The following is a 113,817-nucleotide window of genomic DNA, read 5'->3' as shown; positions in this document are numbered from 1 at the left end:
TAATAATATCATTCATAAATAAGCCATATTATTTAATGATAGTGATAAATTCGAAACATTACATAATCACAATTGATTGATCATTGAGTGGTGATCAATATCATGTGTGTCAAGTCCTTATTTAATGCAGATCGAATGCTATCGACTACCTTCAACCACCATCTAAACTAAACTTCCATGTATGTTATGCGTGCGCATGACATTGATCGCCACCCAGTGATCAATCAATTGTGATTACATCTCAGTCCTATAGGAGGTCGGTCGCGGCTCGGATAGCTCAGTGGTAACGTCTCTGACTGTGAGGCTGGGTGACACGAGGTCGAATCTGCCAGGGAGCATCAGTTCCCTCAAGATTACATTACATAACCATCAGACAATTGCTATACAAACAAAACGTTTTATTGATTATTCTGCAATAAATGGATTCGACGTCGTACAGTTTACTGATTTTCACTTACATATATGAGATGAAGGTGCAGAAGAATGAAATTCTTCAATAATATGTAAATATTGGTTACAGTAAATTGTATATAGACTGTGATATAATGAAAATATTTCTGAAACTAAAAAGAATACGGGGATAAAAACTGTTTGAAAGAATCATAAAGTAAAAATCTAAGGAAAAAAATTCAAAGGAGTCTTTTCGGGTAAAAATTATATATTAGAAGTATATGGAAACAAATAGTTGAGTGAGAGACTTGATTAGTCAGGTTCAAGGCAAACATGCATTAGATAATGTTGTGAATAAATTACAAACGATGTGAAACACTGACGCTTGCTAACATGTGTTTATGTGAAAAAATAGAATACTTCAATATTGAATTCAGCATAATTTTATGTAATAAAATAATATGAAATCTCTAAGTTTCATTATGATACCACTTTCTTACTTCCGTGAAGTCCGAAATTCAACTACTGAAACAAAGTATTTAGGGGTTTCAACATTTCTATTATCCAAGCATCATGTTAACCATGTTTCTTAAAAAAGCATTATTAATAATCTGACAAAGAAACTTAAGAAAATGTGTTTCGATAGTGAATAGCATGCGCATAACATCTATATCGACTATTTACACAATACCATTTATTGATTCTACTATTCTGAAATTTATACTTAAGCAACATATTCGTTAACACGAATTTAATTGACTCGATAACATTTTATGTTACTTAAGTAGTATACTTCGTAAAACAACATTTTCTTAAATAATAGGAACTCTCGTCTAAATCTGATCGAATAGTTTCACGGTATTTGAGGGCCGAGTTGTTGTGAGACATTAAAGAGGAAGCATGCCAGGAGAAAAGTTGAATTTGCCTGAAATTCTTTCACTGAGATTTTACAAACACATTCTTCCTCTTTAATTTTCTTAATTTGTTTTAGAAGTTTTTCTAAGTTTCCTACTACTCGATTGAACAAGACGTTTTTGAGTCTTTCTTACATTCTGTTTCTTAAATAAGTATGCACACTACAAAATAAAGTTCAATAAACGTATACAGGATATCAAGTGAGTTGTTAGAACAAACAGAAATGCGTCCTACAAAATATTAGATTTGATGTAGAATGCTTGAACTCTGACGGTAAAAAATCATGCTAATCGGGATTGATCTTCAACAGTTCTAGTGAGATTCAGAAATAAATCATTCAAATTGAATTTTGTAGATTTCTGATAAATAAAGTTTGTAATTACATATGTATTAGGAACGTGATCATAGAAATAGTTCATTAGAGTTGTTTTAAAGATTTAATTATCTATAATGAACTATACAAGTTATTTTATTCTTTAGTTTCACAAAAATATAATAAACAGAAAATGAATCGGAAGTTTGTAGCAACTTACTACCTGGAAAACTTTATAACTGTAAAAATTCCAGTTGCATATGCACTTTAAGTTTTTTTCAAGACTTAATGATTGCCGGTATCCTTTCATTGAAGGAAGCAATGTTCCATTATGTTGGTATGTTTGGCTGCTTCGGAAAATGTAATCAATTTGTTGACAGTTTATAAACGCCAGTGATTTTCTTATTATTCTAATTAGCATTCGTTCTAAATAAACGAAAAAATGTTACAAGCCGTAAGTATTTTAAACCGTTTATGATATATTCAAATTCATATATTAACTACATGGACGTCTTGTATTTCCTGCGTATAGAGAGCTAATTGTGATATTATTCAGTAGAATAGACAGTAAAGTAACACCAAATAATATAAGCTATTCTGTTAACAACCTCTTTCTACTAAAATCTAACAATATTGGCTTTTTGATTTATCTGTTATAATTAAATAATCTAACCACAAATTGTAGTTGATATCGGTGTAAACATGTTTAGTACAATGAACTGACTGAACAAATCTTTCACTGAAATATACATCCAAACTATTCTGACTTGTACTCATGGGAAAATATTGATAAGGAAACGAATTAAAAAAGCCAAATGTCACATAAATAACAACAATAACAGGAACAATTCATGTAAAACATTACAATTCTAATTTAAACATAAGCGAAATAACATACATCACAATATTCATCGGTAATAATCATAAAACAGTGAAATGATGTAAATCCATGTCAAACAACTGAATAGATTCTAAAATCCAAATGGCTGTGTAACATTGTGGGCAATATGTAAAGTTGATAGTTAGATTTTAGATTGAAAACATGAATGGACGAATGTTGGACTACCATTGGAGACCTGGAAGAACTGGACGGTCGTTTCGTCCTATCTCCACAACCCTACACTGATAGTTAGATTTTAATTTAATAAATTGTAAACTGACTTTCAAAGTACCTAAGTGATAGTCATTTACATACTACTTGTTATTTGAAAATATTCATTCTTGAGTTAAATATTTTGCATGAAGTTGTTTCGTTTTGCTAAAATCAAAACAATACATCTTGAAAAGCAGCTGTTCTGTATTTCGACGTCTGTTTGTTGAAGGTTTGGTTTCGGTGATTCGGGTCTTGTCATCAATTATCAGTTAATAATGCTAATTACATGAATTCAGATGATCAATCTTACACACACACACACACACACACATGGTAATACAAATTCTCATCTCTTACAAGAACTAGATTCTATCTGCTTTGGATCGTTCTGTCATAAACTATCCAGTTCTCCGAAGTATTTAGTGATTGTCTGATTGCTCTGTGTTCATGATATTCAATTAAATCTTTGCTCATCATTGTGTTCGCATCAAAATTTACTTCATACTTCAGTATTTTTATATCAAGAGATAGTTTAAATTAGTTATCGAACGATTTGTAGACGGGTGAGTTTCAGGTTTGTGTGATAAGGAACTAAGATAGTATTAGTCGATGTTCAGAGAATCTACGTACGAAAGTTGATAATATTCAGGCAAGACAATAAATACTACTCACGATGTAAGTGGATGGTGAAATGCACATAAAGCAAAATCCCTAGTTATACGAACAAATTAATAATGATTCGAAATCTTTCACATTTCAGCAATGATGGCAAATAATAAGCTTTAATGTGACTTCACATCAAGAGAAATATTTCATGAACAACGAGAAAACAAATTATTCTTAATCAAATCAGCTCAGGAATCATCCGTCAACCATTTCGAAACAATTGCTTGTTCATGAAAAACCTAATCATAACGTATTGCACACATTTCACCACAGCCTGACAACGCTGGTCACAAGGAAGTCTCACTATTCCAACATCAAATCCCAAATAAATATCACCATTCAAAATGCACATTGTTATCATATTAATATTTTATTTTCATTTATCAACATTTAATGCAATTAATAATAATTAACGAATCTGAATACAGTTTGAAATGACTAAATATCATCTTATTTGCATTTGGAAGGACACGAACATCCACACGTACACCCTGAACATTGGCATTGACCAGATGGACAATCACATCCTTTGCCCGATGCACATCCAGAACAGCATTTACAGTTTCCACTACCACCACCACAACCTTCAATTTAACAGAGAGAATAAATATTTAATGTTAATGACAACTGTGATGAATGATTTCTGGAGAATGAGAATAGATGACGATGATGCCATACAACAACAATCTTACCTGGCATGATTATTCTTATTAAGAGACTTTAGTGTATAATTTGTCCGAAGTATCGTTTGCATATATACATTTTCATTTTCTATGCTTCATATGTGATAAACACATAGGAAAATGAACCAATAGGAATCGTGATATTTTTCACATTGCATCACTGATTGGTTGAAATTCTCAGAACACTAGTGTTCAGACAGAAATTGTAGACTGGAAAATAATGAAAAAATTGTTGTTGTTGTTGTTGTTGTTTGTAGTGGATGAGAAACTCATTATTTTATCATAACTGCTTGATCATCATTGTAAAACAAGGTTTGTTAGATTGTCATCACTCATTATTACAACTTTGGATTTCATTTTCATTGAAATTTCTTACATGAATCATTGTGTTGTTTGCTCTAGTAATATCGCTTATGTTTATCTACATCGATTTGTATTTGTTTCAGTTCACACAACATATGATAGTTGTCTGAGCACAGTTTTATTTCGAATGTGTGATTCGACTACATCATCTAGATTCAATAGTAGGCAAATTTTCTCGATAACATTCAATGTTATGATTGAAATTCTAGAACACATTATTGACGATACTTTCCGAAGTTAGTATCAATAGAACTTGATAACTACTCGTCTTCACTGTCTTTGTGAAACACGTTTACTGCTTAATACACATTTGCTAGTCGTCCGCGTGTTTCAGAAAACCCTTGAAGTTGTTATCAACCATATGGATCACTTTTTCTCCAGTTTAACTGTTCAAACAGCTTTGCATAATATTTAGTACATGTCAACCTGGAAAAGTTTGCTACAATAGTTGCATTGAAAACTCTATTCAGAAAAGATCAGGATGCTAGTGGGGTTAGTTGCGCACAATACTAGAGGCTTCCCATCTGTATAATTTACTTTAAAACTCGCATTTAAACAAATATCTGAAAATCAGTCAGTGAGCATGAAGCTTGTATCGACCTTCCGAAAAAGAATAAATCTCGTTTCCGTTTCAGTTAATACAGCTCCATGCATTTCATTTTACATGGTAGCATTTCCGAGACCTCTGGTTCAAGAAGAGTATCAGTCGACCCGATACCTATGTTTCGATGATAATGCATAGCAGATGGTTTTTCATTTAGGAAGAGTTTGCGAATACACTGATGGAATACCAACGTGAGTAATATGCTGTTACGTATTATCCTTACGTTGAAAGTCAAGGTATGCATGATGTACAATGGAAATATATGTTTGTTATGTCTAAACGCACATTTAATGTAAAATGTAAAACACAAGAGATGAAGATCAATAAAAGTTCGTCAGAATTTTCATGCGAAAGTAATATTTCAGCTTCACGTTCCTTAGTTGTGGGTCACTTTGTTTGTTACACTGCAATTGCATGAATACATTGTGATGTATATCATGATGGCTCGTAATCATCCATGTAGTAATTCATCGGCAGGTTGTGATCCATGGATCAGAAGACTGTCATATGAGAATGAGGAAAATTTGAACTCCGTACTGTTATGATTGATATCTTCGGAAGAAATACTCGGATATCTGAAAGAAACTTGTTGCAAAAACGCAACTATCAACGACACAAAAATTGTGAGGGTTGAAATTATTATTTGTATATATAAATTATTACACTTTCAGATTCCAACATACATTTGAATGTCTTCAGTATGATAAGACAACGTCGACAACTACGGGTATATTTCTCTGATGATGGTAATCTTACAAAAGACTGTTCTGCAAACAATCAACACTTTGAACTGTACCGAAATTATCGTGAATCACTCAGTACATCTATCACATGCAATACTACAAATAAGGAATGAAGATGAGGGATGATAAATTTAAATATATAGGTACTCGTTTTCATAGTTGAGAAGAGTTGTAAATTGTGGGAGAAGACTAAAAATGGATTAACACTAGATGTAAATTGGACGATCAACAAATTTACTGCAATCGTTTGTAACACTTGTAACTGACTGGCCACAGCTAATATAGTGTCCTTTCGTGCAACTCATCAAAACAATACTTAAGACTCATAAAGTGCCTTTTATGGAAATGCAAATAAATAATGAGTATAATGAGATTGTTCTGAGACGCGAAACCATATTCTAAAGGATAATATATGTCGTAATGTAAAAACGGTGTTGGCATTGAATAGTGCAACTTAAAGTAAAGTTATTTTGCAGTGAGAATATACAGGGAACTAAATGCCGTAATATAACATTTTCTGATATGTCACTGGTATGCTTCGTAACTTCAATCTCTTTCGCCACAGAAAATGGTTGAAATTCTCAGCTTTTAAAACATAAGTTGAAAATGTTTCCTCCTTCTCTGAAATCTAAAATATTCTCACTCGAATGACACAGATTTAATCAATGGGAAATGATATGGGAAATATTCTGCAATTTTCATTGGCCTACATTTCTATGTGTCGCTCACATATAATGCATACTTGCATATAAGTAGATTACTCTCTAATGGTTTCAGATCATCTAGTTGTGAAGCAACGGGATCATGCCAGGTAATTGTGTTTAGAGCAAGTGCACTTTTCGATTATTTACGGATTTACACAATCTAATTATCATTCACTTTGCTTACAACTAATTCAAGATTTCCATTTATTTCAGGTTGTAACGGTCCTAACTGTACTTGTTGCTATGGATGCAAAATGAAGGAAGGTTGTGACTGTGCACCGAATCCTTGTAAATGTGGTGAGTGCAAGTGTGGGTGCACGTGTAAGCAAGGTTGCTAATCACAAGACAACTTTGAATGTTTCTCATAATAAAATAATCAGTTCATTGTGTAGTTAAAGCTGTTAGTAATAAATGAATCTATATATTATAACGTCTTTCTTTTGTGTTTGGTACTTTGATCAGTGGACTAGTTGTTTTTTAGTCTTCGTATCTGGGAGGTGATAATGAGTTATGATATTCGTGAAGCCCAATCATCGACTTTAGTCGTGTTCACGTCGTTGAATTTGGTGTATCAGTATATTTGCTTTGTGTCAGTGTTTGTTTCAATGTAACGTTATTCGTGTTTTTCTTTACTAAGTTTCCGAACTTAGTGGATCTTGTGTTTGCATTCAGCACTTTGCCCTCATCTTTTTCTACGTCATTGTTTATTTATATTTTATTATTCACTTTTCAATACACCCTTCTGATTATGAACTACGTTCAATATTTGCGTAATGTTTTCCTTTGAATAAAGTTAGTAGAAACCCTTATTTAGAGTCACTTCTTGCAATATATATTTATGCTGATTTACAACTCCGTTGAAATCAAGTAGTTCTGAACTCTATAATGAACAAACTACTTACCTTTTTCGTAATCATGAACGCCAGTTGATTCTGTGTCGTACTCGTGAACTCCTAAAATAAAATTTGCAATGTCGCCTGATTCATGATTTGTCATCAGATACATTATTTTAGTACAAACAATATTAGGACTAGAAACAAATATTTGGCATACTTTAGTTAATAGAGTTATTATGGATGTTCAAAACGAAATCGAAGATATTAACAAGAATACTTGTGAGAAGACACCAAATATCTGAGAGCCCAGCAGGGTAACCTCTAGACTTTCCATAGGGAGTATAGGTATTCGTTAGGTAGCCAAATGACGAAGAGATTTTAGTCATCTCCAAAGTGAGGCAATTAAGTTATTCTGATTTCATGAAAACAAGACATTGTCTCACTGTCCGAATATTGATTTCAATTTCAGAACACTGATTATTTATGAGGAAACTGTTTTGTAATCCGGTAAACAATACTTAATAAAAGTGAAACTAAGTCACATATGATAGTTATAATTCTTGTGTATCGTTCATTCCTTTGTTAACATTGGTCTTGGATGGTGAGTAACTAGTTGTAAACCTTCATTGCAAATCATCAGCTTCGTGGAACTACTGAATTAACATAGTGAAATTCGTACCAATCAATGAAATTGTACATTTTTATCTAATCTGAAAAATTAGAACTTACATAAATTTTATTTTGAACAAAACTTAATCTCAAATATTAAAAGTATATTATAGAACATACCGTTAAAATAATTTGCAAATCATAACTGTGAATTTTTGTTAAAATTCATGCATGTTGACTAGTTAATTATTTCAATGTCTCATATAAAATGATGTTCATGAAATCGGTTTAACTGATCATTTTAAACAACTGAAGAACGTGGTGAATGAGAACTCTGGTGGGGAAGACCAATTTATTAGTTAATACAAATTACAGAACACCTCAATAAAATACGAAAACCATACATCAAATACTTCATTTGCACATTTCCCTTCAGTTATCACTGACAAAATTCATTGTTCCTTCATTCCTGTTGTTATAACAATTACTGTCGGTTCACATTCCTGTCCCCTTCAATTCGATCTTCCCAAGATTTTGACACCAATTATTCCTTTTCTGATTTGTGTTACATACTGGTTAAGTCGACGGACATAAGTTGCATGCACCATAAAAAATTAAGGTTTTCTGAATATTGTGAACGTATTCTGATTAAGGATTTGTCATCAGATACAAACATTCTTTTAGTACAAATAATATTAGGACCAAAAACAAATACTTGACATACTTCAGTTAATAGAGCTATTATGAATGTTAAGAACGAAACCGAAAATAATTATAACAGTAGTTGGAAGAAGACACAAAATATGATATTAAACATAATAGAAATATACGAGTTTATTTTCCTGTCAAGGATAAGAAGACAATTCATGCGAGGTGAGGGAAGGAATTTCTAGTTATTATTTAGTAAAAGTAGAATTATGCATTAGAGATTGATCATATAAATAATAAGTGATATCATCATAAGTCAATGTCATTAGGACAAAATCAAGTCAAAGACTGAGCAACATTAACAAAATGTGATGTGCGAAATTTTGTTCAATTATAAGCTGTCACTGATGATATATGGTGAACGGACATTGAGTATATTGTGTAGGCAATTGTTTATAAATAACCACACATTTTTGATGATGGATGTAGTAGTTCTCCAAGTTTCAGCTCTGTACAGTAGAACTGTCTTGTCGTTCGTAATGAAGATTTTCACCTTGATATTGGTTGACATACAGTTGTTCTGAGTTCCACATGTTATTCAACTGCAGGACTACTTCTCTTCATTTGCCGATCCCTACTTCAAAATCTACATCTGATCAACCTTGTTCATCGATGATATGTGCAATACTCCACCTCTTCCAGAGTCCCTCCATCAAGTGTAGTTGGATCGGTGTTCTCCGTGTTGTATTTGAGGATCTTGTTTCTTCCTTTGAGTATGTTGAGGCCTACTCACGCAGAGGAATCTGTTACACTAGTTGTCCTGATCTGCATCTGTTGACAATGTATGGGATAGAAGGTCCATGTCATCTACGAAGTCTGAATCGTTTAGTTGCATGCAAGTTGTCCATTGTTTTCCGCACTTCATACATGTCACCACAATTTTGTGTAAAGTCAGAAATACAAATGTTGGTAACGAAAGGAGTCTAATAATCTACTTCTGAATTGTCTCACGATCATTGAGGTTTCGATCGCCATGTTCTAATACATATTCGTTCTTCTCTTCATTATAAGTTGACTATTAAAATATTTCAGGACTTGTTACTGATCAGTCGGATATCATATGCACTCTTAATATAATCGTCATAGTGCTCTAAATAAATAATTCTAAATATATAAACCATAAATTTGAATAATTCACAATGGAATTTCACTTCCGTCAATTAACATAGAGTGTAAGTCTTCAAATATTGTAGTAATGACATAAGCAGAACAGATTGAAATTGGTTACATTGATTATTTGAGGTTAAGTAAACATTTTTCTATCTTCAGTCTATCATCTTCAATAAAATTATCTACTAAAAATAAACAAAAGAAAAACGCAATTGTCTAACTTGATTAACTTTTATCAAAATATGGAAGTAGTGATTATGTTCAATTCTTGAGCCTAATCTCGAATCTAATAAGTAAAAATGTATGTAAACATTCTACTTGCACATCGTTATATTTTATTGATGAAATACAAAATAAAATGCATCATTTCACAGTTTCAGCATAGATCAATGATGATGAATGGACATTTTCTAGAATATTTCTTGTGCTAATCGCACTCATTGTACATTTGAAAGCGAATAATGAAAGTGAATAACACAAAGTGATACATATTTAATATAAATTGTCGATTCTTGTGTAATTCTAAAAAATCGCCTACTGAATTTGGTTGGTTACAAAATTATTTTCATTGCAAGTGTATGATATTTAATACGTACTTGCGTTCGTAAATTACACAATATATCAGGTGTTAATCAACGATGCAATATATGTTATGCATCATTTTCTGATAAAATTCCTTCTACAAACGCATAATTATATTAGTTGATGGAATGAGTTATAAAGATTTAAAAGTTGTTGTTCTAATAAATTCTTATAGAGGTCGATTAAATCAGTCGTGTACTAACTAGCTTAAATGATAATCTAATCAACTATGTCATATGATGAGCTTTGATTAACATCATGCGACACACAGTTCATGAGAACTTGGTAAACACATTTTGACCTCTTCGAAATCAATTTTTAAAATAAAAAACTGTCATAGTAAGAAGTGATTATACTCTGTATGCTATCTAGTAATACTCAAAACTATTCAACTTGTAGTCTAGTAGTAGACAAGTATTTAGGTCAGAGAGTGATCAATAAACACTTTCAAAAGTAATGTATTTAGAATTAACATCAGCCTCGGAGCATGAACAAAGATACAATTGTTCAGTACAAATACGAAAAAAACTGTGTTCACACTGTAATCAATAATTAATTATCTGTTAACTTAATGAGCACAAGTAAGTATTACATATCATACACTTGCAATGAAAATAATTTTGTAACCAACCAAATTCAGTAGGCGATTTGTTAGAATTACACAAGAATCGACAATTGTTTCGTTCTAAATTGGGACTCCAAAAATGTGGAATTGGTGTCAACACGGAATCAAACCCAAGAAATTTTTACCTTGTTGAGAGTACGATGTGCGTGGACCAATCACCAGAAATACAAATGACCAGTTTTTCAACCGCAGATAACTTATGAAATAGCTTTATCTTCAGTGATTATTATTGATGAGTTCCCTTTGTTCTGACAGACAATGCAAATCAAGGCTACCCATCTGAATTTTATTAAGTTTATCATATCGGAAAATCAGTAGTCAACAGCATAACATATGAGTTGCTTTTACCTTCCGTATAAAAAATACTCGTTATCATGTCTTGTAGCCCCACTGCTTCAGTATGAGATCTTTGGACCAATATAAATTTAGGATTCTGCTATTATAATTTCTTTTCTTCCTCCAAAACCTCCGTCGCCAATGCTAGATCCGTATCACTTACTACTATATACTTGAAAGGAGGAAATACTTTAATTCCCACGATGCAAGGTGTGAACACAGAATGCTGATAAAAGTGAGGATATATTCACTACAATACACAACGACGAACACAGTCGGAAATACACTCATTTATGTACTGATTTGTACATTAATCTGATCATTAATTAGAAAACAGTGGCATAAATGAACAATATTCAGAATTATAACAAATTACATGCTGCATATCATGCTGAGCATAGTCTACCTCATGCTGAAATTAATCAGTGTTATACTGAACGAAAGATTACACTGAAGATAAAACAAATACTAAACTGAGCAATCGCATTGAATTAAAGACGGATGTAATGTTGAACATGAATCACAATGAGTTAAGAATGTAATTTTGCATTTTTATCCCGTCATATCAATTAGCTATTTTTATCACTATATCTTTTGAAATCTTCAGTCCCTTTCCAAATGCCCAATTCAGCTCAACTAAGTAAACTATGCCGAATGTTTGGTTCCAGTTCTAATACATCATATTACAACAAGCTCTGTTTTATGATGGAAGCTCTAATATCCATTTCTGTTCGCAGTGTCCTATATCACTTTTTATTGTCGAGGTTCGATGAGTTCATTTATAGTGGGGTAATCAGAATACTTTTTGCCTTCCTTTTTACAAGTAACAAACTTGTCGTCTTCAATGGACCTCTGCATTTATTGTATTATTGTATTCAAATTTGAAATAATGATGTCTTGTATGAATCATTATTAAACATAATAACAATTACCAATATTCATATAGCTTTCATTTGTTTATTTAAATTGAATATGATTTTTTCCTAATTTGGTCTTGCTAATGCAAAAAACGGTGACGATCATCATCATATTTTGTCAAATTTATATTAAATATGTATCACTTTGTGTTATTCACTTTCATTATTTGCTTTCAAATGTACAATGAGTGCGATTAGCACAAGAAATATTCTAGAAAATGTCCATTCATCATCATTGATCTATGCTGAAACTGTGAAATGATGCATTTTATTTTGTATTTCTTCAATAAAATATAACGATGTGCAAGTAGAATGTTTACATACATTTTTACTTATTAGATTCGAGATTAGGCTCAAGAATTGGACATAATCACTACTTCTATATTTTGATAAAAGTTAATCAAGTTAGACAATTGCGTTTTTCTTTTGTTTATTTTTAGTAGATAATTTTATTGAAGACGATAGACTGAAGATAGAAAAATGTTTACTTAACCTCAAATAATCAATGTAACCAATTTCAATCTGTTCTGCTTATGTCATTACTACAATATTTGAAAACTTACACTCTATGTTAATTGACGGAAGTGAAATTCCATTGTGAATTATTCAAATTTATGGTTTACATATTTAGAATTATTTATTTAGAGCACTATGACGATTATATTAAGAGTGCATATGATATCCGACTGATCAGTAACAAGTCCTGAAATATTTTAATAGTCAACTTATAATGAAGAGAAGAACGAATATGTATTAGAACATGGCGATCGAAACCTCAATGATCGTGAGACAATTCAGAAGTAGATTATTAGACTCCTTTTGTTACGAACATTTGTATTTCTGACTTTGCACAAAATTGTGGTGACATGTATGAAGTGCGGAAAACAATGGACAGCTTGCATGCAACTAAACGATTCAGACTTCGTAGATGACATGGACCTTCTATCCCATACATTGCCAACAGATGCAGATCAGGACAACTAGTGTAACAGATTCCTCTGCGTGAGTAGGCCTCAACATACTCAAAGGAAGAAACAAGATCCTCAAATACAACACGGAGAACACCGATCCAACTACATTTGATGGAGGAACTCTGGAAGAGGTGGAGTATTGCACATATCTGGATAACACCATCGATGAACAAGGTTGATCAGATGTAGATTTTGAAGTAGGGATCGGCAAATGAAAAGAAGTAGTCCTGCAGTTGAATAACATATGGAACTCAGAACAACTGTATGTCAACCAATATCAAAGTGAAAATCTTCAATACTAACGACAAGACAGTTCTACTGTACAGAGCTGAAACTTGGAGAACTACTACATCCATCATCAAAAATGTATGGTTATTTATAAACAATTGCCTACACAATATACTCAATGTCCGTTCACCCTATAACATCAGTGACAGCTTATAATTGAACAAAATTTCGCACATCACATTTTGTTAATGTTGCTCACTCTCAGACTTGATTTTGTCCTAACGACATTGACTTATGATGATATCACTTATTATTTATATGATCAATCTCTAATGCATAATTCTATTTTTACTGAATAATAACTAGAAATTCCTTCCCTCACCTCGCATGAATTGTCTTCTTATCCTTGACAGGAAAATAAACTGGTATATTTCTCTTATGTTTAGTATCATATTTTGTGTCTTCTTCCAACTACTGTTATAATTATTTTCGGTTTCGTTCTTAACATTCATAATAGCTCTATTAACTGAAGTATGTCAAGTATTTGTTTTTGGTCCTAATATTATTTGTACTAAAAGAATGTTTGTATCTGATGACAAATCCTTAATCAGAATACGTTCACAATATTCAGAAAACCTTAATTTTTTTATGGTGCATGCAACTTATGTCCGTCGACTTAACCAGTATGTAACACAAATCAGAAAAGGAATAATTGGTGTCAAAATCTTGGGAAGATCGAATTGAAGGGGACAGGAATGTGAACCGACAGTAATTGTTATAACAACAGGAATGAAGGAACAATGAATTTTGTCAGTGATAACTGAAGGGAAATGTGCAAATGAAGTATTTGATGTATGGTTTTCGTATTTTATTGAGGTGTTCTGTAATTTGTATTAACTAATAAATTGGTCTTCCCCACCAGAGTTCTCATTCACCACGTTCTTCAGTTGTTTAAAATGATCAGTTAAACCGATTTCATGAACATCTTTTTATATGAGACATTGAAATAATTAACTAGTCAACATGCATGAATTTTAACAAAAATTCACAGTTATGATTTGCAAATTATTTTAACGGTATGTTCTATAATATACTTTTAATATTTGAGATTAAGTTTTGTTCAAAATAAAATTTATGTAAGTTCTAATTTTTCAGATTAGATAAAAATGTACAATTTCATTGATTGGTACGAATTTCACTATGTTAATTCAGTAGTTCCACGAAGCTGATGATTTGCAATGAAGGTTTACAACTAGTTACTCACCATCCAAGACCAATGTTAACAAAGGAATGAACGATACACAAGAATTATAACTATCATATGTGACTTAGTTTCACTTTTATTAAGTATTGTTTACCGGATTACAAAACAGTTTCCTCATAAATAATCAGTGTTCTGAAATTGAAATCAATATTCGGACAGTGAGACAATGTCTTGTTTTCATGAAATCAGAATAACTTAATTGCCTCACTTTGGAGATGACTAAAATCTCTTCGTCATTTGGCTACCTAACGAATACCTATACTCCCTATGGAAAGTCTAGAGGTTACCCTGCTGGGCTCTCAGATATTTGGTGTCTTCTCACAAGTATTCTTGTTAATATCTTCGATTTCGTTTTGAACATCCATAATAACTCTATTAACTAAAGTATGCCAAATATTTGTTTCTAGTCCTAATATTGTTTGTACTAAAATAATGTATCTGATGACAAATCATGAATCAGGCGACATTGCAAATTTTATTTTAGGAGTTCACGAGTACGACACAGAATCAACTGGCGTTCATGATTACGAAAAAGGTAAGTAGTTTGTTCATTATAGAGTTCAGAGCTACTTGATTTCAACGGAGTTGTAAATCAGCATAAATATACATTGCAAGAAGTGACTCTAAGTAAGGGTTTCTACTAACTTTATTCAAAGGAAAACATTACGCAAATATTGAACGTAGTTCATAATCAGAAGGGTGTATTGAAAAGTGAATAATAAAATATAAATAAACAATGACGTAGAAAAAGATGAGGGCAAAGTGCTGAATGCACACACAAGATCCACTAAGTTCAGAAACACGAATAACGTTACATTGAAACAAACACTGATACAAAGCAAATATACTGATACACCAAATTCAACGACGTGAACACGACTAAAGTCGATAATTGGGCTTCACGAATATCATAACTCATTATCACCTCCCAGATACGAAGACTCAAAAACAACTAGTCCATTGATCAAAGTACCAAACACAAAAGAAAGACGTTATAATATATAGATTCATTTATTACTAACAGCTTTAACTACACGATGAACTGATTATTTTATTATGAGAAACATTCAAAGTTGTCTTGTGATTAGCAACCTTGCTTACACGTGCACCCACACTTGCACTCACCACATTTACAAGGATTCGGTGCACAGTCACAACCTTCCTTCATTTTGCATCCATAGCAACAAGTACAGTTAGGACCGTTACAACCTGAAATAAATGGAAATCTTGAATTAGTTGTAAGCAAAGTGAATGATAATTAGATTGTGTAAATCCGTAAATAATCGAAAAGTGCACTTGCTCTAAACACAATTACCTGGCATGATCCCGTTGCTTCACAACTAGATGATCTGAAACCATTAGAGAGTAATCTATTTATATGCAAGTATGCATTATATGTGAGCGACACATAGAAATGTAGGCCAATGAAAATTGCAGAATATTTCCCATATCATTTCCCATTGATTAAATCTGTGTCATTCGAGTGAGAGTATTTTAGATTTCAGAGAAGGAGGAAACATTTTCAACTTATGTTTTAAAAGCTGAGAATTTCAACCATTTTCTGTGGCGAAAGAGATTGAAGTTACGAAGCATACTAGTGACATATCAGAAAATGTTATATTACGGCATTTAGTTCCCTATATATTCTCACTGCAAAATAACTTTACTTTAAGTTGCAACATTCAATGCCAACACCGTTTTTACATTACGACATATATTATCCTTTAGAATATGGTTTCGCGTCTTAGAACAATCTCATTATACTCATTATTTATTTGCATTTCCATAAAAGGCACTTTATGAGTCTTAAGTATTGTTTTGATGAGTTGCACGAAAAGACACTATTTTAGGTGTGGCCAGTCAGTTACAAGTGTTACAAACGATTGCAGTAAATTTATTGATCATCCAATTTACATCTAGGGTTAATCCATTTTTAGTCTTATCCCACAATTTACAACTCTTCTCAACTACAACAACGAGTACCTATATATTTAAATTTATCATTCCTTATCTTCATTCCTTATTTGTAGTATTGCATGTGGTTGATGTACTGAGAAATTCACGATAATTTCGGTACAGTTCAAAGTGATGATTGTTTGCAGAACAGTCTTTTGTAAGATTACCATCATCAGAGAAATATACCCGTAATTGTCGACGTTGTCTTATCATACTGAAGACATTCAAATGTATGTTGGGATCTGAAAGTGTAATAATTTATATATACAAATAATAATTTCAAACCTCACAATTTTTGTGTCGTTGATAGTTGCGTTTTCGCAACCAGTTTCTTTCAGATATCCGATTATTTCTTCCGAAGATATCAATCATAACAGTACGGAGTTCAAATTTTCCTCATTCTCATATGACAGTCTTCTGATCCATGGATCACAACCTGCCGATGAATTACTACATGGATGATTACGAGCCATCATGATATACATCACAATGTATTCATGCAATTGCAGTGTAACAAACAAAGTGACCCACAACTAAGGAACGTGAAGCTGAAATATTACTTTCTCATGAAAATTCTGACGAACTTTTATTGATCTTCATCTCTTGTGTTTTCCATTTTACACTAAATGTGTGGTTCCACATAACAAACATATATTTCCATTGTACATCATGCATACCTTGACTTTCAACGTAAGGATAATACGTAACAGCATATTACTCACGTTGGTATTTCATCAGTGTATTCCCAAACTCTTCCTAAATGAAAAACCATCTGCTATGCATTATCATCGAAACATAGGTATCGGGTCGACTGATACTCTTCTTGAACCAGAGGTCTCGGAAATGCTACCATGTAAAATGAAATGCATGGAGCTGTATTAACTGAAACGGAAACGAGATTTATTCTTTTTCGGAAGGTCCATACAAGCTTCATGCTCACTGACTGATTTTCAGATATTTGTTTAAATGCGAGTTTTAAAGTAAATTATACAGATGGGGAGCCTCTAGTACTGTGCGCAACTAACCCCACTAACATCCTCATCTTTTCTGAATAGAGTTTTCAATGCAACTATTGTAGCAAACTTTTCCAGGTTGACATGTACTAAATATTATGGAAAGTTGTTTGAACAGTTAAACTGGAGAAAAAGTGATCCACATGGTTGATAACAACTTCAAGGATTTTCTGAAACACGCGGACGACTAGGAAATGTGTATTAAGCAGTAAAAGTGTTTCACAAGGACAGTGAAGACGAGTAGTTATCAAGTTCTATTGATACTAACTTCGGAAAGTATCGTCAATAATGTGTTCTAGAATTTCAGTCATAACATTGAATGTTATCGAGAAAATTTGCCTACTATTGAATCTAGATGATGTAGTCGAATCACACATTCAAAATAAAACTGTGCTCAGACAACTATCATATGTTGTGTGAACTGAAACAAATACAAATCGATGTAGATAAACATAAGGGATATTACTAGAGCAAACAACACAATGATTCATGTAAGAAATTTCAATGAAAATGAAATCCAAAGTTGTAATAATGAGTGATGACAATCTAACGAACCTTGTTTTACAATTACAGTCAAGCAGTTATGATAATATAATGAGTTTCTCATCCACTACAAACAACAACAACAACAACAATTTTTTCATTATTTTCCAGTCTACAATTTCTGTCTAAACACTAGTGTTCTGGGAATTTCAACCAATCAGTGTTGCAATGTGAAAAATATCACGATTCCTATTGGTTCATTTTCCTATGTGTTTATCACATATGAAGCATAGAAAATGAAAATGTATATATGCGAACGATACTTCGGACAAATTATACACTAAAGTCTCTTAATAAGAATAATCATGCCAGGTAAGATTGTTGTTGGATGGCATCATCATCATCATCATCATCTATTCGCATTCTCCAGAAATCATTCATCACAGTTGTTATTAACATTAAATATTTATTCTCTCTGTTGAATTGAAGGTTGTGGTGGTGGTAGTGGAAACTGTAAATGCTGTTCTGGATGTGCATCGGGCAAAGGATGTGATTGTCCATCTGGTCAATGCCAATGTTCAGGGTGTACGTGTGGATGTTCGTGTCCTTCCAAATGCAAATAAGATGATATTTAGTCATTTCAAACTGTATTCAGATTCGTTAATTATTATTAATTGCATTAAATGTTGATAAATGAAAATAAAATATTAATATGATAACAATGTGCATTTTGAATGGTGATATTCATTTGGGATTTGATGTTGGAATAGTGAGACTTCCTTGTGACCAGTGTTGTCAGGCTGTGATGAAATGTGTGCAATACGTTATGATTAGGTTTTTCATGAACAAGCAATTGTTTCGAAATCGTTGACGGATGATTGCTGAGCTGATTTGATTAAGAATAATTTGTTTTCTCGTTGTTCATGAAATATTTCTCTTGATGTGAATTCACATTAAAACTTATTATTTGCTATCATTCCTGAAATGTGAAAGACTTCGAATCATTATTAATTTGTTCGTATAACTAGGGATTTTGCTTTATGTGCATTTCACCATCCACTTACATCGTGAGTAGTATTTATTGTCTTGCCTGAATATTATCAACTTTCGTACGTAGATTCTCTGAAGATCGACTGATACAATCTTAGTTCCTTATCACACAAACCTGAAACTCACCCGTCAAGTTACAAATCGTTCGATAACTAATTTAAACTATCTCTTGATATAAAAACACTGAAGTATGAAGTAAATTTTGATGCGAACACAATGATGAGCAAAGATTTAATTGAAAATCATGAACGCAGAGCAATTAGACAATCACTAAATACTTCGGAGAACTGGATAGTTTATGACAGAACGATTCAAAGCAAATACAATCTAGTTCTTGTAAGAGATGAGAATTTGTATTACCATGTGTGTGTGTGTGTGTGTGTGTGTAAGATTGATCATCTGAATTCATGTAATTAGCATTATTAACTGATAATTGATGACAAGACCCGAATCACCGAAACCAAACCTTCAACAAACAGACGTCGAAATACAGAACAGCTGCTTTTCAAGATGTATTGTTTTGATTTTAGCAAAACGAAACAACTTCATGCAAAATATTTAACTCAAGAATGAATATTTTCAAATAACACGTAGTATATAAATGACTATTACTTAGGTATTTTGAAAGTCAGTTTACAATTTATTAAATTAAAATCTAACTATCAGTGTAGGGTTGTGGAGATAGGACGAAACGACCGTCCAGTTCTTCCAGGTCTCCAATGGTAGTCCAACATTCGTCCATTCATGTTTTCAATCTAAAATCTAACTATCAACTTTACATATTGCCCACAATGTTACACAGCCATTTGGATTTTAGAATCTATTCAGTTGTTTGACATGGATTTACATCATTTCACTGTTTTATGATTATTACCGATGAATATTGTGATGTATGTTATTTCGCCTATGTTTAAATTAGAATTGTAATGTTTTACATGAATTGTTCCTGTTATTGTTGTTATTTATGTGACATTTGGCTTTTTTAATTCGTTTCCTTATCAATATTTTCCCATGAGTACAAGTCAGAATAGTTTGGATGTATATTTCAGTGAAAGATTTGTTCAGTAATGAACCTTAGACTTATTTGTGACAAATATTTTATTTTTTATAAGTTATATATCAGTGAAATCAAGAGCCTGGTGGACAAAGCGCTGAAGTTTGAATTTTACCATATGCAACTACACTTAAATACAGGTTTTTATATGATGCTTCAAAAATATAATGAGATTGACGTTATGCGTTCATGCTGTACTCACTAAGCAATATACGTTTCTTAGAATAAGTCTATAATCCTCTTTAGTTCTGTCAAGTTATTAACTACTATCTAGCTCATATACATTCGTGATTAAACTCATGTGTGCATAATTTACATGTTCTGTTTATCAACATTTTAAATTAATTCTTGATAAAACCTTCAAACTGGATCATGTATAGTATTCACTTATTTGAATTATTCCAAAGTTTTACAGTCTAAAGTAAGTTTAATCACATGGCCGTTGGAATTCCATTACTTACAAGTGAACTTTTGAGATCAACATGATTGATGTGGGAATTCAGTAAAAATCCCTGTGAAACATTAGAGAAATATACAGTGTACTATAAAAACTTGTGATCAATTTGATAACATCTTTATGAACACCTAATTATTCAAGAGGGTACTGTGATAGACCATATCTATGGTTCTTCATTAGGTCCTTTTTTATATCTTGCAGAAAATACCTGAACTATAAACATTCATAACAATGAATGTTGACACAATATTTTGTTCATAGTTCACTAAATTTAACATAATTGATGTAATTGAAGTTTACAATCTCTCTTTATGTATTATCATAGGTTTTATACCCTATCAAAGATGTCAATTAATTATGCATCTATATATTGAATCATTTAGATTCATACTTCCATATATAAAGTTCATTCATTCACTTTATGTAATCGAAAATAAACTAAATTATAACACATAAAACTTCAGCTACATCATGATAATCCTATATAATAAAGGTCTACAAAAAAATTGATTCATTCAATATAAGAATTATTGTACAATTTCGTTAATCCAAAGGTCAAGAAAACCATATACCTAATGATCTATAACTCAAAGTACAATATTTTGAAAGAATAAACAAAAAGAAAGAAAAAGTACCATCTTTTTTTTAAAAAAACATTCAATTTATTATCAATGTCGAATTGTATCGTTTATTATTACTGAACTTAAAGTATAATTTATTACAATTATTACTCAATTCATTGTATTAAGCTTATTACATATACTTTTCTTGTGATGGTTTATATGGTCCAATTTTTTTCACTGCAGTCTTGTGAACACTACCCAATAAATAAGGATTATAACGATAATTCTGAAAAGATAATAATAATAAAAAATACAAAAAAAAAAATAAACCATGTGAAAGAAACTTTTGATACAAGTTGAAAATGATAGCTGAAGTTATAATATCTATCATCTGTACATTACAACTACACAACGAAGAAACCCGATACTAAAATTTATATTATTTCAAATGATTAAAAACATGTTTTTCATTGAGATCATGAATTGATTGATGTTAGAATACCATCAAAAACTTGGAAGCACTGAATAGTCGTCCAATTTCATGGATTAGTTGCGGTTAGACATTAAAACCGTTAGATGCTGGCTTAGTGGTCTAGAGGTTATACGTTCTCGTGCAAGACCTAATATCCTGGATTCGAATCCCGTGAGCGAGATCGTAGATGCGCACTGTTGAGGTGACCCATATTAGAACGAAACTGCAGTCCAGTGCTTCCCAGGTTCTCAAAGGTGGTCTAACATCAATCAATTCATGATTTCAATGAAAAACTCAACAATCTTCACATACCCGTACTGATAAAAACATGTTTCTTGATCACATTTTATACTTTGTGATGTTCTATAATAATATTCGTGTTAAATCTAGATGAATACAATTCGATCATTTGTAACAAGCTATTCAGTAAGATGTTTGTAAATAATCTAATGACTGATTAGTAAACTTTAATCATCTTTCTAGATCGTTAACTAGCCCAGTAATATTGTGGTGTGTGCTACTGTTGTCGGCAGATATAAGTAGTATTTATCATCAATCGAAAGTGAAATGTCTAGTGGTAGAAAATTAAGAAGATTGAAAAGAAGTGAACAAGAACAGAGAATGATTGATGTGAGGACGAAGAAGCAGTCAAGTTTGAGACAGTTGATTGACATTTTTCTAATGAAGCATTTTCTGTATGGTTCTCAGATTTTACTAAAAGATTCTGTAAATTTGTATTTAACTACATTTGATTGTACCCACTGATGTTGTCGTTCATTGCAATATGAGTTCAATTTTTTGGAGGGAGAATGAAATCACACAAATGTTTAATTATATTTATTGTCAGGGTATTTTTTCTATAAAAAAAAGTTCCTCATCTAATTATCTGTGAATATTGATGCCCATCTCAGGAAAATCAACCAGATGGTGAATTAATTAATATTCTTCAAAATGTTTTCAGTTGTTAGAAAATAACTTAGTTGGTTTATTTATGTTACCTTTTGTCAGAGTAATATAAATCGCTGGAACATAAAAAGAAGACACATTTTACAATCCTTCCATGTATTTCAATTTGTGAATTTTGCTTACATCATCTCATATCACAAACTACTTGACTATTTCAGTTTGAACTAAGACATTATGTTAATTAGTAGTATCATTATTTTCGTATGGAGTAAGACAGAATGTTTAATTTGAAAATCTACTTGTTTATTTTATGACTATCTATTATAACTATCAGATATGCTATGACTGACCATAGAGTTAATAAATATTTCAGTAACATAAATTACACATATTGACAGATATTCTCAAAGTGTACTTAAAGTTACTTAAGATTAAATTATTCTATTATATATTGTCAGTACAAACATGATAGTAGTCAGCCATGTGAAATGTACAAATCAAATTTCCTTAGGATTATTTAATTTTAGTTTTATTCAGTTCCACATACATTATAAATCATTATAAGAGACACTCAGTAATACAGGAGCATAAAATAATTTGGCGAACTATAGACTGATCAATATAGCTTATACTGCATAAAGAACACATTTGTAGGGTAGTAAACGGAGTAGCCCAGCCTGAAGCGTTAGGGCTTAAATAACCCTTAAAACCCATTGTCTGGTGTCGGGATACTATTACTAGAATAGTATAAGCTATATTCCTATGTAGAGACTGGAGGTTTGCCGTTGATATTGTGGATGGCTCGACATTACTTTGGCAAGTTTTGCTGACTGTCCATGAACAAAACTGGTTTGCTGGTTAACTGGTTTCATTCATACTGGTGGTTGCTTTCCAGTGTTCTCAAGGGCCATTGTCATTGGGATATTGTAAGGCATGTCGCCATTGCTAACATTAATGAGTTTGACTGTTGTGCAAGCGGAATAGATCAGCTTTGGTCTGTTCGTACTTTGTACAATTGTTTCGCGCGATCATTGATCGGAATAACCACACATGTGACGTGAATGAATATGAATGGTGCGAATGGCCCAACAGAGTGCTTGGTACCTGTGTGTTTGCGCCACAGGATTGAGCTGTACTATTCAGATTGTAGCGTTAAAGCATACATGGTATCTGGTTCTCCTGTGAAGCGGGATTGAGATGTATTGCTCGGGGTATAACGGTTTAAGCCTGGGCGGTGTCTGGTTCTCCTGAAAACCAATGTAAAATTACCCTGACTCACAAGGGTATATTATATATAACTATAGACTGATCAAAATAACACAAACATAATTTTCCGACAGTCAGTTCTTTGTTTTACTGAGTAAATTAAATAGTCTGATACATATTACATTTTAGTTTAATTTTATTATCAAAAATATTTTTTCGGTTTTCGTACAAATAAAACATGTTTATCACAATTATGTGACATTACTTAATGAGTTCAATTCTAAGTCACTGACTTAGTGCATGAATCATATATTATGAATTTCTTTCATAAAATTCTATGTCATCTTGACAATAATTTGAGCTAAAGTCTAAATTTGAACAATAAATTATAACATACGTGTGAACGTTTAACTCGTTTTTTAGCTACCAGCCTTTTACGACTTTCTCCTCGTAGATATGGATTTACCAAGAAAATCTATAATTTTGTAAAGAAGACATTAGATTATAAAAATTAAATAGGGTGTTATCAATATATGTTGAAATGTTAAGTGGTTGAATGTATTCAACAGAAAGCCCTGGATCTAAGTTTCTTTGTGGTTGCCACTCGTCATTAAAATGTAACTGAAATCTTGCGGGAACTAGCTTGTTTGACTTTATGTCACCTAACTTCACAGTCTGCCACTCAACCAACTTGATATTCGGGCAACTACTGACCTTCAGAAGGACTGAAACACTTACATGTAACTTAGGTCCAGGGTTTCCAGTCGACTACTTCTAACCACCCAACATCTCAGCATAGTACGTGCGGTATCAAGTCACTTTAAGTTAGTAATCACATTGGAATTTGATGAATGGAAATCTATCAACACTTAAAGGACTAGATAAAAAAGACATAGATCACTACTCAGCAATCCATTACCAAGAAGCAATGACTATGTGTTTATGAGTTTGAATTCAACCGTAAGTCAGGATGTGAGTTGATAACATTTTGATGTTAAAAGTGATTGCGAACTCTAGCTTCTGACTTTAACGGAAGTATCAAGACGATGAAGTACTTTAATTTCATAATCGTAAAATCTATCAGTGTATAAGCGTGGATTTTTTTAATGAACAATAATATCTGAATTATATATGACTTACACATAACTTAAATATCAATTCAGTTTTATATGTAAAAAAAACTATGCCAACAAATTAACGTTTTTATCCCTTTAATCTTTGAATTAAACATAACTGAATAGTTTGGATAAAGTGATTTTTGTGATTATTTTAACCGAAAAATAGTCTTCGTCATGGTTGAATCTCAGTATAATACCAGTGATGACCAGTGAGTATCAGGAGAATGTTTTACCATAGTATGGGACTCCTGAGCAATAAGAATTCACGAACCTAATAAGAACCGAAATCATTATCAGTAGTTTATATGAGCCAATTCTCCAATGCAATGTTTTAAAAAGCTAATATGGTTTTTTGGAATTAAAACATTTGTTTTAAAACAATTTATGGAATCTAACGACTTACTTTTCCACCAGTCTTTTGTCCAGACATAAAATTAGTTTTATGTCCATTTTCATTTGATTCAACTGGACAGTTATCCATATGTTCATTATCACATGAACATTCACCATTTTGCATTTTTCTTATTATCCAATGTCGATTAAATTCAATAGTATCTTCAATATCTTGATCACACGGTGTTGGTAAATCATTTGATTTATAATTTAATGGACATGGATTTGGTGGATCACAATAAGCAGGTAAATTATCAAATTTAGATTCTATATGAGATGATTCCAGTTCACTAGATAGATTTAAATTATTAGCTGTTGTATCTTGTGCTTCAGCTCCCAATAAAGCATAATCTATCCACTGACCTGTTTCACTGGAACCTCCAGAAACTTTATGTTCACCCCATAGAGAATTTTGATAAGCAATTTCATTTCGACGTTCTGTTAAACTTGGTTCATTTAGAACTTCATTAATATTATTTCTATTTGAATTTAATCCATAATTATCATTTGATTTTTCATTAAAATTTGAATCAATAAATTTTGGTTTATCAATATCACTTTCTTCTAGTTTGTCTAATTTAGCTTGATTGATTTCGTTTAATAACTCATTCCATTGTTTATCAGTAATTTCATAATTTTCTGGATAATCTTCTTGAAAAATTGGATGCTCGATTGAATATAAACGTTCTAATGTTGATTCTAAACTAGGATTCTGTTTTATATAATCATCATATAATAATTTTCCATCATTTACCAATCTATCTATGTACTGATCATAATTGCTAGCCAGTATTAGACCGCACAAATTCGTTAGAAAAAGTAACAAGAAGAATATGATAAGCTATAATTAAAAGAGAAGAAATAATTGAGAATATTAAGTAAAGTATTCTTCTGAAGATGTTATTAGATTTTCAATAGAGTAATCATCACAAACTGATGCCAGAAAAGGAAATAAAAATGAAACTAATAAAGTCTTGGTTTAATCTAATATAGAAATGTGGATACATTGAACTGAAACGTTCTAAATTAAGATGAATCAATTGTCTAGTTCTCTTTAGTATTCAACGGTTTTGTAGCTGAGATCAGCTAATGATAAAAATTATATTCAATCTTAGTAATGTAATACTTTGAAGAAAAAAAGGATATAACTTACCTTTTTTAAGTTCATTTGAAAAGATATTACTACATAACACTACATATTTTCATTATTGTAATGAATTTCAATTAAACTTATTTATAATAATAAGTCAACTTTCTGATCGATTATTTTAACTCATAGATAGAAACTGGTTAGAAAGATAGATTATCTATTTAGTTCACACGTGATATGTTTCAATCTCTTTTATTATATTCTCTTCTCATTCTACTAAGTTTTAATATTAATGAACCAATAGGGAAATATTAAAAAATGGGTTAGTTTATATTTGGTCAAATTGAAAGAGAGTAAATTTCCGTAGGAGGATATTTGGATGACCTTGAGGAAAATAAAAATGAGGTAGGAAAAAAATTGATAACTCATAAAAAATTACCAACATTTATGAGTTTTTTAAATAGTTATTTAATACATAACTAAACTGCTTATTAACATTATTATCACTGGGATTCAGTCATCATAAAGATAATGACCTAGTGATGCTCAGATATAAATACTTACTTACGCCTGTTACTTCTAATGGAGCATAGGCCGCTGATCACCATTCTCCAATCCACTCTGTCCTGGACCTTCCTTTCAAGTTCCATTCAATTGTTGTTCATTCTTCTCATGTCTGTCTCCATTTCTCGGCATAGTGTGTTCTTTGATCTTCCTCTTCTCCTTTGGCCTTCAGGATTCCAAGGGGGGCCTTGCCTTGTGACGCAGTTGGGTGCTTTCCTCAATGTGTATGCTATCCACTTCCAGCGCTTCTTCATGATTTCTTCCTTCACTGGGATCTGGTTTGTTCTCTCCCACAGTAGGTTGTTGTTGATAGTGTCTGGCCAACGGATCCGAAGTATTTTGACAGCTGTTGATAAACACTTGTATCTTCTGGTTGATAGCTTTCGCAGTTCGCCAAGTTACCGCCACATACAGTAAAACTGTCTTGACACTTGTATTGAAAATTATTGTTGATAAATATACTTACACCACAATAAATTATCTATACGTATATGTTGATATATAAGTAATAAATATTTTATTGAATGTAGTGCATAAATGTTTGGCTGAAAATTAAGAAAATATAAAGACTGAAAGACATATATTTACTATGAGAGAGGACATATTTATTTTTAGAAGATTGAGAAAATGTTCAGCATTAAATGATCTTTAATAGCTGAAGGATAGATAGTTTACTCCATTGCGAATGATTTTCTTGTAGTTACGTCTATGTTTTCTTATGCAAGATAAGTAAACAAACATTTTATGATGTATATACACATTCATGATATTTCGTATAACTAGTTTTTTGTCATAGATGTAATTGGTTAAAAAGACCACTAACTGAAAATAAACTGCTACTCAGCTCTTCGAAGTATGATAGTTATGCTTTAGGCTGGTGTTAATTCATCACAAAAGTGATCTTTAAAGCAATGCAATACTTTCAATAAATACCCCACTAAAGGAAAATATGTCTAAATTGTTATAATGTGTATAAAATGCTGCTGAAATTAGAATACATCAATTATATGCTTTGACAAAATACGTGAACAAAGAACCATTTATTTTATATTTCATTTATTGTATAATCTGTACATTCGAGAATTTCTAGAAAATACCAAATGATTATTGCTAATCAATGTTCCTGACTACCAGATCATATGTACTATTTACAAAACATTATATAATGCCGTTTTAATTCTTCTTGGTTGAAGATTTTTTCTAAAATTCTTTGAAGAATTTAGAAACAATGCCCACTGAACTCAGATCGTTTGAAATATCATTGTATACCAAGATATATTAAAGAGATATTTACCCTACATTTTGAACTCTTTAAAGATAAATACCGATGACCCTACGTGTGATTGGGACAATGAGCTTTGTGATGAGATGAGAACCACCGAATCTTTACCTATTTATTTTCAAATTTTCAGAGATGAGAAAGACGAATATCAACAAATTGTGCAAAATTTGAAGTGAATAAACTCCTCCCTAGATGAAAAACCTTGTTGATAAATTATTCTACATGACAAACTAACTCACTTATAGGTTAAAAATCATTTTATTCATTATATGAATCATGTTCACTTTCTACTAATTTTTACAGGCATTTCCCTCGAATCAAAAAACCTACCAGTCATATTTTTTTATGATACTAACCATTTACTTCAAGATTTCGTGTGTTATGCTACAGTGATAAAACTGGTTCCATTGGCTAAGCTTTTCGATAAATTCTGTGATAAATTTAAAATATATCAAATGATTGTCTAAATTAAAGTGATTCTATGCAGCTGGATGCTGAGAAGACGTTTTGGTCCTCGTGTCGCAACTGGGGATGGATTAAGAGGACTAAACTTACGATAAACAACTAACTTTAGGTAGGAATCTGAATAATTCTGATCAAAAGATGCAATAATAAGGTAACAGTATGCTTTGCAATGTTATACTGTTCTGATAAGTGCTGTAAAACATAGATATTTGCATCATCAAAGTCGACTATTGAGTGAATGTATTCAAGCTCCGGTAAAAAGCTTCTTTTGGTTATAAACGAAAAATCAGACAGTCACAAAATCAAGGAAGTTCATTGAGTTATCTAGCAAAGGTATTTGATAGATATATTAACTGATTACACACACTGTTGGCTATGAGTAAAATAGAGAAATTGTTCATACAAAATTTTAGAGATTAATTCCATTTCATTCTATTTGATAAATCCACGTTCATATACCTCTAGATTAAAATAAGATAATTTTCACTTAACTTGGTAACTAATTTCTATTTTTAATAGTTGAATTCATGAGTTAATCTGAGCTAGACCACCATTGAAAACCTGGAAGCACTGGACAGACGTTTCGTCCCAATATGGGACACCTCAGCAGTACATATCCACGATCCTGCATACGGCATTAAACAATTAATTCATTTGCGTAAACCTTATTCAATTATTGATAAATGATACAAAATAATCTCAAAAAATGGAATCTTCTGTATAAAAAGCACTTTATGATTATCACATGTTTTTCTCCTAATTTTAAAATAATTCTCGTACTACTTATAGTAGCTTGAGTAAAAGATTAAACTTTTATAATTGCTTATTATTTATGTATACATAACTTCAATGCCAGTGTATTAGTCTATCGGATATCTGGGTTCTATAGAAATTGTAAAATATCCTTAGAAGTTAAATAATAAAGACATTTTAATGAAAATGACTAAACATATTTTAGTTCAAAAAGCTTCCTATGAAAGACCAAAAGGTTTTTTAATTGTATAAATCGATTTCAGCGGGTACTGAAATTTCCTTGTTTTAATCAACATTCATTAGTTTTAATCAAGTTTGTTTTGCGTTTTTAACAATCATCATTAGATAGTTATGAATAAATATTGTGAAATTATTGAATAAACTTATGAATGTTGCAAAGAAGACATACATTGCTTTCATATACTTTTCCGATTAGTATGAAATAAGAAAACAACTAACAAGCATGAACTGTACAGAATAGTTACAATAATAATTATGATGGAAAGTTTCTGCAGCATTTGCAATGACTTTTAAAAGCAAATATCTTTCAAATCTATCATTAACTTCACTGATAAAATGATATTTAACATCCTCCAAAAAGTATGTTGAAATTTGATATCAATGTTTTGACACTTAACAAATATGTGTATTGCAAGGAGCTAAGTACATTGTTGAACTGACAGGTTTACATCAGGGACTAGTTGTATTTAAAAGGCGTGACAAACCAGGATGAACTAGACGGTCATTTCATTCTAGCAGTAGACCACGCCTGTGTTGTACATTCACGACCTTGCCATCGACGTTTAAGCGGGGCCAATTCAAGATAAACAACTGTTCAGTGCTTCGTGGTATGTAATGATTTTACAACTGAAATTGGTCGACAATATAAAACTACAAATATGAGAAAAATATGATAGTGTTGTTCTCGTGACTTACCCTCAAGTAGCTACAATCGTCATGAATTCATCATCCAAACGATATATATATAGCGTCTTTACTTATGCAGTTATTATTCACCATTGTTATTGGTTATAATCTCAATCCCTCCAATTTTTTATTGAAAAATAGATCTTCCACAGATCATTATTGCATATTATTTGTGACATTTACTAAGTTTAACTCGAATAAGTGACATTTAGTTATTTCTAATCATTACAAGGTATCTTCGTGCTGTAGTACATTTACTTAAATATTTGATAAAAACGCCTTTAAGGTTTTTTATCATTGTCAATAGATGTATGGAAAGTATCATTTACGATAATAAATTGTTTGTGATGCACATTCAATAGCATGTACATACAAATACATAATTTGTTTTAACATCACTTTTGCTTAACATTGTATCTGAACGTCATATGCTGATAAAACTGGATACATTAATTTGACAGCTTGTTTGTTGTGGAAGACTGATTCGGCGTTTAAAGCTGCTTGCAAATATTTTCTAACTGTTAAGGATTGTGAAAAGTTTGAAATCATTCTCGTTTATCCAACTGAATTATTCAGTATTGTAGCCGTCATATGTCAAGTAACAGTGTGAATTTAATTGGGATAATAGCTATTGTCCAAACAAATGAGTAATTTTAGCTATGCATTTTCGTTAATTAACTTTGTCAACTGTTATATCAAACGTTTCAGGTTATAACTGTACACAGGGCAGAGATTTCTACGTTACCAGTATAAATTTATTGTAAGCATAAAAACATATGGAACTAAAGCTTGAAACATCTTAAAAACAACCAACCTTTCTATAACAACGAAAGCAACCCAGCCCTTCATCGATTAATAATAAAAGTAAATAAATAAAAATAAATCATATATGTACAAGGATACAATCCCAGTTAGCTATTGAACAGTCCACCTGTTCTTCTAAAGCAGGTTATTTAGATCTCACAGAACGTGCTCTTTCTAGGAGTATTTCCCAGCATTACACTGCCACTCAGTGAAAAGAAGGATGCATTTTATTGGACCCCCTTCAATTATGACCATATATGTTCACCGAAATTATCTCCCAAAACTATATACAAGCCCGAAAGAATAAGCTCTAAAAAAGAAAGTATTAGAATTCAAAACAAGTAGAGGTTCTGGTATTTCATTCTAACAAGTATCTATATTCAAAAGCGACATGCTCGTCTATTTATCCTACTATGGTCCTACCATAAGTGATAATTTATTTCCATCTGACTGTATTTTAATTAACCTCCTTTGTATACCTCAATTAGGTGATTAATTCTAATTCACTACATTTAAAGAAAACGTTTGTTACGCAATGAATTGTTACATTTAACTCATTCAAATTATGTAGAAACTTTATGTAAAACTAACTTTAACTGGTGTCACAGAAAAAAATTATGAAAATTAAACGACTTTGTTTAATTTGATGACAAGAATAAAATTAATTATTCAGCTTATTTACCCTTATTGAGTTTCAGTTTTCGGAAAACAAGTTTAACATAACAGTTATGACAAGCGCTATATATAAAACCATAACTCTAATACTTTTACATAATTTATTCTTTCAAAGATGTCTACTCAAAAAATATAAAGAACACAATTGTATGAACGAAGAATATTCTTTTCAATAATTTCTCATCAGGTTCTACAATTATAAATCCAAATTAATAATCCATAAAATTGGCCAAATTTAAGGCAAAATACATCATATGGAAATTGTAATATGTGAATCAGGAATTGTTTGTTATATAAATAAAATTGTTAATGTTGGGGCTGACTAATATGAAGTGTTAACTTGAATCAGTTTATAAGCGAAATAAAATTGTGAGATAAATTATCAGAATAAATATGGTCAACATGGGGTAAGAGAGAGAGAGAGAGAGAGAATATTGTTATTACAAATCGGAAATTGCGTAATATGTAAAATAATTAGGTCAACTATAGTAGATTCAGGGGTGGATATTGAATAAATTCATCACTCCGAGGTTGAAAGATAAATTACCTAGACTAGCCACCTCCTTCTGTATCTATCAATTCAACTGCTCCTGTGGAGCAAGTTATATTGGCAGATGTTCTAGGAATTTGTGCATTCGGGCTCGTGAGCACCTACCCGTGTGGTTAAGCAAAGGTGTTGTCAAAACTGTTAACAGCTCCATCTTAGACCATTTAGTCCAAACAGGACATACAGCAAACATGGAGCAATCTTTTGCAATAATCTATCGTGTCAACAGCGGTCTACCTAATTCCGTCAGACTGCGAATCCTACAGACGGCTGAAGCAATTGCTATTCGGATCAAAAAGCCAGAGCTTTGTATCCAAAAGAAGTATGTTCAGCCACTCCTTTTACCCTGGCCAACTAGCTAATAATCAATCTTATAATGTGGTGACGTAATCTGGTTAATGTTCATTTTATGTCCCAAACTTATTATTATTATTATCACTGTTATTATTATTATTATTATTATTGTCTTTACACTTGATAACCCCTTTTGAGGAATTTATTCAATATCCACCCCTGAATCTACTATAGTTGACCTAATTATTTTACATATTACGCAATTTCCGATTTGTAATAACAATATTCTCTCTCTCTCTCTCTCTACCCCATGTTGACCATATTTATTCTGATAATTTATCTCACAATTTTATTTCGCTTATAAACTGATTCAAGTTAACACTTCATATTAGTCAGCCCCAACATTAACAATTTTATCAGAATGTGTTTTGTGGAGATTTTTAGAAATTTTCACAGATTGAACTCATGAGTCAGTTGAAGCTAGACCACCGTTGAAAACCTGGAAGCACTGGACGGCCGTTTCGTCCTAGTATGGGACTCCCCAGCAGTGCGCATCCACGACCCCGCACCACCCGGGGCTCGAACCCAGGACCTACTGGCTTCGCGCGCGAGCACTTAACCATTAGACCACTGAGCCGGCATCCAATGGTGTTAATGTCTAACTTCAACCAATCCACGAAGTTGCGCTACCGTACACCATTGTCTTCAGTGAGTTCCTATCTCACAACAGACCTGGTTGAACTCCACTGGTAACGACTTCTCACTAGAACTCCAGAAGTGTCTCCTGAAGTCAGTCACTAGTGAGCAGGTGTGATAGGAACTCACTGAAGACAATGGTGTACGGTAGCGCAACTTCGTGGATTGGTTGAAGTTAGACATTAACACCGTTGGATGCCGGCTCAGTGGTCTAATGGTTAAGTGCTCGCGCGAAGCCAGTAGGTCCTGGGTTCGGGCCCGGTGGTGCGGGTCGTGGATGCGCACTGCTGAGGAGTCCCATACTAGGACGGAACGGCCGTCCAGTGCTTCCAGGTTTTCAACGGTGGTCTAGCTTCAACTGACTCATGAGTTCAATCTGTGAAAATTAACAATTTTATTTATATAACAAACAATTCCTGATTCACATATTACAATTTCCAAATGATGTATTTTGCCTTAAATTTGGCCAATTTTATGGATTATTAATTTGGATTTATAATTGTAGAACCTGATGAGAAATTACTGAAAAGAATATTCTTCGTTCATACAATTGTGTTTTTAATATAATGGGAATTTTTCAGCGAATAAATATAAAGAAATTATTATTACTATTATTTACTTTTGTTTATCTGTCCAGTTAATGAATGATTCATTGAAATTGATTAGAGATAACCGTACATCATAAACAGAATAAAGATATCATGATCGTAACAAAATTAGGGCATCTCAAACTCAATCCTATAGTTCAATGCTTCTCAAATATGTATAAATATGTAAACATAGTTGTGATTACTATCTTTATTACACTATTTTATTACTAAATATTAGTTTGTATATCATATATGAATTAAAAATAAGCTCTTACTTATAAAATCACAGAATGATGACCTTTTTTATGCATAGATGGATAGTGGCTAGCAGTGAAATCCAAGACGTACGTTTCGTTTTTATTTGAGACTTGTCAGTTGGATGTGCCTGCACCTCAGAGTTGATGTTCACTCTGGGGCTGGAACTCGAAACGCGTGTCCTGTATTCCATTGCTAGCCACTACCCATCTTTGCATATAATGCTTGTGAATTAAGGCTATATCGAAGCAATACGCACGGTATGCACATTTTACAATAAGGAACTGATCAATTGCAGTCCTAAACATCAATGGGAAGATTCGAACAAACAATACCAAGTGGATGATCTTTATAATTTCGCACACTTTAAAGTTTAATAGTTGATAACTATACTCATTAATATTTCCAAGTATACGATGTGAAATAATTTCTATGACAACTAAAATCACTAAATCATAGTATTGATTCGTATGAATATATTAGTTTTTGGTCTAAAGTTCCACCTAGTAACTAATCACAAATATTGTAAACTAAATTATTATTTGAATGAATATACATTTAACAACCTATTCGTAAAATCTTATAATTTTCCTTCCTTCTACCTACCAACAACTTATTGGAAAGTTTTGAGTATAATTCTTATTGTCCATGGAACAATAACATTGACCAGTGATTCACGAAACTCTATTCAATACGCACACACACACAATCAGTATTATTTTGAATTAGCTCTTATCTCTAAACTTCTCTGAAGAATCTTTCAAATTTTTAATCCTAATCACTGTTGTCACAAGATCTTTTTTAAAAGAAACACACAACAACGTAGAAACTGAAATATTGAGCTCATTGCATATCACTGTTTTAATAAATATTTCCAAGAATTTTGATACATTCGACTGTTTTGAAGTTGAAACAGTATACAATGACGTAAAACGTCCTCAGTAACGTCTAACTGTCTACATTTTTTATAAATTATAATCAAATCTAAATTCAGTTAATGGTAAACTTTAAATTACCGTCATTAGTATTCAGTTTTATTGCGGCGGGGGGGAGAGCTTATTCGAAATATCTTATGATTATGATGAAATTGAACGAAATTTTGGAAAAATTTTGTTACTTTTAATGACGTGCATTTACCCACTAAAATCGTTATTTCCCATTTTTGTAACTGATCCAACTGTATTTTACCTGATCAAAAAAATGCACATTTTAATTTGATACATAGATTGATCAGATTTGTAAAGTTTTTATGCTACTCTGCAAACAATTTTATATTCTTTTTAAAGAGTAAATAGTATAATGATGCAATAATGTTAGAGTGGAAGTGTGTGCTGACGTAATAAGCCAACTTTCTTGATATATCTTAGAATATATGTACTTGTTAATGTGCTTTATATAGAAACAAATAAATGTCAAAATACATTAATGTGACAGATTATGATATTAAATGGATAAACAGTGCATTACCCTAATAATATCCATCTAAATATATGAAAGTGACTAACTTTTTCAGAGATTTTCAATTAGATAAACTAACCTGATGCTGAATTTTTACCAGCATATATAATTACGTCTCCAACACCTTCCTTGAGCAAACTTTTACTATTGACAAAATGTTCAGCTACATTCTACTATTTATTTGATAGTTGAATTCATCAGTCGATCAAAGATAGACCACCATGAAAAACATGGAAGTACTGAATGACCATTTCATCCTAATATGGAACTTTTCAGCAGTGCGCACCCACGATCCCGTACGCGGGACTCGAACCCAGGTCACTTGGTTTCACACGCAAATGTTTAACCTCCAGAGCACTGGGCCGGCGTCCAACGGTCTTAATGTCTAACTTCAACCAATCCAGAAAATTTCGCCACCATTCACTATCGTCTTCAGTGAGTTACTGCCTCACAACAAATACGGTTGAACTCCAATAGTTACGGTTTCTCACTGGAACTAAAAAAAAAACTCTTGAAACCAGTCAGTAGTTAGCATTTTAATCATAATACTAGTCAGCTTATGATGATTATTATAAAAAAGGATGGGTTTTTTTGGAGGCTATAGTAATTTCAATAGTTGAATACATGAATCAATTGCTATTTACTTCACACTGATAATTTTATCAAATTTGAATGCTACTTGTTAAATCATAAACAGATTTGATTGACTCATTTTATTTTGTTCCAGAAGAACTAAATAAACAAAACTGATCAACTCAGAAAAGAAAACAAAATTTGTTTATCATTATTCCTATTTCATTTGTTGTTGTTTTACTTTTCTCATCACTATGAATATTATTTATCATTCTTTTCTATTATGTTATCCACACAAATAAGGTAAGTTGTTGATAGACACTAATATCAATCAAACATTTCGCTTTATTCACAATTCAATTAGAATTCTTAATTTTAATGTAATTGAACTTTGGAAAACATTAAAATTTGTGAGGCTATTCTCAATAGTAGTTATTTGTTATGATTAAGATAACTATTACACAATGTATGGGTTACTCATTTTTATTTATTGAATATTGTAAAACAAAACAGAATTCTGGTGGAGTTTTGTTCTCTGAGCTGGATGGTTTGGTCGTGGAGCTTTCATCGTTCTTCTGAACGACATCGTCAGCACAAACTTCAGATAGGAGTGAAGTGTTCGAATTTCTCCATATGTGTTTCACAGCTTGTTCTGTGCACCTCGAGACACAACCAAAACAAAGAAGTAAACAATGACAAATTTAAGGTCAATAAGAACCAATCAACATCGAGGTGCACAGAACGACCTGTGAAACACATATGGAGAAATTCGAACACTTCACTCCTATCTGAAGTTTGTGCTGACGATGTCGTTCAGAAGAACGATGAAAGCTCCACGACCAAACCATCCAGCTCAGAGAACAAAACTCCACCAAAATCATCCACCTAAGCTACAAATCTTCTCCACCATCTCAGAACAGAATTCGTTTATAAGAATCTGAGTATTTGAGTGCTGCTTCTTTTTTTTAGTTTATTTTCATTACTGACGAATATTAAAAGTACTATCTGTTCAATGCCTACTTCTTTTATAACAGTATTTTGTTTTTCAGTTGATGTTAGTCTATTGATAAAGTTATACTGAAATAGTGAATTAGTTAATAGAACTATTCTTGATCTTATATCGAGAATAAACGAACAAGTTTTAAATTATTAAACAAGCATCGTGCATTCATAAAACAAAATAAAAATTCCCAAATACATAGAAATGACATATAAATAGTATTGTGTATAATCTAGGTAGAAAACGGGTAGTATTTAATATCACTTTTTTGATTTTTCAGAAAATCCATTCTTGAGTACTCAAGTTCATTTTGTATTTTAAAGTTATTCCTTCAAAGTGTACCGTCTATCCAGTGATCAACGTCTGATAATTATTTTTAACGTGTTCAAACTTCAGTTATGTACATAGTTTAACAATTTATCACCTTAAACCATGATATATACTAGTCATCTATCATTTAAATAGTTAATGACCAAAATTACAATAAACTTTAAACTCAATTCTGTATATCAAGTCATAATCATCAGATCAATAACGTCTAATGTGAAAACGTTTTAACTAATAAAAATGATTAATTATATTCTACTAAATATCCTGTAATCATATGTAACTAACTTCCAAAATCAACTTGTTCGGAGTATAAAGATGAAAGTTGTAGAAATTGTCAATATAATTCAGAAAAATAAACATTTTAAATTTAAAAAACAAAAACACTTTTTGATTGAGATCATGAATCGGTTGATGCTAGACCATAATTGAAAACGTGGAAGCATTGGAAGGTCTTTTCCTCCTATTGTGGGACTCCTCAGCGGTTCGCGTCCACGATCCCACTCACGGGATTCGAATCCGGGACATTTGGTCTTGCGCGCGAACACCTAACCTCCAGACTACTGAGCCAGTATCTAACGGTTTTAATATCTAACCTCAACCAATTCATGAAATTTTGCGACCATCTTCCATTAACACTGTTGAATGCTGGCTCAGAGGTCTAAAGGTTAGGTGTTCGCGCGCAAGACCAAATGTTCTGGATTCGAATCCCGTGAGCAGGATCGTAGACGCGAACCGCTGAGGAGTCCCACAATAGGACGAAACGACCTTCCAATGCTTCTACTTTTTCAATTATGGTCTAGCATCAACCGATTCATGATCTCAATCAAAAATTTAACTGTCTCCACAACTCCATACTGATAAAAACATTTTCACCTACTAAATTAATGACTAAATACATATTTTAGTTTAATCAACTGCTTAGGATTTTTACTACTCCACATGTACGAAAAAATGTATAAAATTCTTTTAAATAAATTTTGGTTTTTACAAAGAAATTGCTAAACGCTAAAGCATACATTGTTGTTCAACTCACAAGAGATTCCTATGACCTGGATATTCTAAGTTTGTTCTTAAATTGGACTTAGTTACTAATCCAGAAAATGATTTATGAACCTTAAGTTTTTGGTTAATCATTACATTTTAGCTCCACGTGAAGTAGGTTTTCGAACTAAAAATCAATAAAAAAACTGAACAAAGGAAACTATATATTATGGTTTTAAACTCTTTATTTCTTCTCAAAAACTGACAGTGGTTGTTTGCAAATTGTAACCAATAAAATAACAAACTTATCCTGATATTAATTTCAATTTGTATATGCATTGGTTGTTAGAATCTTTGGATTGATGAGTTCCAAATAGAACGAAACTTGATTCCTGAATTTCACATGCTAGTCATCATCCATCTCTACAATCTTGATACTGTTTATTTTATTTTAATATTCAAATTAGTATGGCTTGTACTATTTCTCCCTACAATTCTTATTGATCATAGGCTTAAACTTGTTCAATTTGACTTTTGTTTCTTAGATACAAATATCTTATCAGATATTTTGGGATATCTGACCAAAGGCATCTAAAAAAATTACAAAACTAATTTTTGCTTCAATGTATTAGGACAAATACCTTCATCTTAGCTAATTAAAATAAGAAACAATCAACGAAACTAATAACCAGAGTTCGCATTGATCGAGAAATGAAATCGTCTGGAGACGAAGTTACACTGCAAAGCTATAAGATTATTGCGAGAAACTTCATAGCGATGTGCACATTATTTCGTAAGTGATCAAACCAAGAACTATGAATAAAATTTGAACATTCTACAATTTTAAGTTATGTTAATTCATGATGCTATACCCCAGTCTTTAATAAAAACTAGCGTCGTATGAAGTAGTTTCTACAAATCTTTGTTTTATATTGACTCAATTTACTTAGATATTCTATTCAGAAAATCAAGTATCTTACCATGCGACTATGAATAGGTATAGAACATTGTGTTTTCATGGTTTGTTGAATCAGATTTACAAATTCGACAAAATTCAAGAATATGAAGAAGAACTGTGATCACATATACCTTATCAGCTATTAAACATAAGAAATCTCTGTTAGGTTTATGCATTAAACATTGAGAAAATAATCCTAACAGATTATGACATCACTGTTGGTATTGATATGAAATAATTTATGTTTCGTCAAATCTCCATTATTGTTTCGTCAATCTACTTAGCGTTTTATTGTTACCAACAGAATAACAACTGTTGTTTAATTGAGACATGTGATTATGCACATAAATCCTGTTTAACTGCCTTACTTCAACTGACTAACATCTATGTTATTACAAAGTTAACATGATAAAAATGACAAATGTTAAATATTTATCATACTGATTATATGTTTAGTCATTTGCATGTAATCATTTCACAATATTTTAAATTTTGTTTGTAAAGAAGTACAATAACTATAAGCTGTAGTAAACAATGTAGTTGTAAGTCATTTTCAGTAAACCAAGTATATGGTTTATTACTGTAATCAATAACTGAGGTTAGTGAAGTTCAGAAATCAACTGTTTATTGGTATAACTAAATTAAGTGCTTCATATTGAAGTGTGTTAAAAAGTTTTCTATATTAAGAACTCAACAATTGTATAAACCAAGGTTTTTGTTCTGTTTAAGATTAGTATGCTATATTTAAATATCTTCCCAATATCGTAGTTTATTTAGACATTCTCAGAATAATAAGCTGAATTAATAACTGAACATTTTGTTTGGATCACTGCTACAACTTCATTAAGGAACTAGATATTCCTAGGTGTTATTTCTACATTACTTTCTACAATAGTTTCCTAACCTCTTTCTTATCTCAGCTAATTCAAATGATAAATCTTGTAAAGACTTACTCGATACTTAAAATAAAGATCGATTTAAACCAACCCCAGCCATATAAGAATATTCACCAAACAGGGCAATAAATTAGCATATAAAAAAACCAGTAGAAGATAAAGCTTTCAAGATTATTTTGAAAATAAAGAAAACTTGAGCAATTTTTCCAGGTTAAACTAAAATTTAGATATAAAAAGCATTATAATAATACAATGACTCATAAAAAAAGGTGTCTAAGGATTTGAATATCCTAAACTTCCGGACATAAATATTTCTTAGCTGAAAGTGTCAAGGAAGTGATTTTACGTTATGGCTAATATGACATCAAATCAGAAAATAGGTAAATAAAAATGATAATGAACTTTGGCAACCAAAAAAGAAAATTACTTTCGTAACATTTCTCAAAATGAATCACTTTTATTTATTTAAATGAATGTCATAACAGTGTAACAATTTAGATTTGATAAAACAGTATGCGTCATGTGAATCAGGACTCTGCTACAATTGAAGTTCCTGTTTACATCATTTTGGATTCCTGTGGTATCCGGTGGCCAATAATTGGTTCATACGCTATTTGTTCCTTCAAAATCCTGGAGCTCATGTGCACCATTGATTTAGAACCAGGGCTTTTCAACTCCCTGAGGCGGATCATCCGGTTTAAAGCCTCGAAAATTCTGTTTCCGTCCTCTCAGTTCCTTAAAAAACACCTCTACCGCGAGAAGGCAGTAAGTATGACTGTACATGCGTGGCTATGTGAGAGCATTTTGAGAGGAAGAGCTGAATCTCCGCACTCTTGGCCTTACCAAGGCATTTACGGGTATGTGCATAATCAACGTTTTGAAAAATAAAAGAAATGTTAGAGCTGTAAAAGTAATGAAATAATCTTTTTTAAATGATTATTCAAACATCTGCATCATAAGTGACAAAGAGCTTGAATTTGAATTCTTCTGATAATACCCTACTGGAAGTTTGTTGTTATTTATGAAAATCATGATTTTTTGAAAGGTAAATGAGTATGTGCAATAAAATTGATCCGTTATGGTTTCACAGAAAATAGATCAGCACAATAAATAAAATCTATCTTTGAACATTTACTTAGTAATGCACATCATATTAATGTAAGAGTTACTTGTGAAGTTATCTGTTTAATCCCATCCAGCTCTCTCAAACCTTCAATATTTCTTCCTCCATACACTAATTCTAATTATGAGATATTTGTACAGTTTTTTTAAATCTGATCAGCTGTTTAAGCAACTAATCTCTTGAGAACTGCGCTTGTATTTTGCAATTCTTGTTCTTATACTTACACAATCAGTTTTATTGACTAGTTCATTAATGTTTACATCTACCCTGTTACTAGCTCATCATTATTTTTTATGATAATAAATTGTAATGAATATTATTGAATAATTTCGAAACTACTTCATCTATAATGATTATACATCCAATTGGGAAATCTCTGTTATGCAAACAGCGCTCAGAAGAAACTTTTACTTTACTCAATTTATTCTTCAATACGAACATCGTGATGAAAAGGTCGAATTAATACTGTTTAATGAGCACTAAAATATACACAGTCCAAATCTTTTTCTTGATTAAACATCTTCAACCACTGAACGAAATTAAGACTTTATTAATCTAGCTAACTGAGTAATTAGTTTTCTTAGAATTTAATCTTATCAGCGCACAAAATAACAATTACTTAATCAATGACCGTACACTAATAACAAATAATTCCAATATACAAAATTATCAAGACCTTACTAAATTCAACTACTTAAATTAACCTATATTAACAATATACCGTATCCCAATGCATCAATTGTAATGAGTCTATTGAGTTCTAATCCATCACTATTAAATCATCCTATCTAGAAAGAATAAGAAGAAAGAAACCTAAGACGGATTATTTTATTCACTTTTTCTTTTCATTTAATTTCAAATAAATAATTTTTTCCCTAATCAAATATTTATTACTATCAGAACGGGTTTTGTGGATATTATAGTAATTTCAATGGTTGAGATCATGAGTCGATTAAAGCTAGATCACATATAAAACGTGGAAGCAGTAGACGGCCTTTTCGTCCTATTGTGGTCTAAAGGTTAGGCGTTTGCGCGCGAAACCGATAAATCCTGTATTCAACTCTCGCGAGGCCCGATCAAAGATGCACACTGCTAAGGAGTCCTATAATAGGACAAAACGGCCATCCAATGCTTCCAAATTTTCCATGGTAGTCTAACTTCAATTGACTCATGATCTCAACCATTAAAATATTTATTACTTAAAAGTCAATTTATCTTGTTATAATTTATTTTCGAAAAAAATTCATCATCTCTGTTCAATGTTCAAGAATATTTGAATTTTTCTATTGTTTTACAATATTTATTTATTTTTAACTTTATGTAATCACAATATAAATAAATGATCTTTATTCAATCAATAGTTATGTAATTTTTTATGTGCTAGAATAGGTTATAGATATTTTTTTCTTTCAAGTGAAATATCTAGTTATACAAAATATCACTATAAAATGATTACAAAGATTATCACTATACTCTAGTCTATGGTATGATCTGTTGTATGTATCACTAAATGATTAATAAACTAAATAAAATCATTCATTTAAACAATCAAGATATTCTATTGAATTATATCTTTAATGTTGAATATACAATTAAAAATGACTTTACAGTACATAATACTCATTGAATAAGATGATTTATAAGTTAAATATAAAATATCATTTTGTTCTACTATATTACTAATGGATTTATGAGACTATGATCATTACGATTCAACTCAAAGTATGGTACAATATCAGTATTTAGCTAGATCAGCTGATTATTTCTTTGAATTAGTTCATATAGCATAGACTGTCTAGTGAAATATTGAAAATATTTTAGTTGTAATCAGTGAGAGTTGTATAAATATAATTTCACTTTAAATGTATTTTGTTTACGCTGTGCTTAGTTCTTAAAACTTCAAAAAAAGTCTTAATACCATACTAAATTGCTTAAGTGGTCAAGAATTGTACGGTAAGCTCGCCCTTAATACTTATGTAACTGGAATTAAAAACTACTCCAAGTCGCAACACTATGGATCATCGTTGGACAATCAGTTGAATGGAACTCATCACTGTACATCAGCTTCTTTGATTATGAGAAAGCATATGACAGAGTGAATAGGAGAACCTTGTAGAACCTTCTTTGATACAATGGTGTGGGTAGCTGAAAAAATCATCAGCATCATCCGAAATTCATACGATGGACTACACTGCAAATTTTTGCACAGAGGACAGCTGACTGAAACATTCCAAGTGAAGATCAGACACACACAAGGCTGCTTACTTTCCCCTTTTATCTTTCTTCTGGTGATTGACTGGATTATGAAGACCTCGACATACAATGTAATGGACAGCTTGGATGCAACTAAACGATATGGACGTCACAGATGACCTGGCCTTTCTATCTCATACACAACAAATGATGGAGGTCAAAACAAACAGTGTACCAGCAGTTTCTGCATCATTAGGCCTCAACATACACAAAGGAAGAAGCAAGATACCCGAATACACTACGGAGAATACCAACCCAATCACACTTGATTAAGAGACTCTGTAATAGGTGATATATTTCACGTATCTGGATATTATGATCGATGAACAAGGTGGACCAGATGTAGATGTAGAGCCACGGATTAGCAAAGCAAGGACAGCAGTCCTACAGTTGATGAACATATGAAACTCAGAGCCACCGTCAATCAATACTAAAGTCAGAATCTTTAATACGAACGCAAAGAGAGTTATACTGTACGGTGCTGAAACTTGAAGAACTACTACATCCATCGTCAAAAAGTGTAGTTATTTATAAACAATTGTCTACATACGATACTCAATATCTGTTGACCGGATACCATCAGCAACAGCCTACCGCTGAGAGAACATATCAACTTCCATCTGAAAAGGAAATTAAAAAAGAAATTGGAGGTGGATAGAACATACATTACGAAACTCATCAAACTTCATCACGAAACTAGCACTAACTTAGAATCCTGAAGAGAAACGGAAAAGAGGAAGATCAAGGGACATATTGTGCCGGGAATTGGAAGCAGACATCAGGAGAATGAATAGCAGCTAGAAACAACTGGAAAGTTTGCCCAGAACAGAGTTGAGTGAAGAATGCTAATGGACGGCCTATGCTCCTCCATGCGTGGTAACTGTCGTAAGCAAGTCTCAGTGGATATCACTGTGTGATGAGCGACCTCTCTCAATATATGGATTTATCACATAGCTGCATAAGTACAAATGTAAAAACCTTACCGATTTACTGCCTTTAATCATTCTGGAAGCAAACATTAATTAGACTTTGTACATTATTCAGACCCAACTCCTGTCTATATATATCAGCAATTATTAATATACGTTTTTCTGTCCAACTTTTCTGCTATAAACCGTTCTAGTATGACTATGGAATGATCTTAATTAGCTAGCAACACTCAAAAGAATATTTGTTTTAATAGATTGACCGTTTTATTTTTATAAACTAATAACTCTGATCAGAAACATTTTAAAGTATACCGTTTATATCATATACTTACCTTATTTTTCTGAAAATCTATATTGAAATGTACTCATAGACATTTGTACAATCATACTTGGTCACGTTTTATAAATCCTAATATAAATCTGCTTCATACCAACCCTAGCACTTGTTGTACAAATAGTCTTTGCGAAAATAGATAAAGACAATATAAATGATTTAATGAATTATTATTATACAGAAAAAGAAAACTGACGAATGTAAATATTACTAGTACCATTTGTGGCGCGACGATATTCTATGTTTATTGTTTACCCGTTTAGTTAAAGTACTGTTTTAGCTCTTTTGTTTTTATCCTCAAAATAAATAGTTCTGCAAGACTTCGACATTGATGCCGATCTCATTCGTTTCACTGGATATACCTTAGCTAAAGACCCTTGGTCAAGCATCCACAACAAATCACTATAGAGTACGCCGTGCTACGCGTCACTCTCAACAACAAATCAGATTAAATCACACACCTCGATACATTGACTATCTTTCAAATAAATCTTCAAACTCCTTCGTTTCTGACTTCTCGTCTGATTGGGCTTGGAGATTCTCGTTTTTAAGGGTGTTATGAACAACAGCATTGTCGAGTCTTGAATATACACAGCCCTCTTCTATTTGATAAAAAAACTAGAGTTGATATCAATGGTACATTTATCAGTAAATTATCTGAACAGCTGAAGGCAAGCGGACTAAATAAATAAATACACATATATACTACGATTACAAGTCAATTTATAAAACAATGAGTATTAAAGAAATAACCATTTAGTAGAAAAATCCTCAATTATATTAATCATTTTTTTCGACCAAAAATCGAGTAATGGTGGTTTGCAACTTCTCATATTTTTCCCTCCTTCATCTTTGATCAGATCAAGTATACATGAAAACACATATTCACATATATTTACGGTGGATTATCTCTGCAATATTATAACATTTCTTACAATACTGAATTTCTGTCTGCCACGTACAGCGCAATAAATAGATTTTGTTATAACTATAAATAGCAAATGATTTAACGAATGTTATTGATTCTATTACATAAATATGAATTGAACATACAGTCTATTATCATACATATCATTTTCGTATTAATTTATCCCATAAGAAATTACTATTAATTATAAGACATGATTTCCGTTCTGTTTAGAAAATACATAATAAACTCATAGATTTATAGTAAGTTCAATGGGTAAGATCATGAGTCAGTTAAAGCTAGACCACCATGGAAAACCTGGAAGCACTGAATGGCCGTTTCATCCTATTGCGGGACTCCTCAGCAGTGCGCATCCACGACCTCGCCCCTGCGAGATTCGAATCAGGACCTACTAGTTTCGCGCACGAGTACTTAACCACTAGACCACTGAGCCGGCATCCAACGGTGTTAATGTCTAACTTCAACTACTGAGGAGTCCGACAATAAGACGAAACGGCCATCCAGTGCTTCCAGGTTTTCTATGGTGGTCTAGCTGCAACTGATTCATGATCTTAACCATTGAAATTACTACAATATCCACAAAGTCCATCTGATGTTCATAGACTTATAGTTAGTTTTCACTTGATGAAAGTGAATTTCTGCTTACGTCTGATTTACGTATTTATAAACTGAAAACTATGATCATTAGAAGATTGATGGTTAAGTTTAGGATGAAATTCTTCAAGATCAAATGTAAAATCGTGACTAGTCAGGACAAAGTAATCTCAGGAGTGAGTTAGTTATCAATTTAGACACTGAATAATCCATGCTTTTAATCACTAGTTGTCTGAATTCGGAAATACCTGTTCATCAAATTCTAAAAGTTGTAATCTAAAAGTATAGTCTTCATTGTAAAACATCAAGATTATTCATTCTGTTGCATGTCTTTAGTATCTATTACTTGGTAGTTCTAACTTGAAAAGAAACAGCCTCCTAGTGCTTTTTGATTCTCTCCGGATAATCTCTGACAATAACAAAAGCTTTCTTAAAATACGTTTGTAAGAATTTATAAATTTTGAGACATATATTTAAACTACTTTGTAGATCAATTCAAATCACAAGGTTAACAATAAGGGTATAAGGATGTACATCATAGGGTGAACACAATCATTATATATACATATATATCTCTTTTTTCCAAAATCCAGATCACTGGTTTGTTTGGATACATACCATATTTATTAGTTAAAATAACCATAAAACCTTAAAACTGTACGACATAATATTACGAACGTGATATTCTAATGTTTTTTTTTGTGTCCTATCATTTGAATGACTATATTCTACCAATCATCAATCTATATAAATAAATAATGAGTAATTACCTTGACAACATTAACAGAAATATTTTACAAATTTTAAATGTTGACTAGTCAATTTTAGTTTTACAAAAATAGTTTTATTTTTCTATTTATTTATTTCATTCATAAAGTATCCAATATTATTCGATTTGTTTTATTGGTCAGATTGATTTGTAAAAAAAAAATTTTTAAAAAAAATTACTCGGTCAGGCATTATCGATTATCTAATGATTCCCATATCCAATTCAATTTTCGCCCCCCCCGCTTTTCATCAATTCATGTGTATATGTCTGTCCTACTAATTTTTGTTGTACAGTCAAAGTATTTTAAATATAATGTCAGTTGATATAGTCTATTTTCTCCATTTGAATAAAATGCTTATTATAGTAGTAATGGACATTTTATTATGATTGGATAATTTACAAAAAAAAAATTATTATTATTATTTTTTGATTGGGAAATCGAAATAATCCTAAACACTTTATAAAAGCCCATTAGATTAGAAAGTTGACAATAGTAAAGCAAACAATCAAAAATTATAATCAAGTTGCCTCAACAACAAAAAATATAAAAAAAAAATAATATTAATAATTTATTCAATTGAAAGTCTATAGTTGGATTATATTATTTAATAAATAAATAATTTATTAAATCATTGAAATTTCATTTATCTAATTATATTAATTGAGGATAATATCATAATGTCTGAATATTATGAAGGTGAGAAATGTTAATTTTGTTTGTTTGTGTTTAAACCAAAAACTGAAATAAATTCTAAATTGTCAATGTATAAACTATATCTGTTATTTTATATTCATTAGACAAATAGTGAATAAGATAGACTTTATCATAAATGAAAACGTTCTCTTTATTAAGATGAATTTTCAAAGTTATAAATATTAGTATGTTTTATCTTATTATAAACTACAACAGACTTCTTCACAAATCAGTCATCTTGATATATATATATATATACTGTTATCTAACATTTATTTATTATTTATTTATTTTAACACATAGATATTGGTAAAGGAGGCACCAAATAGATATGCGCCACATAAATCATTCGATTTCTGTGGGGGCTGTGATACTGTCCGGGTGCCCAGACCGAAGCAGGTGGTTTCCTTAGGGGCCACACACCGAGCCTTTGACCTAAAGGTCTGGTCCACAAGGCAGTGGAGCATCGTAAGGAGATGCAGTCCCATGGTAGCCGGTGACCGAAAATTGGTTCATACGCCACTTGTTCCCACAGAATACTGGAACCCATGTGCACCATTGGTTTGGAATCCGGTTAAAGCGCCGGACATTCGCTTTTCGTCCTCTCAATTTCGTAAACAACACCCCTGCCACGAGAAGGCAGTGAGTAGGACTTCTGTGGCATAGGCTGTATACATGTGGCCATGTGAGAGCATTTCGAGAGGGAGGGCGGGCCCACCCCACTCTCGGCCATACCAGGGCATTTGGGACAAATAGGAACAATAACGGGACGGATTTGCATGCATATAGCATACAATTCTCTTTGAACCTAGCACACAACAATAGCATCATGCACTGTCCCATCGCCCTTGGCAGATCAGGCAACCCGAAAGTTACGAGAACACCATCAGGGCATGCGACAGGCTAGGTATCTAACAATCACCAGATAAACATTATCTTGTCATGTTACATACTCAGACACTTAAAAGAGCATACTATAATGTAGGTTATTTTGTCAAGCCTATATAACTTATTCTAGATTCTGGAAAGGCTAATTTATTTATTCTTCTTCAGTCACGTTTTGACCTTGATAATTATTCACTTATCAACCTTGACTGTTTTTACATTAGCGTATATGTGTGTACATCTTATTCTACTCATCACATGTCTGTAGCTCGTGTGACTATAAAGATTGATTAACGCTTGATTAAATCGATTTGACTTGCCCGCCATCTCCACCGCGCGTCATTTCGCTTCGTTCATCTGATTGTCTGTCCAGATCAATGAATGTACAAAATAAATGTATTCAAACATCCATTCTCGTATTTGACGTATTTAATTCCGTTATACACTCATTTTTTGAAATAAAAGCATATACACTTTCAATAAGTAATTCATATTATAGTGTATTCTACAGTCTACTCTTATTCGAATTAGTGTCAGCTTATAAGTAACATCACAGATCGTAGTGACGTAGGCTTTTTGAAATATTGGTAGATTACAGACGCTGAAATAAATCTTCTATTTTTCCATTAGTCATAATTAATCCAATATAGACATAAATTTCGAAAATAGGTTGAACCATAATTTTTTTTTAAAAAAACAGATATTTATTTGTCTTTCTAAATAATTATTAACTTCACTTGATATAATTGTGTAAATTGTGAAATCTCTAACTTTTAACTACTGAACAAGATATCAGGTTGCCTTAGGAAAAGAAATTTTACTAGAACAAAGTTTGTAATTAAAAAAAAATAGATCAGATAGAATTATGTTTAATCTATGAAAACAAGCTTATGCTTTCTCATAAATTTTATTCAATATTTTGTAAAAGACTAATTTAAATTTTCATACAGATGATTTCCCTTAGTTACTCAAAGGCAGTAAGAACAAGGATTTAAAGATAATAACATTTATTTTATTTTAGGGGCTTTTTAGTTATGTGCACTTATGATATAGATCCCAAGATTTTAATATCTAGTGATTTACAATTTACTTTCAGATTCCTGAATCGAAGGGACAGTCGTCTAATGGTTCTCCAAGCAAATTCTGTCTATGATGTCAATCATCATCGAAATTAAAATAATATCCATTGACCACCCAACTTTTCATTTAATTTAACTCATTTGTTAACTTCTGACTCATCTTCTTTGTTTGTATAAAACCGGTCAATTTAAGAAGTTCAATAAATTAAAACTATAAAGGATATACGGAATTTCTGAAGGAAAAGTAATATCTGGATAGTTATGGCAAAACACTAACAATCTATTTTGTATTAGTCCTAATGAACATCTACTGATAATTTTAAGTTAAAATTGTAGAAGTAACAATCATTATTTAAACGAATTCGAATAAAAACAACTGGATCACTCAGGCGATTTTCATTACAAACTGGTTACAACTGGAGAATCATTATAAATCAAGAAGTATTTAATAGCTATTTTGTCTAGTTTTAAACATTTTAGCAAAGCACACTGACAACATCTATGTGAAATCGAACTTAGGAACTTTAGATTTAGTACAATTCGATAGATGAGTGAACATCTAACAGTTCTTATTGCTAACTTTAGTTAGTTTGCGATATGATGCTATCCCGATCCAATGACGTTCGGTGAGTCTCTGTCTCAATATCCACCTGATTGGCTTTATAGGTCAAACCTATGTCTTTTTAAGACTGATCTCAAAACTAATCACTACTCAACGCAGGATTGTTTCCATCAGTACTAGGTGAAAAACTGAAGACTTCATGTTCTGTGATAAGGAATTTCAGTATATTAACAATGACAGTAGATCATCACAAACGAAATTTTGATCTGTCTGAAACTATATCTTCAAAATGTTATCTAGACGTAAATAGAAAACGGCATTAATGGGCAAACTGTCATAACTTGTGCCCTATCAGTATATAACTTAATGATACCGCCAATTAAAAAACAGTGACTTATCGACCTTATCAATGACGCGTAAACCCGTACGAGCAGTCTAGAATCATTATCGGTCCTTCCTTCCTTCTACCCCTACCTGTTGAGTCCATAACATCAATCTCAGCCTCTGCGATATGAATTATGTATTTCAAACATACTAGGTTTATATATAAACCAAACATACCACATTGCACCATAAAATAGAAAATAACGTTTGTACAAGATCTAGCCAAAGTGGCTGTGAATGTGGGAGACTGTAAATAATAAACTGGGCATAACTCAAGAATGCTAGATCGTATAATAATAGTCTATGAGTCAAAATAAAGCTTACAATAAGATGAACATGATTATGTACAGTTTAATTACTTAACAATTGTACAATAAAAATATATGTATCGTATTTGCCCATTAACAGTTCTCATAAGCTAACATTCATAATTCTTATCGTGATACACCACAAACAATCTATCAAACTGCTTTTTTGTTCGTAAGAGTTCCATGTTAATCTTGACTGATTCCATAAAATGCAATTTTTAGTAAATAAAACCCAATCTTTTCAAGCGAATCGTTTATTTTTCATTTCTATTTCTGATAAGAATCTATTTAGTTTTTACACTGACAAGTCAATAAATTATAATACATAAGTAAACACTTAGTTTATTCAACGTATATGTAATATATTTTTTTAATTATGGATTATTGTTTTCCTTTTAAAGCAACAATTTCACGAACTGCTGAGGAGTTCCATACTGGGACGAAACGGCCATCCAGTGCTTCCAGGTTTTCCATGGTGGTCTAGCTTCAATTGACTCATGATTTCAACTAGTGAAATTACCAAAATCTCCACAAAACCCCTTCTGACAATTTTACATACGTTTAAAATTTGTCTTACAATGCTTGACCCCAATAAAAACAGCTTCCCAGTTTTTTTTAATTTTGAAGGGAACAGTTGTCCGATACAAATATTTGCAAATTTGCAAATTATCAAAAATAGTGACATTCATTCAAACCTATTTATTGAAAAACATATACATATATACATGCCGATTAAATTGTAGTTTAAAACATTAAAACAAATTAGATTTTTGTTAGTTTTGTAAATATAAACTAAAATATTTGTTAATTTTCAAGATGAGAATATACACAGTTTTACATTTCAACTGTCATTTAGGACTAATGTTTTGTTTTGTTTTTTAGTTCAGGCTATTAGTCATATGAAAATAAATGATAAATTTTCATACTGTTACACTTAATTGAATTTAACACTGGAATAATGTTTGAATTGCTAAAATTGCTGTCGGCGGAATTATCATTTCAAAATATTTTATAAATAATAGATTTGTTATATCCTAGTGAAGATTGAATTACGGGTAACTTCTGAGAAATATTAATGGACTAATATTATATATATATATATATATATATAGTATAACTATTCAGTAACTAGATTATGTATATCTATATTTCTCTTATTACAAGCTTTATTTTGATCTATAGACTATTATGATACAATTTACTATTCTAAATGATACTGATTTTATTGACTACAATCTCTCATGCTCACAATCACTTTTTGGCTTGATTTTCTATAAATGTTATTTCCTATTTTATGGTTTGATGCGGTCTGTTTGGTTGGTTTATAAACCAAGTATGTTTGAAATAGATGATTCGTATAGTAGAAACTGTTATCGGCATTCTGGACTCAACTGGAGGGACCAATAAGGATGCTAGCTGCTCATATTGGTCGAACGTCATTGGTTTGGCATAGTACTAAGGTTGAATAAGTCATATTTTGATTGGTCACTAAATCACGTGATAACTAGCCGGGCTTAAAGATACAACAAGCTTTAAATAAGATTTTTCGTAAAATCGTTTATTTGATACATAAGTTGGTTTAAATATTTCCTTAAAAATTTCTCCTAGTTACATTTCTTAGTGTTTTGTAAATAGTAAAGAATTTTAACTTCTGCTTTGAGCTAAAATATATCTAATTTAGTCATTACATTCTAGATAAACGAAATGTATACCATAGTGACCATAGTAACTAACGATGCAACCGATCATGTTTTCGATATAATGAGTTCGTTCACAATAATTTATAAATAAACAGAATAAAATTTCATTGAGTTTATCTAGTCAAGCAGCTGTTGAGCCCAACTCACCATATAAAAGGAAAGAATTTTCAATTTGTCACTGACATTATGATCCTCATTTTTACTTCTCCGTTATTTGATTTACTTCAGAAACGTCATTGTATAAACGTATTGAGGTGATTATTTTCAATTTAGTTAAATTCTTTAAAACAACTTTACAGTTATTATGTAACCTATTTTAATAGCTTTTCGCTTATCTTACTCCTTTTTCATCTATTTGATGTATTGGAAACCACTCATCAATTGATAATCTTTATAAATGAACGCATTAATATTTATATCTTTTGATTGTGCGACACCATTCACATGTTAAACGCTGTTAATAAAATCATTTTTTGTAAATCTAAGATTAGGCTTTCACCATTTACGATGAGACGTGCCTATTTCACAACTATTAAAGTGACCAAAATATATAACCAATATTATATATATAATTATGAGATGACAATTGTTAGCAGATACTTAGCATTTTGTATACAATCTTCTCAATTCGCCCCCCCCCCACAATGCTCTTTAAACCAGATTGTATATTCAATCGCAATAATTTGAAATTTCCTTTGGTACTTCCTAAAGATCTTTCTGATCATATAAACTCTTATTTTATTTACAACATTAACCGTTCCGGATTTATGTATGGATTCCATCGAATCGGTTAAGCACATAATGTTCAAGAGTCTCATTCTTTTTTAAAGTTATCAAGATACTTCTAAAATTATGTTAATGTAATTAATCTGAAACTTGAATACACACACGATGGGTTAATACCAATCACAATGTCTGACAAAAGATAACCGACCTTCAACTCTCTTTTGTAATGTCTATCTAGAAAGTAAATTTGATTAATTGGTTCATTAGAATCATCAACTTAATGAGATAATTGCATCTTTAAAAAATCAGGGCAGTAGAATCGAACTTTTATTCTATTAAATTTTTCAGCTACCACTGTTGATGGAAGTAACATTGCTCCACACAATGACCCAATATTTAGATGTTTTGACCTTTACAAAACAATACCTTTTATATAAGCGTTATGACGTAAGTCAGTGTTTAAATCGGTAATTGCACTCTTTGTAATGAATTGTTTACCTCTAAGACTTCATATTTAAATCAAACAATCAATCCAAAAGATGATCACTTCAAACCAAGAGACACTTAAGTTTGAAGATTGTGTAGTGTCGGATTCTTACACAATGGTTCAAGACCAACATGATTACGTCTCCATATTAGGGTTCTTTTACTTAATACTAAACAAAACACTGCGTTACATAACATCGATATATATATATATATATATAACTTCTATTCATTGATTTTCAGGATCATAGGACGAAATTTTTTATAATTTTAAATTTGTAGTATAGTTTCACTTCAGGCATAGAATATAATTTATATTCACTATTCATAAACAAACATTCATTTACCCTGGTAAGAGGTTTAGAATTGTTCTATACAATTGGTATTTACCAGTGCAATTTAGTCTAATCATAGCATATATAGGAATTTTTTGAAAAGTAATTGAATATCAGTATACTAATTCATGTAATGTTTATAAACAGTTGTGTAATGCCAAAATATTATTATTGTGTGTACGAATCATTCTTGCATAGTTATAGAAATTACTCATCAGTAGTATCTTTTGGAAATTTACAGTTTTATTCAAATCACAACAATCTTTGCATTGAAAATATAAAATAATGAATCCTGTTATCAATTCTTCTATATAAATTACTCTGATTTAAACAATCTGAAAAACTTTACTTTCTATTTCTCTCTTCATGAATACTAAATGTTTGAAGAATCTGTGTGTCATAAACTAAAATCGACCAAATTTCAACATCGTTTCTTATGCTACTTTTTGATCTCTTAAAGAGATTTCCTTTTCCCTTAGATCTATATATTCTGTAAATAAATGTGGATTAATTCGGAATCATTTTGATCTACCAAACAGTAGTCCACTTTCAAACACCAAATACCTAATAAATGATGATAAGTGTCTAAATGACTTGAAGTTAATCACTTCAAAACATATCCATGAATAAAACTTTAAAAATAGCATGTTCTCATTGTTGTGTTCCAGATCAGGAATGTTTAAACCAACAATAGTCAGATAGGTTTGGGATCTAGTAATATACTATCAGAACAGAACTATTGTTTTGATAAAATAGGGGGAAGACTTTGCTGGTCGAACATTTCTGCTCATCAGCAAAGCCCTCAACCAAATTTTTTGTGAACCGAGTCATTGATGCACTGAGTAAATTCACGTCACAGAAATAAATCTACTGTTCGTGTGCGGAATATTCAACTAAGCATGACTAAGAGTTATTTGTAAGGTAACAAATGACGAATATAGGTCATATGTTAACCCTTTAACCCACCAAACCAAATAGTCATATTATTTATCAATAGTATTAAGCGTTTGCTATTAACCCTAAACCTCACAATAGGCTTTAAAGTATATATTGTTTCCTTTTCATAACATAATTGTTCGAAACACTTTATTAACCTCGAATGACTTATATTTTCTTTCCTTGGAATATAAATTTAGCTGACCTTTTATTTTGACCTCGACGTTATAAAATCTTTAATAAACTGATTTTTCCGAATGCGAACATGAACTAATCGCCAAGAAATGGGGAAGTCAATCGATTTTTGCTAATAAATGACCTTAATATCAACCTGATTATCGAAGCCAGGTTTATTGGGTTTATTCGAAAACTAGACAATTCAGTCACCCAAAGCAATACTTTTTTAATTTGTGTGGTACAAAAGTATAATTTCACTACTATTGCTACAAATAATAACACTACTTCTAACGTTTGTTACCCCTCGTAGAAAATAGGTCGCCGACCAGGATTCTCCGACCAATACTGTTCTCGGCTCTCCTTTCCAGTTACTATTCATTCTTTTGATGTCTCCCTCGAATTTCTAAATCAGCGTGTTTTTAGTTCTTCCACTTCACCTTCTACCTTTAGGATTCCAGGTTTGGGGTGACGTCTTGATGCAGACTAGTGATCTTCGCAAAACATGTCCTACACACACCCAGCGTCTTTTCCTAATTTTTTCTACAGCTGGAAAACGGTTTGTTCCGTCAAACTATCTCTCAGCATTTCTGCAGCTACTTGATTGGTCCTTCTAGTTTCTTACATTGTCCGGACATTCAACGTACCTAAAAGGGACATCGACTTCGTGATTTACGAAAAATCTCGTCTTTTACAATGAGGCATCATAACTCTTCTAAATGAAGAGCCTTCAACTCTCAGTACAGAGTTTAAATGGTTTAATTTGTTTTTCTTTCTGGTTAGCGTGTTTTAGCAAAGTCGTTTTCTACGGAATGAAGTTTTGATCATATGTTCAAACCCGTCTTCTCTCTGAGCTTGGGACCATCAGTAGATCTGGAATGGCTACAGGTGGAGTTATAGTTTCATAATAAATGAAAGATTTCAAATAGGAAAATGTGAAAAATGTTTCATTATAGAAGAATCACTGTCAGGATACTATGAAGTTTATGTGTTTACATGTCTTATCTCAAACATTATTTCCAAATTAATCAATACTGATATATTTATTAAATAAGGCAGGAGTAATTGCAACGGTTGAACTCTTAATACATTATTCTTAAACGTTCTACTTGTCATATTTTTTTGTAGACACAATATTTCATAACATTACGTGTGAAATACAGATGAATTTTGTCGTATCTTAGAAATACATTTTTTCCTACTAAAATAATGTTGCTCAGATAGCGGAACTGAGATAAAATTATAAAATCAAAGTACCGGCTGATTCTAAAATTATAGTTACAGTGAACATCGCCTTGATAATCAACCGGCCTATTTGATTGACTGGTCAACTATTAAGTCATAGATGAGTTAGATAGAAATTCGAGAAAACAAGACTTACATTTTTGATGATATCAAGACGGTGTTTATTTTGCACCGATAAATAGTATTTATATTTTTAGTATAAAAGAGCGAACGATAAAGATGTACTAATACTAAAATGCTCGCTATACATGTGTCGGATGGGAAGAGGACAAAACACGTACTCGTTTTTGAATATAATCCTAGTCATTCATGTTTGAGTTACATAAGAGTATACTTTAGAACTACAGAAAACTTCATAGAAAATCAGTTAGGACTAGATAAACGGCGAAGTGTAATTGCTTTATTGTTTGTCTATAGTTTAACAAGGTAGCTACGCTAGAATGACATGTAGTCATCACCATTTTCGATTCATTGAACAATCTCCGGAATGACTGAATAAGAAAGTAATAGAGCCTACCAAAGGTTAACTTGGTAAAAAAATGCTCAAATTCAATCATTATATATAATTTGCCAGTAAAATGTTTAATTTATAATAGCTCACAAATTATATCTTTTTCTAAATAGGAAAACACTCGCAAACTTTGCTAATATATTTAAATAAATATGTTGAAACGATCTGTCTAGGTGATGTGTAGACGCAGGTATTGCACATGCAAAAATCTAAGGAATTTATATACACAATAAGTTATCCATGACAATAGAATTTACTTCGACTGAAGTTAAATGCAAACAATGATGTCGTTTTTCTTTTATTTTTTTCTTTAATTTTCGCTTCTAACTCAATATATTATAGTTTATTCAAGTTTTATTCGATTGAACATAATTACTGAGAAAATATTTTACTTTTATTCAGTAGTCTATCGAATGGAACGTTTTTTTCTTATCCCAATGGAATTCAGGTTATTTATTATGTACACATCTTTAAATGTTAACAATTACAAGAGAACAGAAATGTATTAAACTTTGTTTTGAATAAATCGATTAAATCATACTCACAATTGTTAATGAGAAACTTTATGCCTCAACGTTATTATTTTTTTATAACTTTAAGTTAGAATTCTTAACAATGGACTGAAACAAGTATTATAAAGATAAAACCTATGATCATTAACCCTTAATCGAAATATAAGTGTGTGAAAATACCATACATATAATTACTATATATTATAGATAATCACTATGTAATCTGTCAAGATTTTTTTAAATATCAAATTGTAGCTTTTTTTGGCTAAACAAACATACTTAAATAAATACATTAAACTAATAATTCAGTGTATAGAATACCCTACTGATCGAAGATCAGTATAACATAATGATCGATGTTGGTTATGATGTAATCTCAAAATAATTACATTGATTTACACTGATAATTTCAAGATTAAATATTAATTATTTATTAAAATTTAATTTATATGCCACTAATTAAAAGAGAATAAAAATTCATTATTCAATCATAAATTTCAGCTATACCTTACTTTCTCGTGAACTTACGCCCATATTTTGATATTATTATTTACAAATTTTCATATTAAGAGTATTGCCAACAAAATACCATGATAGTAAGACAGCATGAACTATATATGTCTGCCTTAACAACAAATTCAGTCAAATTTAATTGTAATTTAGTCTATTAATTCTTAGATCATTACTGCTCATATATATATATATATATATATATATATATATATATATATATATATAGATAGAGTGATTTACTCTGATTTATTTGTTTTATAGGCGATAATTCATGTGTACGTTGTCTACGTAGTTCACCGATTGCATCTTTAGTTGGTTTCATTATTGTATTATTGGGCGGTGGCGCTTTTGGTGGAGCAATCATTTTTGCAAGACGTTATTTAATTACACTTTTAAATGCTCCTAATCTGTGAGTTGTTTATTTATCTGTATGTTGCATTAAATATATTAATTTTTTTAAAAATAAAGTTGATTTGCCCATTAGAATGGTTAAGCTTTTATATAAGTTGAAAACTTTTGTATTTTCCAATGATGTTTTAGGAAATGGAATATAGTTCAACGATGTTTATACACAATATGTATAACGATAACATAACATCAACAACAGTACAACTCAAAATGAATAACTTAAGCCTATCCAAGCTTTCCTCACTATGTTCTCCCATATTTATGAAAAGTTACTTGCATCTTTTTTGCATACATCATTTCAACAACATTCGAATATGACATTTAAATTTCGGACACAAAACTATACCTTATCTTTGTTAGTACACACCTAAAAGCACACCAAGCATTCTTAAGCTCCCCATGAATGGTCGGAAATATAAAGCGTATATTTTAAAAAGTGTATTTATTTTTACATAGATATGAATATCTTCACCTAATAACCGCTTTTAGATTGATTCAAGATCAATACTTCGTGTTCCAACAGGTCATCAAGTAGTAAGATATGAATTAGTGCATATTTTTGTGACTTCTCCTGAATCTATCGACAATCTTATAGAAACTGTTTATTGCCTACTTATTCACTCACAGAATTATTTCTAAATAACATTCTTCCTTCTCTAAAGAAAATTCAATCCCTATATTTTCACTTCTCTTTTTCCTAGTTTCATCCTAAAACATAAATAATAATTACATCTAATTACTTTGTTTGTTCAAGACTCAAACAAAAGGTTTTGTATTACATACTTTAACTGACCAATGAATCTGTAGGCATAATTATCCTAAGGAGAGGGTTTCTGTAGATAACAAACCATTATTACATCTCACAAGTCTGTTGAATACATAATCAAATGTCAAATTATCAGAATCATAGTTTCTGTAATTAAGAATTTTGAAAATTTTTAAGTTTTGTATGCATAATAACTACAGTTACTCAATAATTAATATCACTGATATACAGACTCCAGTGATAGTTTCAATGATTTTTGTTTATTGTCAAATTTGAGATGAAATGTTCAAATACACGCATATACATCAAGGCTAACGAAGTCTGTACACTCTTAGTACATTCCAAATCATTATGATATAGATTTTAAATGCAGTTTTCAAATGAAATCTAAACAAAATTGTTTTGTGATTTACACCTTCACAAAAGATACGGCTAGTATTTCTGTAGTAAAGATTTCTTTTAACTGACCTATTTCAATCACTTGTCATGAATTTGACTGATAATTTATACCAACATAAATAATAAATAATGATCAATCAGATGATTATTATTACTATTATTACATCAGTATACAGTATGGATGGCTTAAATCAAGTTGATATTACTCACAGGAAACTTTTTTATAACCTACTCTGCTGATACTATATAACTTTCAAATATTTAAACATTGCTATTATTGATTTGTAAACGTTTGCATTAACCCGTCGTTAATGTTGAAGACTGAGTCTTGGTCAGTCTAAAGTTATAGGTAGCAGCTATGTGAAAATTTACACTGTCGTCCAGATACATCTGGTTTATGAGTCCGAAGTAGGACAAAGAGTTCATCCTGGAACCCACTACTAACCATAAGCTAAGTATACTAACCAATGATAATCTACAAAATACCAAGGATTAGTTATTGTATATCTCAAGATCTTATTACTTATTTGTAGATTCCCTTACTTGGACTATGCTATTTATGGTTTAGTCGGAGCAATAGGATTATTCTCACTGTTAGCCTACTTATTATGTGCTCTGTCTTCCGGTTGGAATGCAAAACACTACTTTGAAAGTAGCCGAAAAGCATGCTGCGGAAGATGTTGTAATATGACGGTAAGTCTTATATTTTGTGAAAATTCATGTCAAAAGAATTTTATCTGTATTCTTCAGAGGTAACCTCATAATTCATCTTTGAAAAATAGAAATATGTTTGTCTGAATTAGATAATCACAGTTTCTAGGAATATGTCTATTGGTTCAATCAATCAGATGATCATTGAAAAACCTGGATTGTTTTCCCAAGTTAAAGCTGTATAAAAAGTAGGCCTTTAGACTCTTAAAATTAGTGACTGTTCTAATGACCGAGATTTCTAACTTCAATAAATTTCTTATGCAACATAGTTACGATTGAGAACCATACCACTATAAAAATTATCAGAAAATACGGGTAGGTTATGTAAACAAGTATAAGGTTTCGTAACTTTTGATTTTATATCCTTCTGAGGATGCTAGAAAACAACCTGCCATTTTTCTTAACAACTGTTCAATTTATAATGTTTTAACTAAAGACACTTATTTTCCTTAGGTTAGAGTTCCTTAGCATCACAACTCTTCTATTATAAACCTATCTAAATTTATTAGCTTTTTAGTACAGAAATTTTGATGGTCTTTGAGTAATTCCTAAATCAACATCATGTAAATACACTCTTAACTGAAAGGAATATAAATATAGTTAGTATTCAATCTTACTATTCTTAACTCTTCTTTTAGGACAATTGATTAACAGCAATATAATTTTTGCCTATCTGTTTACTTTAAAGTAATTTTTGAATAGAAAATCATTGATGTACTTGATTTCTTTATTTTGTTCCTCATGATTCACCTATCGTCTTATTTTCACTTTGATTAATAACTTGAAATCAGATAAACAAGATCCATGACTTGTATATGTTGTATTTAAGTGTTCAATGGACTTCGATTTCATAAAAATACTTACTTGCTTGAAATTTCACTGACAGAAATTTATCACAATATCTAAAACTGTACTAATTATCACTGAGTAAACTTCAAATAAATACAGTAATTTACTGTCAACATAACTTCGATTCCTAAAGTTAGTTTTCTTACTTCACTCACATAATAAAATACCCTTAAATAATCTTGTTTTTAGTTAAGAGTGTAACAAAAAAGCTTAGAACAAAAAAAATAATTATCTGAATACTCACTTGAAACCGTATATTTCGGTTAGATAGTTAATTTAAATGCTTCTCAAAATGTTTACACTTAGTTATTCATTGATGTTTACATTCACGATTATCAGCTATTTTACAACTCCACTGATTGTTAGTGGTCAGTAAACAATGGCAATTTAAATAATTTATTTATATTGTGCTTATCGATTTGTACTATTCTCATACTACTAAAAAAAATGTTGAAATTTTTTTGTGACCCAGTCAACTCCAGCTTTCAAATCGAATTACTAAATGTAAACTTTAAAGGCACCTAGTACGTATGAGAGGAGAAACTCTACGCTGTTTTTTCTGGAAGTGTACTTCGAAACCAATATATGGTGAGAAATATCTGATTCATGATAACCGGATCTTGACTATTGATTATTTCAGATACAATGGTACGATTTTGTCATTTTTCATTGCGTCCATGAAAAATGGCAGGCTTTTACTTATGTTTAATCTACCTGTAGATACTCCTATAAGAGTAGTTGGACAAAAACGGTTGTGAAAAGATTTATCTTGTCCGTAATTCTCTTACTCTATCAGTAGTAGTTTGATCAAGAATCTATAAACAACTGGATTGTATCAAATATTTCCTTATCTATCTAATCTAATCAGAAAACTGATTTTTGTTGAAAGATACCCATATGGGCATTATTAGTATGAAGAACTTACATCTAGAAACACATTTCAAAATGGTAGCAAGTAGTTCCTTTTTGGAACATTTTAATTAAGCTAATTAAGAGAAATATTTGGCAAAACTAATCCATTCATTAATTCCTCAGTAAAAATGACTCATAATAAAGTATACAAACAACAACAACAAGAAAAATAACAGAAAATTTGAAACAAATTTTCGGACACAGTTTATAAAACTGTAATCATTAAATCTGTAAATACGGTCATTCTGTCTCATTTAACGAACATAATGTTGATCTGGCAATTATAGTGATTACCATGTATATGTTTCTAATCGATAAAACGTTTTTCAAATGTGTTCAATGAATATGGTTTATAATTATGTTCATCCTTTTAAAATTAAGTTTTATAAATGTCTAAGTTCTTCGTTAAACGATAAACAACAAAACAAGAATAGAACATTTATCATTATTTTCATATGTAAATATTTATAATCATTATACCATGGAAACCAAATGTGTTTAATTAGCTGAATGTGAACACTTAACACACAATGACCTTCATATTAATGTACAGTTCAAAACATCTAGAATTAAGGGAAATAACATCTTTTAGATGAATCACTATCTATCTACAGTTCAAAACAAATAAAACTAATGTAATATGAAGACGAAGATTATCAGAACTATGTGTTCACATTATTATTATTATTACTCTTATCATTATCCCTATCTTCTCTTACCTCGTTTTCAGTCTAGTTGACCTTTTATTTTTATATATAAATGCCCTTAACAAGTATATGTGTGACCAGATTGTTCGAAATGTATTGCGCTAATATATCACATAGTTCTGATAATCTTCGTCTTCTTATTACATTATCGAAATTTATCAAAAGGACTAATTGTTTTAAATAAAACTAATCTGACCTAATGTTGAAAAAATAGATCAAAAATAGAATAAAATGTATGGTTAGGATCATTTTTATGAATAAATGTTTAATTCTAAGATATCTTTCATTAATTTTGGATTCTGATAATGTTCACACGAACTTTCATCCGAGTATCATTTGGCATACACGCAAATATACGCTACATACACATCGATAACACATAGGTTTTATCTCACGACATACACATAGGTATATTCACCCACTTGGGAGCGTAGATATTCACCGATCCCAATGAAAACGTATTTGCTACACCAAACTGACTGTTACACATTATATGCATATCATTCACACTGTGACTACCGCCCCAGTACTTCCCAACGCACACATAAGCACTCTCTCAAAGGAGGTTGTTGGTCACCTCTCCTTAGTATTTTCTACCACCTGTATTCATTATGTCTTCGACATGATAGACTAGGTCCCTCATTTTATTAGACATAGGGTAGACGATATTTCAGCGAACGTTTCTATTACACGACACCACACACATGTTGTTGTCATATACCTACACACATGAACTACATAGGCCCAAGAACGTCTGTAATTCTTATACATAGGTATACACAGCAGGTGACCTAGTGCGGTTAAATGGGCCCCGAGTTGAAACCCGAGTAAATCAAGGATACAATTCGGTGATTGATTAACCTGATCTCCGTCGTTGTAAGACTTAACGGTTCTTAAAAAAGAGATAATACAAAAATATTTTTGCTCAATCTGTATCTTATCTGTTGATTCCATAAATCAATGCAGAACATATTATTTTCCATGTACATTAAAGAATGTCAGAATAACTGCACATTTACCATCTACTAGGCTTTTAACGAATATTATGATGATGATCATCACCATCATCATCGTAATCCCTAATTAACAAATCTATCCACAAAACGTCAGTTATATTAGTGTACATCCCTTAATTGAGAACTACATCAAAATTTATATTTTGTATCTGTTTTTAAACTAATTGCTTAATACTATTAAGTTTACTCATCTTTATCTTGATTTTCATCTCTATATATAACACTAAAGTGTTTTAGACTTAATTATTATCACTATCACCATTATTTATTTCTATTTTGTTTATCTACGGATATTAGAATGACATACCCACTTTAATTACTAAACACATGCAAATATGAATCATCTTTTAGTGTTCTACCCTTTTTACAGTATTAAACAAAATAATCAGAAATCAATTTGTTTTGTTGTTGTGTTATTTTCTTTTGGAAGTATTGGAATACAATAGAAGTTTATCTATGCATCAAAAAAAGGAAAACCTTAACACTTCTTTTTACTTTATTATTGATGGAGAAAAATAATAAAACATACCCATATATGACATAGGTAATTTTCTAAAAGCATTTGAAAGAAAACACAACCCAGAACAACAAACACTTATTTATGATTCATTATTTCCGTTGTATTTCACTTCTTTATTAAATGTTCTTAAAGTATGTTCTTCTGATATAAAAATGATTCAGATTTCATGACAGAGGATAAACTGTTTAAATTTTTGTTAAATAAATTAAAAGTGTCCATAATAAGAAAGCATAACAAACAGTAACAGAGATTCAATAAAAATTAGTTTTGAAGTAGAACATCAAAAACTTAGTCAAGCAAAAATGAAGAAGAAGAAGAAGAAGTAAACACAATGCATACAGAAAAAGAAGAACAAGGAGAAAACAGACCAAATTGTGAAAAAGTCAACAAGAGACTTATTCTACATAAAAATGATGTTATAGAACATATAAGTTAATAAATAGTTCAATGTAAAATGAACATGTTGAAATAACTAAATCATCACATCGTGTATTGATAAGACTTGTGTACAATGTTAACATATATGACCGACTTTATTGTATGACTGCCTTAATGACTAGATAACCTTTTATTGATTTATTTATGATGTTTAGGTAATATTTTTAGTTATAAGAAAAAGAGAAATCAACGAAGAAAATTTTCTTTTCGACGAAACCGCTGAATTCTCTTTTTCTTATTCAATGGCACTATAGGTTATTTTTAGTTATCTATGTAGATGCGTTATATAAATAATTTAGACATTTCACAAATGGTTTATTGTGTCTAGGTTGGAATATAAAATTTATATTGATTTATAAGCTTTTAGCGATAGGTTTAATTTATAGACAATTTCATCATTACAATAGTTGAAATCATGAGTCAGTTGAGGCTAGACCACCATGAAAAACTTGGAAGCACTGGACGGCCGTTTCTTCCTAGTATAGGACTCCTCATTATTGATCGACATCAATTATTGAGCTGACAATACCAAGTTCAAACCCAGTTGTTTAAAACGTTATGACCTTGGTTCTCGATGTGCAATAGGATCCTTAATCCTGGGATGTACTGTGCTAGGGTAAACAACTATTCACTTTGTCATGGTTCTTCATAGTTTATCAATTGATGTTATTCTATGACTTAAATTTGTAGACAGATGAACTCTTACTGTGTGACTGAATTTTTAATTCAATATTCATATTACAAATAAAATCATGATTAGATCATAGTAACGTTGGACCAAAATGAAAGTTATGCAGTTATCATACTCAATAAAACACTCGATTTTTAAGTTACCAGAACTTATATATATATATATATATATATATATATATATATATATATATATATATATATATATATATATATATATATATATATATATATATATATATATTGTATGGATTAATATGTTGCTGTCCAAAATTTCATTATTTTTATTATTTCTGGAAAATAAGGGAGAGAAAAGAGTGTTTTTCTCTTCCCTTTTTATTCCCCTCTCCACTTTATGTTCTCTATGCCCAGTGGATAAAGGAAGTGAACTCGGATTATCCATATCAACTAATAATTGTTTACAATTTTTATCGTTATTATTGTTGTGTCAACATTCGCTTTCACCAATTCCTACTCCTTCTTTCTGTTTTTCTTTGTTTCATTCCATTATTTGCCTAATCCGTTGCTTCCCTCTAAAGAACTACTTTTCTAATAAATGTAACATTTTTATTCTGTTGTTATTATCTTTTTCTTATTTGCATTTCATTAAAATAAGAATTATCATTTTAAATTAGTCAGTCAATCACAATGCAAATAAACTGACTAACTCTTCTCGTGTTCATCAATCAGTTCATTTTAACCTACTTAAAGGAATTAGTGTCGTAGAATCTGTTATCAATATATATTTTGGTAATATTGTTCAAATAGAGAATAGATATTGAAAAAAGATATTTGTGACACGTTGTAACGTTATTTTTTTCTCAAACTTTGGGCCAAAATCACTAAATCTTTATACTCGATTCACGAAGCTTTAAAACTACATTGAAAAGAACTTCTGAAACTGTATTTTGTGACTTTTAGTACTAGAATCCCATATACTTTACTTAATACTTTATTTCAAGGTGACACATACTGTTTATTCTTTATATATATGAAAGTAAATTTCTTTCTAAACAGAGATGATAGCGACTAGCAATGGAATCCAGGATGTGCGTTTCGTTCTATGTGGGACTCATCAGCTGGATGTATCTGCATCACAGAGTTGATGTCCACTCCGGGACTCGAACCAAGTGCCGTCCACTTCAAACACCATCATGTTATCTACTTAGCTACTGAGTCCAGAAAGCTACTATCTTGTGCAATATGGTAAAGTTTAATTCAGTTTTGTATTGTTTGTTCAAATAGCCACCATCCATCTTCGCTTGTAATGTTTATGAATTAAGACAGCATCGAGGCAATCTGCAAAGTATGCGCATATGCCAATAGGAGACTGATCAATTGCAGTTCTAAACATCAATGAAGAGATTCAAACAACCAATGCGAAAATGAATTAACTTTATTTCTGCTTTGTATTTATTTACTTACTTATTTTTCACTTGTATTACCCAAAATGTTGGGTAAATTGTATGTCAACAAAAACTGATATCAAACAGTAGACGAGTTATCTTCTAAAGAAAAACTTTTTGGTCAACACTTATCGATTAACTGAGAAATCATGTCTATATATTTCTCATTGTTACATCACCTGATAATTCAAAATGTATCTAATATTGTAAACAGAAATGATTGTTTTAAACAATAGAACTGGTTGCATATCTTTGCCTAATATTTTCAAGATGTTATTGTAATAGTGCGTGCTTATATTTAATATTATTATTACCAGTTATTTGCATTTGTTTTCACTACCTATAATTTTTTCTATTTATATCTCTCACCTTTTAGCTTATCATACTTTTAGTGACGGCTGTCATATTATGGTCAGCTATCGCATGCCTAGTTAGTTACCCAGTCGTCAGTATTGCGCTCTTGTTATACCGAAATGAAGGACCTAGTCGTTTACGACTAGCCTCTGTCGGACAAATGACTTCAGCTTACCATGATGGTCAAGTGAATTTTCTTAGTCCAAGCAGTAGTTATACACGTGAAATGTTCAATACCAATGGGAAAATAATAAAACGACGTGATACAGAAGAATGGTTTCCTAATCATCCTAGTGATTTCGATACGGATGAAAGTACTATTGCCATACCGGATGATATTCAAGATAACCTTCAAACAGATCCATCTACTTTAAGTAGAGATCTAACAGCTACGGTGACGAGTCCAAAAATGGTCGATCAGCCACCACCGGTGATAAGTTCATTTGTTGATGACAATTTACCATCATCGTCATCATCGTCAGTACCATCAAAATCGTCTTTAAAACCTTTATCAAAAAAAATTATAAAACAAGTAATGAATGATGCTCTTAGTATTCCAGAATCTATCAAATTGTTTCATCAATGTAGTCAAGAGACATTTGATTTATCTTATTACGGTAAGAAAATCTAATCATCTTTATTCTTATGTTAAAAATGGAATCAGAGTATTTTATTTAAAACTTAATGGAATACTTTCACAGAAATGAAGCATTTGATAAACAGAACATACATATAACTTGTATTTATCAACCTTCTACTATTAAAATCTTTTCAGTCATATAGTGGCATCAACTTGAAATAAATTGGAGCACAAAATAGCCCTCCCATTTTTGTTCAAGAAAACTAACAAACACCCACAAAACCACTTATCTGATTGTAAATCGTATTTTTACTAGCGATGAGCATTTTCATAAATTTCCTGAAGTTCTTATAAGAATCAATCAAACTGGGAGCGAAATTGATTTGCTGATTATATATTTGAGAATTGTGTAATATTTCGCATTAGCTAAAGTTAATACAGTAAATCACAGAATGCTGACTCAACGATCTAAACCCATGGTATACGCCTCTAGATCAATAGATCCTGACTTCGACTGTATGTATTGGATAATTGTTATACGTTGCTCAAAATTCCTAAACTACGATAAAACAACTATGTTATTCCAGTTAGTTATATGTGAGGTTCTAAATCCGATATCAATTAGTGAAAGAGAAATTTTCTCAAATAAGATGGCTATTACAAAGACACTGTTTAAATATTTAGGCGTTTTATAATGAAGTATACTTTGATCTTATTAAACTTAATTCTTTAGAAGAGACTGTCAAGGATAACTAGTAAGAATCTGTAATAGTAGGTTTTGTAATAGCCGGTCAGTCAGTCAGTCATCAAACGAAGTAGAACTTTGTACGTACGTACATCAGTTCTAGTTGCCATACCACATTAGCACAGAGATATAATTGTCGATTCAAATCCGATAGTGGTAGAGGTAGTAAGAGTATAAACAGTAATCAGAAACATTAGGATTTGAAGATGTTATTCAAGGAGTATAATTCAGTAAAATAAATTTGGAAATACAACAAAAACGACATGAATAATTCAGAAGATTAGAATTTGGGAGAACACAAAGAGTGTGTGCACCTGCGCCATTGCAAACGATTTTGAGCCATGCCATTCAAGATCTTTAACCATCGATTGCCATTATCTCACGGATCCCAACCAGGTAGTCTACACCTACCAATATGACTCAGTCCACTTGTCAGTGATTTCATAGATTTGTGCCATATTTTGGTCTGGCCGCCCCTGGCTTTCTTCCAACCTACTCCTACACCATAAAACATCGCTCGTCGGGACAGTCGGTGGGTGGGCATACGTAACAAGTGTCCCAGCCATCTCAACTGATGAAGTTTCACTACGTCATCAATTGATTTGCCATCCTTACCTAGTACCCGTTTCTTAACAACTGCGTTACTTAGTCGGTGGTCCCATGATGTACGAACAATCCTTCGAAGACACCTATGATCGAATACTAGTAACCTACGAATATCCTTTACTCTTACTGGCCATATTTCATTACCATAAAGTAGGACGAAACGAACTGCTGCGCAGTAAACACGTCCTTTGGTTGATAGACGGATATCTCGCCTACGCCATAAATGACTCAAGTTGACAAAAGCTAGTCGAGCCTTTTGTACCCGTGCTGAGATTTCGTCACACACCAGACCACAAGGGCCGGTAGTCACAAGAAAACTCTTTTCTTTCAATCGTAAGAGAACTAACTATCTAAATGTGATTAATATATATAAAATCGATTTACCAATAAGAATTAAACTACCAAACAACTAACTTATATACTTTCATAATCTTATAATAACTACTTAATTATCATGGTACTAACGAGTATTATTATTGTTTGATTTCTTGATTGTATTAGAATATCTTTTCACCTTCTAATGTGCATGTACAAAATGGAGTTCTTTGATTAATTAATGTTTACTATCGATTTGTTTACAATATGAAATTGATGATGATAATAATAATAATCGTGTTGACATCTCAATTACGAAAGTTAACATTCTTCAAGAATAAAAGTTCTCGGTTTTTTTAAGTATAGACAATATAAAACGATCTTAGGAAAGAAATGTATTTCAATGATATTTCAACAATGAACTAATTATATTTATTCACAGTATTTTATCCTTTAAAATAAACCATTCGAAAAAGAAAAAAAACGGGAAGAATGATTTATTTCCTTTTCTTTCCATATATTTGTTTGTTTGTATCAAAAAACAAAAAACTTATGTTTACCTTGGTGAATAAAATAATAATAATAATAAAAAGAAGAATGGTAATTTTGAAATAATAGTACATTTTTTAGTTGTAAAAATGAAGATGAAAGACTTCTTCTCTTTATATAATTATCTCTCTATATGTAATTATGTATACAAAAGAGAAATTCAAGAAATGTTCGGTTGAATTAACTTTGTTTTTAAAAAAAATAAAGCTTAGAAAATTCGTGTCAATTGACGATAAAACACAAAGAAAAATTTCATTTATCTCTTTAATAGAACAGTTTAAATGTATTTACTTGAATGCTAAGTTACTAGGATACTGAAAATTGTTGAAATAAAACTGTTTATACTATGAATTCACTTGATATTGTTTGCTTTAATCTTCCCAATCGACGTTTAAGACTGCAATTGATCAGTCTGTTATTGGCATATGTACATCTTGTGCCATTGCCTCAATATTGCCTTAATTCACAAGCATTATTAGCGATGATGAATAGTGGCTAGCGGTGGAATCCAGAACGCGCGTTTCATTCTATTTGGAACTCGTCAGCTGAATGTCCCTGCACCTCAGAGTCCACCCTGGGACTCGAACCCAGTACCATTCGCTATCACGCTTATAAATTAAGGCAATATCGAGGCAGTACACACAGTATGCACATATGCCAATAACAGACTGATCAATCGCAGTCTTAAAACACAATGAGAAGATTGAAGCAAACAATACGAATTGAATTTAAATTCACCCCATTGCACAAGCAAGTGGCTATCAGAACTCAATAGCTGAGTGTGTAACGCGATGGCGCTCGAAGCGAATGGTATTGGGTTTGAGTCCCGGAGTGAACATCAACTTTGAGATGCAGATACATCCAGCTGACGAGTCCCAGATAGGACGAAACGCGCGTCCTGGATTCCACTGCTAGTCACTAGTCATCTTTGTTTATATTATAAGTTTATCCAAGTCATATGGTATTTTTCTTTGATAAGTTTTGTTCCCTGAAATCTTAAAACGTTAACTTCTTAGCCAATTCCTAGATTGTCACAATCTTGAACTTTCAAACTCTGATTGAATTTAGAAGGTGAAAATATGAAAGAATCTTTACTAATAGAGTTTGTTTAATTTTACAAAATAAAGAGTATTTATGAAGTTATGAGTAACCTTATAAACCTATAGAAAATTACTCAGATTCCGAATTAATTTGGTACTTAAGCAATTAGAGATTAATCAAAATTAATTTAAGATACTTTACGGCTTTTAATAAATTTTTCATAGAATTATGGATACCTTTTCACAATTTCAATAATTTAGTTTCACGCATAACTTATAAACAGTGATTAGGAGAAGGTTATTTTATCACTAAACAAATCTGTATTTTCGTCAAGTAATGTTTTCAGGCAAATGAGTAAATATTTAAAAGGTTTATTCTTTCTATCAATATTATCTGCATATTTATGAATAATGAAATCTATCATGATAAATTGGTGTGTGAAAGATATTACATAATGAGAGAAACTATAATTCATTTATACATAAAACAAACACAAATGAAGATTACACACTTTTAGATAAACAGTAACCCCTATTAGATTTTAGAAAAAAAGAAAGCTTCAAATGAAACTCAATAATTAAACTATAATCATACAAAAAAATGGATTAGTAATATTTTAGTCAAACTATAATCTGAGGATATCAGTTACTTTACGTTTAAGATTAGGAACTCCCAAATATTCAGATAAAACTACTTTAAATATAAACTGAAAAACTTTTAAAGACTATAGAACACTGATAACCTGTTCTGACTTCATTTTGAACTTCTCCACAGTGAGCATACAAACTCTACATAGCATTGACTTTGTAGTGAAACCATACAAATCTTTATAAATCATCTATATTCATTGTTGAAAATTGGCCATCATGCTTTTTTGTTTCCTTAGGTATATTTTCAGTGTTTTTATCACTTATTCATGTCATTCTACTCATTATTACATATTCTCTACATTACTTATTCGCATTTGTTCTATTTTATTTCATACCCATGAATTTCCATACGATTTACTTTCGTCAGATCAAGAAACTTATTTGTTCAATGCATCTTCATATTGTTATCGATACATAATTTAAAACAACCAGTCAAAACTAATATAAGATATTTAAGAAGTTTACTCAAGAGTTTTTAAATAACATGGTATATAATATATCTGTGTATATGCTTCATTATTGTGATCTTTGTTTTATCTTTTGTTTTTCAACTAGGTCTATACGATACTAATGGTTTACCGATACATATTGCACGAGCTAATTTCTCTGAAAGAATATATGATATTTTAGTCTGTGTAATTCTCGCTATCGCTGGTATATTCCTATTACTGTTCGGTTATGTAAGTATATGAGCGAAAATCAAATTCAACTTCTTGGTGAAATGATAAAATGTTATTTTGTATTTTCTATTTCAGAAAAAAATTAGGTGCCGTTTACATAAAGCTGTAAGATATTTTACTACTTACTATGTATGAGTAGTAAAATAAGTCAGACTTTGTTGGATCTTACAAGATATTATTCACTTGTAAGACAATCGTCTGATCAAAAAATTCATTTTGTTGTGAAAACTTCTTTATTCAATGAAATGAAAGGCTGTTAATCATATGAATAGTTTTTATTTAAATATGACTTATTTATTTATAAACATAAAGGTGTTTTTGTCCGTGACAGTAACTATAAATTCTTTTACCTTAATTATTTAATCTCTATATTGATCACAAGTGAATGAACTTTTCATTTTATCCACCATGTCACGGTAGTAAAAAAGAATGATCGTTTTCAAATGTCGTCGATTAAAATAAACAGGTGAATTATCACTAAACAACTGATGACGACAATAATGAACGGGTCCGAAAGTATCTTTGTTTGGTATTTAACAGCTGATTAGCCACAACTTCAATTGATATGTTACATCTACTGAGGAAAAAAATAAATAAAAATAATGCCGGCTCAGTGGTCTAGAGATTAAGCGTTCGCCCGCAAGACAGATAGGTCCTGGGTTCGAACATCGCGACGCGGGATCGTCGATGCGAACTGCTGAGGAATTTCTTACTAGGACGAAACGGCCGGCCAGTGCTTGCAGGTTTTCCATGGTGGTCTAGTTTCAATCGACTCATGATCTCAACTGTTGGAAATAATTTTATTTGTCAAATGTGTTTTACAAAACTTTTATTAACATTACTTAAGTTTAAATAACAAAAATACACTGAAAAAAAGGCAAATGGCTTGGTTTCTAAGATTAAACCTTGTAATAGAAAAACACGATGACTTTATTGTTGAAGCAGTCTTGTTTATCGTGGTGTTACTTTCAAATCAATTAATAACAAAATTACTTGCCGATTGGAATAAAAACAGTAAGAACTTTTAAAACCTCAGCCTTTATTTGCCATATTACATCAAATATTATCCGTAATTACAGTGTCAACTGTGAAGACTAACTAATAACAAGTAATCGTGAAAATACAGGAATTGTTGGATGGTGCATATGATTTTAGCAAGAAAATAATTTGACTTGACGAAAAGGCTTTCATCAAATTTCTACACAATGCTATAATCTTTGTTGCCTCATAACAATCCATTTTGCAATTTTGAGGTCTTTTATCATCCAGTTAAATTTAAAGTAATTTGGTTATATGAAGATCGTTCTACTTATTAAGTCGGAGAAAAATATGATCGGTAAAATAAATACAATTTAATGATACTATTGTGCATTTATTAGTATCGTATATATTGAATTACATTTTTAATATTTTTGCCAATAGTATGTTTTTACTCATATTTCTTATCATTTCAGATACAAATAATTATTTGTACTGCTATGAATTATGCTCGAATGCAAGAGGCTAGATATTATGAAACATCTGATGTTGGTGAAGAAGGTGTTGCATTACAACAATAAAATACACTTCATAAAAATAATTCTATAATTTCATTAAATATGATTCATTATAATTTCAATCATACTTTCACTATCCTTCATATATACAATTATCTACTTTAAAATTTACCAACAATATTAATGCATAAATATAGGAAAGATGTTCATTGCACATTGTATAGTTATTTGAATAAAATAAAGAATAAACACTTCCAAAAGACAGTTTTCTCAAGAACAAGATATCTCTATTTATGTTTCAGAATAATCAATATAATAATAACAATCCTCCTTATCATTAACTTATGTAATATCTCATTATTTACATCCAATTTTATGTTTTTACTTTTAAATCTATCATTATTCATGTTGTTCTTTTTTGTACTTGTGTTGTCTATCATGTTTGTTTTTCTCTTTTTAAATAATTATCCAGTTGAAAAAGAAAAAAGAAAATAAAGCAAACTAAACATTATTTAGTTGCTTATTTTTTCTTCTCTGTTAAATCATTCCATAACTTTTCATCATTTACCATCTAAATATTATTTCCTGTTAGATAATCAAAAGAAACAAAAATACTGTTCATCATTTGAAAATCTATACGCTACATTTTGATTGTTTAAATGACGTTCAATGTTTCAATTTTAAAAGAAACGAAAATAAGAGGGAGAATGATTTAATTATATTTCCGCTTTTTTTATTGGAATTCATCAAACTGTATTGCTTAACGCTTTAATTCATTTTACTTTATTTATATTAATTAAATAGTCAACATTATAGTAACAGACGAATACATATAAAAAGCTTCTTTAATATGTTCGATATATATATATATATATATATATATATATAAACATAGTTTTGTATACAACATATGAATGTTTATTTTTACCATTTCTTTGTTTGGTTCTTTTATTGATAAACAATTAATCAATAATAATTCTTAATTATAACTTTTTATTTACACAAGTTTAAAGTTTCATAATTTGATTTTTTTTTTGGTTTTGTTCTGTTGTTGTTCAATTCTTCATATAGTTAAAACAATAATCAATGATACTTAACCGATGAATGTTCAATTAATAATGAGAATTAAATACACATGAAGTTTGTTTCATATTATTCCTCATTCCCTCTCTTACTATGTATGTTTGTGTGTTTTCTTTTATTTTTTATTGTGCTTGTTTATTTTAATTGATTATTTTCTATAAATTTTTGTTGTTTTTTATAAGAATATTATTATTACTATCAATGATAACAATAATAATAGTAATGAAGTCAGAAGGAGTTTTGTGGATATTATAATAATTTCAATATTTGAAACTCCTCAGCAGTTCGCATCCATGATACCACCTTGCGAGGTTCAAACTCAGAACCTATCGGTCTCGAGCGAGAGCGCTTAATCTCTAAATCACTGAGTCGGTTGAAGAGTCCCACAGTAGGGCGGAACGACTGTCCAGTGTTTCCACGTTTTCTATGGTAATCTAACTTCAATTGACTCATGATCTTAACTGGTAAAATAATAGTAATAGTTCAAATGGTGTTGATGTAAATTATGTTTACTCTATAAAAGATTATTGTAAAATTTTGGAACAGATATCTAGCTTGCATACTAGTTTGTACTATTCACCAATCTTCATTTTTAAAAGAGTTTTTGTTTTTTCGAGTTACGAACGCTCATAACCTAGTGTAATTCAGAGTCGTTATCATTGACTACTCAAGCTACCATTGACATTCTGTAGGAATTATTTGTTCAGATTAATTAATAAATATGTATTTAATACATATTACTTGACCTTTACTGTGAGACTTCGCGTGTTTCGTCTCCAAGATATTTTTTCAGGTGAGAAACTTCCATATGAAATTTTAAATAATACCCATTGAAATAATAATAAATTAGAACTATTTATGAACGGATCAAATAAGAGCTCACTGTCTGAACTCTATAAAATAAGTCGGTAGAAGATTGTGTTATTTTCTAAAAGGGCAATTGCAGTGATACATACATAACACGATCGAGTGATTTCAGTTGACATATATCTGCATGCAGTTTAATTATTTCATACGGCTGCAATAATTGAAGGATTTCAGTAGTCAAGTCTTTATATTCCGATTGGTTATTACTTATGCTGCGTACATTTACTTCATGAGAAATAATTAGACAGTGCACGTGATACCATAAATAAGTTCATGAAGATCAGTTCGGGCTTTCGTATTTAACTACATATATTCACTATTTCGTAATTAACCATAGATTATTTAGCAATCTAATTAAGTGAAATTTTCAAGGAATCAAACTACTCAATTCCCTAATTGCTAATTATTACAGGAAATCACTTCCAAAATATGTCAATAGACTCTAAATATCTAAGGAATATTTCCGAATTCTTTTTCTTTGAGAGTCGTAAAAGTTCAAAATGTTTTCACAATACGTATGTAGTGAACAAACACCAGTGGGGACGATCGAATGTATTTGACAAGAAATTACAGAGCATCTCAATAAAACCTGAGAACCATATAGTAAATCGTTAATCTGCAAAATCTCAACCCATCATCTCAAACTTGACTATTCCTGTTGCAATCATCAATCCATTGCCTCAGATTTCATTGTTCATGCGTTTTCATACCAATGGTGTTCCGTTTCCGTTCTTTCCTCATCGACCTTCTACTGAAATACAATTATATGCCTGACAACCGTTATATACTACTTGTGTGGATATAAGTAACCCACACCACACGTATAGGTAATAAGTGTAGTTTTCGTGTAGAGTTAGTCAATGAGAGAGACATCAATCAAAGTTAGGGGAAAATCTCCTTACTAAATTATATCCACGAAATCACTGATTTCAACAAATTTGTAATCTTTAACGAAAACCACTTGATTTAGTTTCTGTAAATGAAATAACTTATTTTTACTCTATATATAATCTATATTTACGTCACTGTCATATAGATTGACCGGGGAAGTACGACAATAGCATGTATAGGTAAATATGCCTATGTTCCATAGTGTACTAAAAAGTGAAAAATCTGATCAATATCATAAAAACAGTATTACATCTGCTCGATTCTTCTTATTTCTTTCTTAATCATCAAATATCAATTGATTGTGATTCTGGATGTTAATTATCATGTTTGAAACTACATCAAAAATTTTTATTTTATGATAAGCGGCTTAGGTAGTTTGCCTTTCTACAAATCAGCATTCCAGAAGCCACCACGATAATAGGACAATGAATCTTCTTTATTTGACATTAATTTAACGTCTTCCAATTAACAATTACTTCATGTTAAGTGGAAATATTTTGTTATTCAACTGAAATTTTTTTTATAGATTCTCTTTCTGCGACTTCTGAATTAAGATGGTCTACCATAATCTATTTGGTCATCACTCCTAAATTCGAATTTCACATTTGAAAATTATTCTTCAAGCTTATAGTTTTCTCCCTTCAATAATCCTACGTAATCTTATTTGAAATCATATCCATGGTTATGCAACCAATTATCAATTACTAAGTTTTAAACAAAGATGAATATTGTTCTGTGAATGAAATCGTTTTAGCTATCTGACCCATTTTATGTGCCGAACATTTGTCGATTTGTACACAACATTTATACTATGTGTTAGGACCCGAGAAACATAATGAATGGTAACTTTGGGATCCTTTTATGGACCAATACTGAACGTATATTTTTATCGTATAATTGTTAAATAAATAAACTATTCATATGCATGTTCTTCTTATTATAAGCTTTATTTTGACCCATAGACTATTATTATACGTCTTACCATTCTTGAGTTATACCCAGTATATTAATTACTACCTCCCTCATTCACAGCCTTAACTGGCTAATTCTTGTACAAATGTTGTTTCATATTTTATTGGTACGTTTTGGTCTGTTTGATTGGTATATAAACTCAGTATGTTTGAAATATAATGATTCATATTACAGAGGCTGAGACTGGTGTTTTGGACTTAACTGGCTGGGCTAGGCGGAAAGCAGGACCGATCAGGACTCTAGGCTCCTCGCACGTGTTTTACGCGTCCTTGATTCGATCGATAAATCACTGCCCTCTAATTGGCGGTCACAAGATGTGTGAGAAACCTGATTAAAAACTTTTTTCACTGTACATACAAAACAATCTCGTTTTATTTGATTTTATTAAATTCTGTGTTGTAACAAGTTGGTTAGCCAGTAAGACATTTATCCATAAAGCTTATGGATATTTCGTAGTCACTTCCTTAATTTAACTTTGACGTTCTCGTACTGTAGTAAGTTTTCAATCGTCTACTGCTTGTTATCCTTCATCACTTTTTGTTTTGGAAACTAGTAATCCCACTGTGTACAGCGTTGATCATTTTGTAGATATTCTCTCACTTGATTGCGGATAAAATAATTTGTTAACAGTTATATATATATATATATATATATATATATATATATACTCGTGATGATATTTATTTATCTAGTCTCTAAGCTCGACGAATATGTACGAGGTAGACCACACTTGACATTTGAAGCTTCATACATTCACTAGTGTACACATACTGACTTTTCCTTAGTTTAGGTTAGACTGAAATAAAATTTTAATAAATCATGCTCGCACTAACGCCTAATTATAGGTTTAAGTTCCTTTTTTGAGTTATGAAATGAAGTTCGAAACGCGTGATTAAATGATTTAGTAAGACAGTTGAAGTTACTTTACAAAAAATTGAAAAAAATACAAATTTCTGAGAATGAAATTATAATATATATTAGAAAAATGTTGCTCATGTTTATTCCAAATCCGTAATAATATTCCAATGCCACACATTCATTGTACTTCACATATCATTTATCCTATAATCTACTTAGCTTTAATATACATAATTCATGTCTTTTAAATCAAAATATGTAGTGTGTTAAGTACTCAACCTCATCAAAACATTATATCAACTTAATAATATTTTAACTACAGATGTGGATTTTACATTTTATCATTGTCAACAGTTGAAGCAATTCTCATTAGGCTAATCATAACACTACATTTAACTAATATTCAATATAATATAAATGGGCCCTTTTGAGGAGACCCATATTACTATGGGACGCCTGTCCAATGGTTTTAAGGTTTTCAGTGGTTACCTCACTTAGATCGGCTTGTGATCTCAAGAATATTAATGAATAGCACTTTAAATAATGTAAGATTAGTATCTAAAACATAGTTAACATAGATAAGTGTAACTGACTGATACATTCTGTTAACAGATTTATTATGGAAGTTTAGTGAATGAGAACAAACAAGTAGGATAAGAAAATGTATTTGGATACATAATTACAGAATGCTTTAGACAAATATGAGAATCATAAAGTAAATAGATCATTTGCAAAATATCACTCAATTGTTTCAGACTCTATTATTCTTTCTGTGGAAACGAAGAAGAAGAAATTAATCCATTTGTTATCCAGCTAAACTAATTAACTATAATTTATGTTTACTCGTATTTCAATGGACCCATGAGAAATATCAAGGTTTTTGTTATTATTTTATTGGATAATCAATTTGCCTATTCTTCTCTTCATTCTTATTAGTTACATTTATTATACAGATTAGAATGACTTGATTGTCATAGTGATTAACTCTATTTAACAATAAACCACTTTTATCAGTTCATAAATAAAAAAACAAAGCTCGATAAATCCCGAAGATAAATAACCTTTATATCTGTGTATTTGATTTCATTAAATGAATTCAATAAGAAAGCAAATAATTAGTTGGATTTTCTTATGAAATTCATTCTAAAATATCATAGAGTATTTTAAGTTCATCTATACAGATTGATCAAGATAAGATTAAAATGGTATATCTACTTTCTATGTATATACAGTGATTGGATTATGTAGTATGTATTTTCTGCTATAAGAAATCATTTTATCATCATAAACGAAATAAAAGATCTAGAAAGATGTGAAAAATATTGGGTTTGAGTCCCGGGGTGAATATCAACTTTGAGATGCAGGCACATCCAACTGACGAGTCCCAAATAGGACGAAACTCGCGTCAAACTGGATTCCACTGCTAGCCACTATCCATCATTGCTTACAAAAAGCTTGTGAATTAAGTCAATACCGAGGCATACGCACAGTATGCACATATGCCAATAACAGACTGTTCAACTACAGTCTTAAAACTCAACGGGAAAACACAAGGCAAACAATACCAAGTGAATTGTTTGAATTAGTTTTTTTGATTAAACTAAAAATGTTTTAATAGGTGTCATTAAACATCAAAAGGAAAATGTTTTAAAACATAGAAATGTCATCAAAACATTGTAACCAAGGTAATGTTATCAATTGGAAAGTATCGATTACTAATTTTTAAATCAGTGATTAGTGAATATTGTACTTATCTTTAGCTATAAAGATTTGTTATTCTATTCTGTGAAGTATCGTGTATGAGTGCTACAGAAGAATCTTACCCTCTTATGAAACGACCTTTTACGTAATCAAGAAATAGTTAATACTAGTCATTAGCAACATTCAACTGTGGGAGAGAACAAACCAGATCCCAGAAGAGGAAGAAATTATGAAGAAGCGCTGGAAGTGAATGGGACACCCAACTGCGTCACAAGACAAGCCCTCACATGGAATCCTCAAGGCCAAAGGAAAAGAGGAAGACCAAAGAACACATTACGCCGGGAAATGGAGATAGACATGAGAAAAATGAACAAGAATTGGATGGAATTAGAAAAGAAGGCCCAGGACAGAGTGAGTTGGAGAATACTGGTCGGCGGCCTATGCTCTATAAGGAGTAACAGGCGTAAGCAAGTAAGTAATCACAGTTTCCATTACTTAACGAAATAGTTGAAATGCTGGTCGAATGTAGTGTTATGATTAGCCTAATGAGAATTGCTTCAACTGTTGACAATGATAAAATGTAAAATCCACATCTGTAGTTAAAATATTATTAAGTTGATATAATGTTTTGATGAGGTTGAGTACTTAACACACTACATATTTTGATTTAAAAGACATGAATTATGTATATTAAAGCTAAGTAGATTATAGGATAAATGATATGTGAAGTACAATGAATGTGTGGCGTTGGAATATTATTACGGATTTGGAATAAACATGAGCAACATTTTTCTAATATATATTATAATTTCATTCTCAGAAATTTATTAACCCAGGTTTTTAATAGTTACCTAATTTGAATGATTTATGATATTTCTGAAATTCCATAATCTTCAAAAGCCTCATATTGATTATTCACTAACTGCTGAATCATTCATGATTATGTAAGTATAAAGGAGATTTATATACTATATACTCTTTCAACTCCTTAAGAGATATTCGGATAATCAATATATTTCCTTACTATCATTTAAAGTTCTTGCTTTTGACCTTATGTAAGGAAAAGAGCTCGCTTGCCTTCATTAACAAAACACTAAACAACATCACCTAACTTTGTATTCATATTACAGGCTGACTGATAAACTTTGAACTGAACTAAGTCTTGGACATAATCATAGCAGTTACTACTCTGTAAACAATCTTGAATTCGACGAGCCTTCAACAGCACTCAGTATCATCCTGTTGCAAAATAAATTTTATACAAGTGGGAAAGAATACTTTAAAGATAGATGTTTCAATCTATCAATATAAAAACTTGTATAGTCTGAAAATTACAATTAAAACGTTTGGTGAGTATATTCGAGATATAAAAAAATAACTGCTTAAAAACATTTATTACTTCGATATGGACTTTTAGCACAATGTAGAACTAGTCCCTTCACGATTGTAGGGATGTCAATCATCGCGAAAAACGGGTTAATAACTGGTTAAACGCTTGCGCGCGAGACAGATAAGTCCTGGGTTTGAATCTTGCGGGGGGCGAGATCGTGGATGCGCACTGCTGAGGAGTCCCACAATAGAACGAAACGGCCATCCAATGCTTCCAGGTTTTTCATGGTCTCTAACTTCAATTGACTCATGATCTCAATCATTGAAATTACTATAATATCCACAAAACTTCTGATATTAATAACTTTTTGTTAATTCTCTGAAACTATTTGACATTCAAGCACGATGCACAAGATTTCAATTCATTTAAACTACTGGCCACAATACAACTCGATTCATATGATAAGACTGGAATTTATTATTAAACAATTACCATGTTGGCTGCTACCTGATGATTGAATAGTATAAACATTAAATTTCATATTTAAAAGTCATTATGTTTATTCGGAGGTTTGATTTTTTGAGTATTAAAAAATATCCGACATAGGATCGATTTTGAAAGAGCCTAGTTTTTTTTCACTTAGAAAATGTGCTAATTTTATCAAGTAAACTTAATTATGTGAATTGAGAAAACCCAGATAACTTTTCACATCCTTTGAGAAATGCTTTAACCTAAGCAGAACGAATTTCAGCATTATAACTACCAGAGAAAAGGAATAATTAAATTGATGCGTTAATTTCTTGTATCATTAAACGTTTAGAATGTTAGAAACTGTTATTTACACTAAATATTTTTGTTCTTAAGTCATTGTAACTGCTAAGAGTTGAAAAGTATTCATTATTGTTAACTGTGGAATAGGTGAAATCGAATAAGGTAAAATTTCGACAAGATTAATTGACATCCAACAATAAAATAAGCCATAAGCACGATATATTATCAAGTCAGAATCAGTTCAAATAATTTATCAGTCAAAAGCCTCAACAGTGTTTAATGTTTCGATCACTAATTCCACCAAAAAAAAGTCTAGATATACATCATTAAATGTTGCACTTGTTAGTTTTGATGAAATTAAATGTCTTAAGGTTAAAAGTCAGTCATCCATGTCATTTCTTGGTACTTCAAGGCACACATAAAATTCTCCTTTCGTCCATTGGACAGCAAGCTTAGCAGTTTTATCATCGTCTTTCCATGTACAGAAACAAAAACTGTATTTCCTTTCTACTAATATTATTCCCCTCTATTTAATTAGTTGTCGGGTCTAAATACATTATCTGAGTACATTTATAGGAAATTGATATCAGTATTATTAGATTTTGAACATATACACATCATCGAACACAAAATATCTAAACTGTGACATAAGCAGTCCATAATATTAGGATTGCTTTCACCTATAAAATTGGATTATCGTAGAGTTATGTCGCCAAACCAACTGAAGTTTGAAACATTGGATTTGAACTTATTGATGTAAAGATCTCTTGTCATTGTTGACACCTGAAGGTCTTGGATTCAACACTGTGTAGATTCTTATATGCACACTGTTAAGACTCAATAAACTAGTTAGAATCATTTGCTTATTTCTCTTTGGATTTCAATGGTTCTTTAGCTGATCTTCGACAACATATTCATAAAACAAGGCTTTCAGTTTTATGAAGCGGCAGTGCTCGGATTGTAATTTTGTGTTTAAAGATTTATATACTCGAGCAGAAATACTATCTTAAATCGATGAACATACATAATAGTTTCAGCACTCAGTAACAAATTACAGAAACTCCATATATATTTGTATAGTGATCAGTTTAGTTTAGTCTTCTTTTATCAAGGATGACGTTTAATGAATACCAAAACTGAGTTGTGACTGCTTACCAAAATCATTTTAAAAGAAAATGAATTCTTTCGAATTATATATGGACTATTTTTTCTCAGATAACTGTATGAATTTTATCAAATGTGATATCCAGAAGTGAAATGAATCAAGTATATGAACTTCTTCATAAAAGTGCTTCGATGTTGCTTTCATTTACAAGTAGATTATATCCTGAATAGTGGCTAGTAGTCGGACCTGTGATACTTTTATTCTCCCTATTTTAGACTTTTAAACTGACCATACATATATATTATTACTGATCTTCACATGGAGACCTTAATCCTATACCTATCGTTCCAGACTTGAGTTGAGCACAGCGCTGGGTATCGTGATAAAAATAACTTTATGGACTAGTATTTAAAGCACGAACAATGAGATATAGATTGATTTAGCTGATAAATTTCAAAAAGCATGTGATATGGATTCCATTGCTAGATTCCATCACAAATATCATTTGTCTTGTTTTTAAAGAATTAAGTTAGAGTATTTGGCTTATTTAAAAAGTTATAGAAATTCCTCATACACTGTGTTGTGTACGTTTTATTCAACTATAAATTATTGGTTTTATCCTGTATAGTTTTACTACAATAGGAGTAAAATTTGTACAGCAGTTTGTTTCATTGTGAACTGATTGTCATAGATACGAATAAGTAAGTTGCTTTCAACCCAGTATTTTTTTAAACTTGAAACCTAATAAATTATTTATTAAACTTTTTCGATCACTTAATTGTGATCGATTTATTCACATTTAATAAGACGGACAAATTTTATTCATCAGGATGACCTTTTTCAAAGTGGAAGTAGATAGTTTAAGAGTTCGACACTTTCATGAAATGATCAGGAGATGAACGGAACAAAGGATTTTATTTGCAAGGTGTGACTTGATGATTTAGAATAAACTGAGCATTTCCTAAACTGTTAACAATAGAAATAATGATATATTTGTCACATAATAAAAATGATCTTGACTGAAATAACGTAAAAATATTAACATAACTACACCTAAGATGGTGGTCGGAGGTGGTCAACAAGAAACTCTGAACCTAGGTTTCGTGCTATTTGGCACTCGTCAGCAAGATGTACCTGTAATTTTGACGGAACTGACGCTCGATTCCGTGTCACCCAGCTTCACAGTCAGAGATGTTACCATTGGGCCCAGGGTTTCCTGTCGACTACCTCCAATCACCATTTTATTTCAACTCAATGCACACAATGTCGAGTCACCTAGACTAGTGACCATATTGCAACTTGGTCGATAGGATTCGATCTGCACTAAGAAGGACCTGACACATATGATATTGATCACCACTCAGTGATCAATCAATTGCAAATAATTAAACCTAATTTGATTTTTATTATACGTAACTTGTTCTGCTTTGCATTCTCTGTACTATTTAAACTTGTGTTCAGTTAATTTGCTTGTTTTTAATTTTCTGAAGAAATGACTCATACTAAGTCATGAAATGTCAAAATTTCCAATTTTCCGTTCGACGGGACTTTACAAACAGATTATTCTATTGACATTCGGCGATTCGAATTCTTTATGCCCAACGATAGTAGCTGTTTGTGATTGTAAATGTGATGAAGCTGCTTAGTATATTTTTATTAACTAATTTCAAAAATTACTGATAATAATGAGAATTCAGACAACTGAAGTCACTTGTATAACACTTGAAATGATGATATTTGTACAAAAAGTGATTATATACGTTTGAATGTTAGGTGATTCAAGGTAGCCAACAAAAAGCCAGATTTATTACTCCATGGTACTTGCCAACAAGGTTTATCTACAACCTTGGGGGAAATTATATCCTCCGTGTATCACTCATTATCACTGAGAGACATTACAGTTCTAAGCTATTTAGGCCTTTGCTGGCGTCCTGCTGAACTGAGACAGAATTCGGACAGTAATAAGAACTAGACATATACGATGTTGACTTATACAATACTATACGACTATGATGTATAAATTCCTGAAAAACGTAAATATGTCAGTAACCCCCATGCAAAAGATGTACCTCAGTGTAGATTACCCAAACCTTTGTTTGTCTACTAAATTGTAATTTATTCATTGTAGAGATTATTTTAAGAGAATTTGAATACAGGTCTTGCTCAATAATTTTTATATGAATTATTGATTATAAAACAGTACAACAGCTTAATGTATACAGACTGCCTTGAAGATCATCTAAATTTTCATCGATCAAAGAAATGAGACCATAGCTTCCTTTTATGGTTCTAGTATCAGATCCTAACGTATATATGCTTTTTATTACACTTTGGTCATATTATAGCAGCAGTGCGGTGCTATACATGCTCGCTTGTGATACTGTTCTATCCTAACAACCACTTTCATCGAAGAGTTATGCTCCAGTGTGAGCCTATATTGTTTAGAGTCAACTCACAATAAGTATTCAGTCTCTAAAGTGTTTGAGCAATGAGCATTAATGACCATACAACCAGAAATGCTATACTGTTATATTATTTAAACTAAAAAACTATGTTCAATTGATGTTGTTTGCTTGTAACTTCCCATTGTTATTTAGGACAGCAATCGATCAGTCTCTTGTTGGCATATTTGCATCCTGTGAGGATTGCCTCGATATCGACTTAATTCACAAGCATTCTAAGCAAAGATGGGTAGTGGCTAGCAATGGAATCCAGGACGCGTGTCTCATCCTAATTGGAGCTCGTCAGTTGGATGTACCTCCATCCTACAGTTGATGTTCACTCCGGGACTCAAACCCAATAATTTTCACTTCAAACGCGCATCATGGATTCCACTGCTAGTCACTATCCATCTTTGCTTATAGAAAAACTATGGTCTTGAAAGAATCATATAATTCAACTTTTCACAAAAATTTTCTTTTCCGACAACAGACTATACTCTTTGGTGCCTCGTTTTTTGTAACTTGGAACAGCAATAACTATAAATAAAAACTAAAGCATCATTTATTAGAATCCAGACAGAGTGAAATGAAAAATAAGTTCGGATGATTTATTTTGTCCATTTCTCATAAAATTCAGCAACAAATTTTTTGGTACTACTGTAAAATCTTAAACGGACAACAAACTTGTCTCCTACAGACAATAATACAACATTTAAGTTCCTTAAACAATATTTATTTTTCTTATTTTTTGAAAGAAATAACTCAATGTAATTTAACCAGTCTGTGATAAAGATGTATGAAATATTTTTCTAGGAAGAAAGTAGCGTCTATTATGTTCCCCAGCAATATTTTTCTCCTTTATTCAACCCAGCCACTTATGGGCTACTATTCGCATCTAAAACTGTCTCCAGAATGCACAGAAAATTGTTTTTTTTCACATTCGATATTTAAAGCTTGGAAACATGTGCAACGTTAGCAATAAATTAAATGAAAACACTCAAGCTACTTTCAAACACTTATAAGTAGCAATCTTCATTTTGATCTTTATTCTCTCAGTGTGCTTATAAAATACATTATCTTTGAAATCAATGCTATTACTGCCATGTTGAAATTGTCGTTGAGTACGTAGTGTACATGTGTTGCTATTATTATATATGTATTGTACTTATATGATGTTTACCTTTGGTCCAGTTTTAAACTGGCAATTATTCGTTTATTTTGCACAAGCACTTAACTACGCGCGCGAAACCAGTTGGTCCTGGGTTCGAATCTCGCAGGGGGCGAGGTCGTGGATGCGCACTGCTCAGGAGTCCCACAATAGGACGAGACGGCTGTCCAGTGTTTCCATGGTGGTCTAGCTTCAACTGACTCGATCTTAACCATTGAAATTAATTTTTAAGCAAAAAATGGAGTAAACTTATTAGCAAAGTTTTTCACCTAAAGATAACGGATCGGTAACTGTTAAATTAAAGCTGACTGTAATACCTCTTAACTATTCAGTCTATCGGGAATCCACCATACATTTACGGTTACAGTAGTTAACCATTTTTAGCATTACGTAAATTCTTTTTTCATAAGTTTGGTTCAAAGTCAATTTTGTATTTTGCTTCTATTGAATATATTGTCATAACCGACCTATTTTTCATCTTAGAAAAGTCATCTAAAGTTGACAGAATTTATTTCATACATTATTCGTGTCCTTTTACCTTGATATTTGATCGACTCAATGATAATCCTTCTAAACATATGGCATCACATTCAGTGCATTCTATTTCAATAAATACAGTTTCCTCGTTATCCATTTAGCATCCTTTTTTTCCAGTTTCCATTAAAACTGAAAGTTGAATGTAATTAATGCGAAAATCAAATTTTCTATCATTTCTATTCTATATGATGACATTTTACCAAAATAGATGACATAAAGCTGTACTTAAATTAAAGTATTTAAAATTAAGTCAAGGATAAAGTGTATTCATTGAATCAGTCATAAAATGAAATGACAATTTTCCCTAGGAAGGTATACCAATGAAATATCACAAATATTATAAACATCCTGAAATCTAAGTGAAAATCCAAAATAAACACCGAAATAAATTCCCTAGTTACATTAAATCTATAAAGACTAAAACTATGCTATTCATCATAATTATTAATATCATCAAAAATTGCAAACACTTTTAGAACTATACAAGCTATCAGAAATCTACAAGACAAATATGTCATTAACACTTCCTGAGAACTTGCAAATTTACTAACCAATAAACTGGAATAATACCTATTCAAGAATTTAAATATATATGAAAAGTGGAATCTAACTAATTCACAACGAAGAGGAAGAAATAACAGAGAATCTTAGTATTTAATATTTTAGAAAAAGGTTCTTAGTTTAAATAGATGCTTTTCATGATGTTATGTACTTCAATTTTGACTGTATGATTGTAAAAGTTTTATTTTGGTCCTGGACTCTACCCTTAATAGCTGTTGATAACGCAACACCAACTGACATAGTAGTGTTTGCTCGTAATATTTACTGTGAGATATAACACATAACAATGTAACTTCAAATTCTGTCATGGTTTTAAGATTATAAATTCAACGATTCACTGAGAATATTGCTGAGGTTTATGAATGGTGTTATCATGAAACGAGATAGTCTGGAGGAACTTTCAATTACAAAAATGAGATCAAGTACGAAGGTTGGAAATCAACATTTCCTACTAGCTTTACCGTATTACCCTAATAAATTTAAATCTAGTTTTTGAAAATTTACAAGTGTTGATTTATGCTATCATTCTCTATCGTTCATAAAAGTCAGAATAACAATAAGTGAATTTGTAGTTTGATATCTTATTTGCTTTAGTTATTAAGATAATGACTGAATACATAGGTATCATAAACTAAGCGCTCATTGTTTGCATGTAGTTGACTGAAAATTTGCTTATCAAACAAATTGGAAATCATTTTCTCTAGCAATAACAAGTAGTGAACTCATCAAGCTATGCTTCGGAATATATGTGAAACTATTTTTTAAATTCATAAATCCATAGCTTCTTTTGTTTGAACACATAAATATTGGTACAAAGGGGCACTGAATACATATGCACCACACAAATCTCACTTGATACGTGTGAGGGCTGTGATACTGTCCGGGTACCCAGACCGAAGCAGGTGGTTTTCTCAGGGGGCCACACACCGAGCCTTCGACATGAAGGTCTGATCCACAAGGCAGTGGAGCATCGTAAGGAGATGCAGTCCCATGGTAGCCGGTGACCAATAATTGGTTCATACGCCATTTGTTCCCTCAGGGTACTGGAGCCCATGTGCACCATTGGTTTGGAATCACGGTTTTCCGACTCCCCTAGGTGGACTCTCCATGTTCACCAACCCGGTTAAAGCGCCGGACATTTGCTTTTCGTCTTCTCAATTTCGTAAACAACACCCTCGCCATGAGAAGGTAGTGAGTAAGACTTCCCTAGTAGTGGCTGTATACGCATGGCCATGTGAGAGCATTTCGAGAAGGAGAGCTAACCCAACTCACTCTCGACCGTACCAGGGCATTCGGGGGCACATGCATAACTAACTGACATGACATATTCACTTATCATTATTTTTCTTGTTTTATTGAACAGTTTCAGAAAATGAACTAACCGCTAAAAAGCTAAAAAAAATTATATTTGTTTCAGATGGCAATAAAAAGTGGAAAACATCTTAAAAAGTTAGACATAATTCTAATCAAGTGATACATTATCAACCATCAAAATCACAGAAGTTAACATGAATCACTTAAATACCATATAAAAATCAGTAGTATAACTGTGATTTAAAAAAATCAATCAATCTTATTATTTGAATTAGTGAATCTTAGGTGTTTACCACTTGCTGAGAATGTTCGTTATATAACAAGGATAAGTTGCTATAAAGAAATTCATTTGTATTTGGTATGATTCATGTATATGTACAAGAAAGACTATTTTATTCAATTGAAACAAACTGATAATTGTATCAAGCTGATTATATTACAAAAACGTCGATTATTAAAAGCACAATTATCTTTTTACAAATGCTTGGAACTTTACTGGTGTACAATAAATATGATAAGAGTAAGCAACAGCATAGAAATTGTCAACAATTATTACCAATCATACTTATATTATGGCAATACTAAACGATGTCCATTATATAATCAACGAATAACTCCTATAGAATAACTGAAAGAACTACCCTTCTCTAAACTAAATGATCACACTTTTCACAGAACATTCCCAACTATGATAACTAAACGTACAAACAGCAAAAGGATTGCTCTATGTGCCAAATATTCTTATCATCAAACACATGATATATTATTGATAGACATCAATAAGTCAGCTAAAACGTAGAACCAGGAGCATATATTCATTGGTTCAAGTTTCCACACCTCATCAGCACAACAAGATGATCACTGAATTCATAGAAGTAGTTACTTCAATGGTAGTAATATATAAAAGAAAGACTGCAATTGATAAATCTTCAACTGTTAAAAATTCAAGTATATTTTCAACATTGAAGTCTAATAAAGCAAAGACAAAAAATCTGACACAATCTGAAGGTGCTTCACAAAAAGAGAATAATATAATTGATAAGTTGAAAATTATTCCATTGAATGAAACGATTGAAGTAAATAAAGATGACTCCACTGAATCGATTAATAACAAAGCCCAAATGATGAACGATTCTACAGATACAACAATGAAAAATCATAATAAGGATCAGGTTGTTGACGTATATAACCAGAATAGAATTGTTGCATCAATTTCAAAAGAATCTCTTACGGTATCTGAAATGACAGTTTGGTAACATTTACATAACCTTGTGTTTAATACATTAATTGACTTAGATCAAGAAATCCCCCTATCGATTGGTGAAATATCACAATCCGATTATTTTCAATCACAGATACCAGAGCATCACCAATTCAATTTATCAAATTTCAAGGATATACTCAGTGATAAATCGAGAGAAACTATCCCTAATAGTGAATCATAATCGAAAGAGCATTAAGATAAAAGAAATTTGTGCGAGTTGAACAATTTTAGTTCAGTCATTGTACTAAAAGATATAGTCAGTAATTATCATCCACAACTTGAAACAAAAGTCACAATACCTCCACTAATTGTCACAGTTTATTTGAATCACTATCAGATGGTCAGGTGGCTGGACTCTTAATATGTGAAACATGTTCATAACCAGCATATCCGGCAGAACACCTTGAAATAAGAGTTAATTTCTTTCATTTAGTTTGCTTTAAATGCAATAATTGTGCTGGTATACTACACAGAGGAACATGGAATCAAAAAGATTAAAACTTTTATTGTAATCTATGTCGTAGAAAAATAGCAATACGAACACTGAGGCAATAAAACGTGTATTGATGTCAAGTTTTATTTTGAAAATTTGTCAATAAACAAATTAATTTACTCTCATTATTGGATGTTACTTACTGATTCTCTTTGTTCATGTTCTCCTTGAAAACCAAAGAAAAAATTATATCTGTCGTAGAAACTATTCACAATACAGAAGGCCTTCATTGCTTAGTAATTACCAGTACGGTGATAAATCCCAGACTAAAAAATAATGAATGTATTCTTTAAACAATGTAATATCATTAGGGATGAATAACATTGGGATAGGAATCAATGAATCATAATTAGAAGATAGGTACTGATTAAAAACCATATTCCTGAAATGTTTAACATACGATATTGGTTTGAAGATAATTTACAACATGGATTGACTGCTGTCGACAACCAGAAGTTGTCAGTCAGTGATGTCAAATTGAATTAGTATCGCGTCGCAAGTTGTTTACAAAACTCAGATATTGAAAGGAAGCTACATAACAATTCAACGGCTAATGAGAAATGTTAAGGTGAAGATAACTGACCACTTGATGGATATTAAGAAAAGAATAATTGAAAGTTGTAATAATGACTAATTGATAGTTATGAAAAATAATTGGGAAAGAGTAGGAAAAACGATAGACTATGGGATGCAGAAATGAAGGTTAAGACCATGGTAGAATGAGGGATTGATCAACTGCTTTGTATACAAAGTTTAGGCCTGAGTCGGTAAATAGCTATAGCCTCTGATATATATATGTCCCCCATTTGTATCCCCTTTGAACCGATTATTCTGACCGTATGATTTCGGAGAATTTTGGTGAAGTGACCAAAATCAATTCGATGTAAATTACATAGTGCTCAGTTTGTGGAAACTTAGGAGACGAAGCGAGATTTCATTCATAATGAAATTATGTCTAATACTACCTATCTTACTAAGAAACTAATATTAAAGAAACACCATAATGGTTAAAAAAATGTAAGAATTCACAGCACTGTAATTACATTCATAATCAAATTGATTCGACCTACAGTGAGTGAGAGCAGTTGATTTAACAGTATACCGTGAGCTGACTAGAAAGTTCGGTGAAACTAGAATTTATGGACGATATTTGAGCGACGTTAAAGTGATCCTGAGGGTGCCCATCTAGTGATTAAGACCAAATGAGGGTTATAAACCTGTGTGAGGAATTAGAGTTAGGATTTACGGTTGATGGTTAGGGTTAGGAATTAGATTTAGGGTTTTCATCACGAACTGACACCATCCATAATGCCAAAATTTTATTTAGCCAAATGGATGAGTGAATGTCGCGCCGAAATCCGAGATCAGTTATTTTATACCTCATTGGTCCGCCGAAAGTTCAGTTAAATTACTCTTAAATATTTAATGACATACCCAAATTTGAACATCAATTTTACAATCATTAAGGAACTACTTTATGAGTGGAGAAATAGGGAGAAAAATATAGCTAGTTTGATATAAGACTCCTAGCATATTTTGGGGCAACCACGTTTAACAGATATGATAAACACATGTGAAGAATGATTATTTACTAAACACAACCGTTTTGGGAGCTTTTATAGGATAATACAAACTTACAAATAGTTGAAATGTTTTCAATCTCAAAGCAAGAATCCACAATACATACGAAGATAATGCTATAAAAGCACAATAAACCTAGAGCAATTTCTATTATACGACGGACGTTACATCTATGTAATATTATTTGACCATTTCCTTTTTACTCATAACTGTCTTCTATTATTTCTTGACGCAATTGACATGCGTTCTCCTTGATGCTTAAAGATTTGTTGTAAGTTGAATAGTCTTCAATGTAACATCTCAATTTTACCACATATGAAACGTACACCTACATATTATGAGACAAAAAGAATCTCTGAACATGAGCCAACTTTAGATGGTTATTTTGAGACACTGAATTCTGATCTGATCCGTGTAAGGAGATATCGATTTACTAGTTGGTGTCAAAACTACAACCATAATCTATAACTTCAAACAATGAGTGGTATGGATTGCGTTTATGTCATTTATCGTCCTAATTTATTCCTTTTGAACTATATGTCTTAGTACTTCATTTTTCAATGAAATAGATTTTATCATTGTCACTTCTTTGCGTTTTCGACTTTGGTTAATTATTTATTTTTCTATGCTTTACTAAGGTGTGATAGCTCGGAGCGACACGCATTTATATCACGTCCCAAGATATATATAACTAACGTAATAAAAAAATAATTGGCTAAACACATCGGTGCCTTTACTTTTCAACGTTTCGAAATCCAAATGAATTTTTAAGTGTCAAGTAACTAAAATCTTAGCTTACAAGATTTTTTCTAAGTTAGATCATCTCCCAAGTATGTAAAATTTAAATACAAAAATAATGGTGACAATAACCTAGCATTTTTTATTATAAAACTTGTAAATCCTTACAGTTCTGATAGGAACTCTTTAATTTGTGTGATACAATGTTATTAAATTGACTGTCGGCAAAAAGTAAAATAAGATTCAAATTGTCAAATGATAACATCTTTCGTCTCGAAACTAAACGATATAGTTGTTTAAGAGTGAGATTTACAATGAGAAACAAAATAAGCCACTTAAAACACCAAAATAACCGATAAATGAGATTGCCCTCTATCAATTTTAAAGACTGACATAGTTACGAATAGTACACTGCATCAAGCTTGACTAACGAAATAATATTAAAAATAACTATTACAATCAGAAAATCTGAAAAAAGCAAGCAGGTTCAAAAATTTTACAACGATAATAAAAGTAATATGATATACACTTAAAAAGTATTTTTATGAAATTTCTTGAAACCACAATATTTTTCTAGAAAACATTGGTAGTTATGATTAAAAAAGAGATGTTATGACTCTTCCTCTCCGGTTTCCGAATTAATATTCGACAAGTTTACAGTTGATAGACCAATATTATCATTGTTTATCAAAACTGTCTCACTTCCTTCTACAGATTCTGAACTTGACTCAGAATTTTGTGCGAAACTAATGTTCACTACTTCATGTAAGTTAGATATGTTATCACTAGCTGAGATTGGATCGACTACAGACTGACCAGAACTAGGATTTTCTGAAGCTTCGAAAATGCATTCACCAGAATCCATATCACGAGTTTGATTCGTAGGATTACACATAATAATGGGAGGAGAATCATTCAGTGCCAAAGATGATGAAGTCACAATCTGGAAACTAATGCCAACCTGTTGGAACGAAAAAAAGATTGATATAAATACGTTAGACAGTCTCAAATGCATAGATTATAGTAAGAATATACCTACTGAATGGCATTAACTTTGCACTTATGGCTAAATTTGAAAATGTTAACATTTCCCAGACTATTATTTTATATAATCATAGACTGAAATCTAAAAAATAAATCCTCTGAATTTATTTTTCTACTACACAAGTACATTAAAACAACTCATAAAATTTTAAATAAAAGATCTGAATAAAACAAAAGAGAACCGAGTGGTGAACTTGAATCCAACTTTGTTCATCGGTTTTAAATGCTTATGATTTGTCGATGTTTTGATGCTACATGCATAGTTTTCCGATTTGAAATGAAACATATGTTCATTTAATAAGAGATTATTTGTAATGGTAGTTGATTAATTAAACAACCTGCCTTAGATAATACACACATAGCAAGAACGATGTCATCTTCACAGCAACTATTTTTTCGACATCAGGAGAAAAATTACTGGGTGCGAACGGATGGCTAACAATAACATTTCAGATTTGGAAACTAAAAATAGTTTAAAGATAATATAAATTAGGGTTCATAATCAAAAGTGTATAAACGAATGTAACAATAAATAATCTCAAGTAACTAATTATCACTTATTTACCATCATTATTTAAACACATAAACACTGATACAAGAAGGCACCAAATGCATACGCGCCACACAAATCATTCGATATGTGTGAGGGCTGGAATACTGCACCGGGAGCCCGAACCTAAGCAAACAATAAGAATTCGATGGAAAATATATCACCTTCGGAACTAGAAAGTGACATAATCTCAAACTTTTATTGAATTTATAGTTATCAAAACATCGTATCACAATTCACTGACCAAAACTTACTAATGAATCTGTACTAGATTCTACCGTTTCAGTTAAATCTGAAGACGGAAGTCTACGTCTTTTGGCGGGACTTTCTGACAAATCTGCATCTTTGCTTGTTGAAACATTAGGATCACTACCACTAGAATCCATTCCTGGTGAACGGGGACGTCTAACCCCAACCAAAACAGGTAAGAGTGAGTTAGATGAAGTAATTGATCCCTAGAAAATAAAAACAGTCTATAAATACAATGACCAGATAATTTTGGTAATGCGACTCTATTGTGTTTAAACCGAACTCAGGTCAGTAACGTCAGAAATAAAGATGGAAAATACATAATCATATATCCTACTTAGGGACTGATATTCTTGAAAACGGTGACGAGATAACACAGACATCGACAAGTTGATAAGGAGGACATCTTATGAATGCTAAGAAAAAACAGGCAGTTTGAAAATAAAAACACGAAATCTAAAGTTACAAAAAACAAATGAGAGAAAATAGGTCTTACAAGTTATTTTGGGAGATTTAAGTAAATCTAACATGAATTTTTGGTGCTAACGAAGAAACCATAACAGTAAGAATGAAACTGAAAAATCAAATTTCAAACCAACTGGAGTAATGTACTTTACAGAAGTATTTATTAGGTTTCATGACCATACACTACAGTAAATTAGATCAACGACTTAGACTTTTAAGACTTGCTGCTGCGATTTTTACAATTGAGGATCATTAGAGATTCGAAAACATGCACTGAAGCTTTTTAGGTGACTATATTTCAAAAAGATAATCTAATTTATACGATATATAATAAGATAATCTTAGTCGGGGTTAAATCCGATATTTTACGAAAGAGGGAATTCACATAAACTAGGATGTCATCTTTCGGTTACTGACTCATTTTTTACCTAAACTACGATAATCATGCTGTCAAGAGTAGAACTATCTTCCAAACACATAAAAATTAGGAATATAAATTTGATTTACCTGATGATTTAGGTCCTCCATAGATGATACACAACTCAAATGAGCAGATGGGTCGCTTGTGGATTTTGGAGACCCACTGTGCAATGGTACAGACGTTACTGAGCTAGAAACTTCAGAATTTAAGTTTTGTACAAATGCTTCAAGTTGACCAATAGGTCTCAGAACTTGACAACCAGCCAAATCACTTTCATCTCCAGTTGTGTCGAGCTATAAAGTCAAAGCAAAATTTTTTCATCCACTAAACGTCACCGAATTCGAATAAGATTTAAGACGAACAGTGAAGTATTAGAATTCATAAACTTTCATAATGGATGATGAATTTATTACTTTTATGTGAATCCAAAAGCTTAAGACTTGTTAACTTGTTTCCAGTATTACTAGGGCAGGACACGAGCGGAAACAGATAAACTGTATAGAACTCTGAGTCGCTGATTAATTATATGTCTAACGTGAATACTGTATATTTTTTTATTTTAACACATAGATATTGGTACAAGGAGGCACCAAATACATATGCACCACACAAATCTCACTTGATATGTGTGAGGGCTGTGATACTGTCAGGGTACCCAAACCGAAGCAGGTGGTTTTCTCAGGGGGCCACACACCGAGCCTTCGACATGAAGGTCTGATCCACAAGGCAGTGGAGCATCGTAAGGAGATGCAGTCCCATGGTAGCCGGTGACCAATAATTGGTTCATACGCCATTTGTTCCCTCAGGGTACTGGAGCCCATGTGCACCATTGGTTTGGAATCACGGTTTTCCGACTCCCCTAGGTGGACTCTCCATGTTCACCAACCCGGTTAAAGCGCCGGACATTTGCTTTTCGTCTTCTCAATTTCGTAAACAACACCCTCGCCATGAGAAGGTAGTGAGTAAGACTTCCCTAGTAGTGGCTGTATACGCATGGCCATGTGAGAGCATTTCGAGAAGGAGAGCTAACCCAACTCACTCTCGACCGTACCAGGGCATTTGAGGGCACGTGAATACTGAGGCGTGATCTTCGAAATTAACACTATCCATAAATTGCTAGTAATAAGACGTTTCCATCCAACAAAAAAACATTCTAGACTTTATAGCATCGCGACTAGATCACTTAGGAGCTTCGTTAAAAAAAACTAACAATTCGCATCTGCAAGTGATAACTTGAATAAAATAGTGTTGGTGAAACCTTCTATATTCACTTAATATATTGCTACAGAGTAGTTGAAGATTAGCGTTCCCAAATTGATTATACATATATTACACAAAACTCATTTGGATACTAACCTCTAATCTTCTGGAAGGCGAATCATTTCGGTTTACATTGGAAACTGAAGGTTTAATACCACTGCTAGATACTTCATCTGGTTTATCACACTGAGCTATCGTGTCTTCCAATGTTTCCGAGTTGACGATTGGCATTTTAGTCGCCTCATTCCATGGAAGAGAATTATCTTGTATTTCATCTTGTACAACTGAAGAGAGTTTATGTGAAGCATCTGATGGTTTTTCTTGTAGGTTAGATTCTACAGGTAGAGCATGTAAACACTCAGACGACTCAGAGCAGAAGCTAGATCCAACAGACGATAAGTGATCGGAATTAACTTGGGTATTAGAATCAGTATGTTTGTTTTCTGACGATCGATTAAGTTGGTCGTAATCTTCGTCATTATTCGAGTATGCAGAGAGAAGACTACCACACAAACCCTACAAAAGAAAATTTTATTAATTTTTAGAAACATTGTTATAACATTTACCGTGTTTCATGTAGAAGTAAACTACTGCTTGGCTAATCATGTATTTAATTTGTAACTTGCAACCTAGCTCTTACTTGATCATGATAATCACATCTACACAAAGTTTATACGCTTAAACACACAATCAAATTTGAACTTTAACCAAGGAAAAGGTAATTTCATGTCTAAGGCGAATGAGATAACTACACAGCTCAAAAACTTACACTGAGTAAAGGAGCACTTGTTAAAGACTGGTCAGCCAACCTGGTTTTGGAAACAGAACTACGAAACGGCATTGGAGGAGTGTGTGGAAGATTCAATGAATTTTGTGCTTTGAAAAGCCACGAACTTGCACAAGAGTTGTTCATTAATGGATTTGGATTCATACTATGATCAGCTTTTGGTGATTGTCGTTCATCACTCCCATCACTACTATTATCCTCACCTTCGTCATCTTCTTCAGTAACCTCTTCATCTGAGGACTTGGAAATATGGTGTACTTGAGGATTCTCAGGAGGTGGAGAGGTGGGTGGTGAAGTAATAGAACCCTCTATTAATAACCCACAGTCATCCAAACCAGCACGACTTGGGAACCTGGGATCTTCTTGGTGAATTTTGCTGAAAACAATGAATATTAACTAAAACATAAGGTTAACAGTAGAGCTAGAAGTAGCATTACTTAAATTTGTTTTAATAAGCTTTCAGCACATAATCTGGAGGATGAAGGAAGATTCCGAGTACATGATGATATTCGTTATGGACTACTGATTTCCCTTTCACCGTAATAAAACCATAAATTAACATCAACCAGTCATTACAGACATCCCAACCTATTTATATTATTGATAATTTAATTTTAATGCACTACGATGTGGCAACACGGATTAATGCGTATTTGTGCTAGGTTTCATGGTGTTTATGATTAACTCACTGACTCGACTGATATACAGCAGAAATCTTGGATCAAGTAGTTTCAAATTTTGCAACAAACGCAAATAAGTATCGACCAATGTTGATACGAAACAGCATTCAAGTTATCTCTAAGACAATGTTCGCACAATCTATGCTCTAACTTATTACCCTGAAAACCCAACTTTAATGTAGAAAGCCGGACGAGGATAAATGAGCGTACTGGTGACAAATATCTCGTCACGCAAATACACGACACGTGAAACATCCGCACCACTTTGATGTCAAACATATAATGTTTGAGGCGGTGAAAGAGAAATGTTGTTAACATAAGTTGCATAACCACGGAGCTTTATTGCACCTCAAAGCAAAATGAATAGTTTTGATATCACAACCAATAGCAAATGGGATGAAGGGGTAAATCCAAACAAAATAAACTCAACTGGACCATGTATTCGTTGGTGCAGTGAAAAATAAACACTTATGTCGTATAAATCGCCTTTAAATATCAAGGATCTCATTTAGTGTCTTTCAGAACTTTCGCATACAATTATCGTAAAATTTACCATATATTTACAAAACTATTTAACTCGTTCGACTAGCTAGGCATAAACTGATCTCTCGAACGAGTATCTCTAGCGGAAGTCTGTTTCATCGTTTAAAAAGACCGATTACGGACCCTGATGAACTAAGAAACTATTTAAAAAGATGATACATATTTGGTCTTCACTACTTTTTTAGCAATAAATCCTTAGTTTTGTCATTGGCCAATCTCAGGACCGCTAAAATTGTTGCTCAACTCCAACAGTATAACTGACTTTACCCTGACAACATAAACTGGAAAAGCATTCAACAGAGCACAGCCTAGCACGCAAGCCTCTGATATGATGACTTGGACAACTCCGAAGACGGAATGTAGACACAACTTCTACTCCTTAAGAGTTGTCAAAAGCTGGAATTCGCTGCCGGCCGAGCTAGTCCAAGCGACTTCTCAGGAGTCCTTCAAGAGGCAACTTGACCTATTCTTAAGGACCAAGGACAGCATCACACTACGATTTACCAATTTCTTTTCCTCTTTTATTGTTAACATACCTAGGTTCCTGCCCAGAGGATTAGGTGATCCCCTGCTACTAGACACGGAAGCCTGTTAAGCGAAAGCTTCTTCTGTTCCGTCCACAACCATTTGAACCATTTGAACGCAATGTATTGTCAGAAATATTGATATAATGTAAAAGTCACACGTGAACTTACTTTCCATAAGGATCTACTGTGGATACCACCATACAAACCTGCAACTAATGAATTCAATGTACATGTATTACCTTCTCTAGTCCTCTCAGGAACTTATCCACTCTTTGGTAGTGACGAGTAGGACTATCAAATAGTTCGCAAATTCTCTGAATAGTAAAAGGTATTCTGACAAGAAAATCCTTCCATAATAATAACTTACCCATCAAGTCTTTTGAGAGTATTGAACACTCGCTGCCTAAGTTCACTTAAGTGAGGTGGGGTAGCTAACATTGAGTAATCTAAACCACTCCCTTCCGATATGAATGAGTCGACCACTTTGTTGTACTTATGTAGTAGCAATGGTTTTACATATATCCAAGGAAGCCTAATAAGTTAAACTGACAGGTAATGGAATTACCTTGTTTGTCCATTTCTGGATATCTGTTTGATGTAATCTTCGAGAATTGATGGTATAGACAGAGGTTTTTCCTGCTCAAAACCTATGATTTTTGGGTTTAATAGATGAAGACCATACACTTTAATGCGCAGAGAATGCCTTCCCCATTTTCCATTGGAAGGAGCGTCATGGGTCACAAGTGCCGCGGAATTGTTGGAATTTAAATGCTTCAAATGGTTGTGCACGGAATAGAAGAAGCTTCTGTGTCTATTAGAAGTGGATCAACAATACCTCCAGGCAGGAACCCTGATATATTAACGATAATAGAGGGAAAAAGAAATTGGTAAATCATAATAAGACGTTATCCTTAGTCCTTAAGAATTGACCAAGTTTCTTAATAAAGAACTCCCTGGAAGTCACTTGGACTAGCTCAGTTGGCAGCGAATTCCAGCAGTTGACAACTCTTAAGGGGTAGAAGCTGTGTCTACAGTCTGTAGCGGTAAATAAATCCCCAAAATAAATAACTCCGTAAGTTTTCGACATTGGATGCTGACCATATGTTTTAGTGGACTCATCTAGCTGAAAGCGCTCGGTCATGCACCCGCACCAGATCACGCGTGGTAACGCTGTGCTCAACATTTACCGCAATCGCTAGCCAGATTAGATGAGAGAATTCCGATATGCTGGTAATCGCCAAATGCACTCTTCCGATCTCCTCGACTCTGTCTTTTGATTTCTCTCGGTGGGTACAAATTATATTAGATGTCGCTGGTAAAAGCGTTGTCGAACACTGAATACCTGTGTCATTTTTATTGCTGAGACCGACGTGATCTGGTACACCTAATTGCGACTGTGAGTCTGTCCCTTTTTGGGATTTTTATATATTATTGTCTTTTTTTAATTTTAATACATTGTGATATTTTTCCTTGTGTCTCAGGATATCTATATTTTTCCCTCGTATTCTCGCACTTAATATTCCCCTATGACCGAACAGACTCCTAAGGTATTTAAGATTAAGACCATGTCCCCGCCCTCGTTCCAGCTCATGCCCTTCTGGCCCGACAATATCGAAGCCTGGTTCTGCTACTCAGAAGCCCACTTCCACGAGCACGGCGTGATCGACACACGTGCACAATTCCTCGCAGTAGTCAAGGCACTACCACAGGAACGTAACACCTAGTATGTTTACTAGTGATGTTTCTGAACCTTACGAAACCTTAAAGCGTTCGATTCTTAAACGAGGAGACCTAACCGATCGACAAAGGTTAAATCAACTCTTTAATAACATAGACCTGCAGCACGGTTCTACGACGGACATGTTGCAAAGGATGAGAGAGGTTATAAGCCTAAGAACTTTCGAAGAAGGTCTATTCAAACAACTTTTCTCGTCTAAACTTCCCTAAAAGGTGCAAGCGGTTCTGGTCTCGTGTCGAAACAACGCCTTAGACGAACTGGCTGCATCTGCCGATCGTATCTTAGAAATTACGAAATCTTCTACTACCGAGGTATTTTCAGTCAAAGAAAAGCCCCAAACGACTCAGAATGACATCACCGAGTTATGTCATACACTTAGGCGTTATCTTAATTTTCGTAACGACCGTAAGCGATCGCACACCCCACGTAGAAGCATTTCACGTAAGCGATCTGTCTCTAGACCACGAGAGATGGATAACCCCGACTGGTGCTGGCATCATAACCAATATGGAAAGTCTTCCAGAAATTGCAGAAAACCCTGCAATTTTCCCAACTCAAATCCGACTGACTCGAAAAACAACTCGGGAAACTTCCAAGCCGGCACGCGTTAACGTCAACCGTAGCTGGTGAACATAGCCGTCCGTTGTACGTCACAGATGTGATAACGAGAGTTCACTACCTCGTCGACACTGGAGCAGAAGTTAGCGTTCTCTCAGCGAATTCCAACGACCGACTTCACGAATCGATCCTAAACTTACAGGCGGCAAACGGAAAACCTATTGCTACGTATGGCAAAAGGTACGTTTACCTTAACGTGTGTTTACGCAAACCCATTCACTAGATCTTCGTTGTTGCAGATGTTTCTATGCCAATCATATAATCTAATCATCGACACGGAGGCTAGTAGACGGATACACTAATTTATCCGTTTTTCCGGTTACAAATTATCCCCAGTTACGATTAAGCATACGATAGACCCATTTTATCAACCACTACTCGATAAGTATCCTGGGATACAACAAACTCAACCGAAACTACCGTGTGTAACCAGCAACGTTACACATCACATCACGACTACAGGACCACCTGTATTCTCTAAAGCACGACGACTAGCTCCCGAAAAGCTGAGGTTGGCGAAAAACGAGTTTGACCATATGATAGACTTAGGAATCATACGACCGTTAAATAGCCCATATGCATCTCCGTTGCACATGGTCCCTAAAAAGGACAGCAACGATTGGCGTCCAACTGGTGACTATCGGCGATTGAACGCGAAAACCATTCCCGATCGTTACCCGTTGTCTCACATTCACAATTCGACAGCTACCTTGAAAGGTACAACTGTCTTTAGAAAATCGACTTGGTTAAAGCGTATAACCAAATCCCTATGGCTACTGACGACATACCCAAAACAGCTATCATAACTCCCTTCGGACTCTATGAATTTTTGCGAATGCCTTTCGGTCTAAGAAACGCTGCTCAAACATTCCAAAGATTCATAGACGACGTTTTTCGAGGTCTCACCTTCGTACATGCGTATGTTGACGACTGTCTCATCGCAAGTCCGGACAGAGAAACACATCTCAAGCATCTGGACCTTGTTTTCAAACGACTACAAAAACATGGCATTACTGTAAAAGTTCAGAAATGTCAATTCGGAACCAGCTCATTAAACTTCCTAGGACACACTATAGATGCTCAAGGCATTCGACCCCTTAGGAACAAAGTGGCGGCAATTCTGGATTACCCAGAACCGACCACGATCAAGCAACTACGAACGTTTAACGGCCTTGTAAGTTTCTATGGACGATTCGTACCTAAATCCGCTTTACTCATGAAACCTCTTACCGACGAACTTCGTGGAAATGCTAAATCCATTAATTTGGACGACACCGCACGAAAAGCATTCTCCACAATTAAGGAACTCATTGCTTAAGCAACAATGCTTGCACATCAGGACACTCAAACACCCATTAGCATCGCAGTAGACGCATCCGACTAGGCAATCGGAGCAGTCTTACAACAATGGGTTAACAACTCCTGGCAACCTTTGGCATTTTCTCTAGACGGTTGCTAGACACCGAATCGAGGTGTAGCACATTCGGTAGGGAACTCCTAGCTATGTATTGTGCTGTACGACATTTTCAACACTATATCGAAGGTCGTAAACCACTCACCTTCTCTCTAAGCTCTACTTCAGACAAGTACTCTCCCGTGAGTCTCGACAACTGGACTACATTTCTCAGTTTACTTCAGACATTCAACACATCTCTGGAGCAAACAATGTAGTTGCAGACGCCTTATCTCGCATAACTTCCTTGAACAGTTTCCAAGGAATCGACCTTCTTAAACTCGCCGAGCTTCAAAAAGAAGACACTGATCTTCAGCACGAGTTATCATCTGCAACCCTTAAACTACGCATCAAACAGATGGGAACAGGTAAGGAAACCTTACTGTGTGACATATCTACAGGTAGGGATCGCCCAACCGTGCCGAAACATTATCGACGCAATGTCTTCAACACATTGCACAAACTTTCTCATCCAGGTGTTCGTGCAACCATCAAGCTTATAGCAGAATGGTTTTGCTGGCCTGGCATAAATAAAGACGTGGGGGAGTGGGCACGCTCCTATGTAAGCTGCCAAAAATCTTAGGTCATCAGATACAATAAATGTCCCTTAGGCTCATTTAAAACTCCCGATGCACATTTCGACCATGTTCATCTGGATTTGGTAGGACCTTTACCAGATTAAAATGGATACTCTTGCCTCTTAACCTGAGTCGACCGTTTCACTCGATGGCCAGAAGCAGTATCTATCAAGGACGTCACTGCTGAAACAGTGGCCCGCACCTTCGTCGAACGATGGGAAGCAAACTTCGGCTGCCCTTCAACCATCACTACAGACCGCGGACGTCAGTTTGAATCTGAACTTTTTTGTCGTCTGACCACACTTTTAGGAATCACTCGCTTCCGAACGACCGCCTACTATCCACAAGCAAACGGGTTGGTAGAACGTTTTCACCGACAACTAAAAGCTTCACTATCAGCTGCAAACGTTTCACAGTGGACCGACGCTCTTCCATTCGTCTTACTAGGTATTCGCAATGCAGTGAAAGCTAACATTGGATACACTGCGGCTCAACTCGTTTATGGAACGACACTTCGACTTCCAGGAGAATTCGTGGTTCCTTCATCCTCTTCAATGAACATCGCGCGAACTTTGAAAGTGGTAACAATTTTTAACGTGGTTTAGGAATTCTTCGACTTGCTCTTTTGTAGGGTGTTTTATACTGTGATTATCGTCCTATCCTGTACATCGGGTACATCTTACCCCGAAAAATAAGGAAAAAGCTTATTTTTATTCGACGGACAATTACCAGTTCGTATTGTACCTATTGTGGACTTAAGTCGTAAATAGATCTGCAATTTATTATATACTCATAGTCTCTAATCCTAGTATTAACCAAGTTAATACTTAATAACAACTAATACTCAGATATTATATTTAATTTAACGAGCACTGTGCTCACTTATTTTCATATCATGTCCAATGACTCCAGTAAAAGAGAAATTTCACCAACTTCTAAGCTAAATAAAAGGTCCAAATCTGTCACCCCTACAACTGACGACTCAGTGCTTGACAATGTCGAACCTTTAACTACTGAAAAATATGTGTATTGTACACAAATGTCTCTCATCACCAGATTCTCCATGTCGCAGCCTCTCTATCTCTACGTGCAGTATGCCAACGGTAAGACTGGTTGACATACAAGACACTATACCTACGTGCATCGAAAAATCAGCACAGTCTACTAGACAGTATGTTCTACCAAGGCCTAAATCTAAAATTACAAAAACTAAGGAGTCCAACGGTCCACCTCATACACACCAAAATACTGATATAGTAATGACATCTGACAGCTACAAAACTCTCTATCCGAAATTAACGGCAAACTTGAGCAATTAGCACCCCTCACTCATATATGGGGCCTTGACACAGACAGAAATCTTGAGCAACTCACTAAAGCTGAGTGTATTTTGGAGTTTGTGGCTGAAGAAGTGACGAAGAGAGTGATGTCCTCCTTCAATGCAGTTGTGTATAACCTCCCCGACTGCACACACCCATCTAAGTTGAGGGATATTTGCCTTAGAGCATGCGGTATGCCGAACGTTAACTGCAAAGTCATCCGCCTTAGAAAAAAGTCAGACAGATCGAGTTGCCCCCTTTTGTTTATGTTTGGCTGTTGTAACGATGCTAAGCAGTTTATTGACTTGAGCAAAAATATTAGCTCACTAATTCCATACAATAATATAAAAGTCATTCCAGACCTTACGCCCTGTCAACGTCGTGTAAGAAGACGTGAAGCGATAGAATTGAATGGGAGTGTTACAGTTAATAATCAGCCAGCGACAGTTTGCAACATAGCAAATAGCTTAAAACACACGAACAATAAGCATGACACCACTCCACATACGGCTGATCACTCTGTTGATCTAGATGAGTCTACAGATCAGAAACCTATGGATAAGATACGGACCCCAACTGACACCAAAAACCATAACGACATGACTAATCCCAGCTGTTCGTTCAGTAATGTACTAAAATGTGAGTGGTGTAAAAACACACATCCAACTAAACCTTTACACTTGAAAATTTGTCCTCCTAAAGATACCCCACAAGTAGACTTGAATGAATGTAAGTTCATCTCACAGAGACAACAAAAGACTCTAGCTCTGAAAATAAAGGGTGGGAAGACAAAACTCATGATACCGAATAGGGGAACACGTAAGATTGAACCCAACTGCTCTATAGGTATCCCAAGGACAGTGAACAGGTTCTCCCCGCTGCTGTCGTATAACTTGCCTTCAACACCTCTTAGTTGCAAAATGGGTGGTGGGTTTCAGCGTAGCAAGCCTTCTTACACGCAGACTAACGAAAACTATCAGAGAACTGGCCACCCAAGTCACCCCCTGAAGCCTAACACCATAAATAAGAACGGTAATAATGGGCTTCTCACTCCACACCCTACCTACATTCCCCAGGATCGCAACTGTAATTACTCTCAGAAAGAAAACTTCTCACACCCTTTAGTACCGACCCATCACATAACAACGGCTCCCATGTATGACAACAGTCGCAACTCCTCCCAGTTACGCGTAGCAGACCCCTCTCACGCTAACGTAAATAGCCATAACAGGGGCTACGAGTCTAACCATCAAGACTATTTTGTAAATAACCATACACTTCACAGTAGGCCTGTACAAGATTTTTTCGGAATAATACCCCTAGTGACACCTCTGTTGAAGCATATAGCCCAGGTTATTTCAAATCACATGCAAACCATAAATTTGTTTCCTCCGTACAGTTTCCATCAGAGAGTACCCCCACCCTTTCCTTCTGGGTAAACTCACCAATCAACTTCACTAGCTCATTTGATACATCTCCCACTAAGTCTAGCTATCAAAATACCGAGCTAATGAAGAACATTCAATCTCTCACTTCCAACTCATCTCACACCCGCGAGGGTTACGACGACTTTATCCGAGATACCCTCACCCATTCTAACTTAGTAGGCCACTTGCTTAATATATGTCTTATCAACGCTCGATCGATCTGCAACAAAAAGACGGATTTAGCCCTGTTTATATCCATATATCAACCATCACTTATAATGATATCTGAAGCATGGACTAACAGTAATATTTCTGACCGAAGTATATCTCTTGATAACTATTTTCTATATAGAAGCGATAGATTGAATGGACGAGGCGGAGGATACCTTATTTACGCTCACTCTAGCCTAAACTCACTACTATGTGATATGCCTGAACTAAACAAACTGAAGGATTCGGTGTGGATTGTATTAAAGCCGTCGAATTCCGTTACCTTACTGCTCGGCTGTGTTTATCGTCAACCTAACGCATCAATAGATGAAATAGCAGTATTATCGGAGGTATTCACACTAGCATCATCCCTCTCATTCACAGGCAAGCTCATTTGTGGTGACTTCAATATGCCCGAAATTTCTTGGCTGCCAGTCAAAGCGCCGAGACGTTATGAATCATTTATTGAATGTCTAGAGCTTGGACAATGGACTCAGTATGTCGATAGCCCTACCAGACATCAAAACATCTTGGACTTAGTCTTTACCAATGGCCTCATCCCCAATGCTTTGTATATTGGAAAAACGTTTCCAGGTAGTGATCATAACATTGTCATATGTAGCCTTGATGTAAAAACCACAACCGGTAGAAGTAAAACTGTAACACTTCGTAGGAACTATCGCATGGTTGATTGGAATAACTTCCACAATTACCTAAGAAGCACTGGTTGGAGAACTTTCTTTACTGCAAACAATACCGACACATTAACCAATATATTTTATCACAACATCAAAAGTATCATCAACAACACTACTGTAGACCTACGTTTTCCAAAGACCTCTATATACCGGTCATTACAAGAAGACATCTTCAAAGACATTGTACTCGATTCCACAACTTAAATGACTTTTCCTCTTTAGTAACGATGACAGAAATACTTGTCCGAACAGAGGCAATAAGTACACAAAAAGCAGTCGCACAGGAAAAACGTGCATTTGAACTTAGTAATAACCCCTCTGCACTCACCATACTCCTCCAAAGTAAACTTAAACGTTCTAAATCGAGAGGTAGTATATTCATTAAAGGCAAACAAGTATACGAAGATCCCAAACTCGTCACAGAATTATTTAGTGAACACTTTTGTTCCTCACTAACTAACGAAAAACCATCTAATGATTCCGAACCAATCCCAGTACCTCCCTGTGAAATTACTAATGTAGAATTCAATGTACAAAATATCTCCAAGGCAACCAGTAAACTGGAACACTCCTACACTGATGGACCAGATGGCATTCCATCTAGCATGCTAAAACATGGAGGTGATGACATGTGTGTTTTGCTTCTCAAACTATTCGCGATATCACTCTCTACAGTGTGTTACCCTAATGCCTGGAAAACTACACATATCATTCCTAAAATAAAAACAGGACCTGAAGCAAACGTTGAAAATTACCGGCCCATAAACATAACTTCAGTGGTCTTCAGAGTGATGGAAAAAGTAGTTAAGGCGGTTGTAGTCCAACATCTACTAACTAATAATCTCATCTCGACCTCCCAGCATGGATTTATTAGGTCCAGATCATGCGATACATGCCTAGTAGACTACCTAAATGATATAACCCTGAAACGAGACAGCGGACTCCTTGTATCAGTCCTATTCCTAGACTTTAAGAAAGCCTTGGATAAGGTCCCACACAAAACGTTACTCCTCAAACTAAAGTCCTCTGGAATACACAACCCACTGTACTCATTGTTTGCTTCGTTCTTAACAGAACGTAAACAGATGGTAAAAGTACAATGTCTCTCGTCCCCTAGACCAATCACCAGTGGAGTCGTCCAGGGAAGCGTATTAGTTCCACTTTTGTTTCTTATGTATATAAACGATATATGTAACACCATAGAATTTGGGAAACCATACTTATATGCTGATGATCTCAAAATAGTATACAGCTATAAGCCTGAGACACTAAGCGAAAGTGTATCCCAGATCCAAAAGGACCTCAAGAACTTAACTATATGGAGTGAAAAATGGCAATTACAATTTAACCTCAACAAGTGCGGGATCATGCACTTTGGAAAGCATCCCTACAAACCGCGACTTCACTTAAATGAATGTAGAGTCCAAACACTCGAATCAGTACACGATTTAGGAATTAATTACACAGGAAGCCTGAACTTTGAAGAACATGCCTCCTCTATTATTTCTAAATCTAGACGGCTAATTGGTTTCATAATGAGAAATTTTTTCACAACAGATGCTAAACTTACTCTCTACAAAATATGTGTACGGCCCTCCCTTGAAAACTGCTCTATTGTCTTCTCTAATATGAATATCACAGACAAGATAAGATTAGGGGATGTTCAAAGACGTTTCACACGTCAACTACTAGGATGTAACTCGAATCTCGATTACACAGATAGATGTAAGCATCTATCTTTAGAACCTTTATGGAACCGTAGGCTAAAGAACAATTTAATATTCCTCTACAAAGCGATATATGGGCTCTCCTTTCTAGCCTCCTGCCCGACTATGACCCACAACCCAGCCTATAGACTTAGAAACAACGCATATACACTACTTACCGTAAAACACCAAAAACCAATGCGTTGTAAGTTTTTTACAGTACGGTATAGTTTATTGTGAAACAGGCTGCCAATGTCTATTCGTAACTGTGATACGTTTACCAGATTCAAAAAGCTAATAACCCTATTTCTAGACTCTAAAGAGCTTCAACATTTCCTCGAACTCCCGCTCACCAATGAGGCACTTTATTACGGACCGCCTAGTATCTAGACAGAACAAGAATATAACTAGTCCGACTGTTATTAATATGAATATAACCAAATCACAGAATATATGACTTATTCTTTCCTATTATTTATTGTTTATTAATTATGGCTTGATGCTCCTAACCCTCACTTTCAGTTCCTAAATCTCTACAGGTTGAATGTACATTATTCTACCTAAAAGTCATGCTTTTTTTACTACTGCAAGTAGACAGATAGCTCAATCTTATGGATGCTGATCTACTAAGGTCGATCATACAAAGCTCAAAATTTGGCCACAAAGTCTTGTGAGTTTCTCAATGTTTTATTTGTCTTACCCTGAAATCTTTTTTTTTTTTCTACAATTTTATACCCTCTCATATCTTTTGATTTGCCATTAGTTCTTACTTCTTTAAACCATTAGTTATTACCATAGCAGTGTGATATACTGTGTGAACTTGGCTCAGTGACCTTGAAATCGCTCAAACGCTTCTGATTGGCTCGTCCCTAAATTAGAGTCTCGCGGACAATTCGCTAATATACGAAGTCTACTCAAGACCCTATAATACCTGAGAAAAAAAATAATACGAAAAAAACGAAAGGGGCTCTGATAGCTTCGATAATAAAAGGAAAATAGCCAATTGTGTATCACAATACTGTTTCTAGCACTATAACCAGACATAATCCCATACTCTCAGCTCCTTTCCGAATCGCCTCCATTTGTCAGTTGTATGTCCACTCACACCTTGTTAACACTTATTTTCTTTAACCTATTAAAATGCTCTTTCTTAACAAATACCTTAATAAAAGAAAATTAGACTGAGTAATCATACCTTAAACATTCCTTCATGAATACTGACTACTCTGCCTCTCGTGTTTTCTTTTACTTGCTCCCTCTTTCAGACCCTTTGAGATATGGAACGGGTGACTTCATCCTGCACCATCCTCAAAGCCTTAGACATTCCAAAGGGACATTAGGTTGCGACATTTAGAAGCTCCCACCTTCAATGGACCCATCCTTGACCATCAGTTGCACATTTGCAACGCAACTTTCATGAAGCACGCCAACTGTGGTTTCAGTTTCAGTTTGGGAGGGACAGGAGGCTCGATGGTCTATGTTAGTCCTGGCAATGGTGGTCTCTCAGTTGATCCAACTTTCTTTTGAAAGAATCGACGGATGGAGCCTCAACCACGTGCTGAGGTAATGAGTTCCACTCGTTGATGATTCGATGGGAAAGTCGATGGTCAGCTGACAAGTAATTTGTCCTCGGCTTATGAACTTTTTGGAGTGTCCTCGTAAATTCTCTGTTTTGGAAGACAAGAAAAATGAGGGCATATCAGGTGCAAATTTGGCACTAAGCAATTTGAAAACTGTAATCAAGTCGCCTCTAGTTCTGCGATATGACAACGGGAAAAGCTTCAGCTTGGCCAGTCGAGATTCATACGGAAGCTTTGCTATACCGGGAATCAGCTTAGTCGCCGTTCTCTGAACCTATCCCAGAAGCTCACTGTCTTTTTCTAAGCAAGGGCTAGCCGCTTGTATGCAGTACTCAAGTGTAGGACGAACGAACACTGTATACAAAGTCAAAAACGTTTTGGCGTCGACATGACTAAAAGCTCTACGTATTGACCATAAGGTTCTAAAACCTTTGGGGGCTATTGCACGGCAGTGTGCAGTAGTCTTTAAGTCTTGACTAACGATAACTCCTAAGTCATTATATGTCTGGACGACAGGTAGCTCAGTGTTATTCATCGTGTATGTATCTGTGCCTTGATGACCGATATGCATCACAACACACTTGGAAGTATTTATCGGCAACTGCCATGTTTGAGACCATTCAGATAACTTCTTCAGGTCGTTTTGAAGTTCTAAGCTATCACTCTTACATCGTATCGTTCTCCATATCTTGACATCGTCAGCATATAGCAAGACCGATGATGATAGGAGACAAGGAAGGTCATTTACATACAAGAGGAATAGCACTGGCCCCAAAACTGTACCCTGGGGCACTCCACTAAGCACAGTTTCCCAGCTAGATAACTTTGAGTTCACCCTTACTCTTTGTTGACTCCCAACTAAGAAGTCTTTTATCCGCATCAATAAATTGCCTCCAATCCCGACTTCTCTTAACTTATATAACAGCCGGTTGTGCTAAACTTTGTCAAAAGCTTTACTGAAATCAATGAAGGCGACGTCTACAGGTAGCTTTTGGTCCTTAAGAGCGCACCAGCTTTCACGAGCCACTAATAAATTAGTGAGACAAGAATAACCTATTATGAAGCCGTGCTGCTTCTCCGAGAGGATCCGGTTTTTATCGAGATACTTAAACAGCTCCTTCCGAATAATCTTTTCTAAGATTTTAACAACCACACTAGTTAGGCTAACGGGGCGGTAGTTCTCAGGTTTGTGTTTCATACCTGTTTTGAAGACAGGACTTACTATGGCATTTTTCCAGTCTTTTGGTAAATGACCCTGCGTAACGGATAGGTTAAAGCATGTACTTAAAGGGCTTGCAACGAAGTTAGATAATTCCTTCAGTAGCCTAGGATGTAATTCATCGGGCCCCGTGGATTTACCTATGTCAAGCTTATTTAGCAGACCAAAGACATCGAGTTCTTTAATGGTCACGCTATCCACTGTATGTATGGGGGATCTGTATACGCTGACGGGAAGGGCGCTTCTATGGTATATACGTTGCTAAAGTAGTTCGAGAACACTTGAGCCTTACCAAAGTCGTCTTCCACTAATGATGAAGCAGTACTGTCTCTCCATAGAGCAGGAATATTTCCTCTTCTCTTTGTCCTTTGGTTTATATAAGAATACAAGCGTTTAGGACATTCTACGGAGTCCTTAACAATCTTTTCTTCGTACAACTTTCTAGACTTACGGAGGGTCGAGGCACAAGTATTCCGAGCCTTTCGATACTGAGATTTTGACTCATCAGTCCCCAGTAATCTAAATCTATCCCACATTTTCCTTTTCTTACGGAGAAGGATACGGAACTCCCTACTGAGCCATGGTGGTGAGCTTTTCGGCCCCTTTGGTATAGTCCAAGGGATGTGAGGTGTGGTAACTTTTAAGTATGAATTTCGAAATGCGTCCCAGGCCGTTTCAATGGAGGACTCTGGGTCTATTGTTCAATCTGTTAACGATGCTGAATGCATGATGTCTGGTATGTTTGCTTTCCAGACGTTGGGTCTGGACTGGACTGACGCGTCC

The 113,817-nt window shown here is 32.7% G+C and overlaps 3 protein-coding genes across 5 annotated transcripts; 1 reads left to right on the top strand and 2 right to left on the bottom strand.

The window, feature by feature from the left end:
* Nucleotides 1-21,312: 21,312 nt before the first annotated feature.
* MS3_00008655 (uncharacterized protein) lies at nucleotides 21,313-26,541 on the bottom strand (the record flags this gene model as incomplete). 2 transcript variants are annotated; one of them, XM_051216996.1, is made up of 5 exons in its annotated part: nucleotides 21,313-21,522; nucleotides 24,218-24,295; nucleotides 25,342-26,043; nucleotides 26,086-26,172; nucleotides 26,485-26,541. In XM_051216996.1, the coding sequence occupies 5 exons, from the start codon at nucleotides 26,497-26,499 to the stop codon at nucleotides 21,427-21,429; spliced, it is 978 nt and encodes a 325-aa protein (XP_051073865.1). In that variant the 3' UTR covers nucleotides 21,313-21,426. The 2 variants fall into 2 exon arrangements, with proteins under 2 accessions (XP_051073865.1, XP_035586127.2); XM_035733887.2 differs by having other exon boundaries at nucleotides 25,342-26,172; nucleotides 26,485-26,499.
* Nucleotides 26,542-47,899: 21,358 nt separating this feature from the next.
* On the top strand, nucleotides 47,900-78,242 carry MS3_00008644 (uncharacterized protein). The gene is made up of 7 exons (XM_051216983.1): nucleotides 47,900-48,096; nucleotides 58,711-58,858; nucleotides 60,556-60,715; nucleotides 67,648-68,242; nucleotides 72,667-72,791; nucleotides 74,246-75,465; nucleotides 77,655-78,242. Exons 1-6 carry the CDS (start codon nucleotides 48,078-48,080, stop codon nucleotides 74,348-74,350), a joined length of 1,152 nt encoding a protein of 383 aa, XP_051073864.1. The 5' UTR covers nucleotides 47,900-48,077; the 3' UTR covers nucleotides 74,351-75,465; nucleotides 77,655-78,242.
* Nucleotides 78,243-90,214: 11,972 nt separating this feature from the next.
* On the bottom strand, nucleotides 90,215-101,293 carry PPP4R2_1 (protein phosphatase 4, regulatory subunit 2). 2 transcript variants are annotated; one of them, XM_051216968.1, is made up of 10 exons: nucleotides 101,171-101,293; nucleotides 101,054-101,135; nucleotides 100,856-101,020; nucleotides 100,728-100,821; nucleotides 100,657-100,694; nucleotides 98,721-99,114; nucleotides 98,048-98,467; nucleotides 96,778-96,984; nucleotides 95,811-96,011; nucleotides 90,215-94,923 (listed from the first exon to the last, which is right to left on the bottom strand). In XM_051216968.1, exons 1-10 carry the CDS (start codon nucleotides 101,220-101,222, stop codon nucleotides 94,573-94,575), a joined length of 2,004 nt encoding a protein of 667 aa, XP_051073862.1. In that variant the 5' UTR covers nucleotides 101,223-101,293; the 3' UTR covers nucleotides 90,215-94,572. The 2 variants fall into 2 exon arrangements, with proteins under 2 accessions (XP_051073862.1, XP_051073863.1); XM_051216969.1 differs by lacking the exons at nucleotides 100,657-100,694; nucleotides 100,728-100,821; nucleotides 100,856-101,020; nucleotides 101,054-101,135; nucleotides 101,171-101,293 and having other exon boundaries at nucleotides 90,215-96,984; nucleotides 98,048-100,430.
* Nucleotides 101,294-113,817: the final 12,524 nt, after the last annotated feature.

The sequence above is a fragment of the Schistosoma haematobium genome, chromosome 1 (assembly GCF_000699445.3).
Source record: "Schistosoma haematobium chromosome 1, whole genome shotgun sequence".
NCBI classification, from domain to species: domain Eukaryota; kingdom Metazoa; phylum Platyhelminthes; class Trematoda; order Strigeidida; family Schistosomatidae; genus Schistosoma; species Schistosoma haematobium.
The sequence above is the reverse complement of the archived record's forward strand: the minus strand, read 5'-3'. Positions and strand labels throughout refer to the sequence as shown.

What these genes read in the sequence shown, in the direction of transcription:
- PPP4R2_1 (XM_051216968.1), bottom strand. Translation starts at nt 101,222, where the DNA reads ATGACGCTCCTTCCAATGGAAAATGGGGAAGGCATTCTCTGCGCATTA. An exon ending in TCCAGAAATGGACAAACAAG is followed by an intron (nt 101,021 to 101,053) that starts GTAATTCCATTA and finishes TTAACTTATTAG; the next exon opens with GCTTCCTTGGATATATGTAA. An exon ending in ACTCTCAAAAGACTTGATGG is followed by an intron (nt 100,822 to 100,855) that starts GTAAGTTATTAT and finishes TTTTCTTGTCAG; the next exon opens with AATACCTTTTACTATTCAGA.
- MS3_00008644 (XM_051216983.1), top strand. An exon ending in CTTTTAAATGCTCCTAATCT is followed by an intron (nt 58,859 to 60,555) that starts GTGAGTTGTTTA and finishes ACTTATTTGTAG; the next exon opens with ATTCCCTTACTTGGACTATG. An exon ending in GAAGATGTTGTAATATGACG is followed by an intron (nt 60,716 to 67,647) that starts GTAAGTCTTATA and finishes CTCACCTTTTAG; the next exon opens with CTTATCATACTTTTAGTGAC.